Source organism: Carcharodon carcharias, chromosome 17 (genome assembly GCF_017639515.1).
Source record: "Carcharodon carcharias isolate sCarCar2 chromosome 17, sCarCar2.pri, whole genome shotgun sequence".
In the NCBI taxonomy this organism is placed as follows: domain Eukaryota; kingdom Metazoa; phylum Chordata; class Chondrichthyes; order Lamniformes; family Lamnidae; genus Carcharodon; species Carcharodon carcharias.
Window position 1 is genome coordinate 88800995 of NC_054483.1, and position 121896 is coordinate 88922890.

The 121896-nt window shown below is 40.8% G+C and overlaps 1 protein-coding gene across 7 annotated transcripts; it reads left to right on the forward strand.

Moving 5' to 3' along the window:
• Positions 1-45052: 45052 nt before the first annotated feature.
• On the forward strand, positions 45053-113173 carry ppp2r2d (protein phosphatase 2, regulatory subunit B, delta). 7 transcript variants are annotated; one of them, XM_041209571.1, is made up of 13 exons: positions 45053-45269; positions 45400-45486; positions 51118-51252; positions 64179-64364; positions 75634-75694; positions 82925-83022; positions 96927-97092; positions 99242-99354; positions 101088-101265; positions 102048-102212; positions 106274-106443; positions 107055-107146; positions 112070-113173. In XM_041209571.1, the coding sequence occupies exons 4-13, from the start codon at positions 64362-64364 to the stop codon at positions 112347-112349; spliced, it is 1326 nt and encodes a 441-aa protein (XP_041065505.1). In that variant the 5' UTR covers positions 45053-45269; positions 45400-45486; positions 51118-51252; positions 64179-64361; the 3' UTR covers positions 112350-113173. The 7 variants fall into 7 exon arrangements, with proteins under 7 accessions (XP_041065505.1, XP_041065504.1, XP_041065501.1 ...); XM_041209570.1 differs by lacking the exon at positions 51118-51252 and adding an exon at positions 56933-57047; XM_041209567.1 differs by lacking the exons at positions 51118-51252; positions 64179-64364 and adding an exon at positions 56933-57047.
• Positions 113174-121896: the final 8723 nt, after the last annotated feature.

The following is a 121896-nucleotide window of genomic DNA, read 5'->3' on the forward strand; positions in this document are numbered from 1 at the left end:
ACAAACATTATCAAACCCAGATAAATCTAACCATTGAACAGCAGAGATGTTTGGCACTCTCGATTCCTCTGGCACCTCCCCCATACCTAGGGAAAATTGGAAGATTGTGGTAAACCCTTCAGATATCTCTACCCCACCTTGCTTTGGCAATCCAAAATGCAAGCCATCTGGACCAGGTGATTTATCTACCCTAAGCATTACTAGCCTTTCCAGTACCTCCCCAATTCGCAATTTTCATCTTTCCCAATGCTTCTACTATCTCCAATTCAACTGATATTTTGTTAGGTTTCTCTTCCTTAATAAAAATGATATAAAGTATTTATTAAATATTCTAGCCTTGTTCTGCACCTCTGTGTGTGTATATCACCTCCCTTGTTCCTAATAGGACTCAGTCCACCTCTTACTACCCACTTAGTATTTCCATGGCAGAGCCGGACTCTTCCACGCTCCTTGACAGTGACAAGAACCCAGCATTTCTCTGAGTATGCTTATCTGTATATTCCTTTATGCCATCCTACTGAGGCCCTCATCTGAGTTCTCTGCAGCAGGACTGATCTGTGACCTCATCCTCCGGGGATCTGGCAAATGAACCATCCTTTAGCCCTGCCCTGACTGCATCCCACTCATTTTTTTAATATTCATTTATGGGATGTGGGTGTCGCTAGCTAGGCCAACATTTAATGCCCATCCCTAATTGTGTTCTTGAACCGCTGCAATCCATGTGGTGTAAGTACACCCACAGTGCTGTTAAGGATGGAGTTCCAGGATTTTGACACATGACTGCCATGTACTGATCCCATCTCTAACCTAGCTTTTAAGGTCCATGCTGTTACAGCATCTGAGTTGCTGGCTGCAAGTTTTATATCAAGTATCAGAGCCCCTTCATCAGTGTTGTGCCGTTTCTCTCTGTCTTCTTTCTTAGGCTGCTGTGGCTGGGCAGCTGGCAGTTTATTGGTGTCTGGAAGCAGGAACTCAGAAGGGGAAGGCTGGGATGAGGGATGGGGATTGGTGTGGAAAGTAGGAGGTCCATGGTCCCACCATCTGCAGCTTGCCCATCATGCCAGAAAGTAGGATGATTGAGCTGGGATTTGAGAAGTGTCATAAGACAGGAACACACCATCAACCTCTATGTTCTTAGTGATGCCGAATGGCATGGGCTCTGTCACAGATGATCCCATGATGCTGAGAGGCTACGTAGTGTTCAGGAGATGCAGGCAACCATTTCCCTTTCCAGTTCTGCTCTGTTCCTTTCCACTGCATTTCACCTTGTCCTGTAATGGACAAAATGTCAGTGATTGTGTTGCATTGTGTTTGGGTGATGTTCCTGTCATAACTGAATAGCTGGAGGTATGTGGAGGCAGCGAGAGCTGGATGTGAGGTTAGAATCATTGCAAAGTATGTGAGAGTGAGTATCTGGATTTTAGGTGTGAGTCCTGTGTACCAGCCACTACTATTGGGTGAGTGATGAGGGTGCGGTGCCTTGAGAGGCTTGTGGTGTGGTAGGTAGATGTCATGTGATGATGCATTTATTGGCCTTGACCACCCACATGAGATATTAGACTTCTTGTGGCATGCTGCCAGGTCCAGGGGGAGCTATACGTAGTGAGTTGAACACTCTAGTCACCTACTTCCATTCCCTTCTGAAGGTGAGCCTTGAGGACCATTGGTGTTCAATTTTCTACCATTTAAATTCCACTAATACTAGTCGCTGCAGCTTCCCTTTAAATGGGATAGCCTACCTTTAAGAAGAGGTATCTGCACCATTCTGTTTGGCTTCCTGCTGAGCTCTCTGGTAGCCAGCAGCACGAAGAAGAGGAAAGCAGTGCAAGACCCATTCAGCCACACACTACAAATGTGCAAATGAAGTGGGTATTCTAAATTTAAGTGCTGCCCACCTTGTTCAGAACCAGTGGAAGTAAATTGTGTATTATGGCCCTCGCGCCCAAAAACAAGACACACAAATTTCTCCCCCTTGACTTCAGAAAAGAATAATGGAACACATATGATGCTGACTAATCATCAAGATTACGTCAATCTGCAGAAGCTTCAATTTTCCTTTGTTATGGAACAGGTCTTACTTTCCATCTCCTGTATCAGTGTAGTGCAGGCTGTCTTTTCAGACACAAGACTAACAAACATCCGCTCCTGCAGCTGCACATCCTCCAGAAAATCCTCCACTTCAGTGACATTGCTGTGCTCCTTCCAGATCTTCTTTCTGTTCTGCTAACAAAGCAATATATAAGGGGAGAATCGGTTGATGTCTGAAGAAATTTCATCTTTAAGTTAATGCTTTAATGAACAAAGACTGAATAATGCATTTTGGAAGGCTATTTGTTTTGTTACTGCTTCTAACATGACACAGTATAAAGCTGCTATAAAGTTTAGCGTCTCAGGACACTCGATTGCTGCACTTGAAACATAATAACAATCTTATTAAAATGTTTTACATCAATGTTGATGCAATTAAATATTTCATATAAACTTAATATTTCAGACAAAATCTTATATAAGAATATTACACAATTGAAGTTTTCATCTTTCCAATTTTATACTACAGCTAACCTCTGATTGGTGTGCCATTAATTGAACACTGATAAGTTTAACAAATCATTGTCTTTGACTTAATTGCATGTAAATGTTGCAGTCTCTGTGAAACACTCTAGAAGAATAGTTACATGTTTACTTAGTAAGTCAAATATTTTGGAATTTATTTAATTGGAACCCATTAAATTGCATTTTTTGGTTATGATGGACATAAATTATTTCTTGTGGATTAAATTAAAAGCTGGACCAGGTTAGCGATCAACTGTAGTCTTGAAATCAAGCCACCTCTGGAACTATCTGCACTGGAATTCAGCTGCATGTGTTTAGCCAACAGGCTTTAGTAAGAAATGGTATTCGTTCTGTTCATGATTTTTTTTTAGTTTATGTTCCTTGAAACTTCACTGTAGCAGTTGACTGAAAGGTTTGAAATGACAGGCAGAAGTGAAAGCGTTTCCATCAACCTCACCATAATGGAAATAATGGTTCAGTCAGCATCTTCCAAGCCCCTATAAAGAACTGTCCATCTCCATAGAAATATCCATTCTGAAATCTGTAAAACTATCTGTATACCTTAGTCATGTGTGTTCCAATAATGTACTTATCAAATGAAAAGGATTTTAAACAAATCAAATAGGTGTGTTCAGCATTTTATCAAATCAAAAATAGAATCTAGAGAAACTGTGGAATTTAACTCAAGACCGAGCACAAGATGTCTTTTTTTTATTCTTTCACAGAATGTGTACATTGCTGGCTAGGTCAGAATTTATTGCCCATTCCAAATTGCCCTTAAGAAAGTGCTGGTGAGCCACCTTCCTGAACCACTGCAGTCCATGTGGTGTAGGTACACCCACAGTGCTGTTAGGAAGGGAGATGCCTAATGCTAATGACATCAAGAGATATGGAGATAGCGCGGGAAATTGGTGTTGAGATAGATTATCAGCCATGATACAATTAAATGATGGAGCAGGCTCGATGGACCGAATAGCCTACTCCTGCTCCTGAGTTCCTATGCTGTAATTATTTCTGGCATGTCAAATGGATATGTAGCATATAGAGCTGTTCCCATTGCTGCTTCTATGAACTGGGCAATGCTCCACTTCCTGTGTTTTTCTACCATTCCAAAGGTAAAAATCTGAGCAGAATCCTGAATGCTTGAGGTGCCCATGAGGGCACAGGCTCATGGTATTGAATCAAGGCTGACCCATACACAGCTGAGATGCACAAATTATCAAAGCAAACAAGGTTCTTGGATATCTGAGAAGGCATCTTTGGTATTGCAAAAAAAAAAATCAGAATTATGCATGGGATTTTCCTGTGCTGCCTTCTGTTGGTATCGTCCAGTCTCGCTGAAAGTCAGTGGACTTTTGCCTGCGCTGCTGAATCTCCCACAGTGGATCCCATCATGACAGGGCCGGAAAATTCCAGCCTATAGCTTACCAAACATTTGCTCATCGAATCCTAGCGTAGAAAAGTTGTTTGTATGAACTTTATTTGGCAAGTGAAATAAATAAAGTTGAAGTGATCCAAAGACGTGCTGCATGATTCTGCAGGATTCTGGGAAATACAGCAGGGCCACTTCCTTGATCAAAGATTTGGAATGAGAATCACTACAGCAAAAGAGGGAGAAAAATGGACTGATCATGGTCTATAAAATATGCAATGGACTGGAGGGAGTTGACAGAACAAGTACCTGGTGCCCTCCGGCTCTGACAAAATACAAGGTAACCATCCATACAAATTACAAAGATCATTTGTTTCCAAAAGGGTGGATGAACAATCTTTCTTGCTGTGGACAGTTGCACAAGCTGACAAAGAAAAGCAAAATACTGTGGATGCTGGAAATCTGAGATAAAAACAGAAAATTGTGGAAAAACTCAGTGTAATGTTATGTCAGGTGGTAATTGCCCGGCTGACGAAATCCCAAAGGGAAACTTGGCCAAGTTATCACAACGATTTGCAATTTTTTGTATTTTTATTACAAGAAGGTGTGTGCACTGCAGTCATAAGTAAAGAGTCCACTATCACTTTTGGAGATTTTAAATATTAAATTAAAACATTTATTAACATAAGAAAAGTAAACTTAAACACACAAGATTACAGTTACACAGTTAAATTCAGTCTTACAACAAAAGATTTCTAATTAGCTAGACTCCCAAATAAACACCATTTTCCCAGGAGTCAGTGGAGCAACCACACTGCTAAAATTTGGCACAAACTTCCGATAAAACTTCCCGTTTTGTTGTAGGCACTTGGAAATTCACAATGGATTTCACTTTCACATCTCATGGGGCACCTGACCACGTCCAACGGTATGGCCTAAATATGTAACTTGTGCTTTTGCAAATTCACTCTTAGCCAATTTCACTACCAAATTAGCTTCTTGCAGTTGATCGAACAGTTCTTTCAGGTGTTGCAAATGCTCCTCCCATGTTTGACTGATAACTACCAAGTCATCAATATAAACAGCACAATTGCTCAGCCCTGTAATTACTTTGTTTGTCAGTCTTTGAAATGTTGCTGGTGCATTCTTCATACCAAATGGCGTAACTTTGAACTTATATAGTCCATTTAGCATTACAAAAGCTGTTATCTCTTTTGCTCTTTCCGATAAGGGTATTGGACAATATCCTTGCAGCAAGTCAATCTTTGTGATAAACCTTGATTGCCCCACTTTCTCAATACAATCTTCCAATCGTGGAATAGGATATGAATCTGCTTTTGTCACTGCATTTACTTTTCATAATCCATGCCCAGCCTTTGTGTTCCATTAGGTTTTGACACCATCAAAATAGGTGAACTCCAGGTACTGCAGCTAGACTCTATGATATTCTGAAGCATGAATTCAATTTCTTTGTGCACTTGAGCTAATTTTACTGGATTTAGTCTCTAAGGAAGTTGCCTTATTGAAATTGGATCTCCCATATCTACATCATGGGGAGAATTTTCCCCAGGTCAGGTGGGCTGAATGAGAGCAGGCGTGGACCCGATTGCTGCCCCCCATCAGGTCCGCGCCACCATTTTATGTGGGCAGGCCAATTAAGGCCCACCCAGCTTTCTTCACAACTCCCGTGCATAGCAGGAGTGGGCTGGCAGCGGCGGGTGCGCTCAGCTCCCTGGGTCCAATGGCGACCTGGCGGCCTGTATAAAGGAAGGTCTGGGAGCCTTGAAAAGGCTGCTTGTGATGCCTGGGTGAAGGGCTCTGCCGAGAGGCAATAGAGGTGATGCAAGTCTGGAGGGTAGGCCATTGGAGCAGGCCAGGCCAGAGGATAGGCCAGCGGGGCAGTCTGCCCCTTGTTTGTTAGACGAGTGCCTAGCTGCCCCCCTGGAGGAGATGGCAGTGTGGTGGGAGGTCCTTCTTCCAAGGGGCAGGAGGCAGAGGCTCCCCCACCTAATCAAATGTATGTGGGAGGAGGTGGCCAAGATTGTTAGCACCCATGATGTGGTGTGGTGCACATGCCTCCAGTTCTGCAAAAGGTTCAAAGATCTCCTGCGCTCGGGAAGGGTGAGTACCATGTTGCCTCAAGTCACTTAATGCAGCCATCACCCTTTCCCCCAAACCCACACCCCTCTCCCCATACACCCCCCCAACTCTGAGTACAGTAATGTCATTGAATCCCTCACTGCATGGATCCCTTGCTGAGTGTGACAGCAGAGGTTGCCCATGCCCAGTTCACCCTGAGAGGGTTGAGCTAGGATGTGTTCTGCATCCACATCTTTTGTGACACTGACACCTGGAGTATAGACTGAGGTTGAAAGTCAAGGGTCTGCACCTAGGCAGAGTGCTGGAACTGCGAAGCATGTCGAAGTCAGGGGTGCTAACATGCTGGGAGGGGAGCATCCAATTGGTGGGGCACCAATGCATCTTTTGGTGTTTGCACTCAATATGCTTGTGCTTCCTTGCTTAGCAAAGTGACATCTTCTGGTGCCACATGTGAAGGAGGCCGCATTTGGCCAATGCGGGGTGCGAGGAGGCAGGGGGTCAGCCCTGGCTTGTTTGGGTGAGTGTGCGGCAGCTGCAGGGTGATGAAGAACTGGAGTCCTGCAATGCCCCAGTCTGGCTGGGTTGGCAGGAATGCAATGGGAATTCAGGTGCAGGCTGGACTAATCAACGCTCCTCTCTCCTTTTCAGGAAAAGACTGCACACAATGCATCGGAATGAATGCGGACTGGTGGAGGGTAGGGCCAGAGGGCCATTCTTACGAGCATTTAAGGCATTCTTTTGAGCAGCATGCCATGGACCTTGAGAGACGCAATGCCCCCAGGTCCACTGGTGGCGGTGAGGCTGGGGTGCCACAGGGAGATATGTTTGGCGAGCACTCAGGTCACCATGTGTGTCACAGAAGCCATTACTGCGGAATGCTTTGTGATTGAACTTAGCAACATGGGTTTACCCTTGATTACGGAAGGATGAGTGCATAATGGCCTGGGGGAGCAGCATGCAAGTTGACAATGTCTGCACTGTAATTAATCAAATGTCCTTTTCCTTTCTTTCAGCATCACCGGAGCAGGGCCAGGTGGAGGAGACAGAGACACCCCTGAAGCTCCCAAGCAAATGCCAGCGTCACACCATCTCAGCCAGACAGGCACCAGCGCAGATACTGGCACCTCGGTGGGAATTAGATCTTCGGCTAGTATCCTGGGGAACAGTGGTGAGGGCACTTCACACTCGCTTGAGCTGCGGACAGAGACAGAGAGTGCCCAGGGTGCCGACAGTCGGAGGACTGCTGGGGACCAGGTACTTGCTCGGTCAGTGGCTGATGATGTGCCTCCATGCTGGCGGAGCATCATCGATGCAATGTGCCTCATGGCTGAGCACCATGCTTCCTCCATGGAGAGAGTGGTGACTCTCATGGAGAAGCACCTCCAGGAAAACAATCAGGTCCTCCTGGGGTTGCGCTCAGACCTGCAAGCCCTCACAGCGGCATTGGCCGCAGATGGTCAGTGCCAGTGTAGGAGATGTTTTGGGCACTAAGTTTCCAAGCTCGGTGCCCATCCATTCACGGTGAGCAGGGAGGTCCGAAGCGACCTCACTTCGACACAGCAGCTGCCTGTCGTCTTTGTTGGCTCCACTTAGGGCGCTCCGGATGAGGGCAGCAGCTCCTCCGCCCATCTGCCATTGACCATGGCATCCGATGAGGCTGCAGCGACTGGGGAGAAGCCAGCTGTGGAACTGGCCGCTCCCTCCCAGGCGGGGCCAGCACAGGCTCCACGGGCCAGAGGACGTCCACCAAGGCCATTGAGGCCAACAGGACAGCAGAGTGAGCAGGCTGTCTCAGATGCTAGTGCCATCAAGGGGACAGCGCCTTGACGTAGCACCCGTAAGCATAAATTTAAGGCACCTTAGGCACTCCGTGGGTTTCTCATTGGTGCTTTTATGTTGGCCCATAGTACTTAGTCGAAGATTCGGTGTGATGTCCAACACCGTTTTTGTTTTGCTTTATGAATTTATTTTTGTTTATTCAATACATTTTGACATGTTGCCATGTCTCAGGGCGATGCCTTACTTCTGCATGTGTACGGGAAGCCATGATGTTATGAGTGAGTTGTTTGACATTGAGCTTTATTGACAAGGGCCTTAGTTAATGTTATCCAGGCTGATTTAGCACTCAGGTATCGAGGGTGGAGCCTGCAGCCTGGCATGTGTTGAAGGTCCATCTGTGGTGAGCTAGCTGAAGGCTCTTTGATTAAAGCCTCTCAGGGGTCCCTGCCTCCCTGCAGTATGCCTGGGTCAGTGTCTACCCCCTCAGCGTTCTCCTGTGCGTGCTCATCCTCGGACTCATTGCTGGAATCATCGTGTGCGTCACGTCTTCCTCATCCACTGCGTCGTCCCTTTCCAGTGCTAGATTGTAGAGAGTGCAGCATACAACTACTTTCAATGACACATGATCTGGGGAGTACTGGAGTGCGCCCCCTGAGCGGTCCAGGCAATGGAAGTGCATCCTTAGAAGACCAATGGCTCTCTCTACCACCGCCCTTCTGGAGGAATGGCTCCCATTGTACCACTGCTCAACCTCTGTTCTTGGATGGCAGAGAGGCGGCATGAGGGGATAGCCCTTTTGAAGGGATTGCCCTTGTCACCCAGCAGCCATCCATCCAGCCGGGCTGGAGCACTGAAGAGCCTCGGCACCTGGGAGTGTCTGAGTATATACACATTGTGGGAACTGCCTAGATGCCTTGCACAGACTTGCAGAATCTGTATCCTGTGATCACACACTATCTGCACATTCATGGAGTGGCAGCCCTTTCTGTTGACAAAGGCACCGGGCTCACCTGCTGGCGCCTTGTTGGCCACGTATGCACCCTGGACGTGGGGGAAGCCAGCAATCTCTGCAAAGCCTCTGGCTTGCTCTGTCTGACTAGCATCGTCCCAGCGGTAGTGGATGAAAGTCAATTCACGCCTGAATAGAGCATCTGTCATCTGCTTGATAGAAGTGTGGACAGCTGATTGGGAGACTCCACAGAGATCACCCACCGACCCCTGGAAAGAGCTGGGGACGTAGAAGTTGAGGGCAGCTGTGACCTTTACAGCCACTGGCATGGGGTGCCCACCCACACACTTTGCGGAGATCTCAGGGCCTATCATCTGACAGATGGAGGTGACTGTCTCCCTTGAGAGACAGAGCCTCCTTCGGCACTGGACCTCAGACATATTGATGTAGCTGATTCGCTACTGTCAGCAGGATATTGGCGTCTTCTGTGGCCCCTTCTGCCTTGCACTTCCTGTTGGCCCTGCACCCCTTGTGCCTGTGTCTCTCCTCCCAAAGGTGGCTCCTGGAGGCTGAATGTGGACTCCTTGCCCCCTCCCCCTTCTGGCCCTCCCTTCCACCTCAGAGGAGGTGCCTTCTGTGGAGAGCACAACTCCCATTCCCAGGCTAAGGGAAGACTTCTTGAAAGCTGCAATGATTTCTACTGTAGAGTCCTGACCAAGGTTTTTACTCCTATCCTAGCAGCTGGTATGAGTTTTGAAGTCTTCCTGCTCACTCAGGCAAGTAAAAGTTACTTCACACTTAAATACCTGAAAGATCACATTTTTGACCCCACTCACCCCTTTTATCCCGCCCGTGGATGAGGTTTATATAAATATCTCCTACCCGCCTGCCCATTGTGCCTGTGTGTCGTCCTGAAGATCGCATGGGCTGCAAAAAGTCGAGGTTAGTTGCTGCTTCAAGGGCCTTAACTGGCCTGTTAATTGATGATTGGCGCGCATCTGAACTTCTAGCGTACCTGTCTTCCCAAATATCACGATGGCGTGCAGTGACGTCGGGATGCTTGCCCGACGTCACCAGGCATCATTTTACACACAGGCATGCAGGGCCCATCCCCACATGTCAGCAGGAAAATTCTGGCCCATGTATAGCTAAATTTGTTTTTCCAGCTTTGTGTGATTGCAATACTTTTCCAAATCACTTTGACACTTGACTGGAACATAACTCGATATTAAATTTAAATTTTTAAGCACTCCCTCAGTGCCCAACTTAATTCAAGGAAAGTTAATTTCATAATCTTTCATTTCTACCTCCTTGTCCTTATCTACCACTACTAATACCTCTTTTTGGTTCTCTTCCCTGTCAAAGTGCTTTTTAAGTATATTTACATGACATACCCTCTATTTGGTGTGTTTATTAAATAATTTATGTCACTCAGTCTTTTTTCAATCCAGTAAGGCCCACTAAACCTTGCCTTTAATGGTTCACCTGACAATGGCAACAAGACTAACACTTTCTCTCCAACAACAGAGCTGTAAGCATTTGTCCTCTTATCTGCACTTGTCTTCGTCACTTGCTGTGACATCTTTAAATGTTCCTTTGCTAATTTCAATCTTTCTCTAAATTTTGTCACATGGTCCAGGAGAGTAGTTTCTGAACTTTGACCCTCTAGTTTCTCCTGAATCAACCTAAGTGATCCCCTTACTTCATGACCATACACTAATTCACAAGGACTAAACCCTGTTGATTCGTTAGGGGCATCCCTAATAGCAAATAACAAGAATGGAATCTCTCAATCCCAGTCCCATAAGTAGTCTTGACTACATGCTCTCATTATAGTTTTTAAAGTTTGATGCCATCTCTCTAAAGCACTTTGTGATTCAGGGTGATAAGCTGATAACTTAGACTGCTTTATATCTAGGCTGTTCATTACTTCCTTAAACAGCTGTGACATAAAATTCAAACCCTGATCTGACTGTATTTCTTTTGATAGCCCATATCTTATAAAGAATTTGATCAACTCCTCTCCAAACGTCTTTGCTGTAATATTTTGTATGGTCATGAAGTAAGGGGACCACTTAGGTAGATTCAGGAGAGACTAGAGGGTCAAAGTTCAGAAACTACTCTCCTGGCCCATGTGACAAAATTTAGAGAAAGATTGAAATTAGCAAAGGAACATTTAAAGATGTCACAGCAAGTGACGAAGACAAGTGCAGATAAGACGACAAATGCTTACAGCTCTGTTGTTGGAGAGAAAGTGTTAGTCTTGTTGCCATTGTCAGGTGAACCATTAAAGGCAAGGTTTAGTGGGCCTTACTGGATTGAAAAAAGACTGAGTGACATAAATTATTTAATAAACACACCAGATAGAGGATATGTCATGTAAATCTGGAAATCTGGTGGACACATCCATGAATGTCAGCAAGTGCTGATTTTCACTTTTGGTCTTAGAAAGGGGCACTACACAATCAATCAGGACCCTGGTAAAAGGTTTCTCAAATGCTAGAATCAGAATTAAAGGCACAGGTTTAATCACTGCTTGAGCTTTTCCTGTCACCTGACATGTGTGACATGTTCTATAGAATTTGACAACATCTTTATGCAGTCCAGGCCAATATAAATGGTTTTGCATCTTAGCCTGAGTTTTCCTAATTCCTAAATAAACAGCTATTAGAATTTCATAAGCCATTCTTAATATTTAATTTCTGTATCCAGATGGTATTATTATTGTTTGATATACTACCACCCATTTTTCATCTGCCGGAATATGAGGTCTCCATTTTCTCATTAACACACTATTTTGAGGTAATAGCACTCTGAAATACATTCTGCCTCTTATTCTGAATAAGCCGTCTGGTATAACTGCTTTATTCATGGATCTTTCTGCTGTAACTACTAACTTCACTGAGCTAAACACTTCAGCCTCACTCTCTCCCACCTTCTCTCCCTGAACAATCTTTTCAAAGACAGATCCAGCTAACTGAATGTCAGCGTCCTTCCCTGTCTATTAGATTCTTCCTCTTCCTGTTTCAACCTGAGTTTGTGATCTCATTGCTGCACAATCTGGATACAACCCAGGATGCTCATTCTGCAACATCTGTGTTGATTGTGTCTTCACAGGCTGCTCAACTACAGTAGGCATCACCAATATCTGTGACCCAGCTATATCATTTCCTAGGATAAATTGAACCCCTGTAATGGGCAATTTGCCCACTAGCCCAACAATCACCACACCTGTTTTAAACTTACTTTTTAAATTTCCCTTACACCATGGAATATGTTTAGTATCTCCATGAATTCCACTAATTAATACTTTATCCTGAAATACCTCCTCTGGACAACAAATATCACTATCCCATAACATTAAGGACTGACTAGCTCCCATGTCCCTTAAAATTTTGATATATTTGCCTGCTCCATCCTGTTCATATGGATAGACTTTCCTTTCACATACAAAATCTTTAAATATTTCTGTAACCTGCCCTTCAAAACTCCCTTGGGTAAATTGTGAACACATTCCCACTTTTTTAGCTATCACTGATTACTCCTATACTCAAACCATTGTTTTTTCTGAAAACCATAGAAAAATTACGGCACAGAAAGAGGCCATTCAGCTCATTATGTCTGCGCTGGCCAGAAAAAGATGAAAAATGAACTAGCCACTCATTTTAATCCCACTTTCCAGCACTTAATCTGTAGCCTTGCAGGTTACAGCGCTTCAGATGCAGATCCAAGTACCTTTTAAATGAGTTGAGTGTTTCAGCCTCAACCACCAGCTAAGGCAGCGAATTCCAGATGCCCACCACCCTCTGCGTGAAAAAGTTTTTCCTCATGTCCCCTCTAATCCTTCTACCAATCACCTTAAATCTCTGCTCCCTGGTAATTGAGCCCTTAGCTAGGGGAAGCAAGCCTTTACTGTGTACCCTATCTATGTCCTTCATAATTTTGAGCCCCTCAATTAGGTCACACCTCAATCTCCTCTGTTCTAAGGAAAACAACCCTAGCCTATCCAATCTCTCCTCATAGCTGCAATTTTCAAGCCCTGGCAGCATTCTTGTAAATCTTCTCTATACTCTCTCCAGAGCAATTATGCCCTTCCTCTAATGTGGTGACCAGAACTGTGCACAAAATTCCAGCTGTGGCCTAACCAGCATTTTAGACACTTCCGTCATTACATCCCTGCTTCCGTATTCAATTCTTCATCCAATAAAGGGAGGCATTCCATATGGTTTCTTTACCACCTTGTCTACCTGTCCTGCCACCTTCAGGGACCTGTGGACATGCACTCCAAGGTCTCTCACTTCCTCAACCCCTCTAAATATCCTCCCAATTATTGTGTATTCCCTAGCTTTGTTTGCCCTCCCCAAATGCATTACCTCACACTTTTCTGGATTGAATTCCATTTGCCACTTTTCTGCCCTCTCAACCAAACCATTGATATAATTCTGGAGACAACAGCTATCCTCTTCACTAGCAACTACATGGCCAATTTTTGAGTCATCTGCAAATTTCCCAATCATACCTCCCACATTTCTGTTCAAAATATTAATATATGCAACAAACAGCAAGGGCCCCAACATTGAGCCCTGTGGAACGTTATTGGAAACCATTTTCCATTCGCAAAAACATCACCGACCATTACCCTTTGTTTCCTATCGCTGAGCCAATTTTGGATCCAACTTGCCACATTCCCCTGTGCTGACTGTCCCTGATCGACATGTGCCTTTTTAAGTGACAGTTTATCCAGTCTCTCAGAACTGATTCCAATAATTTGCCCACCACTGAAGTCAGACTGACCGGTCTATAATTTTCTGGCCTATCCCTTGCACACTTTTTAAATAATGATACAACATTTGCAGACCTCCAATCCTCTGGTACCTCACCTGTATCTAGTGAGAATTGGAAAATGATCCTCAGAGCATCTGATATTTCATTCCTGGCTTCCTTTAACAGCCTGCGATACAATTTATCCAGCCCTGGTGCCTCATCCACTGTCAAGGATGTTAGCCGCTCCAGTACTTCATCTCTCACTATGTTTATTGTATATAATATTTCACACTCCTCCTCTTTAACTAGAATTTCTGCATCATCTGGAGACAAAGGAGGCAGAGACAAAGGACTCACTGAGAACCCTGCCCACATCTTCAGCATCAATGCACAAGTTACCATTTGTATCTCTGATAGGCCCTACCCTTTCCTTAGTTGTTCTCTTGTTCTTAATGTACTGGTCAAACATCTTTGGGTTTTCTTTGAGTTTACCTGCCAATATTTTTTCGTATCCTTTCTTTGCTTTCCTAATTTCCATTTTTACTTCACCCCTGTATTTTCTATACTCCTCAGGCTTTCTACAGTATTAAGTCTTTTGTGACTGTCATAAGCTTTCTTTTTCTGCTTTATCTTGGCCTGTATGCTCCTTGCCTCTGGATCTCCAAACTCACAGCACTCTTATTTCCAGAACTTTTCTGTGTTCCAATTACTGCAATATGTTTTTTCTGTAACCTCCAACATTTTGACTTTGTGTGCCCCAACTAATTACAATGGAAACATTTATGTCTTTGAGTGTCACTTCTACCCTCAGCACCTTCTCTTCTGGTCTGAGAAGAATTTTCCTGAGAATTCCCAGCTGCCCCTTCTTTTCCCTGACTACCTGCCTTTCTTTCACCTTCCCACTTAATATCCTTCTCAGATTTAAGAGGGTGATGGAAAAAAGGTTTTGATCTATGAACTAGCTGATAATAATCAGCTAACTCTGCTGCTTTCCTAGCTGTTTTAACCCTCTGTTCTCCCACATGAGTTCTAACTACCAAAGGAAGTGAATCTTTAAATTCTTCCAAAAGAATTACTTCTCTAAGAGCTGCTTATGTTGCCTCTACCTTTAATGCCCCTATCCACCAGTTAAAATTACTTTGTTTTACTCTCTCAAACTTAATATAAGTCTGCCCAGGCTGCTTCCTTCCATTCTGAAATTTCCACCTGTACTCCTCAGGAACCGACTCATATGCACTCAGAATAGAATACTGCATCATATTCCACAGATACTTCTTCTGACAGCAAAGTATATACCTCATGAGCTCTACCTACCAACCTAGACTCTAAAAGCAATGTTCAGATTTCTTGTGGCCATTTAATTTGCTTAGCTATCTTCTCAAACAAAATAAAGAATGCCTCTACATCCCTTTGCTCAAACTTCAGAACAGCCTGAACAAATTCAAACATCTGCCCACTGTGTTTTGGGTTGAAGGTGGTTGTTTCACCACCAGAACTTTCCTCAGCATCTAAAGTCTCTTTCTTAAGGTCCAGCTTTTTAAGCTGGTATTCCCTTTCTCTCTCCTTTTCTTTTTCTTTTGCCTCTAATTCAAGTTTTTTTCATTGGCAACTGAATCTTAGCCAATTCAAGTGATTCACCTTTTGGACAATGTGGTCCCTCTAGAATCTCTTCCAATTTCAAATGTTGTGCTATTAATTCAATTATGTCTGCTTTCCTCACCCCTGCTGTTAATCCTAACTGCAACTTATCCACCAATTCTGTTAACTGAGCCTTGGTTATTTTTTGCAAACCAATCAGGGTTATACCTCCCACTCCCAGAAAAGTCTTAGCAATTGTTAAAGCCATGTTCGCAGTCTAACCACTTTAAAATCCCTCAACACCAAGTCCTGAGTTCAATGTTCTTCTCGCACTCATAGCCTTAAGGTTCTTAAGGCAATCAAGGATTTTTTTTAAATCCCGTAAAGAGCCCCCAATTTTGTTATGATATGGCAGGTGGTAATTGCTGAGTTGAGAAATCCCAAAGGGAAACTTGGCCAAGCTATCACAAAGACTTGGAATTTGTATTTTTGTTAAGAGAAGGTATGTGCACTGATGTCAGAAGTAAAGAGGCGATTACCACTTTTGGAGATTTTAAATATTAAATTAAAACATTTATTAACAAAGCAAAAGAAAACTTAAACACAAGATTACAGTTACATAGTTAAATTTAGTCTTATAATATTTCCTAAAAGATTTCTACTGTGCTAGACTCCCAAATAGCCATCCTTTTCCAGGCAACAGTCTGGATAGATTCTTAATCTATAAAACATCCAGTAATATTACCAGAAGGCACCCACTGTTGCTATAAGGAAGGTATTTCACAGCTTCTCTCTTCCTTTCACTAAACAATGGAATTCCAAGGCTTTTAACAAAACCTCACTTTCTGGAACAAACAAGCACTTCTCTGAGGTGGCTAGAAGCTACTTATATGAATCTGTCTTTGCACAGCCCACCTTTCAAGATCTCACATGGCCATTCCCTACACAGCTTTCAATCTTTCTTTAAATATATTTTCTCATTTTTGACCCATTGTTTTAAACTTTCTTTGGAAATTACTTTTCCCAGGATATAAAAATCTTTCATGTTGTCATTACAGCCAGCACTTATGGGAAAAATAAATTTAATAACTTTGCCTTATTTATTTACAATTTTGCCAGTTGTAAAACCTTTGGTCATGTCTCTTTGAAATTCAAACAGCTAACACTTCACTCCTGACTTATCTCCTAATGTGAATTCCCATTCATACTGTATCAACTGGGATTTCATCTTAGCTTGCCCATCTCCATTTCAAAATGCCTGCTGTTACACCAAATCCTTTGAAGTTTTAAACCTTGCAGTCTGACTGTCTTCAGTTAAATTAAATTAGTCACACACACACACAACACAAATCTCCTACAAGCCTGCTTCTGTATCCCACAGTAATATTAGGGAAAAATGAAATTTCCTTTACATTAGCAAGTCTGGCAGCATCTGTGGAGAGAAAACCTATTTCTGAAGAAGAGCCATTTTAGACTCGAAACATTAATTCCATTTCTCTCTTTACAGATGCTGCCAGACATGCTGAGTTTTTCAGCATTTTCTGTTTTTTACTTAAGCTGACAAAGGAAATACTCACAGTCCCATCACTTGAAACCTTCAAGATGCATCTTCAGGTTATTTCAATTTATAAGTTTTCAATTTCAGGGCCATGATTTCAACAGGTCATGCCTGGTTTATCTAGCGGTACACATATAAATGTTGGTGGAATATGGATAATGGAACTTTTTTTATTATTCGTTACTGATGTGGGCATTGCTGACCAGGTCAATATTTATTGCCCATCTCTAATTGTCCTTGAGAAGGTGGTGGTGAGCTGCCTTCTTGAACTGCTGCAGTGCCCATTGTGTAGGTGCACCCACAGTGCTGTTAGGGAGGGAGATTCAGGATTTTGATCCATGTGAAGACATGGCGATATAGTTCCAAGTCAGGATTGTGAGTGGCTTAGAGGGGAACTTCCAGGTCGTGCTATTCCCATGTATCTGCTGCCCTTATCCTTTTAGATGGTAGGAGTCGTGGGTTTGGAAGGTATGGTGAGTTTCCCAGTGTGTCTTGTAGATAGCACACACTGATGCTACTGTTCGTCAGTGGTGGAGGGAGTTAATATTGATGGAAGGGGTGCCAATCAAGTGGACTGCTTTGTCCTGGATTGTGTCAAGCTTCTTGAGTGTTGTTCAAGTTGCACTTATCCAGGCAAGTGGAGAGCATTCCATCACACTCCCGAATTGTGCCTTTTTGATGGCGGACAGATTTTGGGGAGTCAGGAGGTCAGTTACTTGTGGCAGCATTCCTAGCCTCTGAACTGCTGTTGTAGCCACAGTCTTTATATGGCTAGTCCAGTTCAGTTTCTGGTCAATGGTAACTCCCAGGATGCTGATAGTGGGGAATTCAGCAATGGGAATACCATTGAATGTCAAGGGGTGATGGTTAGATTCTCTCTTGTTGGAGATGACCATTGCCTGGCACTTGTGTGGTGCAAATGTTACTTGCCACTTGTCTGCCCAAGCCTGAATATTGTCCAGGTCTTGCTGCATTTGGACATGGACTGTTTCAGTATCTGAGGAATTGCAAATGGTGCTGAGCATTGTGCAATCATCAGTGAACATTCCCACTTCTGACCTTATGATGGTCATTGATGAAGCAGCTGAAGATGGTTGGGCCTAGGATACTACCCTGAGGAAGTCCTGCAGTGATGTCTTGGAACTGAGGTGACTTACCTCCAACAAACACAACCATCTTCCTTTGTGCTAGGTATGACTCCAACCAGCAGAGAGTTTTCCCCCCAATTCCCATTGAAACCAGTTTTGTTAGGGCTCCTTGATGCTATACTCGATCAAGTGCTGCCTTGCTGTCAAGGGCAGTCACTCTCACCTCATCTCTGGTGCAGAATTTTCAGGTTAGTGGGCGGGTGTGATCAATGGGCCTGAGAGCAACTGGAGAACAAACCATTGGCCACAATTGGCTCCTGACCGTGATTTCATGCTGGCTGGCCAATTAACCACCAGCCAGCGTGAAAAGCGTGCTGAAATGCTCAGTGCTACTGAGGTGGGGGCGGGAGGAGGGCGGGTGCTAATGTAAGCGCGGGTGCGGGCGCGGGCGAGCGCTGAATGAAAGCTCCCTGAAGGCAGAGAACTGCCTCAGGGAGCTGTAGTCTTCAAAAGTATTAAATATAGATTTTAAAATCAGAACAAAAACCACCAAGCGTCACAGTCACCTGAACATATACGTTATAAAAATTCGGTCCATTGACCTTTTTTTATTTAATAACAGAAGCGTCATCCCGCCCTTGGATGGGGATTCATGAAAAATGCAAAAGCCGCCTGGCTGATTTGCCTTTCTGCCAACCGTGAGGTTGGATGGACCACGAAAAATCGGGGACAATTACAACTTTATTGGGCTTAATTGCCCTCTTAATTGTTGGCGGATGCCTTACCAACTTTTGCGCGCACCCACCGATCAAATCCGCGCAAGGGCGGGATGACGTCGGGATGCTCACATGACATCATCATGTGCTATTTTACGCTTGAGTGGGTTGTGTGCACATCCGCATGCTGACCTGAAAATTGTGCACCTGGAGTTCAGCTCTTTTATCCATGTTTGAACCAAGGCTGTAATGAGGTCAGGAGCTAAGTTCCCCTGGCAGAACCCAAATTGAGCGTCAGTGAGCAAGTAATTGCTAAGCAAGTGCCACTTGATAGCACTGTTGATGACCCCTTCCATCATTTTACTGATGATCAAGAGTAGACTGATGAGGCTGTAATTTGCTGGGATGGATTTGTCCTGCTTTTTGTGTACAGGACGTACCTGGGCAATTTTCCACATTGCCGGGTTAATGCCAATGTTGTAGCTGCAATGAAGCAGCTTGGCTAGGTGCGCAGCAAGTGCTGGAGAACAAGTCATCAGTACTATTGCCGGAATATTGTCAGGGCCCTTAGCCTTTGCAGGATCCAGAGCCTTAAGCCCTTTCTTCATATCACATGAAGTGAATCGAACTGGCTGAAGACTGGTATCTGTGATGCTAGGGAACTCCGGAGGAGGCCGAGATAAATCATCCACTCGGCACTTCTGGCTGAAGGTTGTAGCAAATGCTTCAGCCTTATCTTTTGCACTGATGTGCTGGGTTCCTCCATCATTGAGGATGGGGATATTTGTGGAACCTCCTCCTCCAGTAGGTTGTTTAATTGTCCACCACCATTCACAACTGGATGTGGCAGGACTGCAGAGCTCAGATCTGATCCCTTGATTGTGGAATCGCCTAGCCCTGTCTATCACTTGTTACTTATGTTGTTTGGCATGCATGTACTCCTGTATTGTAGTTTCACCAGGATGACACCTCATTTGTAGGTATTCCTGGTGCTGCTTCTGGCATGCCCTCCTGCACTCTTCATTGCACCAGGGTTGAAATCCTGCCTTTGAGGTAATGGTAGAGTGGGGCATACGCCAGGCCATGAGGTTAAAGATTGTGGTTGAGTACAATTCTGCTGCTGCTGTTGGCCCACAATGCCCCATGGATGCTCAGTCTTAAGTTGCTAGATCTATTCAAAATCTATCACATTTAGCACAATGGTAGTGCCACGCAACATGATGGAGGGTGTTCTTAATTTGAAAACAGGACTTTGTCTCCACAAGGACTGTGCAGTGTCACTCCTACTGATATTGTCAAGGACAGATGCATCTGCAAGTTGATGAGGATGGGGTCAAGTATGTTTTCCCCTCTTGTTGGTTCCCTCACCACTTGCCACAGGCCCAATCTAGCAGCTATGTCCTTTAGGACTCAGCCAGCTCGGTTTATGTGGTGCTACGGAGCCACTCTTGGTGATGGACATTGAAGTTCCCCCACCCAGAGTAAATTCTGCATCTTTGCCACCCTCAGTGCTTCCTCCAAATGGTGTTTAATGTGGAAGAGCACTGATTCATCAGCTGAGGGGGGTGCAGTATGTGTTAATCAGCAGGAGATTTCATTACCCACATTTGACCTGATGCCATGAGACTCCTGGGGGCCGGAGTCAATGTTGAGGACTTCCAGGGCATCTACCTCCCAAGTGTACACCATTGTTCAACCACCTTTGCTGGGTCTGTCCTTCTGGTGGGACAGGACATTCCCAGGGACAGTGATGCTTGTGACACGATCTGTAAGGTATGATTCTGTGAGTATGACTATGTCAGGCTGTTGTTTGACTGGCCTGTGAGACAGCTCTCCCAATGTTGGCACAAGCCTCCAGGCATTAGTAAGGAGGACTTTGCAGGGTAGACAGGGCTGGGTTTGCCGTTTTCGTTTTCGGTGCCTAGGACAATGCTGGTGGTCCATCTGGTTTCGTTCCTTTTTATTGACTTTTTAGCGGTTTGATACAACTGAGCTGTTTGCTGGGCCATTAAAGAATCAACCACATTACTGCGGATCTGGAATCACATGTAAGCCAGGCCAGGTGAAGACTGCAGATTTCCTTCCCTGAAGGACATTAGTGAACCAAATGGGTTTTCAGGTCAATGGTTTCCTGGTCATTATAAGACTTTTAATTCCAGATTTTTTTTACTAAATTCAAATTATTCTGGGTCTCTGAATTACCAGTCCAGTGACAACAACACAATGCTATCATCTCCCCTGGCAGGAGTAGGCCATTCAGCTAAACAAGCCTGTTCCACCATTCAACTAGATCATGGCTGACCTTCTACTTCAGAACGATTTCCCCGCACTATCCCCATATCCCTTGATGCTTTAATATCTAGGAATCTATCGATATCTGTCTTGAGTAAGCTTAAGCTTCCACAACCCTCTGGGGTAGAGAATTTCTAATATTCACACCCTTTATGTGAACAAATTCCTCCTCATCTCAGTACTAAATGACCTACCCCTTATTCTGAGACAGCGTCTCCCACTCCTAGAACATCCCCCACCCCCAGCTAGACTGGGGAAACATCCTGCTTCCTACCATCAAGCCTTGTAAGGGTTTTGTATGTTTCAATGAGATCACCTCTATTCTTCTATAGAATACAGGCACAGTCTCCTCAATCTCCCCTCGTAGGACAATCCCAACATCCCAAGAATCACTGACGCACCTCTGTTTCACTCCCTCTCTGGCAAGTATATCCTTTCTTAGGTAAGGAAATCAAAATTGTACGCAATACTCCAGGTGCAGTCTCACCTAAGCTCTGTACATTTGCAGCAAGGCAATAAAGGCCAACATACCATTTGCCTTCCTAATCGCTTGCTGCATCTGCATGTTACCTCATGAACAAGGGCATCCAGATCCCATTGGATATCAAGACCTCACAATCTCTCACCATTTAAGAAGCATGAAGGAACATGGGGTCATAGAGTGGGTTGGGGATATGGAGAGGGCATGGGAGATATGAGGTGTCATGGAGGAGACTTGGGGCTATGGAGGATATGGAGGGGGCATGAGAGATATGAGGGGACATGGTTTGAGGGGTGAGGGCCAGGGGGCTAACATTCATGAATGGAACTGAGCCATGTTTCATGTGTACAGGGTCTAGATGAGGTTCTTCAAGGTTTGTCTACTTTTCTCAAGTGAACTACTCAAGTCTGTAACAAAAACAGAATTACCTGGAAAAACTCAGCAGGTCTGGCAGCATCGGCGGAGAAGAAAAGAGTTGACGTTTCGAGTCCTCATGACCCTTCGACAGAACTTGAGTTCGAGTCCAGGAAAGAGCTGAAATATAAGCTGGTTTAAGGTGTGTGTGTGGGGGGCGGAGAGATAGAGAGACAGAGAGGTGGAGGGGGTTGGTGTGGTTGTAGCGACAAACAAGCAGTGATAGAAGCAGATCATCAAAAGATGTCAACAACAATACTACAATAGAACACATAGGTGTTAAAGTTAAAGTTGGTGATATTATCTAAACGAATGTGCTAATTAAGAATGGATGGTAGGGCACTCAAGGTATAGCTCTAGTGGGTTTTTTTTTTTATTTTATATAATGGAAATAGGTGGGAAAAGGAAAATCTTTATAATTTATTGGGAAAAAAAAAAGAAGGGGGAAACAGAAAGGGGGTGGGGATGGGGGAGGGGACTCACGACCTAAAGTTGTTGAATTCAATATTCAGTCCGGAAGGCTGTAAAGTCCCTAGTCGGAAGATGAGGTGTTGTTCCTCCAGTTTGCGTTGGGCTTCACTGGAACAATGCAGCAAGCCAAGGACAGACATGTGGGCAAGAGAGCAGGGTGGAGTGTTAAAATGGCAAGCGACAGGGAGGTTTGGGTCATTCTTGCGGACAGACCGCAGGTGTTCTGAAAAGCGGTCGCCCAGTTTACGTTTGGTCTCTCCAATGTAGAGGAGACCACATTGGGAGCAACGAATGCAGTAGACTAAGTTGGGGGAAATGCAAGTGAAATGCTGCTTCACTTGAAAGGAGTGTTTGGGTCCTTGGACGGTGAGGAGAGAGGAAGTGAAGGGGCAGGTGTTGCATCTTTTGCGTGGGCAAGGGGTTGTGCCATAGGAGGGGGTTGAGGAGTAGGGGGTGATGGAGGAGTGGACCAGGGTGTCCCGGAGGGAGCGATCCCTACGGAATGCCGATAAGGGGGGTGAAGGGAAGATGTGTTTGGTAGTGGCATCATGCTGGAGTTGGCGGAAATGGCGGAGGATGATCCTTTGAATGCGGAGGCTGGTGGGGTGATAAGTGAGGACAAGGGGGACCCTATCATGTTTCTGGGAGGGAGGAGAAGGAGTGAGGGCGGATGCGCGGGAGATGGGCCGGACACGGTTGAGGGCCCTGTCAACGACCGTGGGTGGAAAACCTCGGTTAAGGAAGAAGGAGGACATGTCAGAGGAACTGTTTTTGAATGTAGCATCATCGGAACAGATGCGACGGAGGCGAAGGAACTGAGAGAATGGGATGGAGTCCTTACAGGAAGTGGGGTGTGAGGAGCTGTAGTCGAGATAGCTGTGGGTGTCGGTGGGTTTGTAATGGATATTGGTGGACAGTCTATCACCAGAGATTGAGACAGAGAGGTCAAGGAAGGGAAGGGAAGTGTCAGAGATGGACCACGTGAAAATGATGGAGGGGTGGAGATTGGAAGCAAAATTAATAAATTTTTCCAAGTCCTGACGAGAGCATGAAGCAGCACCGAAATAATCATCGATGTACCGGAGAAAGAGTTGTGGAAGGGGGCCGGAGTAGGACTGCAACAAGGAATGTTCCACATACCCCATAAAGAGACAGGCATAGCTGGGGCCCATGCGGGTACCCATAGCCACACCTTTTATTTGGAGGAAGTGAGAGGAGTTGAAGGAGAAATTGTTCAGCGTGAGAACAAGTTCAGCCAGACGGAGGAGAGTAGTGGTGGATGGGGATTGTTCGGGCCTCTGTTCGAGGAAGAAGCTAAGGGCCCTCAGACCATCCTGGTGGGGGATGGAGGTGTAGAGGGATTGGACGTCCATGGTGAAGAGGAAGCGGTAGGGGCCAGGGAACTGGAAATTGTTGATGTGACGTAAGGTGTCAGAGGAATCACGGATGTAGGTGGGAAGGGACTGGACAAGGGGAGAGAGAAGGGAGTCAAGATAACGAGAAATGAGTTCTGTGGGGCAGGAGCAAGCTGAGACGATCGGTCTACCGGGGCAGTTCTGTTTGTGGATTTTGGGTAGGAGATAGAAGCGGGCCGTCCGAGGTTGGGCAACTATCAGGTTGGAAGCTGTGGGAGGGAGATCCCCAGAGGAGATGAGGTCAGTGACAGTCCTGGAGCTTGATGTACAGTGGTGGGTCAGGTCCAGGGAGAGGTAGAGGAAGTTCAGCGAGTTGACTGGTCTCAGCCTCCGCGTGGGTAGAGGTCTTGGACCTGAGCAGGTTTATCCGACTAATGTCTTCTCAATGATCGCAGCCATCCCATATGAACATTTGCAGTTGGATCTATATGAGAACAAGGGCCTATGGTAAACTTCATGTTTGTTTTCATCTAGTGTTTCATCAACTTCAAGGTTTGTCTACTTTTCTCAAGTGAACTACTCAAGTCTGTAGTTTGTTAAACCCATTATCATTTATTTATAGCTCTGCTTTAGCATTGATAAGTCTTGTGCTCTGTGCCTAAAGCTAAAGTTACAAGCTTGTTTGTTTCTCTGCTGTTCCTAACGCTATTTTACCTTCTTGTGGTTATTCGAGGTAATATTAAGTTTAAGTTTCTGTTGCAGAGATGTAAGTTATGTTCTCAATCTCCTTCCCATTAACAACTCAATTGGTGAGAAACCATTTTAGAATGATGAGGTTTAATAACTCAGAAGAGCCAAATTAAGATCTTCATTCTTCTTCGTCAAGTCTTTGATGGTTTGCACACCTCTCTCAGCTTCTCCATTAGCCTGAGCATAATGAAGTGAGTTGGTTTTGTGAATTAATCCATAAAGCTTCACAAAGTTACGGAATAATTTATTAGCGAATTGCGGACCATTGTCTAACATCACAATGTCCAGAATACCATGTGTTTCATAAATTCTCTTTCGTGATTGAATGACTGCTTCTGTTGTGATGCTGAGCAATCTGTCCACTTCAATGCACCTTAAGTAGTAATCAATAACAATAAGGAATATCTTATCTTTAAAATCAAGTACATCCATTTCCTGGCACTCCCACAGCCTTGACGGAGAAATATTAGATAATAGTGGTTCTTTTTGCTCTTGGCTGTTCACTGCACACATAGGGAAATTGGTAATCATTTCCTCTATAGAACAAGTAATGCCTGGCCATCAGACTGATTGCTGGGCTCTCGCTATTTGTTTGCTATCCCTAAGTAACCTTGGTGAACTCTTAGAAGAATATCAAGTTGAAGTGTTCTCAGAATGATTATTCTGTCATTATAAATTAGGAGATCATCAATGATTGTGAGATGCTTTCTCTGTAGTACTGGATTGTTAGGAGTACAGTCTGGCTATCCTTCCAAACAGTATTCCTTTCTCTGGATACATTCATCATCTTGCTTTGTGCTTATTTTATCTCCTGCAGCTTATTCACTGTAGCCAGTAGATGTTTAGTAATGAGTGGTTTTTAAGCTTCCACATCCTGACGATGTTCAAACCTTCTAGTTTAGTTCCTTCAATGGGTATTCTTGATAGTGCATCTGCTGTCACCTGATACTTCCCTTGGACATACTCAGTTACTGAACTATACCTCATTAATCTTAGTCAGAAACGTTGATCTCTAGGCGGCATCTTCACAGTCTCCTTCATGTTCAGAGAGTGACTAATGGCTTATGGTCGGTTTCAATTTTAAACTGCAATCCCATCCTGTAGTCTGAGAACTTCTCATGGGACTATGTTGCTGTCAATGCTTCCTTTTCAATTGCAGCATATCTTTTTTCTGTGTCAGTGAGTGATATTGAGGCATAACAAACTGGTCTACATTTACCATCTCTTTGTTACTTGGAATAAACTTGCACCAAATCTGTAGGTAATGCATCTGCTGCCAATATGGTCAGCAGTTCTGGATCATAGTGTGTTAAAATTTCAGGAGAAATTAGAAGGTTCTGATCTACTCAAAAGCATTTTGCTGGTCCACATTCCAGCAGTGTTGACCTTGTCTTAACTGCTGTCTTAATGGTTCATTTGTTTCTGCCAAATTTTATAGGAACTTGCCTACTTGATTAACCATTCCTAGGACTCTCTGCAGTTCTGTAATTATCCTGGGTTGTGGAATCTCTGTAATCACCTTTATCTTCTGTGTGTCAGCTATTATCCCTGAGGCTTCCACGATGTGCCCTAAAAGTTAATCATAGGTTTTTCAAGTTCTCATTTTCCATTCAATTTCAAATCTGCATCCTGTAGAAATTTCAGGACTGCTCTCACTCTACAGTCACGCCATTCTGTCACAGAGCAGTCTACGAGTATTGTTCTCTGGAATATTTCTGGAGCAGATACAATTCCAAATTGTAATCTATTAAAGCAATAATGACCGAATGGCATTATGCAACTGGTCATCGGTCTGGATTCTTTGTCCAGAGGTAGCTGCCAAAATCCTCTATTTGCATCTAATTTGGTGAATATGATACTTATAGTAGTTTGGCAAGACGCTCATCCACTGATGCCATTGGTTAGATCTCACAGTCCACTGGTTTGTTTAGTTGGGTCAAGTCCACACAGGTTCTAATTAAGCCATTTTACTTTGGGACCATGACCATTCCCGAACACCTCTTTGTTGGTATGGTTACTGGAGAAATAACCCCGTTCTGTACTATGCTCAATTTCACCCTTGACTTTGTCCAAGAGTGGGTGAGGAACCTCCTTTGGTGTGAAGAGGCAAATCGGTTCAGCATCAGCTCTTAGGGTAACATGGTATTCAGTCTTCAGATTTCCCAAGCCTTAAAATAATCTTGGAAATTCATTCCTGAATGTGCTACTGTATTGCTCATCAGAAATTTCATCAACTTTATAGATCAGCTTAAATCCTAAGTATGCCTCCCTGCTTAATAGCAACAATTTTTGGTCCTGTATGACATACAGAGATTCAGTGATTTCTCTATCCTTGTTTTTTAGTTTTGCCAGGTGTTGTCCTATGACTGTCAACGTAGCCCCACCTGGACCTTGTAACTGGATGGATGATGGCTGTAGTGTAATGTACTTAAACCATTTTACTTTGTCAGATAAGACAGCACCTGTCCCTGTATCTAATTTGGATTCTGTGGGGTGTCCATCCACTTGAAGTTTAATGCTCCAGTATTTATTTTCCGTTTCATGTACTTTCCCTAGGAAAGTCATTTCCTTTCTCTGTGGTTCTGCCACTTATTCCATGCGGTTTGGCCTTAATATTGTTCTTTCCTTTTGCAGGCTATTGATGTTTAAGATTGGCAGACAATTTTAAAAGCTTCCCACAGCTGTAACACTCTGCTCCCCCAGTTGCAAATTCTTCCCGCTTGTACGGCTTTTTCCCGCCAAACCCAGAGCATTTCAAGATGGCAGTGGTGTGCTTTTTCCCATTTTTACAGGCTTCTGTTTTGATGCACTTCCCCTCTTCTGGCCTACATATTGAACCTCAGTAGGACCTCACTTTCTTGTGAATAAACACTCTATTTTGCTTTCTCAGCTCAATTTGCCTTGAAGTTTGTACTGCCTTAATTAAAGTTAGATTTTCTCTTGATTGCTAGAGATCTGATAGAGCTTTAGTTAGGACCCCAACCACTATGCAATTACCAATCAATTCATCCCTCAATATTCCATAGTCACAATTTTTTCTAGCTTGTATAGGTTGTTGATGAACAAATCCTTGCTTTCACTTGTTCTTTGTTTTCCCTTGTTCAATTTGCCCATTCTATAATTAGGTTTTTTAAATGCTGAAAAATGAATCAAATATGTGCAGGACCTTCTCTTAAGAGCTTGAAGTCACATTGACTCCTTGGCTCACTATTACATTGTCAGCAATAGCTCCAACTGCGTAAAGTACTCATCTGATCCTTTTGTTCCTTTTTGTGCAAACCAGATGCAGTTCCACACCTTGAAAATCTCTTTCTCCAGTTGTCTCAATGCTGAGCTTCTTGTGAGCCTTCAGTGTTTCAGAAAAGCTCTGGGAATGACAGTGTAGATTTCATACTTGTACCAAGCTCTGGACTTGTTGCTGCTTTACTGATGCTGCTTGTTGATTCTGGTCTTGTGTTCACTACTGTCCGGATTCCAGCTCTGTGTCTCAGCTTGCATCAGCTGCATCTGTGATGCTCCAGCTTTTGGGTGAGTCTTTGAATCTGATCTTTTCATCTTTCTTTTAAGGATCACTTGACTTGCCAGGTCTGTAGCTGCTTCTTGGAGTTTTTCCGGGTCTTGTACTCACTGTCCACTACCACCATGTTTCGTTGAGTGTTTGGAGTCTAGATAGGGTTCTTCAGGGTTTGTATACTTTTCTTTAGTAAGCTACACAAGACTGTGGTTTGTTAAAACATATTATCATTCATTTCCTGTTTTATGTATAATCTTAGGAACTCTGCATGAGGTTGGACTTCTCCTCCCTCCAGATCTCTATTATGTAGTCATGTGACATTATATCATAGTTACATCAGCATCAGGTGCTTCTGATGTTAACCTTTTACTGTACAGGCTAATGTCCCAGTGAACAGAGGTGAGACTTCTAACCTGCCGGCCTCGATATCTGCCCACCTCCATTCTTACTGCAGGCCTGCTTAGGGAAGCCATGTCCCTGACTCCATCCTGACCCCGGGCTCCCTGCAGGAAAATGACATAATACGTATAGGTTCCTTTAGAACTCAGGAACGCAATGTCAGGAAATGGCCCGATTTGCGATACCTGGGTCTATCTTGAAAATCAGCTGTTAGTTTTGCTATTGTATTACAATCTTGTACACTGAAAATAGTTGTATAAAACAAATATAAAGCAAACCAAACTCCTTAGATATTGGACTTAGACTGTTTCAGTTGATCATATATTGCTTAGTGCTTTATATACTCCGCAATGCTAAATTTTGTGATGCTGTTTATTGTATTATCACTGATGTTAAATAGATTATTCTTTCGTGCATCACTGTGTCTGACTTCACTTTTGATGACTAGCAGAAGCTAATTGCTTCACTAGTTCACATTTTGCATCCTGTGTAATTCGTTATGCAGGTATAACCAATCGTATCGTTTAGACTGGGACATATAAATAGGGTCAAAGAGTTTATGCCACAGATGTGAATGGCAAATCTTCAAACCAGTCTTTTGATGAGAATGTGTGGGAAAGGGGAGAAAGTTTCGTCTCGAATAGGACTGATGGATTCATTACAGATTTGGGGTTCATCTCCCTAATTCTTTTACTTTGCAGAATTTCAGCTTCAAGGATTTCTGCTTGTGTATTGCAAAGGACTTGCTTATCAAATTTTACACTTAGCTCACCACTCGTACTTTATACCAAACTGAAATTTGAATGCTTAATATTTGAATATTTTGGTAAGTGTTCAAATGATCAATAAAGTTTGTTGGCACAGAATCATGTTCACAACTCAAACGGCAAGCAATTGTCTGTAAGTCTTGGCCTGTATTGAATTAATATTAATAAAAATTTCTTTACATGCCTTTGTTTATCAGTCACTGCTGGTTAAACAAAGACATGGCTGTTATGTATTTTGTGGATATTGGCACTGGGCCCATCTTCAGCAGGACCTTTGTTTATACAATCCACAACGCAAACCTCAGCACTGATGCTGTTGATAATACTGACCTGCAGGTGGTGCAATAGAGGTGTATTAAACTGAATGATATATGAGGAGCTAATATCTGTTTAGTTGACAGATGAATAATTATCAGGATAATGTTGAATAAATTTACTTCCATTTCCATGGAGACCTATATTTAATGTACCAAACGTTCTCCAAATTCAAGTAATATTTACAATTTCTATTCAGCCCACAATGTGGATGTCTTTTGATCAATATGCCAGTTGAACTCTTAAATGCCAAAACATGGGTAGAGAAATAGGAAATAGAAAATGCAGGGAGAAGAATTTTAAACTGGGATTGGGAATACTGCCTTCAGTCTGAGAGATAAGCAACACCCTCCTGATCTCAGCAGGGTGGGGCCCAGGAGATTTTAACTCCCAGTTCTCACCAGTTGCCCTTCTGAAACAGGGGGAAGCAGGAGCTGACTGGAAGATCTGAGCATAGTTCTAGACTGCAGGAGGCCACCAACCAGGATCGAAAGTCTGGTCATCAACACGCAGAAAAGCGAAAGGGCTTTTGGAAGTTCTTATGATCAGGAGTGAGGGAGCCAATGACAGGGTAGGCCAAGATTTATTTGTGGGACCCATGGGAGCCATTCTGCTTCTCCTAGCCCCACATTGCAAGCTAATAATAAAAGTTTAAAAGCATATTTGTTTGGGCCTCTTTTGGCCATAGATTCTCTTCTCATGGGTCCCAATGCCTTTCCTGCTCAGGCCACCAGTTAATATTGCAACTGGGGCTCAGTTACGTCATTGGGATTTCCCTGCTTGGTAATTTCTCTCCTATCATTTATATTTTGTGCTTCAACTGGTCCACTTGCCTCCAGCTCATTAGCTGAAGGCTAAATAAAGGATGTTAGTGTTAATACTTGAGTGGAGAACAGGTGAAATATCCAACACAAGATTTTAAGACTGGGAAGAGAAATATGTTTATAATGGATCCCCAAACAATGGCTTCCAAGAGTAAGGGCAACATGATGATTTGGAATTGAAGGCTTTACTCCCAGGATTCTAAAAAAAACTATAAATACATGGAACTAATGTATTTGGAAATGTGGCAAAAATGTTTTGTGGAATGAAGACATACTGAACAAAAAGGAACAATTTATTTGCTGGCTTGGCAAGTTCACTTGAATGTAAAGATGGAGCCTTAGTTTAATATCTCATCCAAAAGATGGCAATGCTCCTACAGAACTACACTAAACTGTCAGGTCTGGAGTATGAGCTTAAACACCTGGAGTGGGGCTTGAACCTATGGAATTCTGACTTTGGTCACTGTGCTTGGCTTCCACTGAACCATTTTCTCATTGACTTAGATGGTTTCAATCAAAATACTTTTAAGATTATTTTTAGGAAGAGAAATATTTTAAGAAGTGACATTTTTTCTCTCTTTGTGTAATTTAATATGATGAAGGATGATGAGCTAATTTCACATGTTTTACTAACTGACAGCATCAGGCAGACCTAGGTCAGGTATGGAATAATTCCAAGCAGTCAGGAATTCTCATGGTGTACATCACTCTGGAAGTGCTCCTGATGTCGAGTTTTATGTCATGCCTACACAACAATCTGCATCAATTTATAAATCTGCAATTGATTCACAATAAACTCCCAAGTAATGCATTTCACTTACTTACTTCAGTGTTAGATAATAAAATCTTCATCACTGATTACTTAATTTTGACATAACTGTTCCTCAAGAGATTTGTGTCTAGCAAGATCCCTTTTGGAACTGTCCCACTAATGTTGTTGTGGCAACTCAAAACAATGCATATGTCAGGGTAAAACTGCCTGCTGAATTAACTGTATTTACAAATGGATAAGTTTAATGAGTTGGCATTTTCTTTGAAACTAAATGTCTACCTCACCCAAATCTGCATTGGCATGATTCTTATTAATTCTCCTGTTTTCCAATCTGTCTTTTCTCACTACTTATGAATGAACAAACTAATTTGAGGGCAATTTTGTAAAATGGCATTTTGTATACTGGGGACTGGATTAAAAGGGAAACTCGAATGGTCATTTTATTATAGTATCATAACTATCATCCACTAATGTATCATCTATTATTGTGCTCTAATGCTACAAATACAATTAAAACTATCAAATATGGCCAGACATTTGCTTTGGCAACTTTAATATGATGATAAATGTAGACTGTCTTTTTAATTTTATATATTTGTGAACAAGAGGAGGGTGGAAAGCAGAGGTGAGGGAAATCTACCTGTAGATTTTACATCAGCATCAATATCTGGTAATATAAGTAAAGTGGTAACTGTTTTTATTACCAAAAAAAAATCATATGTACCAAATCTACCATTTGTGAAAATCATTCATAACTAATAGTAACATTTCTCATCCCATATGATTAAGAGATAATTTAATTCATCATGAACAGTGGAACATTGAAAAACCCAAATACAATTTGTGATTATATATTTTAGTGTTCATGGGATGAAGGGGTTGTCCTATGCTGAGAGGCTAAGTAAATTGAGCTTATATTCTCTGGAGTTTCGAAGAATGTGAGGTGATCTCACTGAAACCTACAAAATTCTGAGGGGGTTTGATGGGGTAGACACTGACAGATTGTTTCTGCTGGTTGGAGACTCTAAAACATGGATGGCACAGTCTCAGGATAAGGGGCCAATCATTTAGGACTGAGATGAGGAGAAATTACTTCACTTAAAGTGTAATGAATCTTTGGAATTCTCTACCTCAGGGGGTTGTGGATACTCTGTCATTGAGTACGTTTAATGCTGGCAATCTCTGCCGAGATTGTTGGTTTCTCAGGGGATTAAGGGAAATGGGGAGCGGGCCAGAAAATGGAGTTGAAGCCCAAGATCAGCCATGATCGTATTGAATGGCAGAGCAAGCTTGACAGGCCATTTGGTCTACTCCTGCTCCTACTTCTTGTGTTCTTGTGTTAAACATTGATTTAATCTAACTTGACGTAGGGAGAGCTAAGTGGGAAAAAAAAGAGGAATTGGTGGGCTGAATGGCCTATTTCCGTGCTGTAATATGATTCTGTGGTTCTATATTACAACAGTAATATGAAAGTGTTTGCATGAAGACAGTTTTTATTCTGTTTTGCAGATACAGGCCTTGAAGCAGCAGTGATCCTTTCTGAACTGGAGCCCAAAAGGATATTGTACCATCAAAACAAAAAAAGACAATCCCTCCATCATAACCCCTGAAATATTGCAGGACTATCCCAGGAATTCTGCATTTTTGTGCCATGGAAAGGACTTGGTGGAGCTTACATCAGCTGACAGCTGGCATGAAACCCTTTGAGGCTGAAGGGCTGCAATCTTTACTTAGGTAAGGTAACCAATCATTTGGGGTGGGGGGGTGGAATCATTATAATGTCTGAATGTGAGATAAGGCTGCTTTTGGAGTTAAAAGATCAGATTTTTGAATTGCAGTTGGGGTCAGGAACGGGCGTGGGCACAATTTAAAAATTACATTCCTGGAGGGCGTCTCTGGATCCCGACACCTCCCAGATGCATTCCAATTTTCAAAAGGAGGGCAGGAGGAATAGGGACCCCGCTTGCTTCTAATTAACAGCCCATTAAGTTCCTTGAAGAGCTTAGTATCAGGCTGAGGAGGACGAGAACGCAATTTTCAAATGTGAATTCAGTGAACAGGAGCTGTCTGCTGCATGTTAGTGCTTAGCTGTTAGATTCAATGGGAGAACTGAATTTTTTTTTGTAGTGAAATGTATCAAAACCTCGGGGATCTTGTGTTATTGGATCGTGAACATTACCTCTCATTTGGCCATATTGACGCCTTTTTGCGCATTAATGCTGCTGGCGCTCTGAGGTGCCACCTGCTCTCTTCGGCATCGCAACGACAGGCCCTATCATGGCTGCCATCTGTCTTCTCTGCCAGTGCTCTGCAGGCAGCCCCCAACACTTGGAGACACTCAGCTCCACTAATTAGGCCCTGAGCTTGCCTCCAGACCAATTAAGGCACTCATATTTCAAAATAGTGTTGCATGAATAACACAGTTGCATTGCAGGGTTGAGACCCAGAAAGTATTCAGGTGCTGGATTCCCAACCTCACTTTGAAGCCTGGCCTAAAGACTCAGAAAAATGTCCATTCCTTTTACTTTATTGGGGGAAATAAATTTTGTAAAATGTACTGATTCTGAACTGAAAAGTTGCAGGAAGTTACTAACCAAATTATTCCAGAAACTTTGTGATTTTGTTTGGAACTGTCATCTTGATTTTTCAGCTGGCTGAAATTTTTCTAATAAGTAACATAAGATAAGATGAGTTAAACTTTCTGCCTACTGACCATCTCTTGGAAAGGCTAACTTTAGTTTGGAAACTTGGAACTAAATTCAGAATTCCAACTGGAGCTTGAATTACTTTAACTTACCAGCGTTGAAAACACTGAGAAAACAAAAGCCTTTAAATTGAGGTCAGTAACTGATATTTAACTGATATTAACTGATATTTATTTATCACTAAAGTCATTGCAAAAGGAAAACATTTTCCTGATACACTATATGCTCCAGTAGAATACTTGTTCTCAGTAAATTTGCATTCCCCTCTGCCTCATTGTTTTTATTAAAATTTTAAAAATTCCCTCTGCAATGATAAATTGACTCAAACTTTTTGGTAATTTTAAGATTATTGGTGCTAAACTCCGTTTCCCAGCCACCAACTCCATCCTTCTCCCTGGCCACTGTCGGAGGCTGAACTAGACTGCTTTGATCCTGGGTTGAGCTACTGACCTGATATCTTCTCCATTACCAAGACCTGCCTACTTCCACCCCTGCCTTAGCTCATCTGATGCTGAAACCCTCATTCCTGCCTTTATTACCTCTAGACTCGATTATTTCAATGCTTTCCTGGTCAGCCTGCTAAGCTCCATAAACCGGGGTCATCTAAAACTCCTCAGCCCATTTCCTAACTTGCACCTTGTCCTTTTCACCCATTACTCCTGTGCTTGCTGACCTAAATTCACTGCCAGTCCAGGAACGTCTTGACTTTATTATTCCTATCCTTTTAAATAGGTACCTGCATTGGGTGAGACAACATGATTTATTCATAAGATTGAGGACCAAATTGTGGCTCTTTCATTAGACACAATGGTTGCTGCATTTAAACAGAAAGACTTACACTCATATCTCAGAAGCTCTGAAAGTGTTTTTCACACAGTTACCTTGGTCTTTATTATGTAAACAGACATGGCACCCATTTTGTGCATGCAAGGTTCCAGAAAACAGCAGTGCAATGAATGACCTATTTTAAGTGGTAATGGTTGAGGAAGGAATTTAAGAAGTGAGTGCTGACAGAAATCAGTGCAGTTAGGCTTCTCATCCATCTTATAAAAAGCAGCATTGGGTGCCATAATATAGGGAGGACATCGTGGCTTTAGAAAAAGTGCAACACAGATTCACTAAGATGCTGTCTGATATGAGGAAGTACAAATATGATGAAGAGTTTACTAGTATGAATGACTTGGATAAGGAAGATAGAAACAGACTGTTTCAAGTAGATTATGGCATTGGCTATAAGATTACATGTAAGATATTTAGAACAGACAGTAGGAAAAACTTTTTTTACCTGAGAGTTTTGAGGCTTTGGAATTCACTTCTGGGGTTAATACTTGGGGCTGACACCATATATGTCACATTCAAGACTAAATTGGATAGGTGGATATGGGAACAGGCCAGGAAAATATAATTAAAGTTATTTGTTTGGACAGAGGGTAAACACCAACACAAACTGGTTGGACCAAATGACTCATTTTGTGGTGCAACTTCTACGTGGCCTGAATTTTTCACTCGTTGGACTTGCACAATTGGCGGGCCCGGGAGTGGTCGGGAAACGGGCCCCCAACTGCGATTTCATGCTGACTGGTCAATTAACGGCCAACCAGCAGGAAACGTGAGCTGAAAAGTTCAGCGCTGCTGGGATGCAGGTGGGAAGAGGGCAGGCGATGACTTCACTGCGGGCATGGGTGAGTGCTTCCACTGAGCTCTCTGAAGGCAGACAGCTGCCTCAGGGAGTTTCAGACCTGCAAATAATAAAATAAAGCACAAAAAAGCTGCAAAAAAATGTCCACGCAACACAATCAAGCACCTGAAAGCATACCTCATAAAAATGCATTGCCCAGATATTTCTTTTTATTTTATTTCCTAATGGAGATTTCATCCTGCCCTTGGATGAGGTTTCATCAGAAATGTAAAGGTTGCCTGGCCTATTAACCATATATAATACATATAAGGGTACAGGTATGTAGCTGACTCCATCCTAGGTTGTTGCCCATCTCTATCCAACTTTAGACTAACTCTGGGTCATGTGCCTTCTTACATCACAATGTGGGTGGTATTGTACTCAGTCCCACATTAATCCTGTACATCAAACCCTACTACTACACATCCTCACCGCCCCCCCCCCCCAAGTCTTTATGCCATGGATATAGAGTTACTTTTGTTTATTTCAAGATTGACATTGTTATAGGCCTTGTGTATTTACCTTACTGTTACAACCATAATGCTATCCCAGCATTACTGCTATTAGAGTATTAACATTAACACCATTCTCGCAACCCCATCTGCCCCCTGCAAGTCCTTGAAGTTGGAGGTTCAGATGGTCTAGAGGCCTTATAATTCCTCCACATCTCAGCGAGGGGAAGTTTCAGCCCAAAGAGACATAGACCGAGTGAGTATGTTTGGGAATTTGGTTCAAAGTGGGAAGTTGGTGCATGGGGGGAAGGAGGTGCTTTAGGTAAGGTTTACTGCAAGAAGTGTAACTTAGAATAGAATGCTGGGAGTTGGGTAATTAAGGGAATTAGCGAAGGAAGGGAAAGAGGTACTCTTGCTTTCTGCTTTCTAACTTTCTCAGCCTTCAGCAAGTGGTTGTATTCTGCTTCAGGAGAAGAAGCTAGTGATTTGGTGAATATCTTGTAAGTAACTATCTTATTCTATTCCTAGGGTTCAAAATAGTCTAGCAACTGGTGGTAAGGTTAATAAAATATATAAAAATAAAAATAAAATATATAATTGAATAAAATAATTAAATAGTAAATTAGAAGACATTAAGGATGTCAGGAGAGGTGATGTATCACAGCTGCAGCATGTGGCAGCTCATGAATGCCAGTTTGTTCCAGGGCAAACATGTCTGTAGTAAGTGTTTGAAGTTTGAGCAGCTTTGGCTCAGAGTTTATGAGCTGAAGGCTGAGCTACAGACACTTCAGTGCACCAGGGAGAGGGAAAGTAATCTTGATTCTTTGTACCAGGAGGCAGTCACACCTCTTAGGACAGGGTCTTCTGATTTGGTCAGTGGTCAGGGACAGGACTGTGAGTGAGGCAGGTAAGGGGTCTCAAGGGGAGGAGCCTTGGCCCTTGCAATTGTGCAAAAGGTTTGAACTTTCTTTAGCTTGTTTGGATGAGAGTGGGGGCCGCAGAATGGATAAGGGAACTGGCCATGGCACCGTGGTAAAGGAAGCCATTCAAATGGGGGGAGCAGAAAGGAATGTAGTGGTAATAGGGATAGTATAGTCATAGGGATTGACACTGTTCTCTGCAGCAAAGAGTGTGAGTCCAGATAGCTGTGTTGCCTGCCCGGTGCCAGGGTTTGGGACATCTGCTCGGGGCTGGAGACGAATTTGCAATGGGCAGGGGAGGACCCAGTCATTGTAGTCCATATAGGTACTTTTGACATAAGCAAGACAAAGAGGGAGTTTCTGCATAGTCAGTATGAGGACCTAGGCATCAAATTAAGAAGCAGAACCTCAAAGGGCATAATCTCTGGATTATTACCTGAGCCACGTGCAAATTGGCATAGGTCAAATCCGATTAGGGAGATGAATGTGTGGCTCAAAGACTGGTGTGGGAGAAGTGGGTTCCGGGTCATGGGGCACTGGCACCAGTACTGGGAAAAGTGGGATCTGCACCTTTGGGAGAGTTCACACCTAAACCATGCTGGGACTGGTGTTCTTGTAAGCCGCATAATTAGGGAAGTAGAGAGGGTTTTAAACTAAATAATGGGGGCAAGGGATTCCTCTTGTGAGAGAATCTAGAACTAGGGGTCACTGTTTAAAGATAAGGGGTTGCTCATTTAAAGCAGAGATGAGATGAAATTTTTTCACTCAGAGGGTCGTGAGTCTTTGGAACACTCTTCCTGAAAAGGTGGTGGAAGCAGAGCCTGACTATCTTTAAAGCAGAGGTGGATAGATTCTTGGTAAGCAAGGGGGTGAAAGATTATCAGGGGTAGGTGGGATGTAGATTTCAGATTACTATCAGATCAGCCATGATCTTATTAAATGGTGGAGCAGGCTCGAGGGGCTGAATGGCCTACTCCTGCTCCCTGTTTGTATTTCGTATGTTCATATTCACTGTTCTGTCAGGATAGTGGTAGGTTTTAGTGGTTCTGGTTCTTGTTGTTTCTTTGGAGCTTGGGCTGGCATTTGGATATGGTTTCATCCGTTTCTTCCATTGCTTGATGTTAAACCATGCATGGTCGGTCTGGCTGGTTGTTGTTAGTCTTGATCATTTCTTGCAGGGTAGACGAAAATTGTATTTGTCTGCTTGGCAGTGCCTTTTCCTCTTCTTTTTCCATTTGGGTTACTGGGAAGCTCTCTGAGGCTGAGGAAAGGCATTCCTGTGGCAAGAAATAGCTTGAGTAGCATGCTCACCTCTGTTTTTTGTTGTTGATGGTATGAGACTGCTATGAGGTTCCAGCATCCCTTGTGGTTCTGGCATGTTGGCTGGAAGTTGCCATATGTGCACAACGGTGTGTCTACCAACTGTACTATCATCATTGTTGGAGATAGAGGCTCCTCAGACTGTTGATCCTTCTCTGGTACCACTTCCACCAGAGGTGCTATGGTAATCTCATATGCGATAGGTTGGTCTGACAACTGGGGACTTTCCAGGACCTGGAGTGATGATGGACAAACCTGCTGTGCAAAAAGAGATGAGAGATCACAGCTGAAATCAGAGTCTGACTACGCTTTAGCGTTTGACGAGTCAGGACCCTGCTGTTCTAGCTGGCTAACAACAGTGGTGGCCTTGACATCTTCTGCCATCTGGAGGAGATTTAGGGCTACACAGGCATCCCTGGTCAGAACATAGAAAGGCTAATTCCGAACAACGTACGTCAGCTCAAAAATTTATTTGTTGGCATACCTCAGTGGTATGATCATGCAGATAACTGGGAGTCAGACTCCCTCTGCTCCATAAATTGGAGTGTCCATCATTCAAATCCAAAGGCTTTGGAGCCATGGTTCTTTGTCTGACAGGACAGTCATACTGGCACCTGAATCCAATGTAAAATTTACTGGATGGCCATTTACCAGAATGTCAGCATTCCAAAATGAAGAGCCGCATTCTCTGATATCACCCAAGAAGCATGAATGATGTCTTCAGGGTTTTCAGTCTCGACCTTGTGGATTACCTTTGGGGGTGTCTGTGTGGTGCTGGGCTTCTGACTTGCACAGTTTACCAAGTATCCCTTTCAGTTGCAGTGGAAGCTTTGGGCTCGCAGGACACTGATCTTTCCTGTGAGCAAGCTTTGCACTGCAGCGCAGGTAATGTCGCACTGCTGGGCAGTTCAGGGATTGCTTTCCTTGACTTGGATGGTCCCTGCATTTCTGTGACCTGATATGGTGTACCGAGGGTTGGTTTCTGTCCCACTTATTATTCTCTCCCCTCAGTACGGTCCTATGTTGTTCATGTAGCTCAGGCAGTCTAACTAGCTGGATTGCCTCGTCTAGGGTAAGATCATCTTTAGCTGATAGGAGGTCAGAGAAATAATCTTCTGCAAGACCACACAATTTTGCCTTGGCTGAGTTCAGACTTTAAGTCACCATATTCACATTCTTCTGCCAGCCTGTAGAGATCATTTATGATGGAATTGACAGGTTACCTAGAACTTGGACTCACCAAGTAAATTTGGCTCTCCAATATTTTATTGGATCTCAAGTTGAAATAAACAGCAAAGGATTTTAAAACATCATAAAATTTGGCAGATGACCTTGCCAGTTTTAGGAAATTGGATGGTTTCAAGGTACCCAAAGTAGACAAAATGAATAATTAATTCAATTTTTTTGTTTTGTTTCTTTTTCCCAAGCCTGGTAGTCATGTATTGAGACTTGGAGTTGAGGATTGGGATTAGCGACGTGTTTCTTTCAAATGGTGCTTCTGGCTCAATGAATACAAAGGGATTTCTCTGGACTGGCTGGCCTGAAACTTAAAAATGTTATCTCACCCTTGCAGACCATGAGCTTTGCTTCCAGGCTCTTCTCTCTCTAGAGCTATCTTTCTGGTGAATTTTCTCTGCACCTGAAGCTTCAGTTGGGAGTTTGCTTCAGTTCAGAATCAATTGAAGGTGCGCTTTTTCTTAGCTTTTCTGCATTCTTGTGAGGATAAGGGTTTTTCATCCAGATGCAGGCAGTCTAACTAGCTGGATTGCCTCGTCTAGGATAAGATCATCTTTAGCTTATAGGAGGTCAGAGAATTAATCTTCTGCAAGACCACACAATTTTGCCTTTTCATCCATGAAAAATCCTGCTTCAGACACCATGAAGTAGGCTTCATAGTTTTGAGTTTATTAACAGCAAGCCTCTATTGGCAACTCATAACTGCATATTTACAGTAGAAGGTGCAGGTATGGAGCTGACTCCATCCTAGGTCTTTACCTATCTCTGTCCATCTCTAGACTGACCCGGGCTCTGGGTCATGTGCCTTCTTACATCATTGTGTGGGCATTAATGTACTCAAGCCCACTTTAACCTTGCATGTACCAGACTTTGCTACTACAGAGAATAGAAGGGGGAAATGAATGATAATGAAATGGAGAGGAAAGAAGACAGACTTTTATAGCAACACTATTGAGGGGCAAAGGTGGAGAAGCTGGGAACAGCGCATTGGATTGGCAGAAGAAGGAAAGTGTTAATCATTTGGTGGCACAGAACTTGAGTATTGCTGAAAAGAGGCTCATGTTGTCGAAGCTTTTGCTCTTGTACTAGTCAAGACAACTTGCAAGAATACCACGTTGTAAAGGGAACAACAATTTATACTATATGAGAAGAGATTGCTGATTGGTTGGGAAGTGGACTCTGATTGGTAGAGTTGTTGCCATGGGGCATGCACAAGTTAACTGATAACTGACAGTTAGGCTTTGTTTAATTTCAAACCTGGCAGGTTGACTCTGATTGGTCAAGGCATTGCCTTGGGGAATGAACCAGGGAATGGCTGAGGTCTATTTTGTTTAGCTGAAAAAGATGCAATGTGTGTACATGTGCTAGAATCTACATATATTAATACATAGGGCCTGTCCTTTGCGGATTGGTCAACTGGCACCATCCAGTCTCAGATAAAGCTGGAAATAGGCAGTAGGAGGGGGGGCTGGGTCAGGAAACAGATTTTTCAGACTTAATCCCACAAGCCCAACTATTTTTTATAGTTTAAAATTCAGCTCAGTATGTCTATGAATTACGTCTGGAGCAGACAAAGTAGACCACAATTTAACCTATCCAAAATCCACCCATTTGCACAGAGTTAAAATTGGGCCCAATATCTGTGAACAGAGGCAGTGGGAGTTGATGTGGGAGAGTAGCTGATGTTATAATTCTGAGGTATAAAAATTGATTAAAAAATTAATCAGGATGCATTTTGTATAAAGCAAAAATTTGTAGGAAAGAATGACCAGACCTTCTAGAAAAATAAATCAATATGGCACCTTCACCATTTGGTGTTCCATTTGCTTCAGGCTCTAATAATTTTCCTCCAAAACAAGTCATGAATGTTCTGTGTACCTATTGCTTTTGTTTTAAAGCAGAGTGGCTGTACCTTCCTGTTTTCTGGGATGTTTCCATATGAGTTACTGTGTCCCAAACAATGTATTTAGAAGAGTTCCAGGTTCACAAAACTTTTCCCTGAATATCCTAACTTTTAATTTCTTGTTTTGGAATGTGTTTAATGAGGGGGTAGCACAAAGTTTATAGTCACCTTGGATAAAGGTGTCTGCTAAATAATAAATGTGTTATACAGAAATATTGCAAACATTTCTATTATTATTGCTATTAGCTGTAACATAAATAGTGCAACACTATTGCAGTTGTTATAGTCACGACACTGACTGAATGCAATAGGATGCAGAACACAAGCAAGATTCATTCTGTGTGAAGTGAAAATTGTGTTGTCAAAAAGTGAAATCGCTGCTTTAATAACCAGCATCTAAAGAATTTTTCCAAATTTATGACCATCAGGAGAAGAAACATTGATATTGTGTTTAATATGCCAGTCAGCATTTTCAATTTCGATTGGAGGTAGGACATCAATAAAAGAACATGAAGGTACCATTAAACATAAAGCTGCTCTTACAGTACACGCTAGTGCAGGTTCTATTACCAATCTTTTAACGCAAAGTTGAGCCAGCACAGGCCAGGCCATACAAACATGTGGTAAAATTGCACCTGAACTGTGTTACTGTATTATTTATGAACCTTTGAATGTGCTTCAATGCTGTAATGTCACATCTGTGATAATTATATGTAATTTGTTCTGCATTTATGGTGTACATGAGCAAATGTTAAAGGTTGCAAGAAATTTTTGCCCTGCTGCGCTGTGCAAACTACATTTTCTATCCTGGCTGCTTTGCTGTGCTTCCATTCTGAGTGTTTCCAAACTGGTTTAGAAAATATGGTCACCTTATTCAAAAAAACACTGTAAAAAAACATGTTTTCATCAGGACTGTTCTTGATTGGTAGCATTTTGGGGTCTCTGTCAGCTAGCTTTCAAAGTTGACATTCATATATGGTTGATGCATTTGAGTATTGCAGAAAAAAGAAACACGTCTAAGCTTTTTGTCTTGCACTCATCAGGACACTTGCAAGAATGCTAATAAAAGGGGGAAAACAACATCTTATACTGTATCTGAACAGACAGCTGATTGGTTGGCAAGTGGTGTTGCCATGGAGAATATACCACTGATGGTGACTGACAGTTAAACGTCAAGCATTATTTGAAATTTAAATCAGGCAGCTTGACCATGATTGGACAAGGCATTGTCTTGAGGACTGACTCAGCGAATGGCTGTCATTTATTTTGTTTAGCTGAAACAGGCACAATGTACATATTCTTTCTTTCTGCAAAGAACAGGGCCCTATGTATTAAGATATGTAGCTTCCAGCACATGCAAATGCGCCACACTATGAGCTCGACTGACAATCTTAAATTGGTTGTCAGTGTAATTCTTAGCACACTGAGGATTATTTAGCAAATCAAAAACAGAATTACCTGGAAAAACTCAGCAGGTCTGGCAGCATCGGCGGAGAAGAAAAGAGTTGACGTTTTGAATCCTCATGACCCTTCAACAGAACTGAGTGAATCTAAGGAGAGGGGTGAAATATAAGCTGGTTTAAGGTGGCTGGGGGGGTGGGGGGGGTGGTGGGGGGGGGGGTTGTTGGGTGTGGGGGGGTGGTGGTGGTGGTGGTGGTGGTGGTTGGGTGGGGGGAGAGAAGTGGAGGGGTGGTGTGGTTGTAGGGACAAGCAAGCAGTGATAGGAGCAGATAATCAAAAGATGTCACAGACAAAAGAACAAAAGAGCACAGAGGCATTGAAGGTGGTGATATTATCTAAACGAATGTGCTAATTAAGAATGGATGGTAGGGCACTCAAGGTAAAGCTCTTCTGGGGGTGGGGTGGAAAGGCCAGCAGGGCATAAAAGATTTAAAAATAATGGAAATAAGTGGGAAAAGAAAAATCTGTATAAATTATTGGAAAAAACAAAAGGAAGGGGAAGAAACAGAAAGGGGGTGGGGATGAAGGAGGGAGTTCAAGGTCTAAAGTTGTTGAATTCAATATTCAGTCCGGAAGGCTGTAAAGTGCCTCGTCAGAAGATGAGGTGCTGTTCCTCCAGTTTGCGTTGGGCTTCACTGGAACAATGCAGCAAGCCAAGGACAGACATGTGGGCAAGAGAGCAAGGTGGAGTGTTAAAATAGCAAGCGACAGGGAGGTTTGGGTCATTCTTGCGGACAGACCACAGGTGTTCTGCAAAGCCACAAACCTCCCCCCACCCCACACTTCTCTCCCCCCACCTTAAACCAGCTTATATTTCATCCCTCTCCTTAGATTCACCAATTCTGTTGAAGGGTCATGAGGATGCAAAACGTCAACTCTTTTCTTCTCCGCCGATGATGCCAGACCTGCTGAGTTTTTCCAGGTAATTCTGTTTTTGTTTTGGATTTCCAGCATCCGCAGTTTTTTGTTTTTATTATTTAGCAAATGTTGTCCAATCGCAGAATCACATCTAATGTTGGACACTGTGTTTGAGTTTTGCAAGCACGGACTGGTTGGGTAAGGTCTGTATCCTGCCCTGTGTGAATAGCGGCTGCAACATGCTCTTTGATACAATCTGCCAATCTTTGGGACGTACAGCCTACATACCTAGTATCATACTAGCATTGCAATTCATGTACCACATTACTCATTTGTAAATGCAGAATGTCTTTTTGGCTTACCGACATCCTGTTAGTGGCTGCATAGTAGCAGCGTGAAACAGCTACTTCACTGGTCAATATACGCGTTGGGATTCTTACAGTTCCACAAGCTACAAGATTGGTCTTATCGACAACCTTGTAAATAGGGCCCGAAACATTTGTTCACCATGCAAACTTGATGCTGAAATTGGGCGCATCAAAGGCATTCTGCAGGATAATGGCTACCCTGATCATATCATTTCACACTGTATATCACGCAAACTCATGATAGGGCCTCAGGCTGTCATTTTCGGCACTGAAAAGTGCCCAGTCTACCCCAGATTACCCTGGAAGGGCAAGGTATCTCAAAACTTTGAGCAACAGCTAAAGCTCGCTGTACGTCCCAAAGACTCGCAGATCAGATCAAACAACATGTCCCAGTTGCTGTTTGCATTGGACAGGGTACAGACCATACCCAACCAGCCCATGCTCACAGAACTCAAAACACCGTGTCCAACATTAGATGTGATTCCGTGATTGGACAACATTTGCTAAACATTCCTCAATGTGCTAAGAATGATGCTGACAACCAATTTAAGATTGTCAGTCAGGCTCACAATGTGGTGCATTTGCATGTACTGGAAGCTACATATCTTAATACACAGGGCCCTGTTCTTTGCAGACAGAAAGAATATGTACGCACATTGGACAGCATCTGTGGAGAGAGAAACAAACTTAACGTTGCGAGTCCCTATGACTCTCATATGGACTCAAAACGTTAACTCTGTTTCTTTCCACAGATGCTGTCAGATCTGCTGAGTTTTTCCAGCATTTCCTGTTTTTATTTCAGATTTCCAGCATCTGCAGTATTTTGCTTTTATGTGCATACGTTGTGCCTGTTTCAGCTAAACAAAATGTAACATCATTCACTGACTCAGTCCTCAGGGCAATGCTTTGACCAATCACAGTCAAGCTGCCTGGTTTAAATTTCAAACAATGCTTGGCAGTTAACTGCCAGTCACCATCAGTGGTGCAAATATGGCAACTCCACTTGCCAACCAATCAGCATGCTCTTCACATACAGTATAACTTTCTGTTTTCCCCTTTGTATAGGTATTCTTGTGAGGGTCCTGGTGAGTGCAAGATGAAAAGCCTCTTTTTTTCAGTAATACTCCCAAGTTCTGTACTACCAAACGACTATTTGATGCATTTGAAGGAGAGTGAGGGTGGGGGGGGGTACATATCCAGGGAAATTTTCTACATTTCCTCAGGAGATTGTGTTGGGTGCACGCCATGATGCAGTTGCCCAAGGGCTGCCTGTGTGCCCATTACTCTGTAGCGTCCCCTTTAAGAGCGGACTGCGCGCGCCGCCAGGCGGTGACGTCAGCGCATCATGCCGCCCGGCCATGTCCGCCATTTTGGCCTCTCGCTGACGGCCGGAGGGATCTGAAATCCTGCCCTCAGCTTCCAGGCCAAAAACAAAAAATATTAAAAAAAAATCCTTTATTGCCTGGCCGGAATCACTGAGCCGCCGCTCGCCTCGTCCAGCCCGGCCCCGGGAGAGGGGCGAGAAGCTCACTGGGTTTGATCGGAAAGACATGGCGGGTAAGTGTGTGGGCCGGGGATGGGGGCCTCATGCCTTCCTTTCCTCAGGAGAGGAGGAGGAGGGGAGGGGGGATTCGGACGCTCCCATCCGGCTGCTTTAGCGACTGACACTGATTTTCTTTTTAAACAGGGGTCGGAGGTATTGGCAGCGGCGGTAACGACCTGCAGTGGTGTTTCTCCCAGGTGAAAGGTGCCGTCGACGAGGATGTGGCGGAGGGTGAGTGAGGAGTTGGTACTGCCGAGTCGGGGTTGCTGTCAAAGGTCAGGGCGGAGCGGGAGCGGCAGCTCCGAGTGCCCTGTCTCTCTCCTCCCACGCACCCCCCCCCCCCCCCTCCCGCCCCCGGCATCCCTGCAGCCTCAGATAACATCGCCCAGAGGCTGCACACGCTCGGGAAGCTTCTTAGTTTAACATTAAACTGAATAAAAGTTCCTCATCGGTGTGAGTGACGCAGATGTTGTGCGTCCGCCCTGAGTCCTGAGCGGGGGGGGGGGGGGGGGGGGGGGGTTGTTGGTGAGTGATTGGAATATGACGCGCTCCTCCAGGTTACCTGCCTTTTATAGTTCAAAGGGATAACGCTAAGAACAGATTTCCGGAGATCTGCTTGCTCACATTAAAGACATCCAGCCACAAGTGTTTGAAGTAGATCATAATAAATATGTAGAATTTCTAGCACTTTTATGTATTTGATTTGAAAGCAGATCCTATTCAAGAGTTTGAAACGTTTGCCTTATGAATTTCACGTTGAGGGAGCTATGCTTTTTTTAAAAACAACTCGATAATACCCTAATTAAAATGTGTGTTGTGTTAGAGACAGTGCATTCAGCTAGTAGCAATCTCTTAAGTAAAAGCAGTGATGTGTTTTTAGCTTTTATATTTTTCAAAAAAAAATTCATATATATTAAATGTGGTTGTAATATGCATTGTGCCATTATTGGTGTGGTTAATGTGGATTCTAATGTTTTTACTGTTTTAATAATATTGTCTAAAAAAACAGTCAACTCCCATTTTTTTTTGCCAAAAACCTGCTGGTGAATAAGTACTTCAAATATTTCAAGCACATTGATCATGAACCTCAAGGATAGCATTCTGTTTATGCTACCATTCAAAACAACGAACAAACTTCATTACATCTCCCTGTATAGTCAGCCAATCGTTATCTGAAGTAAATATAACATTAGTCCCTGTATACACTCATAATCTAAATTAATTCTTTCAGAAGCAGGGATGATAATTCTCAAGTAATAAAGATGGGAGGTAGTTTAATGGGCTAGGTTCATGTATATTATGTCATGAGCATTATTTGTAATTTGGGTGAATTATTTGAAGGCTACAGATTTTTGTACTATCTTGAGAAATAAAATCCATAATACAGTTTTCTTTTCACTGTGGGACCTGGGTTTAAATCTACCATGCAATGGAAAATGTCAAAATTCATGCAGGGAGTACAGGATGCTCTTTTGATTGTTTGAAATAGAGTAAAAGGTTTTACTCTCAAGTTCATACTATACATGAGTTGGTAATTATTGTTGCTGTTTCCGGTTGTTTGAAACAGAAAAATATAAAACTTCACTGAAAATAGATTTATGATTTACTTTCAACTCATAAAATAACTAAGTTGTGAACCGACATAAAGAATCCTGATTTGCATGATCTTCCGATTGATCATATGGAGTGATAATCCTGTACAGGAATTACAAATTAGTAATTCAGTTGAGGGGCTCAGATGTGGTAAACCGCAGAAACTTGTAGCACTAATTCATGAATGCCTTTGCACTCCTTGAGCAAATTACTATCATTAACTTGCTTCCTAGAATTTGATTTTATGTATTTTATATAATGTATGTATTTATCTCAAAGAGCTTACTTCCCATTACATATTTTAAGATTGGTTGTTTTATGTGGAGAGTTTCAGATAGTTTTTGAAAGATGAAAGCTGAGTGAGCATTTGTTCTGAGGAGTATTACTTTGTGTGTGTTTTGTTGCTAGCTTGAAAAAATACAAAGTATAATTGCTTTGCCACTTTCTCTTTTCTATTGCAACCATTATTTGCTGCATGCATTGTGGCGTAACATAGTATTAAGGGAAGTGACATTAATAAGAATCATTGAGACTGAGGAAGATAAAACTTAATGAAGCTTAATTTTAAATATTTCTCTGCTAACCTATCCAATTCACTGATTATTATTAACTGTGAAAATTTGTGCCAGTTTAATATTAAAAAAATCTTCTGGTTTCAGGTACGTTACTATAGAAATTAGAGAACTACAATGTACAGTATTAGGGCATGGCTGACAATCCTAAGCTCAGAGCAAGGCTTGCGTGATATACAGTGTTACAGCTATGAACATGCTTCTAGTAATTTTTTGTTATACACAACTTTATTGCAGTTTGTACCTTCAGTTATTGCTCTGCAACTATTGATAGTTGGATGAGTTTCTATCCCTTGCATATTTCCAATATATAGATGGTGCATTTGCCATATTTGAATCCGCAGCTGCATGTAAGGATTTCCTTGCACCCCTTAATGGGCTCCATCCTGTGCTCAAATTCACATTCGAAATGGAGCAGTCACATGAGCTCCCTTTCCTTGATGTGCAGTTGAGGGATCTGTCAGGAGGTTCTCTACTACCTTCACTGGTCAATTTTTGCATTGGGATTCCTGCGGTTATAAGATTGGCCTTATTGGCAATCTTGTAAATAAGGCCCAAGCTATTTGTTCATCATGCAAGCTTGATGCTGAAGTAGGATGCATCAAAGCTACCCTGTGAGATAAAGGCTTTCTTGATCAGATCACTGCTCGCTGTGTATTGCGCAAACCCATGAATTAGCTGAAAGCCACCACTTTCAGTCCTGAAAGGTATCCAGACTACCTCAGATTACCCTGGAAGGGTCAGGTATCTCAAAAATTTGAGCAATAGGTGAAGCTAGCTGTTTCACACTGCTAATATGCAGTAACAGCACAAATGGTGTTCGCCACTAATGGGATGCTGCTGTCAAGCCGTAGAGTAATTCTGCCTGTCACACAAAGGAGTAATGTGGCATATGAATTTCAGTATCGGTGTGATGTTAGGTATATAGGCCGTACGTCCCAAAGACTGGTGGATTGTATCAAATAGCATGTCCCTTTGACTGCTTGTAACAGGCAAGGTACCTACTGTACCCAACCAGCCTGTGCTGGCAAACTCAAAACACAGTGTCCGACGTTAAGAAGTGATTCCGAGATTGGACAATATTTGCTAAATAATCCTGAATGTGCTAAGAATTATACTGATAACCAATGTAAGATTATCAGTTGGGCTTACAGTGCGGTGTACTTAACGTGTGCTAGAAGCTACATATATTAATACACAGGGCCCTGTTCTTTGCAGACAGGAAGAAAATGTACACATTGCGCCTGTTTTTAGCTGAACAAAATTGGTGACAGCCATTCTCTGGTTTATTCTCAAGGGCAATGCCTTGACCAATCGAAGTTAACCTGCCTGATTTGAATTTAACTCACCTGCCTGATTTGAATTTAACAGACAAGTTAACTGTCAAACTTTGGTTATGAGTTGCCCCATGGCAACACCTCTACCAATCAGAGTCCACTTGCTAACCAATCAGCACTCTCTTCTCATGCAGTATAAATTATTCCTTTTATAATTTGGTATTCTTGCGAATTGTCCTGAGTGCAAAACGAAAAGCTTCGGCATATCTTTTTCCAGCAGTACTCAAGTTCTGTACTACCACATGACTTTTTATTTTACTGTGTACTGCCAAGAGGAAAAGCTGAATTTTAAATAAGATTACAGTGCAGTCAATGGGCAGGAAGAAAATATACCAAAATATACGAAATTTGATTTTTTAAGCTTGTACTCTTCAGTATCTGAAAGATATGAATATTTTTCACATCCTCAAAAGTGTTGCAAGCTGCTACACAGATCAGAGGCTGGGTATTCTGTGGCAAATAATTCGCCTTCTGACTCCCCAGAGCCTCTCCACCATGTATAAAGCACAAGTCAAAAGTGTAATGGAATGCTGTCCAAATGCCTGGATGAGTGCTGCTCCAACAACACTGAAGAAAGTATCCAGAGCAAAGCAGCCCACTTGATTGACACCGTAAACATTCACTCCCTTCACCAACGGCATGCAGAGGCTGCAGTGTGTACCATATACAAGACGATCTGCAACAACTCACCAAACTCCCTTCAACAGCACCTTCAGAACCTGCGACCTTCACCACATAGGACAGGCACATGGAAACACAGCCAACTACAAGTTCCCTCCAAGCCACACTATCCTGACCAATGTTGCCCCTATGCTCCCGTGCTGTTGATGCGCAGCAATCTGGAAAGTAGAACTTGGGACACCCGCAAGCCTTTCCATGCAAGTCCAAGTTGTCTGCCCAAAAGTTCTAAAGGCACCTTGCACATCCAAGAAATCCTGACGCGGAAATATATTGACAAATAATTGTCTTGCCAGTGACACCCACACCTCATGAACATATTTCTTTTTAAATCAGCCTTATAAGCAAAATAGTAACCAGTTTACCCACAGCAAGAACCCCAAATAACACAGGATTGATTCAGCTAATCTGTTTTGAGACGTTAGCTGAGGGATTAATTAAGTAATTGTCCCAAGTGCATTCTGGATATGCTCCTTAAGACGAAAACTAAAGGGTTGCCATACTTGTCTATCTTATGTTTAGGTGACAGTGCCGCGTGCATGATCAGGTTGCTGATAAAATTTTCCATCTGAACAGTATGCAAAAGGTCAGACTCTGACTTCTCTGCATGAGCAGAATATATATGTATCCAGATGTTCTATTTTCCATGTGCAGGGGAAATTGGGTTCAGTGTATTCCATCCCCACCCCAACCCCCGAAGGCCAGGAAAAGTGAAGCTTGATGGTTTAACTGTTTATCTCATTGCTGTTTGTGGGCCTGTGTTATAAGCAAATTAGTTACTCTGTTTGTCCATATAACTGTGACAGTTTTATTGTGATTATATAGTGACTTGGGGCACCTTAAAAATAAGGAAGGTGCAACGTAGATGTTTGTGCTTATTAAATAAATTAAAAATTGGGATTTTTGAATAGCTGAGGGATGCTGATGTCATGCATCCCCTGTGCAAGCAATGTTCAGGAGTGTGATGGAATACTCTCCACTTGCCTGGATGAGCACAGCTCCAACAACACGCGAAGCTTGACAACATCCAGGACAAAGCAGCCTGCTTGTTTGGCACCCCTTCCACAACTGTTCACCACTGACGAACAGTGGCAGCAGTGTGTACCATCTACAAGATGCGCTGCAGAAACTGCACCAAGGCTCCTTAGGCAGTACCTTCCAAACCCACGACCACTACCATCTAAAAGGATAAGGGCAGCAGACGCATGAAAACACCACCACCTGGAAGTTTCCCTCCGAGCCACTCACCATCCTGACTTGGCAATATATCGCCATTTCTTCACTGTCATTGGGTCAAAACCCTAGAACTCCCTCCCTAACAGCACTGTGGTTGTACATACACCACATGGACTGCAGCAGTTCAGGAAGGCAGCTCAAGGGCAATTGGGGATGGGCAATAAATGCTGGCCTAGTTAGTGACGTCCACACTCTAAATTAATTATATTTGAAAATTCTGACGTGGTTTCTGTTTCTGAGCTTGGACATAAAGCTAGTCACTCTGGCTGTAATCAGGTCAGATCATGGAGACCAATCACTGTTGTATGTGTTTTATCAGTTAGTCAGAAATAGTTCTAAAATTCAAGTTCTGGTTTGTTTTGAAATAATTTGGGCGGTTAAAACATTAGCTGAAAATAAATAAATCTAGAACGTTCTTCACATTGTATGCTCATCCTGTCACATAGCATCCTGGGAATCGTAAGCACAGGTGAATTTGGTAACCACCTCTTCAGACAACAGAATAATAGCTCTAAGAAGAAGATGAGCTTCAAGCCCAGATTTTTGCCAGCAACTCAGACTTTTGAGCAAAAGCACTAAAGGTACTGCGATACAAGATACAGCCTTGTAAGTGAGATGTGAATATAATTAGATGCAGGAATAGACTGTATGGTCTCTCGAGCCTGCTCCACTTTTCAGTGCGATAGTGGTTGATCTTCCGGCCTCAGCTCCAAAGTCCTACCCACTTCCCATATCCCTTGATTCCCTGAGATCAAAAATCTGTCAACCTCAGTCCTTAATATACTATCTTTGCTGTACTGTCTCCATGGTAAGTATATCCTTCCTTTATATATGGAGCCCAAAGCTGCGCACAGTACTGCAGGTGTGGTCTCTCCAAAGCACTATGTAGCTTGCCTACTTGTCTAAAAATTTTTACTTGTGTAAAATGTAATATTGAGAAAACAAATTGTGAAACCTTATTAAACTGTCGAGGTTTCCCCATGAACTTTTGTAGTTGCCGGTTATATTACTTTCATAATACTGCTAAGCAGGCATTTCAGAATTTCACCTATGATGATTAAACAAGACCATGTAATTTTAGCATGGTGTTACACTTTGAACTACATCCCTATTCATACTGAAGACCATTTCCACTTCTGCAACGTTGGTTGCCCCTCTACATACTACTTCATCACTGAAGCTGAAACTCATATATGCCTTCATCACCTGAAACTCCTTGAGCACTCTTTGCTGTCTTCCAAATTATCATTATTCACAAACTCCCATATGCCCCACTTGCTATGACCAGCACAAAGTTGTACTTGCTCATCTCCCCAGTTCTTCTTGATCTGCACTGGTTCACTACCTTTGGTTCTGTGCACTACACTCCTTTATTTTGTTTCACTCTGCTGTGATTCTGACCTGCCTTTCACGCAATGTCATGCTGCTCACGACTCTCTACTCCTAGCGCATGCTTTGATTGCTCGACATTCGAGTCTCTAGGCATTGGTTCTTTGAAACACACTTAAATTGCCAGTCCTTTGACTGTGAATAGACCTTTCCTAACCATTTGTGGTAAAATAAAAAGCACTTGCTCCTTATCAGCCTCCTCACTTGCGGTTTTGATGTCTATCCCACTGTCATCACCATGTGAAAGGATGAGGGCTTGCTCTGGTACCCAAAAACGCCTCAAGAGTTGGATGCCTTGTTTAAGCGAACAACTTTTATTGCAAGCTTTGTCTTTAATTAGATCTTTCCACCTTATTCCCTGACTTCACATTTCCTTAATCGCATTGTCATATGCCTCTGTCTCTTCTCCATCCACCCGCCACCCCACCTCACCTCCTCTTTGATTAAATCTTTCATATAACTCTTTACTTTGTAGACAAGCTTCTCTCAAGTTTTCACAGCTTAAGCTTTTTTATGCCAAGTATGCCATGATCCCCATTTGTCGGTCTCCCCTTACATTGAGCATGATGCAAGCTTCTTCTATCTTCTCCAACAGACAGCTCTCAGATGCAAGTCTTCTAGCTGCCCCGCAATCAACAACCAAGCTGTTTGTGCTTGTGATGAGATGCCCAATGTCTTTGTGATAACCAATGGGGTAAAGCAAGGATACGTTGTGGCTCCCCAACTCTTCAATCTCTTTGTAAGCTTAAGGAAGCCATCAGAGATATGCATCTATATTGGATTCTGTTCAGCGAAGCTCTTCAATCTCCAGACTGCGTGCCTCCACCAAAGTCAGAGGCAGTAATCGGAGAACTGTATGCAGATTACTCTGCCCTAGCTGCCCATGAGAGGAAAGCTATTCAGACTTTGGCAAACAAATTCTCAAGTGCTGCCAAAGGCTTTGATCTTCAAATCGGAAGCTATGTTTCAGTTTGCACCAGGCACAAGCTATGAAGCACCACGCATTGATTGCACCAGTTTCAAGATTGTAGAAAAATCCTCAGCCCTTGGTAGTTTGTTCTCAGGGATGCCACTATTAATGAAGATATTGGTGCATGCATCCAGAAATTAAGATCTGCTTATGGCTGACTCCATGATTGTATCTGGAAGTGGCATGGCATTAGGCTGTAGACTGCCATCAAATTTTATCACACCATTCTCTTTAGCACCCTCCTGAATGGTGCAGAATTGTGGCATCCCATCAATGCTCTGGATCACTTCCACCAGAGACCCCTGTGTTCCATCATGAGAATGCAATGGCAGGGCAAAATTATAAACAGTGAGGTCCATCTTCACGCTGGGTTTAACAGCATGGAAACCACTCTCCAGAAAATTCAACATGGATGGGCAGGCCTTGTCTCTCTCATGGATGACAACAAAATGTCCAAGGAGGTCTTCAATGGGAAACTGTCTCAGGACAAACAGCATCAAGGTAGTCACAGCAAATGATAAGTACACCCTAAAGCAGAGCCTTACAAACTGCTGCATTGCAGACCATCTCTCTTGGGAAATCACTGGAGCTGACTGACCCATGTGGAAGCAAACATTGAAACCTTGGTTCAGTGTCCTTCAAGGACAATCTACACCAAGTTTGCAATATCCAACATGCCAGAAGTTGCGCAGCTGCAGAAGCTTCCCAAGCACCAGAAACAACATGAATTGCCAGATTTGCGGACGTCCATACTGATCTCGCATTGCTCTCTTCAGTCTTGAGAGGCCCCACGGTAGACAGTCCACTTACTCACATAATAAGTAGTCTAAGCTGTAGGCCCATCATCAACATCACTTTTACTCGAGTGTTTCCTTTAGTCTTGATTCTCCTTGTGAGATTCAGCAGATCATTTGGTGTGTGTTTATATATTTTATTGCGTTCCACTTATTTATAGCTTTCTTTAAAAAATGGACAGTTTAGAATTTAAACCACAAACTCCAGAATTTAATTTTAAAAGAATTAATCTTGATTTACTCGGTCACTAAGTGTTCGCTTTTGATATCCCCTAAATGGTGTGAACACCCTTTTGTCAGATGGTGCAACTTCTGACTCAGCATAAGTAATGTCACGGCAGAGCTATTACACTAAGTTTTTCATATGATGGGCACTCCCTGTCCACTTAATCCTCACTTTCCAATTTTTTGACTTTAATGCTTTATAAAGGAAATGGTTTTTGAACATTTGATAAGATCTGCCTGGATATTGTACTGTAACTGCAATCAACCAGGTTTTTTGTTTTCTTTCACCCGATTTATGTTCCGAGGCCCAAAACCAAGTCAAATTTAAACTGTTTAATCTTTTAAATAGTTTAATTGAAGTGCAGCCTCTGGCCCTCAAACCCCACCCCACACCCACTCATGGCTGTGTGTGTATTTCATCCTTCCTGTTCACCAGGCTATTTACTGATCTTTGCTGGTTTTCCACTGGAAAACAAGCATTGCATTCATTTCTACTCTGGTTGGTCTGGTCAGGAGCTAGTCTAGAAGGATGTGAATGATAAAGCTTCACGCTGTTCTGAATCCTTGAAAAAATGGCCTTATTCTGGATTGTCATGCTTTCAATATTTTTAATTTATGTTAAAGCACAACTAAAATTAGCCAGTTTAACCGCATTGACTATCAATAGTCAACATGTGTGGTATGGAGGTGGCCAACTGTTCAAAGCTCGAGCTAGAGGAAAAATAGTATCTGACTAAGAGCTGTGAGTATTCTGAGGCTTTTCCTTTCCCTATCAGATCCTGGGAGTTAACAGTGGAAGTGGATCACTTGTTGAAATGGTTATGTTTGTAAGCACTGCTGATGGTACAGAATCATGCATCTGGTGTTCTTTATCTTAAAATATATCCCAGTGTAGATATGTTCAGTATGGATAATCTCACTTGTCACTTTAATATCTATTAGTTTCCAAAAATTACAATAATTCAGCAATCAATACAAAATAAAACATGTGGTATATGACTCAACAGTGGGTAATGACAAAATGCTTTTGCATTTGTATAAGTGCCAGTTTCAGTTTAAGCTTTTCACTGGCATTCCCGATCATCCCACCAAAAAATGTTAGTCAGAAACTGATTATGATTTTAGCTGATTTTGGAAGTTTTTCTCTCGCCTGTACACACTCTTGCGCATGAATAATTGCTATTTATTGAAGGTATGGACCTTTCCATTATCTGCCAGCTCAGCAGACTATTTGTTCATGGGGCATCACAGCCATATCCAAACCTGAACTTACTTGACCACACATGTACACTTCCATGAGAAATGAATCCTGGTAAGTTGTTCCTTCCATGCTTAAGGTTAGTTGTAACACTGTCTTGGCTGAGATCAGCTAACTCGGTGCACACTGGGATTGAACTTGGTAATATTCCTGACCTTGGTCTCAATTACTTACTGGACAAAGTCACAGAGCATGGAAGGAGTCTGTGGCAATTACATGTTCTATTTTAAAGGATACTTAGCCAGATCATTTGGTATAAATCCAAGCAAGTTAGGTGAATATATTTGTGAGAGGTTTTGTCATTAAAATTTGTTTCTGCTGTAGTCTTCTGTTAAAATGACAACACAATAGCTGCCAACTGGGGACAAGCAGAGAATTTTTGAATGTGATTACACTTTCAATTTTGTTCCAGTCTTGAATGAGTACCCTGGTACACAATTGAAGGCAGTTTTGTACAATTCAAACAGTAAATATACATATATTTGAATTAATGTGTTCATATAAATAACCATTACAAACAGCGTTCACATTTGCATTTGAGTGAGTTTTGAAGCGTGAAACAAGATGGTTAGAAAAATTGCATTCAAACTTAATGTGAACAATTGTAAATTGATAGGGATTTTCCTATACAAAGTACATGCAGAAAGTTTGACTTTGTACATAATACAGTTAGCAGATTACAGCATGTTACAGTAGTCAAATAATTCAGTTCAGGAATTATGTATTAATACTTTTCTGGAATTACGACAGTATTCAAGTATTGAAAATTCCCAGTATTCAACAGTCTCACAATTAGCCTTGTCATTTTGATTTCTCTGTACATGCTTTGATTAGATGCTTTCAAATAGCTCTGAATTTACTCTCAACACATTAACAAACTCAACCTCTCTAGATCATTAATTTACTTTGGGAAGATGCATATGTTTTAGCCGTACAGGTACCAACTCATTGCCTTGTTTCCCCATTGAACATTACATAGGTATAATGGTTTTGGCAACTTAAATCATTGTTGAAATTTCAGCAAGTAAAGTTATTCTGCACTATGTTTAATTTCTCTCTGAACTGCTGATAGGTTTCCACATGTTTATTGCTGTTGCATGTTTAGTTTCTTGCAGCCTGGAGCTTCTTCAGTGTTTTTCTTGGGTTCTTTGGCACACCTTATGTGCTGTTGTTCTTTCACAGCATCTAAGTTTTTGTGACATATTCTGGCCATTGAACACCTTCCTTTTTCATTAAAATTTAGTTATGTCTTGCTGAATAGTGCATAAATTATGTAAGTGCCTGAGGGGAAAAATTGGAAATTCAATAAAGCTGATATAACAGATTATATTTGGATCAGATATAAATCCTGTGTAATTGATCAGAGATTAATTATCCTTTAAGTCATAAGCTATTGTTTGATATTTTCATTTTGTGTTTTGTTTCTGTTCTCCACTTCTTAACTTAAAATGGGTTCTCAAAGATCTCATCCTGAATGGTTTCTATTTTTACTCTGCTTGAAGTACAGCAGGAAGGGAATTTGACGTTGTCTTCGGAGATTACATGGCCTTGATTTTTTTTAAAATTCTCATCCTTGTTTTCAAATCTCTTGATGGCCTTGCCTTGCCTCTCATTTCTAACCTCAGATATCTGTGCTGCTGCAGTTCTGGCCTCTGGCAAGTCCCTGGTTTTAATTGTACCATTTGGTGGTGAGTAGCTGAAGAAGCCTGAATGGTAACACCTTTTCCAAAAACACAGCATGTAAGTCATTTGTGCAAGAGCATTTGTTCAACTGATCTTGCTTTGTAACAAGTCTCCTTCAATTGCAGTAGAATTGTAGAAGCCAATGACTTATTAATGAATACCACATGTAACTCAAACCCTTTTGGCCAACGAACTTGCTGTATCACTTAGAATGTACAGCACAGAAACAAATAATTTGGCCCCTGGTCCTTGCTGGCATATATCCTCCACACAGGCCTTTTTCCACCTCTCTTCATCTAACCCTATCAGCATAACTTTCTATTCCTTTCTCTCATGCATCTGTTATTCATCTCGACTATTCCATATTGTGGAGAATTCCGTATTCTGAGTGAAGAAATGCCTCCTGAATTCCTGATTTGGTTTCTTGGTGACTTTTTAAAAATCAATTCATGGGATATGGGTGTTAATGATAAGGCCAACATTTATTGCCCTTCCTTAATTGTCTTTGAGAAGATGGCCCCTAGGCTTATTTTTGGCTTACCAGCTTTCATTAAGTACACTAAACAGCTTTGCAAAAAGTGCAACACATTCTGGTAGGACAGAATGCAGTAGTTTGGGGAAAAAGATTGTATTCAGAGTTTATTATTAATATTTATTTTTGTTTTTTAACCAACGTTGGCTGGCTGGGCCAAATGGCCTGTTTCTGTGCCATATATCCTATGTATTTTGACTCTTTCTGCGTGACCAAGTTATGGGGCTGGGATCTTTTGCCAGAATTCTGAATTGCCATTTTTTTTAACTAGCCTCTGGAAGCTCGAATGATGTACACCAGTTGTTCTTATTGTCTAGTTGGCACTTGTGGCTGAAATTGGCTTGCTGTATGAATGTGTAAAAGCTTCCACGCCATCATGCAACTATTGCTGATTTTCACATGCAGATTTAAAATCTCACTTTCAAATATGTTAAATAGCAATTCTTGTGTGTGTGTTTTTTTTAAATTGTCATTTAGAATTTCTATCTTCGTGTGGTATAGTAGAGACTAAAAATTGAGCTGATCAAAGCTGAGCATTATGATACAAATAGCAAATTTATTTTGCATGGGACTGAAGTGATAACCACTGACCAGTACTACCTAGGAAGTAGCTTAAAACTGCTTATATCAGAATTTTTTAAAAATACTTCTGACTGAAGCCTGATGTACAATAAAATCTGAGTGTCCCAAGTGGCTGCAATGTTGTCTGTCTTCCCCCCACCCCCCCGATTTTGCTGTTAAAGGGGAAGCAACAAAATCCTGGCTGGTTTGGTGCATCCAATCTTTATTTGACTAAATGTTGTACAACATCTTGTAAGAAGGGTGAATAAAGTACAGTCTTGTTTTTTAAATTTAAAGAAAAATAATCACAGCTTATGGGTTCCCTATGTGGTGAAAAATGGAGATTCAAAACACCCCGCTTTGGTGCAACTAGGTTTTTGAACCCTCCATTCCTTCAAAATGTTCAAAACACCCACTTGCTCATGCATGACACATCACAGCACATTTTTTTGTTGAGCTATCTGGAAAATAGACTTTATTCCTTCCTTACCCTTTGCTAACACCAACAAATCGGTGGAAACCGTCAAATCGATTCTTAAGCATGTTGACCATTAAGTGCATTCAGATTTGAGTGGTGAAAGTCTCTGGTTCAAATGCATTGCAACTTATGTAGCACCATTCTGCTAATTGCATTTGCAGGTCCTGATCTTAATGTATTTTATAAGGTAATTTTTGTCAGGATTTTAGTGTTTCTACCTTTAATATGTATTGGCTATCTTCTGACTAGTCATTTTTTGAAAAAAAAAGTATTCATTTTAGTCAACCTATGAATGTTTAAATAAGTTGCACATGGTGACAGCACCAACACAGAGTTTAGAGGCTGGATGATCAATGAACCAAGGAACATTGATGTAATTCAGGCCTATTTTAAAGTAATATGTTATTTACCATATACATATAATAAACTACCAATGTGGAAGAAGATAGCAGGGCTGAAGAGGAGGATCTGCCAATATCACAGTAAATAAACATGTAGTAGAGAAAGTGGGATGAAAATAGAGGAGGCACTTTAAAGGTTGGCAATGCTTAAAAGTAGAAAAGTCACTTGTTTTGGTTGAGATGCAACCTAGATTATCAAGGGAAGTAAGGGTAGAAATTGAAGGGCTCTCGCCACAATCTTCAAACCCTCTTTAGTTATAAGAGTGGTGCCAAAGGGCTAGAGAATTGCAAATGGCAATCCTGTTCAAAGAAACAGAAAAGATAAACCCTGCGATTACTAGCCAATCATCGTAATGGTGGAGAAACTTTAAGGGACATTGATCTGGGCCAGAATTACTTGGCACTTGGAAAATTGTGGGTTCATAAATAAAGCCAGCACAGATTTGGTAAATACAAATTGTTCTGATCCTCAGCTGAGGTTACCCCTGGACAAGCCTGATCCCAGGGTGGAACCCAGCTTGATAGACCCTAACTTTTATTTGTTTGTTTAGATATGTGGAGAGGGGCTACTGAACAGAGTCACTGGAGTCAGCTAATGAACTTTTACAAAAGCATAAAACATTTATTAAACAAGAAAAGATGAACTATATTACAATACTCCACCCACAATTATATCTCTACAAATATATACAGATTTGTAGAGATAACAAGTTTCTAAAGCTATTTTATACTCTAAATGTTTACAGTCAGTAAGTATAGTCCATGTAAACCAATTGGCGACCTATGGTCAGACACACCACACCCTCTGAAACCAAGTGATAGATGCCACCCCAGACAGATGCTATGGATCTCTCTTCAGCTTCCCCCAAACACTTGTCACACCGTGAGCCAACTAGTCTAACTGAACTCCGTCTTTCACATGAGGGTTTCCAATCTCCACTTTCAAAGAACTTGCCTTGGAATCGTCTCCCAAAACAATGCTTTCTCTCACCTCCAGGGTTTCGAACTCTCCTTCCGATGTTCCTCTCCCCAGGTCACGACGTGCATTTGAATTGTCTTCCAAACACTCCCTCTCACCGACTCAGCCGTCAGTAGTAAAGCATTGCTCCACATGCCCATAGTGAAAATTACAGACCTTCAGTTGTCCCTTTTGGACCTTCTGGCCCTTCACTTTAAATCTGCTTTCTTTAGCTTGGAACCTTCCTCTCTGCTCCTTCCTTTCACTTCCACAGAACAGGATCTTTCCCGGGTTCCTGTTCTTCCATTGACTAGAAGGTCTTCTTGGGACTTTCTCCTGTTCCACTCCCCTGGATTTGGGACTTTTTTTTAGCTTAGAACTTGCTATCTGTCCCATTTGCTCCAGTCTCTCTCTGGCAGCTACTTTCAACCAACTTGAGCTTGGAATTGGCTGTCTGAGCCTTCTAAGCTGCTTTTGCCTGGAAGCTGTCTTCAAAACCAGTTGAACTCAAACAGCTCCCAAATCAAAGCGTTGTTTCTAGTTTCTGTGTGCGGGTGTGTGTGTGGGAGGGGCCTTCCTCTCTGGTCCCCTGTTGCTAGGCAACAGCCCAGTTTTTCTACTCTTGCTTAACTTCTCTTACAGTCATAACTCATTAGAAATGCAAGCACCTTTTAAAGTGAAACTAAAACTCAACTTGACCTTTCTTAACACAGATACAGCAACACAAATCAAACTTAAACATTAAAGCTAAAACTCATTCCTAACACCCACAAATACAAATATAAGTTACTTAAACTATCTCTATTTCCCAACAATCGTGTTTGTTACTTCAAAGAAATCAATAAAGTTAGACAGAGGGTGTGTGGAGATAGAGCAGTTATTGTTGTGTATATGGCTTTCAAAAGGTGTTTGCTAAAGTACAACATAATGGACTTGTTACCGGATGAAATTAAGAATTAGTGGCTGCTTGAATACAGAATTGATTAATTGATGGAAACCTGTCTGTCGTGATGATTGGGTATTTTTTCAGATTGGAGTGGTATGTACAGTGGTGTCCATGGGATTGGTATTAGGACCACTGCTCTTTTTGATGTTTATTAATGACCTGGACTGGGCATACATACACAGCATAATTTCAAAGTTTAAAGTTGACACTAAGCGCAGCAATGTATGAACAATGAGCAGAATAGTAACAGATTTCAGGAGGCTATAAGTAGACCAGTGGAAGGGGCAAACATGTGGTTGATGAATTTGAATGCAGACAAGCGTGAAGTGATTCATTTTGGTAGGAAGATTGATGGCCTGCAATTTAAACTAAATGGTTAAATTTTAAAGTGGATACAGGAACAGAAAAACATGGGAGTGTACATATGCAACTCTTTGGAGGTGACTAGGAAAGTTGAGAAAGATAGGATCCTGTCTAGGTACAGACATAGAGTAAAAAAAAGCAGGGAAGTTACGCTAACCCCTATGAAATGCTGGCTTGCTCCCAAGTTGAATATTGTGGCCAATCCTGGACACCACACTTCAGGAAGAATGGCAGGGCCTTAGAGTGGTTTCAAAGGAGATTTGCTAGAATAGTTCAATAGTTCACAGGATGAAAGCCTTCAGTTACGTGGGGGACTAGAGAAACTTAGTTGCTCTCCCTAGAGTTGGGAATGTTAAGGGCTGTTTTGTTAGAGGTGTTTAAAATCATGATTTTGATAAGAATAAATGAGGAGAAACTGTTTCCAGTGGCTAAAGATCACTGGTTTAAGGTGATTCTCAAAAGAGCTAGAGGCAACATGAAAGAGGAAAAATAATCATGTGACAAATTGATCTGGAATGCACTGCCTGAAAAGGTGGTGCAAGCAGACTTAAAAATTTGCAGAAGAAAATTGAAAAAGAACTTGAAAAGGAAAAAAAGTACGGGAGTGGGGGTAATTGGAAGCTCTTTCAAAGAGCTGGCACAGGCAAAAGGTGTCAAATTTACTCTTTTTTGTGCTCTATTCTAGGATTCTGAATAAACTTATCATGCTGTAATTACACCCTCCTGTTACTGTTGATGCCACAGTGGTAATTTCCATTATAATTGTGGATCTAAGAATTTATGAAACAAAGTTGACAGAAGATTTCTACTAGTAGATGTCAACTAGATAGTCTCATTGGTGGAAATTTTCTGTTCTCTCTCACATTTCAAGATCAAGCATATAAATGTATTGTTACAAATTTAGCTGGGGTCAAGTAAAAAGTCTTTTTTATATTTGATAGTCTGTAGTTTTAAAGTTAAATAACTATGAAAAATGAGCCATTATATTTATTTTGGCAACATGAATATCCTGTCACTGGATCTGTGTGTGGGTGATTTTGGAAGTGGAGGGGGAGAGATTTAAGTTAAGGCATGAGCACAAGGTGAATATTTCAGTGTTTGGATTCTCTGAAGTTTTTCGGCTTTTAGTAGTCTTAAAATTTGAAATATACATTTTCCCATCAAGTGTTGAAGTATTGTAGCAGTTGAAACTTTACTGGTATTTTTCCTGCTGAAAACATGGTCAGTATCAGTCTTAATGCTTAGCTTTAAATACTTAGTTCAGTGATCTTCACTATTTTTCAACAAGGGCCACTTCAAAAAATCTGCAATGTGAGAGCCACATTAATAACTAATCATTGCTTACTACTCCTTCATGATGTAATGTAACAGAGCGACGCTTGTAATTAAAACAAAATCACATATTATACTTAAATACATGCACAATTTAAAAAATACAGCGTTTATAAAACAATAACCAGGAAAATCTAAGGAATTAAAATGCACCTATGCAAGTAAACTTTTAAAAAGCTGATTAATGCAGAACTTACTTTAAAAACTTTAAAGAGCTAAATTCCTACATTGGTAAATGAAATAACTTTTATACTTTTTCTTTTAAAATAAGCTTTAAAATATAACTTTCTACTTACAGTACCTCCTGCCTGCCACCAATCCTGCTTCCTGAACCACCACCTCCCTGATCCTCCTGGAGACTGCAGATTCACCTCCTCCCCAACCCTTAGCATTGTGGTTCCCCCCCCCCCCCCCCCCCCCCCCCCCCCCCCCCCGCCACCACCAACCTTCGGGTTTTGGACTCTTACCCTTCTCTGGCTCACCCTCTCGCTGAACCTCCCACTCCCTGACTCATCTTCTCGCTGCTTCCCTCCCCTGGACTTGTGTTCCCATTCAAGATCTAGATCTGATTCAAAGCTCCAATGTTGTGAAAAGCTAAGTGCTGATAGTGCAGAGGTACCAAGCTGGGGCTGCTGCAGTCCATGTATTTTTTTAAATGCTCCCACTTGCTTCCCTCTTCTGAAGTCTTGATGTGAGTGAGGCAGGAGTAGCTTTGACAGTCATTTTAAAAAAGCTTGGTACTTCTGCACCATCAGGGCTTGTACTTCCACAACATCGGAGCTCTAGCTTTAGATCGGATCTGGATCTTTAATGGGAATGCAAGTCCAGGAAAGGGAAGTGGTGAGCAGGTGAGTCAGGGAGTGGAAGGTTTGGCGAGAGGGTGGGTCAGGGAAGAGGCCACAGAGGAGATGGGCTGCAGCTTGGAGGTCAGGAGCAGCGAGATGCTACTCCAAAATGGTGCCAGTCACATGGGAAACAACATTAAAACAATTCTCAACTTTCTCAACTCTCAATGAGATTACAGAACAGGCCCCATTAACTTACCAACATGGAGTCGGGGAGTCACACTTAGTGTTAATGGGAGCTGCCACTGGCTTGCGGGCCTTGCAATGAAGAGCACTGACTTAGCTAAAGGCTCTATCGGCACTGTTCTTGAATGTGCTTTTGAATAATATGTCATTGTGTTTTAACTAAGCCTGTAAGCAGCTCTCTCTTAAGGAACTGTTTTTAGATTATTTGCATTAACACAATTTAATAAAACCCATTTAAAACAATTATTAAAGTAAGGTTTGCAAGAGGTTTTTCTTTTACAAAAATTTATACATCAGGCCTTTTCTGTTACCAAATACCTTGCTTTCCAAGACTTTCCATAATCTATTCCTGTGCATTTTGCATGGTAATTTTTGTCAGAGTGTTGACATTTTCTAGTATAGTAATGTTTGCTTCTATTCTGGTTAGTCACCCTTTTTTATACGGACAGGGTGTATTAACTTAAGTTGTTCTGGAAATGTTTCAGTTAAGTGTATTTAATGTGAGATTTTTGTTGTAGTCGATCTCCTGTGGCATTGCTCACGGGTTGTCTTGGGCCTTGACCGCGGTTTTTGATTTTTACTGCAGCCCTACTGAAGTCCCAGATCTCCTCTTCCCTGAAGAGTACCCCTGCTCAGATGCCCTCAATACTCCCTGAGTGATTCCTGAAGTCTTAACCAATTCGGAAGAAGAAACTGACAGACATTCAAAGAATAAAATTGACAGATTTTCATGAAAAACAGTTACTTGCATCTTAAACAAGTTTTGTAAATGGTAGGTAATTGGTATTACAAATATATTTGAGGCTTGTATCTTTTAGTACCAGTAAGGTGTATAATATTGTAGCCTTGTGTCAGCCACACAATTCATTGCTTGAGTAGATTTGCTGCATTAGAATGAATGGTGAACTCTGTGTTCAGGATGTGACAGGTCGGCTTTAAATGTCAAAAACCACATTCCAGTTTTTCCTATGAACAGACCACAAAATCTATAGCTTGCCGCAAACAACTTTCTGTACTGACTTTTATGCAAATATATTGGGAACATTTTATGTAAACATGCTGGCGTCACACTTTGAAACAATTGAGTTTTCAAAATACTTAAATGCTTATTCTCCATTTTTCACTAATTTCCAATGTCTAAAGTAAGGTTTAAAAATGGTATTTTGCAATAATGATTAATTGTTTCTGTTCCATTGTCTTTTAGTAGCATAATTACTCAAAAAAGTGCTTCAGTGCCTCAGCCTGTTTCAATAGCATATTTTTACCTCCAGTTGGAGAATATTTACAACTAAACATGTGATGTTTAAGGAATTCCAGTAAACAATCTCTGCATCAACTTGAGCTGATACAAAAGTGGCCTTGTTTGGATGATTTGAGAGCTTCTTTACTTTTCCAGATGACTTCAAAAGAGAACTCTCAAAAGATTTATTTCTCTAAGTTTATCAAATGCTTTATTTCTATCATAAGCCATTCATAGCACATAAGAGCAGCAATGAAAAGATTTTTATTGAAAATATGTTCAGTGGGCCACATGTATTTTGGATACAAATTCAGTTCTTGAGCCAAGTCGCGAGTTAGTGTAATTTTTAAATGTATAAATATTTGGAAATTCTAAACCATATTTTTGAGTATTAGACTTAAATTTTTATGGATACTTTTTAATTTGAAGACTGTAAATCAGCAAACTCATAGTACCATAGTTGAGAGAAATGTTCTACTTCTGTGTTCCTGGGAGTGAGGGCTGTTTCTTATCTTTTAATTAATAAAAAATCATTGTGCTCAATTTTCTGATGTGTTCAGTATGCACTGTATTTTTTCAAGGTTAAGAAAGGGCTAAAAAAACAAAAGAAGCTGAAAACATACAGGTCATTAATCACTTGCTGTGTGTTTCCAGCTTTTCTGTTCTTTTCATTTTGATTTCCAGTATTTGTAGTAATTGCCTTCTTACAAGAAAAGATGGAAACTGCTTACAACAAGGGAATTGATGGGACAACGCAGATGCACAAATTGAGCTTTGATGGGTAGGAGGAGGCTACTGACATATGAGAATGCAGTGGTGAAGAATGACACCCGATCGGCTAAAGTTGCTAGAGCCACTTATTTCCTATTCACCTGATAACCCCCGAAGACCCTGCTCTCTTTCCAGCACTAATGAATCCCAGCATACTGCCAAGCTACACAACCCTCTCCCCAGCCTTGCTGTGTGGTTAAACCCCTATATACCCCTCCCCTGCCTGATTTTTGTTGCCCCTTACACACTAATTGCACCCGAATAAACATACCAAGGTCTCAAATATGAGAACTGGTTTCTTGACACTGAGCTTGAAAAATAGGATTTCAGCTTTTCAAGGCATTTAACAAGTTAATACATTATAATAATATAGTGTAATTAATTTGGCTTCTGAAAATAGTGTCAGTTCCTCAAGTCAGTATTCCACAACTGACAGAGGAAAGTTAGGTCAAAACCTTGAGTTAAGAGCTAGAAGTGTCAGGCTCCAAATCTGAGTAACGTAGCTAGCAGCGGCAGCAAACAGTGACACAGGGCAGATAATAAAAATAGCAGGCAGACCCAACAAACATGAAAAAAACAGAAAATTCTGGAAAAATTCAGGTCTAATAGCATCTGTGGAGGGAAAGACAGAGTTAATGTTTCGAGTCCGAATGACTCTTCAGAGCTAAAGAGAATAAAAAAATTTGTTGAAATTTATACTGTTTAAGGGGGGAGAGCAGGTGAAGCTGGTTAGAAGGCCAGTGATAGGTGGAGGCAAAGGAACGATTGCAGGAGAGACAACAAACATGAGTTGTGGTTGAAAGAGTTAAATAATATAATTAATTGGAGAGGACCACAAGCTGAAATTGGTGCCATTGTACCACCTAACTTTGAGGTTTATCTAAGAGCACTAAATGGGCACCACAAATGAAGGCCCTTGAAATAGGCACGTGGCAGTGTTAAATCAGTAAGCATTTGGAAGGCCCGGGGTCTGTTTTGTGGGCAAGAAGTCTAGGAACCCTGGGGAAAGAGGTTTGGCATATTGAAGTTGATGATGGGATCAGAAAGCACTAGAAATTTAAGGGTTTGTAAGCGATGTGAATGAGCACAACTCTGGGAGGGAGGAAGAGGAAATCTAGGTTTGAGAAGGGTGCACAGAGTATATGAGAGAGGTAGTGTAGGTGTGAGGGATGTTGGTGTAAGATTGATGCGTGGGGAAGATGGAATGATTGGGAGGATGAATTTGTGCAAGGTGATGTTATAGGGTTGAGGCCTACCAGTGAAGTTGTCAGAGTATCCCTACTAGCCCCCTCAGATGATTTGTCTTGTTGCTTTTCCCAGCACTGAATCAAAAATGTATCACTAACTCCCAAAGTGCTTATGCTATACGAATGCAGTATAAGCACTTTAAAACAAAAAAAAAATGGTACTCAAATTTTTACTTAAATCAATTCGTTTGGTGGGAGGGAGTATGCACAATAGACTGGTGAATCACCAAGTTGAACAAATACACAGGCAGTCGATGAGTTGAATGTTAGGGTGAGCATATAGGATGGTAAAGTTGAGAGGGAAGGGGCAATGAGAGAGATTATGCAGCACAAGACAACAAGCAAGGTAAGGAACTACCAGTGAAGAAGTAGGGTAATGAGAAAAGTCCAACACTCAAGTTTGTGCACAATGGGATAGATAATACGCTGTATCCCGATTTGCTGCAATCAATAGCATAGAAGTCCAGTCCTATGCCACAGTAATATTTTACTTGGGGTGGGGTGGAGGGGGGTACCTTTTGCTCTCTGTGTTGCAGTGTTGAGTTGAGGAATGACTCCTCGAACAGATCTTTTTTGGAGGCTTGACTTTGCTGCTGCATCCTTTCTAGCTTAAAGTGCCTTTCTCTCTTCCCCAACCCTCTCCCATCCCTTGACTCCATTAGAGAATTTTTCACTTTTTTCTTTTCCTTCTCTTTCCCTCCACCCAGTCTGTTTTTCAGCTTTCCTTCCCATCCACTCCTTGTGCCCATTTTTTCCTGCTGCCTTCTGATCCTGCTTGATCTGCATGCCACAGTTGGCCTTGATTCTCCACATGCAATGCCACAGGGCATTGACTTTTGCTGATTTATATATAGAATTGTATATGATATATTTTACCACTTTATTTGCACCAAACAAAAGTCGTACATTAAAACCTATGCCTGGTTCCATTGGCATGATATTGGGGAGGAAATAGCTTCTCATGTTGGAGCACAAACCCTATAGTCATGTTAATGGATGTTGAGGCTCAGCCATGATCCAGTTGAATGGCAGCATAGACTTGAAGAGTTCAATAATATACTCCTATTCCTTTGTATCTCCCAGAATCATACGTGCATTTGTAACACTACCTCAGAAACAGCATTGGTGACACTGCTGAAGACTTGTGAACAATCATCTTTAGTTGAAGTGCCAAAGCATTGTTTGCCAACTTAAAGTATAAAGTATTATTATACTTATAATAATATAATTATATATTAGCAATGTTATTACATATAAATCACAATTCAAGGTTCTTCGGCTTCATTTACCTTTCAGATGAGCAGCAATCCTGTTGTATTCTCCTGTTTTCATGTCTCTATTATTCTTTCCTTCAGTCACCTATGTAGCCTAATATTAAACGTTGGCATCGCTAACCACAAACTTTGGTTGTGTACTCAACAACCTCTCAACCCCCTTGATGGGACGGTGGGGGATGATGAGGATTAAGTGGGGTGGTTGGGTGTGGAAAGCTAGTTTCCCCTGATCTTTGTGCTGAACCTCTTGTATTAATCTTTTATATATGGTCTCTTGTAGATCCCTCAATCACTGGAAACAATCTATTCTTCCTTCCTAGTCCTGTCCCTTGATAAAAGTTTGAAGACCTCATTTAAAACTACTGTAATTCCCTCAGTTCTAACAAAAACTGCCCCAATTTTTCAAGTCTGCCTCCTTATTTGTATTTCTTTTCTTCGAACCACATTCTTGTCAATCTGCTGCATCCTAAAACGTGTAACTAGAAATTACACGGAGTACTGTAACTATGGGTTTTGCCAAGCCGAGAAGGCACAAAAAAATCTAAAAAGTTTGTTTATCTTCCGTATTCTTGTGTTTAAATGTTCTTTTTTTTAAAAAAGAACACATGGTTGGTCTGATAAAATGGCTGCAACTGACCACTTGATGGCAGCTTTGGAAGTTTCTGAGCAGTTTAAAAATGGACAAAGGCTAACTCATCAAACTCCTGGAATGTGACACTCTTTGTACTGTATAAACATTCCAGCCAAGCCAACACACAGGATTAGTAGACGAGACATCTGCATCAGTCAAAAGGGCTATTGGGACTCCTCATCTCCAATGTTGTGCTAATAGTTCTACAGTTACCTGCTCAAAACAGAATAGGTTTTTACAAGAGGGCCCATTAGTTGAATGGCTTGACCTGAAATCGTCCTGTCACATGACTGAGACTTCAGCTGTTTGAATTGCTTTAATTATACAGCTTTTGAATTCGGTCTTCAATTGCGGTTTAACCTCAGAAGAGAAAACCAAGACTCTAGGCTAGCAGCTTGCCTCTGTCCTCCTTGCTCAAAGCCTGATCTCCAGAAAGAACCCTGTATTTAGCCTACAGAATGCACTAATTCCCAAAATACAAGAATATTTTGCTGTATTTTCAACGAACTTGACCTGCAGTGGAGTTCCTCGCACCAAGACCAGGAATTCTGCCAGACAATGCCTTTATTGGACATTGACTTAGTGGACTATGGATTCACATGAAACAATGATTCTTATTTTGTCTGTGGTCTTTGCCCTGTACCTATTTCTTTCCCTTATCCCTCTTTTATTGTATGAATGCAAAAAGTAGGGGGTTGCCGGGCGGCGGGGCGGAGGAGGGGGGTGATGGACATTGCGAACACCCTTCCTGCGTTTTGAGTGTAAAATAAACTAACTCTCTAATTTTACCTTATCTGGAGTTTGCTGTGGGATTATTAATAGAGATTTGAATCACCCCAAAGCTGAAGGGTTGGGGAAAATATGCCACCACCACAAACGCCTTTCTGTTTATGGGCAGATGGTGAGAGGAGAAATCAGGGCTGTTTTAAGTTAAATCCCCTCCTGTCCATGACAGTTTACTAAGTTTTATATAAAATACATTTTTAGCATTTGTACCGCAGACACTGTCTCTGCCACAAAAATCATAAAATTTCAAAATTTTGGGGGCGCTTTTAAAACCAGTGCTCTGAAAGAAGTTGCACAAGTACCCCTATCTGTATTTGGCCCAATGCCCACACTAACTACCTCGTTGAGCATTAATGGCCAGTTCAGTATTTGCAACATTGAAAATGTTAGGGAGTGTTGTGGAGGTAATATTTGTCTCATATGCTGTTACATGCATATACCTGCTCACATGGGCAAACCTTTGCTGATAGTAATAACCCATGAAAAATGAAGGTAATGAGTCCCCAGCATAATTTTAACTGCTTCCCCCACCCTACACTTCCTAGTTTCTGCAAAACAGAGGGTATTAAAATCAAGGCCATACAATTCCAGCACTTCCTGCACTAGATCAAGTATTAAACCAGTAGATTTGGGCTGAAATACTTACACCGATGTAGAAGGGAAAGTTTTATAAGGAATGATCATTGAGAAAAGCTCTGGGCAGGTATAGATTGGGCTTCATTTAAATCAAATTGGTACCAATTTGCTGGGAATTAGAGTAAATAGGGCAGTGGAAGCAGATTTAAAATACTACAGCAGGAGGAAAGGCAAAGGAGAAAAGTAGACCAGAACTTAGTGTAAAAGAGTAGACAGGAAACGGTTGAGTATGAAAGCTGAAAACACTTGGCAGGACTGGCAGCATCAGTGGAGAGAGAAACCAAGGTAATGTTTTAGGTCTATAACCTTTCAATCAGAATTGTTTTGATGAAAGGTCATGGACCTGAAACATTAACTCTGTTTCTCTCCTCGCTGATGCTGCCAGGCCTGTTGAGTATTTCCACTGCTTTTTGTTTTCATTTGATTTCCAGCCTCTGTGGTATTTTCCTCTTGTAAAAGGGTAGAATAGTTCTGCATCTGGGACCAATTGGGAGATAAAAATAAGGCCATTGGTATATGATAAACTTCCCATTGAGCTACCCTGCATGGAAGTAAGAAGGGCAGAAATAGATTTGGGGGATTGGTAAAGAACCTCCCCTTCCAAACTCCCTCACCCCCACACTCCACTACCCTGCCCTCCCATCCTCCCCTCCAGACCAAAGCAATAAGGTTAATGAACTGTTTTGTGAGGAGAAAGAAGGTATGTGCAACAGAAGGCTACACTTGTAGAATAGTTCAATCAATGATATAGACTTGGGACGCTCAAGCTATCTACAATCTGTGCTATTGAATATAATGTATATCCTGTCAGTATGGATGTCACACAATTTTCCCTGGTAATGACAAATGACCCATGTAACACACTTGGAACAGAAGTAGTGGTAGCCCTGGCAACAGATCACAATATGATTTAAATTTACATAATCTAGGACAAACTAAAACAGCTACATGCAAGTTGAAAATTGACAATTTTCGAGGAGTGAGTGAAGACCTTTCTTAAAACAAAACCCAACTAAGAGAATAGTCTCATTGAAACCTCAGTTGAGGAGAACTAGAATACCAGATGTATTACTCAACATATTGAATAGAAACCAGAGAGCTAATAAGTGAATTCTCAACAAAATATGTTGCTAACTTAATGGTGCATGTTGAAATAAGCAAAATTAATTCTATAAATGCTGTCGAAGAAAACCAGTGTGAAGAGTAATGGGACCTATAATATGTGCAAAATGGCTGACAGAAAAAGTAGTGACTAGAAATGAGTATAACTATAGAAGCCAATTAGAACAAAGTTGTTCTGGTATTCCAGTACCAAGAGGTGAATAAAAGCCCTTCGTCGGATTGAGGCTAGCTATGAGCTTAAAATGCCTTGTAAATAAATTCCTCTAAGTTTTCACTGCCAGTGATACTGATGGCATGCCACCTAACAAAGTTCTACATTTAAACTTAATTTTGGCATTCAAAAAAGGCATACTTGGTTTCAAATACAAATAATTCAAGAGCCAATGGTATACACCAGAGGGTGCAAACATAATGCAGGAGAGCTCGCAGTGTCAAAACAAAACCAACGTCATTATTTTCAAAATGGCAACAGAATAACCTGTGTAACTGTAGGCTTTCTGATCACCCATTAATAATAGAAAATTGTTCATTGGGAAGTAACTTGATAAAGTAAAAATGAATTAGTTATTATTACATCTCTGGAAAACATCTCTAAGTGCTTTACTTGAATTTTTAAAACACAGTCAGTGGTGTGTGGAAGAATGTGGATTACCTGTATGAAAATAATCTGAAATTGTAACAAAATAAATTCTGCCTGATTAACCTCCAATTTTTGAGAATGTAGCATCCCAAGTAAATGAACTTTGCTGTACTATGTCCATTTTTTTTTTAGGGGGCCCCATTCCACATGGAAGACAACAACACAAGCACGAGGGCATAGGTATCTTAGGTAGAACTAGGAAATGCAAAGGGAATTGGTTGAAATAAAGGAATCAGCAAATACTTGTTAGCGGAGTGATGGGTAGAGAGTGCCTTCGTTCTAGGGTCTGCAATTTTTATTTAATGCATTCTTTAGCTTTTTTTAATCTTTGCATGTTCTTTTCCCTCATTGTGAATCTATTTTTTTAAATTTCCACATCAGTTGTGCCTTATGTTTCTTTTTAATCCATTCAATGTCATTTTTTTTTGTCTTCAGTTGCCACTTTCTCTTTCTCCCTCTCCCTCTCCCTCTTTGTATATTTTTCAACTTCTATTTCCAATTGTCTTCTCCATGACTAAATCTAAAACTTCCAAACATTTGCTTGGTAGTACAGAACTTGAATATAGCAGTGCCTCGGCCAGTCTGTCCCATCCCTTTTCTCCTGTAGTATAAATTGTTGGGATTGTTTGAAATTTGGTATTCTTGCATTTAACCTGATGAGTGTAGCATGTTGGCAACATGTCTCTTTCCTAACAATTTCATTCCACATATACCCCACAATCTTCGTTATTGCAAGCCTTTAAAATACTCACCTTCCCCATTATTTCCTTCACCCTTAAACAACTAACTACAGTCTCCACTATTTATTCAAGTAAACAGGATTTGCCTGATATGCATGATGGCTGGTGTAACAGTAGGTACCATTAATAAAATTAAAAATCATTCAAGTTATTTGTGCTTCAGTGGCTACTGATCAGAATTTTTTATGAAAAAGGAAACTTGTTTTACTTTCCAAATGAAAATAAATAATTTAGTTAATTACAGCAATTTTATATTTATGTAGCAACTTTTAACATAAAATACCCCGTGGCACTTCCCAGGAGTGATATAAAACAAAATTTAACACGAACCCACATCCTGAGAAATTAGGGAAGATAAATAAAAGCTTGGTTAAACGGAGGGCTTTTAAGGAAGAGTCTTTAAGGAGTAAGGAGAGGTAAAGAGACTTAGAAAGGCAATTCCAGAGTTTTAGTTCCTTGGCAATTGAAAGTGCAGCCACCAGTGGTGGAGAAATTTAAAAGTGGGAATGCTCAAGAGACCAGAATCAGAGGAGCGCAAATATCTCAGCTTTGTAGGACTGGAGGAGATTTGAAATAATGAGGGGTAAGGCCATGGAAGAATTTGAAAACTAGGATGAGAATTTCTTATTCGAGGCACTGCTAAACCAGGAACCAATGTAGGTGCGAAAGCACAGGAGTGATGGGTGAATGGGACTTGATGCAAGTTAAGACACTGGCATGGATGACTAAGTTTGAGGATGGTAAATTGTGGGCGACCAATCAGGAGCGCATTGAAATAGTTAAGTCGAAGAAAAGTAGGAAAGGCATGGTTGAGGGTTTCAGCAGCATATGAGCTGAGGCAAGGGTGGAGTTGAGTGATGTTAAGAAGATCAATAAAATCTTATTGATGGCGTGCATATATGGTTGGAGGGGCATCTTGGGGCCAAATATGGTAACATGGTCGCAATCAATCTGTTCAGCCTCAGATTGTTGCCAAGAAGAGAGATGGATTCAGTGGTAAGAGAACAAGAGTTTGAACCAGCTGCAAAGAGCATGGCTTTTGTCTTCCCAATATTTCATTTGAAGAAATTTCTGCTAATCTAGTACTGCACGTCTGACTAGCAGTCTAATAATTTGCAGATAGTGGAAGAGTCAAGAGATGTGTTGGTGAGGTGGGGCTGGGTATCATCAGCATATATGTGAAAATTTACCCAATGATGCCGCTGTCACCCCGGGGCAGCATTTATGTGAGAAATAGGAGATGGAGGGGTGGCGGGTAATCCAAGGATAGATCCTTAGAGGTTACTGTGGGAGCAGGAAGATAAGCCGTTACAGATAATTTGCTGGCTACGATTGGATAGATAATGAAACTGCTGAGCATAGGCCCATTCAGCTGAATGATGGTGGATATGCTTTGAAGGAGGATGATGTGGAAAGGCTGCAGTCAAATTGAAAAGGATGTGGAAACAGAGTTTACTTTTGTCATAGTCACATAAGATGTCATTTTGTGATTTAGAGGATCGCTTTAATACTGTGGTGGGCACAGACCTGATTAAAGTGATTCAAACATGATGTTCTGGGAAAGATGGGCATGAATTTGAGAGGCCACAACATATTTGAGTGCTTTGGAGATTAACCAAATTTTTGTCAAATCCTGAGTTAATTTGTAGCAGTGCTCCTTGAGTGGAAAATAATGAAAGAAGCAACACAAGAAGTTGAAAACAAATTTCCCACACATCTCAGTACTGGCTGGACAGCAGAAAGGAAAGTGAGGCCTGTGAATGAGTGAATAAAAAACACTTTCTGCAGAAATAAACGGAGCACTTAATATGCTACATCTGGCAACTTCAAAATTGACTTTAATGCAAATTGATAATGGTTATTGCATTTTTGGCCAATCTATGCGACTACTTGTTTTAAATGTAAATGTTGGTGGAGGCCATACCTCCCAAAAATACCTCCTAATGGCTTGATGGGAGGGGAAAGGAGCTATCCTGTTCTCATCTGGCCTTGCCCCCACTTACCCACCACCACTTCCATGCACACATACACTCAAAGCTAGGTCAGAAAATGTGAGCAGATTGTATGATCAAAAGTGGCCAAACACTGACTAATATCTGTTTTACCTTCATCAGAAAGGTGTTGAAAGGAGAATACAATTAGTTGTTTAATACATCAAGTACATTCTGCAGATTTCAACAGAAGTTGCAAAAATGCAGGAAAAGCAGTGTACAGTACAAATTTAAATGGAAGATTCAGATCATTTGTCTTATTGGTCTATGTATTTGTAAAATGGACTTCTGGTTGGCTGAGAGATAATTTAATGAGTACATGACCTCATCTGCTTGTGATTTCCTCAGAGCAAACGTGCTGCAGTATTCCAAAAAGAGATGGAAATGCAAAATGCTTGATTTCACTTGATTGGCTGTTTTACTGATTGCCACAGTATGTTGGACACAGTCATGCTGCTGATTTGAACTGGAAAAGCAGTGCAGTACATTAAATACCAGTAGCTTACAATAAGAAACAAAGATTTTGCTTTTATTTCAGATTGTCAAATTGAGTTGAATTGCATTTGTAATTTATAAGAATTTTGTACAATGTCAAATGAGAATTAGAAACTGTTTATTAAGGTGACAGTTGCATTGATTTTATATTTTAAATTGTTGGCAATGAACTGGACAGCTCTATTTAGTGCAATGGCCCCTGTCTTAGCAGCATCTTGGGAATAGCGTATGGGGCCTGCACTATAATGTTGTAAATGCAGAGTCCATCCGTCTTGTGCCTGTTCTCTCTGATCTGAAACATTTAACTGTTCTATGCAATGCAGGCATCTAGAAAATCTTTAGCAAAAGGAAATCTTGTAAAAGACGACAGTGTGCAGCCACTTGGACTTTGGAGGTGTCAAATGAGGAATTTAAGTCTGCATTTGCATACTGCAGAAAATGAAATGCTTTCCTTGCAATTTCTCTCAGGTGTTTAAGACTTCTACCTCTGGTACTAATTCACTGATGTCAACATCATCTTTTGATCAAGGTATGGAATATAAACCAAGGATTCCAATTCTAGCATCGTGAAAATTCATAATTTGCTGTTAAGCTTTTTGCTGGTAACCTTCCATTCCCAAAGGTTCTGCAGCACGCTGTTTCCCCTGAAAATAATTGTATCTCAAAGGGAAAGCCTGCAGAAGATGATCTTATTCAGCTGCATTATTGAAACCAAACTTCAATTGGATAGTGCTTTCTATAGTTAAATGTTCTTATTTTTTTTCTATTTCCTTTGAGTTGCATGGGTCTATCTACTTCCTGTAGTAGTATAATGTCAAATTTTATGCTGTCATTTGGAATACATTTTCTATCTGTCACCTACTCCCCTTAATAATTCAGTTTGTTTTGCAGTATTAAACTATGCTTCCCACAAGAAAATTATACCTATTTTTGAGGCTAATAAATTTTAATTTATTAACTTAGCTAATTTGACAGTTTTTCAAGCATTTAAAAATAATTATCCTTTTATGTTCCCTTCATATGAAATACCTAGATAATATTTTAGTATTGAGACCTTGTTTGATTACTTTGTATGTTTAGCACCAACAGCTATCATTTTTCTTTTTTTTTTAATATGTCAATCGTCATTATAAATAAAGTGTGGACTGGGAGTACATAGTTGGGGTAGGTAACATTATCACTGGGAAGTAAAAATGTACCAGCAACAAGTATACGTGGATAAAATAGTGTGATCATGCTTTAGTAATACCCAGTACACTATAGTATGTTGAAATGTATTCTTATAAGGTAACGAAAATGAATGTAGGTGTTTTGCATTCATTGGGTCTTTTGAGAATAAAACATTTGTAAATTGCATGTACCTTGGACAACAGGGAATGGCTGGGGTTTATGCCATCAATTCTAAAATGATTTTTTTGCTTGAGCTTGCTAAAAGTACACTAGAAATATGGTTGTTTTCCCCTTGACCTCCAGTTTTTTTTCTAATTCCTTTGTATTGCTCACTATTTCACAAAAAAAAACTTTAGATTCTACCTCAGCATCAAATTTGGAAAATTTTGAATAAAATAATGAAAAAATCATTTTGGTTAGCTTCACTTATTCCCATGTTATGAACCTGCGCATTTAACTTAAATTTAACCTCCATGTATTCTGCTTTCAAATTGCCAATTGGCAGTAATCTAGAAGCAGAAGTTTTCTGCAGAGGTTGCCCACCTGTGACATTATAAATAATGCTGTTCGGATTCCATTCTATTGCACAATATTGTAGGAGGAAAATTACTATACCGAAATTTCTGCTTGCCTCCAGCTAGGACCTCTGAAACCCAAATGCAGGATATTCTCAACTGAGGCACAACAACAAGTGCATGCACATCTATTGTAACATTTAGAATTATGGGACGGTATGCAAATCATTAAATTGGGGAAGTTGTAGCTTTGGATTGATCGCATGTCACAGAAATTCCAACATTTTAACTTCCTGCCAGTTTAAGATGTGGGTTATTCTGAGCACCAACTTTCAGGCAGTCCTTCCTGCCTTCATCTGGACCATGACACCACCAGCAAATGTCAAGCTATTGTTTCCAGGACTGTCTGTAGCTCATCTCCTTGGGAGTTCTTGGTCCAACCCTGAAAAGTCTGCTTCTATCTCCTTCCCAAAATCCATAAACAGGACTGTCCTGGTAGACCCATCCTTTCAACCTGTTCCTGCCCCATTAAACTTATTTCTTCCTGTCTTGACTCTCTTTCTTCTCCCTTCGTCCGGTCTCTTCCCAACTATGTTCATGATTCTTCTGACATGCAATGCCCTTTCAACAATTTCCAGCTTCCCATTCCTAACTTCCTCACTATGTATGTACTGTGCACAGTTTTGGTCCCCTTACTTGAGGAAGGATGTAGTTGTATTGGAGGCAGTTCAGAGGAGGTTCACTAGATTGATTCCAGAGATGCAGGGCTTGTCTTATGAGGAGAGATTGAGCAGTTTAGGCCTATACTTGCTAGAGTTTAGAAGGATGAGAGGCGATTTAATTGTGGTATACAAGATGCTAAAGAGTATAAACAAAGACATGGAATGGATCTTTCCCCTTGCGGGGCATTCTAGAATGAGAGGCCATAGCTTTAGGCTGAGGGGTGGTAGATTTAAATCAGAGATGAGGAATTACTTTTCTCAAAGGGTCGTGAATCTATGGAACTCACTACCTCAGAATGCAGTGGATGCCGGGATGCTGAATAAATTTGAGGAGATACAGATTTTTAATTAATAACGGGTTGAAAGGGGAGACGGCAGGAAATTGGAGGTTGAGGCCGAAAGGAGATCAGCCATGATCGTATTGAATGGCTGGGCAGGCTCAAGGGGCTGAATTGCCTACTCCTGCTCCTTAGTTTTTGTGTCCAATCTCTCCATCTTCCACCAGGATGGTCTGGGGGTTCTCTGCTTCTTCCTTGAATGGAGGCCCAAACATTCCACATCCGCCATTATCCTCCTTCACCGGGCTAATCTTGTTCTCTCATTGAAAACATTTCTCCTTTTACTTGTCTCATTTCCTCCAAATAAAACATGTTGCTATGGGTACCTGCATTGGCCCTACTCATGCCTGTCTTTTTGTGGGATATGTGGAACATCCCTTGTTCCAGTCCTACTTAGGCCTCCCCTACATCAACTCTTCATTCAATACATCGATAACTGTATTAGTGCCACTTCCTGCTCCCATCTGGAACTGGAAAAATTCATCAATTTTGCTTTCAATTTCCACCCTTCTCTCGCCTTCACATGATCCATCCAATCCTCGACTTCTCTTTCTCCATTTCTGGGGATAGGCTGTCCACTAATATTCATTTATAAGCCACTGACTCCCACAGCTACCTTGACTACACTTCCTCAAGTCCTGCTTGCTGTAAGCAAGCCATTCCATTCGTCCAGTTTCTCCTTCACATTTCTAACCTTCCACAACAGCACTTCCAACATATGTTCCTTTTTCCTGAACCAAGGATTTGTTCCCCCACTGCCCACTGTGGTTGACGGGACCCTCAACTTTGTTCTATCCACTTCCTGCACTTTTGCCCTCACCCCTTCCCCTCCCTCCCAGAGCCCTTTGTTCTCACTTTCCACCCCACTAGCCTCCACATTCAAAAGATCATCCTCTGCCATTTCCGCCACCTCCAGTGAGATGGCACACTAAACACACCGTTCCCTCCTCTCAGCATTCCGAAGGGACCATTCCCTCCACAACACCCTGGTCCGCTCCTCTCAAACCCCAACACCTCATCCCCTTCCCACAGCACTTTTCCATGCAGTCACAGGAATTATAACGCTTGCCTTCTCCCTCCTCACCATTCAAGACCCCGGATGCTGTTTCCAGGTGAAGCAGCGATTTACTTGTACTAATTTCAATTTAGGATATTGTATTTGCTGCTTACAATGCAGCGTCCTCTACATTGAGGAAACCAAACACAGACTGGGTGACCATTTTCATCTGCCCAGTCTGCAAGCATGACCCCAACCTTCTGCTTGCTTGCCATTTTAAGTTGTCACCTTGCTCTCACGCTCACATTTCTGTTCTCACTCTGTTACAATGTTAAGTGAAACCCAATGCAAACTTGAACAGAACCTCCTCTTCCAATAAGGCGCTTTTACAGCCCCCTTGAGTTCAACAACTTCACACCATGAACTTTTCTCCGTTTTGATTCCTTTTCTTCTGCCAAGTGCCAGTCTGTATCTGGTTTTCGTGTTTTACTTTCAGACGGAGTTGTTCTTAATTCTGCTATTAATACTTACTCTGGACCAGTACTGTGTTTCTTTACTACAGTCATTACCACTTCCTCTTGCCTTTTGTTCCATCATATCTTTGTCATTTAATTTCTCCTGCCCTCAAATCTATCCCTGACCTTCCATGTTGTCCTATCTGACGCCCCCCCCAACCTCCTTGTTTCAATAGCATAAAACCCATCACATTTCTACCTCTCTTCAGACCCAAAAAGTCACATTGGACTCAACATAGATTCTGTTTCTCTCTTCTCTTTTTCTCCAGCAGTTTTCCTTTTTTATTATGGTTTATTCTGGGCTGTGGGGGATGCAGGAAGGGAGCGTGCGTGCCATGGAACTGTTCAGCCTTACAATGGTAATTTGCAACATGGCCTCACACATCCTACCTTCTGCTTTTAATGATTTAAAGTGGAGAATTCACTCAGTTTGACAGCTTGTAGCTAAAATGGATCTCAGAAAAGTAACTCAATTTATGTGTATCTAAATGTTAGGAGTGCTTGTGCAGCATTATTGACCAGTTTATTTTTGATAAAATTATATTGTTCAAATCGAGAGTTTCACGAGTCAGAGATAATCCTCTAAATGCTCACGTACCATATTCTATTTGTGATTATGAATATAAACTAGGAGTTTGACTTTCACGTATTCATGTTTCAGATATGAGTGTTAAGCAGTGGGGGCCCATCCATCAAATGAATGCTGCCTGAATACTTAGGTGGAGTGCTGTCATTATTGTGCATAAGCGGGGGAATTTTTTCTTTTGTTGTAACAAAACACATTCAAGCTCTTGTCTTAACTGTGCGCATTGTAATAACTGGGTGATGGACCAAAAAATCTGGTTTTCTTTTGAATAGAGTATCCCAATCCATCAGAAAAAAATTGTGAAAGAGGAGAGAAAATTGAAACTTGGAGGTAGTACCTCCCACTGAGCTTAAAATATATGGTAGGAAAGGAAACAATAGCCCTTGTCTCTATTAATACCCAGAGAGGAGAAAAAGGTCACTTTCTGAACAAGTATCAGTAAGCTTCACCTCCAATTAACATGAAACTGGCCCCTTTGACCTCCCACATATGAGACCATGTGTGATGATTGCATATTTGGCCAAATATACTTTGAGTGATAAATGGGTAAATAGAGTAGTTACCTCCTAATAATTTGTTATTCAAAATTGATGATGGTCTCTTTAACCTGGGACACCAATAACAATGGTGGAGTCAATCATCTGAGACCAGGACCAGGAAGTCAAATTCAAATCATCTCAAAATTAAAGGATGATGGTTATCCTAATTACATGTTTCATTATTTTAAAAAATGATTTTAGTTGTTTAATTAAATAAATCCAATTGACAGTTTGAGTTTCTCATTGTGTAGAAAATTTAAATGCTTGAGTTAATTTTTAAATTTTAAATCAGAAACAAAATAAATTGATAGCAATAATCTAATACGTGGATTGAGCTGAGTTTGAGACCCTGATTACATGCAGGAAGCTAATATGAGTGGTGTATTTATGTTCAAGTTATGAGTTTGGAGTGCTATTTTATGTCATGGAATGAATCCCTATCATGTTTTAAATGCTATGGTTCAACACCATATTTTAATGATAAGTAGCATCAATTCCACCAGTATGGTCATGTAAAGACTGTCAAGATCCTATCTTTTTAAGCTGGTATTTTTTTTTAAGATGAATGTTGCAAACTATGTTTTTCAAAGCAACCACATGGTTTTTTTGTGAATCCAGCTTTAACGCATAGTATTGGTGATTGCAGCATTCCCTGCTTGATATCTATTATCTGTTAAGCCTCAGTGGAGAAAATACAAATTCTGTAGCATAGGTGATCAACTATCCCTTTCTAGTTGCAATACATGTAAATATTTAGGGGAGGAGGAAATGTGCAGATGATTGAGAACTATTTTGCTTGTGAAAACTTGATTCAACTGAAGGCAGTGTATGGTCAATGAGGTTAAATTCAAGGCTTGTTGCAGATTGAAAGGTAAGGTGTCATGATTGTTTCATCACTTTATTCAGTCCACAGAGAAGTAAATAATCTGAATTGGGGGTAAAAAGATCAGTTGCTGGGTGTGATTAGTTTACTGGGCAGAGGGATTAGGGAGGGGAAAATAGTGATCCAAATGAATGAGATTTTAATTTTGCTTGTTGTATTTTTGTTTGAAACTGCAATGGAGTTGTATTTTTTTGAGAATTTCATTCCAGATTGCACAGTTTACTGGCAGTGTTCTATAATGGAACTCTAATAATGAAGGGTGATGAACCTAAAGATAATCTAGGAGTAGTATTTAAGCAATTGTGCTATTTTTTAATGAAAAGTAAAGTCCATTACTTTATTGTTTGTAGCAGAGGAAGAGAGGAATTTTTTTGAGATCCTTAAAAACCACAAGCAGTGCCATCACTGTGCATTCAAAAGGAATGAAAGTTAAACACTTGAATCATCTTTAATGGAATCACAAGACATAAGGCAGACGTTTATTTCTTCTTATGGCCTTTACCTATTTTATTGACTGGCTCAAGGTAGCAAATCTTATGTAAGCAGAAACTTGTTTTCAATTGTGAATGTAAAGGATAGAATATCATGGCCTAGAAATTCGTTGAGCCAGCCTGCTGGTGTATTCTATGTGCAGGGATAGGTAGATTCTGTCGCTGGAATAGGTACGTCTAAGGCACATCCAGTATTGGACGTTTGACCTCATACACACAAGCAGCAAGCTGTAGTGCTTGCTTCATGTCACTGACAGCTGCCTTCAGGTAGGTCCTGGGAATGAAGGAAGCAAGTGAAAGGGAACTGGATACTTGAGGGAAAAAATCAAGCGAAGTGGGGCTAACTGGATTGTTCTTCGAACAAGTTGGTGTAGACTCGATGGGCTGAATGGCCTGTGCTGTACTGTTCTATGATTCTTTGAGGAGGATGGTTCAATTGGGATGTGCCAATAGTCTTAGGCATTGGGCACTAGGAGAAGCACGCAAACTCCTCCTGGATCTGTATTCAGATAAGTTCTTTTATATTTTTAAAAAAAGCTTACTTTTTCAGTAGTGGCCTCTAGCAGTCCCTTAAATTTTGTGCATCAGTCCCTGTCATTAACTGACTATGCTTGACCCACTTTGCCTTTAATGTCAGGATAGTCCAGGACTTTGGTCAATGAATTACTTTTGAAGGGTAGCCACTGTTGTAAAGTAGAGAAATGCATTCATCAATTTGCATATAGCAAGATCCATAATAACAATGTGATCAATACCATTAAACTGTTTTACTGAAGTTGGTCGGGGAATAAATGTTAACTACAACACTGGAGGTATGTTGCCTTTTAAGGAGAGGATGCTGTACATTTATGTTTTTCAAAGTTGAAATTTCTTTGCTCATACTGGAAGCTAATTGTTAAATTTTATTTGTTTTCGAACTTGAGCTGAAACCACCAAAATTACATTTACAGATTTCTTGAAGGAGATATTTTCAGAACTAAGTTTTTATATTCTCCCATTACAGCAGACATAATTTCAACTGTTGAATTCAACTACTCTGGAGACCTACTAGCGACCGGGGACAAAGGTGGCAGAGTTGTTATATTTCAACGGGAGCAAGAGGTTGGTACTGAATTTGCATTTGTTGGTACAGAAGTCAGATTTTAGTAATTAAAGTAATAGATTTGTGTGGATTGCTAAAGTAATTTGCAGCTTAATTTTGAAGTTAAGGAGACTCAATTCCTTATAAATTTCATTAATTGAGTATTGTATTTTCAAAAGAAGACTTTTTAAAAAAAATAAACTAATGTAATGTGGTTGTGTTTAAGGTCATGCTTTATTACTCAAACCCACTTATTAGGTTTGATCTTTTGTGTTTTTATAAACTTCCATGTTGAGTTGTTTTCTACTGCCAACATCACAGCTTATTGGATTCATGATATAATGAGCATATTAAGCCAGTGTGTTTATCTTCTAAAAATAAGCTATGGAGGCTGCTGATATCAGCTATTGTTTCTGATGGGATGGTGGTGCAGAGAAAACTGCTAGCTTGGTTCAACATTTATAATGTGATATCTCCCTATCAGTTTTCATAAAGCAGGATTGTTAAATTATGTGAATATGTGTTTAACTAAAGTAAATTTGACAATATTAGCCTTCAGATGAATTTTCTGCATTTGTATTTGACCACATTGCAACCCTTCAAATTTTATTACAGCTTCTAAACTATATAATGTGTTATGTTTCTGTGAATTGTTGTATTTCTGAGTGAACCCATCTTCTCCCCACCCCCACCTCTTTTCATTTCTTATGAAGTATACATTTTTTCTTGAGATGAATATTGTGCTCAGCAACATCAAAGTGACCATAGAGTGGGTGATTCAATATCCAATGTCGGCATCAAGCACTTAAACCCAATTATACCATGAGGCTTCTTGTACTCTGCCCAGAAAAGAACGTCATCCCAATCTCTAATAAACATCTTTATTGCACTGATGGGATTTCTCAACTTGCAGCATTACTCGCCCTTTTGGGCATGTTCTTTTTTAAAGTTATTGAGAAGATACGTGCTTGTCATAAAATAGAAAATTGAACTTTTTATTAGTAATTGGGACAAGAATTTTTAGGAAAAATTGAAAATTCATTTCCAACAAATCTCACTCTTTTAATGGATCAAGTTCATCTTTCTATCACATCCTTCAAAATCCTCCTTGTCTCTCTTGAAACCTAACTAATTTCCCCGTTCCATAAATCTAGTGGACTTAGGTGGGATAAAATATTGCCAGATTTTCAATCTTATCCGTAACCCCTGATTTTCAATAAACTTCTTCACATCTGTTCACCAAGGCACTTTCCACTTTAGTGTGTCAGATATGTCTTCCTTTTCACTAAACCAAGAATTCCCCATCACCGTGGTTGATGGCCCATGATCATGTCCCGTTTGCGCACTTCTGCTCTCGCCCCTTCCCCTCCCTCTCAGAACCATAAAAAGATTCTTCTTGTCCTCACCTTCTACCTCACCAGTCTCAACATTCAATAGGTCATTCTGCGCAAGTTCCACCACCTTCAGAATGATATAGCAGGTGGGATTGGGGATAATATACTGGTATGGATTGAGGATTGGTTAACACACACAAAAGAGAATAAGAATAAATGAGCCGTTCTCGGGATGGCAAGTTGTTACTAGTGGGGTACCATAAGGTCAGTGCTGGAGCCACAGCTGTTGACAATCTATATAAATGATTTGGATGTGGGAGGTCAAATGTAACATTTCTGAATTTGCTGACGACACAAAACTAGTTGGGAATGTAAGTTGTGAAGAGGGTGCAAGGGGACTTGGACAGTGAAGTGAAGGGACAAGAACATAGCAGATGGATGTGAATAAGTGTGAAGTTATTCACTTTAGTAGAAAAAACAGGCAGAATTATTTGAGATGTTGGGAAGTGTTGATGTCCCAAGGGACTTGGGTGGTGGTGTTCATGAGTCACTAAATGCTAACATGCAGGTGCTGCATGCAATTAGGAAAGCGAATGTTGGCCTTCATTGCAAGAGGATTTGAGTGCAGCAGTAAAGATGTCTTGCTGCAATTGTATAGAGCATTGGTAAGACTGCACCTGGAGTATTGTGTACTGTTTTGATCTCCTTATCTAAGGAAGGATATACTTGCCATAGAGGGAATGCAACAGAAATTCACCAGAGCCCTAGACTAATCTCTGGGATGGTGGGATTGTTTTATGAGGAGGGATTGAGGAAACTGGGCCTGTATTCTCTAGAGTTTCGAAGAATGAGCGGTGATCTCATTAGAATTTACAAAATTCTTACAGGACATGACAGGGTAGAAGTAGATGGGATGTTTCACCTTGCTGGTGAGCCTAGAACCAGAGGGCATAGTCTGAGAATAAGGGTCGGACCATTTAGGACTGAGATAAGGAGGAATTTCTTCATTCAGGTGATGGAGAATCTTTGGAATTCTCTACCCCAGAGGGCTGTGGAAGCTCAATCATTGAATATGTTCAAGACAGAATTTGATAGATTTCTGAATCCTAATGTCATCAAGGGATATGGGGATAGCACAGGAAAGTGGAGTTGAGGTAGATGATCAGCCATGATCTAAGTGAATGGCAGAGCTGGCTCAAGAACTGAATGGCCGCCTTTTCCTATGCTACTAACAAGCACGTCTTTACTGTTAATTGTATGTTAATTGTATTATTAAAATTGGAAAGATGTACAGGTGGAGGGCATTGATTGAGTATCTTGAGCATTAAGTACCTTGGTTCGGGAGGAGGGAAGCCTTTGTAATATTGCATTCTGTAAAGAAATTTAGTATTAAGTAAAAGATTGATAGCTAGTTTCCTACTTCACTATCTGGCTATCAGAAGTAACATGGTAGCAGGGAATATTTGCCTGAAGGCGAAATTTGGAAACGTAAGAAGAAAAAAAATCAGACAAAAGGTTATAATCTGAGTTACTTCTGTGAAGAATAGCTGAAAGCAAGTATAAATTGTTAAGATATGATTACCCACTGATGTTCTCAGACCAGTAGAAAATGAAGTGAATATGTGGACACGGGTTATGTCCTTATTGAAGAGAAAACAAAGTATGGCCTTGGCATTGTCACTTCCTAACGAAAATAAAATTAGAAACAAGTATTTTGTGGGCTGGATGCGTATCAGTTGGATACTGATGAAGGTTTGGATCTTCTATTTGGCTTCATGGATGAAATTTACAAAAAAGCTGATCTGTTAGATGTCTATGAGGCATGGTCAGACTTTGATAGATTTTGAAAGACGGATGGTCATTCCATAGAGGAATAAATCATGGATTTTAACAGACTATGTAAAAGATTGCAGAAATTCAGTTTGGTGATTCCTTATTTGGTGTCCACGTTTAAATTGTTAGATTGTGCTGAAATGTCGCATATGGCTGGGTTCTTGGCCTTAACTGGCATTTGGTTCTCAGAAAAAGGCATCCTTTTGCATTAAATGCTTGCTGCTTTTTAAAAAAAAAATCCTGGGGAAGCAGTCATTTCCAGCAGCCTTGATGGCACAAATGAGACATTCTGTGGTGACAGAGGATTGGAGGACTAGATGATTGCAGCCTTTCACAATTGTTCAGGTATGGGATGCAGACGTTATTACAACAGAAGGGTTGCAGACAGAAGGAATGAGGATGGAAGCCCTTCTAGCAGATCTGGATACCACAGCAGATGACGGGATTGGAGCAGCAATAATCAACGAATGAACCCCAGGAATGCCCAGGGGAACAGTTATCAGGTACTCCAGGTGTGACTCGAGATATGATTATGATGTACTGGCCAAAGTGGAACAGCAGGGTTTTCAAAGTGATGCGTGACACAGAATTTGGAAGTTGAAAATGATCATGATTGATCTGAGGGAATTGTGCTGGTCACAAGAAGCTAGTGTATTAGTCGCGGATTCATTTTAATTGTGCAGTGTTCGTTTGTGGTTGCACCTCAACAGTGTGTGGAATAAATTGGTTAAGATGTTAGTTAGATTCACGCAGTGGTACAGATCGAAGTAAGGTCAGGAAGTATGGAAGTTATACTTGGTTCGGGGATGACAACATGTTGAGGCCACTAATGGGAGTGGTGATTCCATGCAAAATAGGTGGAGTAAGCCACTTTATTAGTACTGATGTATCAGTAAGATACCCTTGTTGCTGAGCAAGCCTTCCATGAAAAAGGCACAAATGAAACTAGACATGGAACAATTGTTTTTGGAAAGTCATTGGCTGCAGTTTACCCAAATGGGGTATTATTGCATCTACTTAACAAAACCTAACATTTCTTACAAATGCTGAAGAAGTGTTAATGGCATCAGGTATAAGAATCTGAGAGGAAAGAAGCAAATTGCCTTAAGCTTACGTAGGCAATTTGCTCACCCTTTTTGTTGCAGATTAAAAATCCTACTTAAAGATGCAGGTGTGGGGTTATGAGTTTCCAAGGTAAGTTGAAGAGACTAATGAAAAATGTGACACATGTTAAACACATATATATATTGTGGATGCCACCTTGTCCATTGAATTCCTTCTATTGGCACAAGACTGTAATGAAATAGTATCCAATGATTTAAACACACGGGGCAAAGAAACACTTTCATTTTATGTTTTATAGACATAGCAACCAGATTCAATCTTTCTACGGTAATACATGGTAAGGACGAAAGGGTGATTGTAGATAAAGTCGTGGGAAAAATGGATAGGGACTGGACTCGGAGCACCAGTTAAATTTCTCACTGACAGTGGGGAAGAATTTGCTGATGATTTAGAAACTTGTGTGAAAATATGAACATTGTGGTCATGAACACAGCTGAAAGTCCTTTCAGCAATGGACTCTGATCACTGCCTGTTTTCTTTCAACGAGACGTTACATAAGATCTTAGCCGATCAATCAAACTGCAGGTTAACAACTGGCACGGGTGGCAACTGGCAAAGAATTTACTTCAGATGGTTGGGGGGAGTAGTCCTTATCGATTGGTCTATGAGAGGAATTCCAAATTTCCTTCTGTGCTGTCTGACAGTAAGTAACTACTGTTAGTTCCATGTTTTCTGTACACATTTCTCTCAGTATGAAATGAAAATTCTCAGTGCTCCTAGGCATCATATAAGACCATTCGAGGTGCCAAATCCCCAGGATTAAAGTATATAAAAGTGATTAAAGTGCACTCTAAAAGAGAAGGTCATCAAGAGTGGAATGGTCAGGGTAAGATGATTTGGTGTGACAGTAAGAGAGTGATTCTCCACATGGTGGTGTTATGAATGTATATCTCTAAGAAGTATGTTTTTAAACATTGGAAGGGCATTGAACTATTTGGACACTTTCTTGGGAACTGACCTGGTTTTGTTTTTTTTTTAAAGGTTATAAGTTCACTTTGGACTGAGAAAATGGCCTTTTCTGAGAAGTCACATGACTTAAGCTAAATGACCAAAGCACTTGAGATGAGAGCTAGTCTACTTGAACTTTAATTGCTGGAGAGAAATCTACTGCCTTCAGAGGCTGAGTCCCTGGTGATTTTCTGGAAACCATCTGTTTGAGATGGATTTCTACTTTGAACTTGTTTTTTGAACTTAGTTTAGGAATAAACTGAAAAGGAGAGGGTTGCCCAACACGCAGTCTCCCTGTCTTGTCTGGAATTCAGTATAGTTATCAGTATCCAGCTAGAAATCCTCACCTCGGTTTAACTCATCTGTATTTGGAAATCTGAAACTGAGGTGAGAGAGTGATCTTGAGGACATTGATCCCGCTCTTTCTCCCACACCAACTTTCCTTTGGAAGGAACTTCCAGTTAACTACTGTGACCAGTATCTGCCTTTGCAAGCAGGAACACCAGATGGACAGTGTTAAAACCCTTTGAACTTTATCCTTTTTCATAAAGTTTTCCCATTGGTCAAAAGGATTTCCACCCCCCCCCCCCCCCCCCTTAAATGCAAACCTCTGCAGAGACCCCATTTGTTTTTCCTTTTGTGTGTATGTGTGTTGGGATTTAAAGGGGTATGTAGTTATACTTCCGGATTACAAATTGTACGTTAACTAGTTTTTGCAACTTGCTTTTAAAAAGAAATTTTGTTTCATAATAAATCAATAATTTTGAGTTTATTGAAAGAAGCCTGGTTAAAGTCTCTTTTATTCTGGTTCTGATAGCCAAAGTAAACAATTGCCCGTGTGCGAATAAAACATTTACCGTTATGGTGCGACCTGTGGAGTAGTGGTGCTAAAGAAACTGCACTCCTCCCATCCAGTTGTAACGTAGATCGGGGGCCCACCCAGGATTTGAAATGTGGACAACGGGTGATTGTATGTGGAATAATAATAATTGATAACGGATAGATACCAGGTTTCTTATACATTAGCAAACCAGAGGCGGGGAGGCTACAGAAGGATTTAGACAGGTTAGGAGAATGGGCAAAGAAATGGCAGATGGAATACAATGTGGGCAAGTGTGAGGTCATGCACTTTGGTAGGAAGAATAGAGGCATAGACTACTTTCTAAATGGGGAGGGAATTCAGAAATCTAGAGTGCAAAGGGACTTGGGAGTCCTAGTCCAGGATTCTCTTAAGGTTAACTTGCAGGTTGAGTCGGTAGTTAGGAAGGCAAATGCAATGTTCGAGAGGCCTAGACTATAAAAGCAGGGATGTGCTGCTGAGGCTCTATAAGACTCTGATCAGACCACATTTAGAATATTGTGAGCAATTTTTGGCCCAGTATCTCAGGAAGGATGTGCTGGCCCTGGAGAGGGTCCAGAGGAGGTTCACGAGAATGATCCCAGGAATGAAAGGCTTAACATATGAGGAACGTTTGATGTCTCTGGGCTTATACTCAATGGAGTTTAGAAGGATGAGGGGGGATCTGATTGAAACTTACAGAATACTGAAAGGCCTGGATAGAGTGGACGTGGGGAAGATGTTTCCAGTAGTAGGAGAGACTAGGTTCCGAGGGCACAGCCTCAGAGTAAAGGGAAGACCTTTTAGAACAGAGATGAGGAGAAACTTCTTTAGCCAGAGAGTGGTGAATCTATGGAATTCATTGCCACAGAAGGCTATGGAGGCCAGTTCATTGAGTGTATTTAAGACCGAGATAGATAGGTTCTTGATTGGTAAGGGGATCAAAGGTTACGGGGAGAAGGCGGGAGAATGGGGTTAAACTTATCAGCCATGATTGAGTCTGCTCCACCATTCAATGGGCTGAATGGCCTAATTTCTGCTCCTATGTCTTATGGTCTAAAATGGCTTTGGAAGTTGCTCAGACTTCTCTAAAGATGGAAGATTTATCCCTGAATGATTTACAAAAAGTAACCAAGGCTAAGCTAATGAATTTGGCTGATAAGCTGAAATTAGAATTAATTGTCTAGGTAAGGAAAGCAGACATAATTGAGGTAATAGCGCAACATTTGAAATTGGAATATAAGAGAGATCACGTTCTCCGGGGGTGGCGGGTGAGTCAATTGAGTTAGCTAGGATTCAGTTGTAAATGAAGTAGCTTAACATGAATAAAAGAAATGGAGAAACTTGAACAGGAAAGAGAATTGGAATTGAAAAGGCTTGAGAGAGAGGGAAAGGAAAGAGAGCATATAAGAAGCTAGAACTGGGATTTCAGGCAAGGGAGAAGGATGAAGAAAGATAGGCAAAGGGGAGAGATAACAAATGAGAAAGGGAATACCAGCTTAGAAGGCTGGAATTAAAAAAAAGAGACCGCAGATGCTGAGGGAAGTTCTGATGATGAAAAAACTACCCCCAACCCAAAGACCAGTAGGGAGACATTTAAATTTGTAAAATCCCTTCCAAAGTTTGAGGAAAGGGATGTAGAGGCATTCTTCATTTCGTTAGAGAAAGCAGCTAAGCAATTGAAGTGGCCAAAAGAAAACTGGACACTGCTCATGCAAAGATGGGCAGAACTCATGATGCTTATGAATCACTTCCAGAAGAGGTTTCTAAGGATTATGAATCAGCAAAGGCTATTCTTAGTGCGTATCAGTTGGTCCTTGAGGTGTGTAGGCAGAAATTTCAATACAGAAAGAAATTGCCTGGGCAGACCTGTACTGAATTTGAGAGGGTAAAGCAAAATAATTTTAACCGTTGGATTATGGGCATACAGGGTAGATGCCATGAATGAAGTTCTTAGGGAAATAATTCTCCTGGAAGTTTTTAAAAATTCAGTTCCTTCAATAGTTAGAACCCATGTTGAAGACCAGAGGGTTGCAACAGCTAGACGGGCAGCAGAGAGGCTGATGATTGAGCTGGTCCATAAATCCAAATCCCTTTTCTGTCACCTCTACAAACCGAGAAGGTTAGAACGTGGGAAGGTTAAGGAGGGCAAGAAGCCAGGGACGCGAAAGGACAGTTGGGAATGCCCTGGGAGGAGCTCCTCAGACGGAAAGGAAGGTGCTGAGGGTAGAAGTGATATTCGAAGGTCTAGGTGTTTCCATTGTAATAACCTTAGTGCAGACTGCTGGGGTTGTGCGGGAAATCCATGGGACCTATTGGGGTACGTAAGGACAATTCAGAAAAAGGAACCTTGACTGAAGATACAACAGATGTTGCAGCATTAGCTACAGCTGTGAGACTGAGTGTGAACACTGCTGTGAGTTCAGGGAAGGTGAATAAGATACATGAGCATTATAAAGAATTTTTGCCGAGCTGAGAAGTAACCCCTTATCCCTCAAATGAGATGGCTAAACCTGTAATTATATTAAGAGATATGGGTGCCACTCAAACACTTTGCTGGGGAAAGGCATAACTTTTCCACCACAGACGCATTAAAAGCCAAACTTCTATTAAGTGGTATTGGCATGGATTATATACCCATACCTTTGTACCGGATGCACACTTTGGAGTGTGACCTGATGTCTGGGACAGTGACGGTAATGGTTGCCCAGAAGTTACCTGTTGACTCCTGGAAATGATTTAACAGGAGCAAAGGTAGTCGCTTCTCTCACAATTAAGGAAAGCCCCAGTGAGGTTAAAGAGACTGAGCAGTTACAGGAAAAGGTTCCAGGAATTTTTCCTTCAAGTGTGGTGACCTGAGCAATGACCAAGCAAAGTCCATCATCAGAGGTCAAAGTGATACCACAGACAGATATGCGGTCAGCTAAAATTTTCTTCAGGGACTCATAATCCGGAAGAAGTGTTTAGTAAATCTTCTCTAATCGAGGCTCAACAAGCTGACCCAGGGTTAAGTAAGGTAACACAATCAGACCAAACTGAAGCTGAGGGAATTCTGAAATGTTTTTATGGTAAAAAAGGATTCTGATGAGGAAGTGGAGACCTCCTCACAGACCTGCAGCGGAAGAGTATCACATAGTGGTACCACCCAAATATCGTAAAGAAATATTAAGGAAATAACATGACATTTCTATGGCAGGACGTGTAAGAATACAGAAACCTCAGACGTGGATAAGCCAACGTTTTTGGTGGCCAGGTCTTTGCAAGGATGTGGTGCAGTTTTGTAAAATGTGCCTTAAATGCCAGATGGTGGAAAAACCACAACCTACAGTCAAACTGGCACTCTTAATTTCCATACCAGTTTTTGGGGAACCATTTAGTAGGGCGTTAGTGGACCGTGTGGGACTGTTACCGAAAACATAAGAGGGACACCAGTATATCCTTACTATTATGGGTATGACTACTGGATTTCTAGAGGCCATCACTTTGAGAGCAATTATATCTAAGGTAGTGGTAGAGAAGTTAACCCAATTTTCTTATTCTATGGATTACCGATGGAGACCCAGTTGGATCAATGTTCCAATTTTATATCTAAAATTTTTCAAAACATAATAGTTTGGGTATAAAACAGTTAAAGTCCACAGCATATCATCACAGACACGGGGGGCTTTTAAGAGGTACCATCAAACTCTCAAAACAGTTATTAATGCATGCTGTCATGAGTATCCCCATGATTGGGACAAAGGACTGGACTTTCTTTTATTTGCTACCTGAAATTCACCAAATGAATCTACCGGTTTTAGTCCTTTTGAATTAATTTATGGACATGAGATAAGAGGCCCTCTGAAATTAATTAAAGAAAAGTTTTTAGGACAGAGGGATGAATCCTCTATGTTAGATTGTGTCCGTGTTCCAGGAACAGCGTGGGAGCCTGCAAAGTGGCTCAAGAGCATCTTAGAAAGTTTGTCAAACGAAGATGAAGGAATGGTCAAATATGCAAACTGAGACCTGAACATTTCAACCAGGGGATGAAATGATGCCATTCGGGCTTAAAATAAAATGCACCAGCCACTTTCCAAAGACTAATGAATCAAGTTGTAACCAGTGTTCCTCACTATGTAGTTTACTTGGATGATGTATTGATTTACAGCAACACTTGGAAAGATCATTTAAAACAATTGGAAGTCCTATTTAAACAATTACAGTTAGTAGATGTTGAAATAAACCCTGCTAAGAGTGAGTTTGAGCGCAAATAACTTACCTGGGGCATATCATAGGACAAGGGCAAGTGTTGCCAAGAACAGTGAAAGTACTTGTGTGGCTTCTATCCTAAGTTTGTGCCAAACCTCACAACTGCTCCACTAACAGATTTATTCTAAAAGAAAGCAAAGGTGGTATGGTCAAGAGAGTGCCAGACAGCTTTTGAGAAGCTGAAGGCAATCCTTATTAATGAAGTGGTGTTGGCTGCCCCTAACTTCACTCTTCAAGGTGGCAGTAAATGCTAGTGACTTGGGGGTGGGTGCGATCTTATTTCAAGAAGATGAATTGAGCATAGAGAAGCCAGTGGGATATTTTCTAAAAAAATTAAATCAGCATCAAAAGAGATACTCTATGGTAGAAAAGGAAACTCTGGGATTGTTACTGGCTCTTAAATGTTTTGAGGTATATGTCCATCATGGCTATAAAGAAACACTAATATATTGGCCATAACCCCTTGGCTTTTGTGGAAAAAATTTAAGACTCGAGCGCCAGACTGTCTTGATGGAGTTTGCTAAAACAGCCTTAACCTTAAGCAGTTGTTCATATTGCTTGGAGGGATAATATAATTGCTGATGTGTTATCAAGAATGTAATTTTGGTGAAATTATCTGGAAACCAAGAAGGTCAGAGAAGATTTTGTAGTTTCTGTATCAGGAGTGAGTGAATGGTGAGTAAAGAAATGTTTGCGCAGAGACCATTGGAAGCCCTAGAAAAAGGGCATCTCACATTCTGTACTACGGAAAATAATTGTAATACGGAAAATAGATTTTTCTCTCCCTTCGCTATGTTTTGAAATATTGTTTGGGTTATAATGCTTTGACTTAAAGAAAAGACATGGAGGACATTGATTAAATACCGTGAGCACATATAGAGACAGACATCTGGGACACTGGGTATTGGTTAGGCTCAAGACAGGCATTTGTCATATGCATTTTGTAAATACATTTAGTATTTTAAAAATTGATGTCTGGTTTCCTACTTCCCATCTGGCTGTCAGATATTTAGTATTCCCCTCGCCTTCCTGTATTCTGAAGGGACCGCTCCCTCTTTGCCCTCTCCTCAGTCACTCTTCAACATTCCCTCACCTCATCGTGGCATGTCTCCATGCAAGTACAGGAGGTGCAACCACCTGCCCTTTTACCTTCTCCCTTTCCACCATGCAGGACCCCAAACACTCCTTCCAGATGAGGAAAAATTTATTTTTACTTTCAATTTATTATACTGATATTTGCTACTCATGATGCAGTCTCCCCTATGTTGAAGTCAGCAAGAGGACCTGAGCATCCAGTCACCTATTGTTTTAACTCTTCCGCCAATCACCCTCTGACCTCACTTGTCCTTGAACTTCTACAGTGTTCCAGTGAAGCTCAACATAAGCTCAAAGAACAGTAACTCATCTTTTGATTATGCACTTTACTCCATACTCAACATTTGAATTCAACAATTTCAGGTCATAACCATTGCTCCCATTTATCCAGACAGCATTTAATGATTCTGCTACTGCCACCAACAGCTCCTCTAATCCCATCTTTTATTTCTTGTCCCACTACCATCCCTTTTTGTCATTGAATCTCTCTCTGCACCCTAACACAGACCTTCCATTTTGGTTTTTTGCTCCCCTCCTCCTTGCCCTCTCTGTATGTACATGCTTGAAACCTGTTACCTCTTTGGCATTTTCCAATTCTGATGAAAGGTGATCAGCCTGAAATACTAACTTTGTTTTTCTCCACATAGATGCTGATTGATCTGCTGAATGTTTCCAACATCATCTGTTTTTATTTTGGATTTCCAGAATTTGGAGTATTTTGCTTTAATTTTCCTGATTTTTCAATCTGTTTCCCTCATTTTGAACATTTGGATGTGGTAAATCAATTGCCCAGATCAGTTTTGTCAGCTCCTTTTTCATTACCTTGACAATCTGTCAAAAGAAAAATTAAGTCCACTTTCTTGATCTTTTGTGAAGGTGAATTCCTAATACTGAATTTATTTTTAGCTGTTTACCTGTGTATCTTTCCCAGGACAGTAATATCCTTCCTATGAAGAGCTGAACTGAATTGTACATGCAACTCCAGATGGACCAGATCAACACCTTTATACAAAATCAATGTAACCTCCTAGATTTGTAATCTTTGCCCCTGTTTATGAAGCAGTTTCTTTCTGGTTCCTGCAATCAAGCAGTGTTTAATCTGAATAATCCTTCATCAGAATGATGTATGACTACATAATTTATCATGCACGGTCTCTTGATTTTTTTTTTGTTTTCATATGAGTTCACATGTATCTACTGTGAATTTATTTGACCTATCTAAGTAAGGTTGCATTGTCATCCACTTATTTACTCTGCCTCCTATTTCTGTATCACCTGCAAATTTCAGGATTTTGCTTGTCTAAGTGCATTTAAAAAAACAGTTGGGAAGGCTTCAATACTGACTGACTGCTCAAAGCCTCAATGACAATTGGAAGCTCCATTAGATCAGAAGGGGCATAAGTCCAATTGTATCAATTCATAAAGAACTAAAAGTGAAAGGTAGAAATTGGCTTGAAAAATTCAACGGAGCAAGATTTTGATTGCTTTATTAATGGTTCATTGTGAGGTAAATGATTTTGTTTTATCTAAAGAACTTAATTAGGTGTGAAATAAATACAGGTTGAGTATCCTTTTACCTGTAAACTGAACAAACACACCAAAAATCCGTGCTTTTTTTTGAACCTCTCAAACCTTTAGCGTGGCAAGACCCTGACCCGAGCCGACACAAACCTTGCCAACCGCACCCGACCTTTAGCGCAGGAAGTTTGTCTGTACATCGACACTCTGAACCCTCTTCTACAAGCAGAATCACAGATGGCGCCACGGGTGGAAACTTACTGCAGATACCTTGTATTTATTATTCAGTGATATGTTTTACTTTATAGCTAGCCTAGGCTTAAGCTATTGTAATGTTAGTAGGCCTACTCACTTGAGGTGGTATCCGAAAAGTGCAATTATCTGAAATCCAAAATGAGATCGCCCCTGAGGATTTTGGATAACGGATACTCAACCTGTAGAAGAATGGATACTGTTAGATAATATATCGAGGCTCTTGATGTGTGGATAGAATAGGGCCAGAGTGAGGAATAAGTCAGGATGAAACATCAACTGCAGCACAGATAGTAATTTGAAATGTTGGTGTTGTAAGCAAAAAAAATCATAAGCATTTTTGTGGACTATTTTAAGCTTTATTAATTGTATACTGCAATGTTTTGCTTGAATTTCTGATTAAATGTTTTAACAATCCACTATTTGTTCTGTTAGACCTAAGCACAATTTAATCCAAAGAAATTTTTTTTTTAATCTTTTCATTGTATCCTACAGCATTCAAAATTGAATTTCTGCACTATTGCAAAATTGTGTTGCCTTAATATAGTTGTGTTCTGTTTTGGCCTTTGTAGATATATTGGACTTTGTATTTAGCTAGCTACAGTATAAAGGTTGAAAAAACAACTGGAGCAATTTTTATTAGAAACCGATTTTATATGGCGAACTGAAGATGCATTAATGTTGAGAGAGTTAATTTAATGTTACACTACAATATAATTTCCTGTTTTTGCAGAGTAAAAACAGACCGCATCACAGAGGTGAATACAATGTTTACAGTACCTTTCAGAGTCATGAACCGGAGTTTGATTATTTGAAAAGTCTAGAAATTGAGGAAAAAATTAATAAAATCAGGTGGCTACCCCAACAGAATGCGGCACATTTCTTACTGTCTACAAATGGTGAGGTTCAGATTTTCATAATGTATATGTAACTATCTTTATATTGAGATTGAATTTTACGATATTCTTTTATGCTGAATTTTTTGATGAATAGATGCTCCATTCCACGTGAGGACTGCTTGACAATTAGTTCTGTCGATCTCAGGATGCCAGCAGAGGTGGTATATTTAATGTATCTGCTCAGTCATTAAACAACAACACTCATGGCCTGGTGTGTCTATCTGGCGTCTGATGCTATAAGCCATATGCACCATGAAGCCTTTGATTCAGTTCCACACTTGTGACCAGTTGACATAGCTAAGGCAGCAGTAAGGGTGTTATGATTGTCCTCAAGAAGCCTAGGTTCGAAATGATAAAACTCGACAAGATTTCCTTTTTACTATCCAGTGGCCTTACCAGGAAATATGTTTGTGTGTGGATGTCGAGCAACAGTATGACCAAACTCTGCTTTGATGCCTTGTATAGTTGAACAGCCCACTAGCAGTCATTATCCATGCTCAAGTGAAGAATGGCCACTCAGACAAGACCTTGGCCGGCGGTGGGTGGGGGGGGGGGGGGGGGGGGGGGGGGGGGGGTGGGGTTGGTGGGGGGTTGTCACTGACCCCTCTGAATCTTGCTGGGGTTTGATTCTTTGAGAAATGAGGGGAGCGCACTGGGAGGGGACAAGAACAAAAGGAACTTGTCTTAATGTCTATGTTGATGATTGGATGAATGTACAAAGTTAGGTCATAACTTTTGTCAAGACTAAGATATAACTTTGCATGTATTGTATGTTGAAAGTTTACTTAGTTTGACCTGAATGAATGGGACTTCAAATATCTTTGTGTGAATGGGGCTCATCATAGGGTTCATTATATTCTACTTTAATCCTTCTGAAAAATATTATTCTGACAAAATTAAGTAGTTTGAGAAAGATTGAGTATGCTGAATTAACATGAATGTTTGAAATGAAAAATAAATTGTATTTATATAGTGCCTTTCGTGACTTCACAACATTCCAAAGTACTTTACTGCAAAAGAAGTACTTTTAAAGTGTAGTCACTGTTATAATGTAGGGAAAGACAGCAGTCAAAATGCCGTCATCAAGATTCTGCAAACAGCAGTAATTAATAATCATGTGATCTGTTTTCTTGATGCTCGTCTTTGTGTTAAATATTGGCCACAATGTCAGAAATTCTCTCCTCTTTGCCTAGTGCCATGGAATCTTTTATGTCCACCTGAGAGGACAGACTTAAATGTAGCTGGATTTATATATTTAAATTATCTCGCTAGTGGATGATGATACCTTGTCTTGTTTTAATTCATTTTGTTTGTCTAATGTAATTTCATGTGCTTTACTGCTAGATTTGGGAGCTCTGTGCAGGCTATTTTATAATCTTCCATGTGTTTATTTTAAATAAAAAGCCTTGCTTTCTCACTTAGTGTTGATCATTCTTTTCATTTTACCGACCTTTTAACGGAGTACTACTGGGGAGACGATTATAATATTTCAAGCTTTATGGCCCTCGATGTGGTGTTTAAACTTTTTGATATACTTATCAAGGTGAGAGATGTTGATGCTCGAGAATGGAGCTCTTCCCATTTCAGGCATCCAATGCCCACATCAGGTGTCAAGTTCTGCCACTACAGGATGCTTGAGTTCAAATTTCTATTGCACAAGTATGGCAATTTTTCCCTGTTTCCTTTGCTGGCTATCCCTGGGCTGTTGAGTGCGATTGACAATTGGTACTGATTTAGGGGCAGTTTTATGCTATATGCCCAATCTCATTAGAAATTTGAACTCAAGCATCTTGTAGTAGCAGAACTTGACACCTGATGTGGGCATTGGATGCCTGAAATGGGAAGAGCTCCATTCTCGAGCGTCAACATCCCTCACCTTGATAAGTATATCAAAAAGTTTAGTTGATATTGTCCAAATTAATTTCATATTGGTCCATTACAGCCAGCAAAGGAGACTTTCTTCCAGAATAAATATCCATTTCCAAAGAAAAATTTTGAATTAAGGCTTTGAAATATTTTTGCTTGAGGTTTTAAGCGTTGTTTAATATTCTCATTAATCTCTAGAGGCTCAGATTGAACCATATCACAAAGAAAACCTCAAATTGCTCAAATTTCAAATATAAATTGTGCTTGACCTTGTGATTTACAGATAAAACTATTAAATTGTGGAAGATCAGTGAAAGGGACAAACGAGCAGAAGGATATAATTTAAAGGAAGAGGATGGAAGATTTAGGGATCCTGTCAGAATAACCACGCTACGGGTATGTGAGACACTGATGTAGCAGATTTGAGATGTGGTCATCTATTATTTACTTGGACTTTGCCATTTATGGTGATATGATTGAATTGTGCTTGCATATTGACTATTCAAGTGGTAAGAAGTTTTTTTTAAAAAATTGAGGCCCTGATCTTGGTGGTCTTATTGTTGGCGACCAGACATAACCTCCCCAAGATGTGCTTTGGGATCCTGCTGAAGCCCCAATGCAGTGACACTGTGGGAACTGCCCGGGAAGTTTGAACTTCTGGTGTGGGCATTCCCCTGCTCCCTAGGGCCCTCTGAAAAGTTTCCGACTCTGAGTTAAAACTGCAGACTTCAGACAGTTCAAACTTTCTTACCTGGATAGTTACCCCGGAAATGTTGGACAGAAAAATCCCCGGGTAACTATACAACTGAGCACGACCCCCACCCCAACCTGGCAACCTTTCCCAGAACCCACCTATCGACTCGCCCAACCTACCTGCCTACACACTTGCCCATCCATTCACTCACCCACTAAGGCACTGAGAAGCATGGAGACCTTTAAACAATATATGGCAGCTGGTGCTTTAAAAAGAGGTGCGCATACTCTCTTAGTTGCTCTCTTTGAGGATTCCTGCGCTGTGGGAGGAGTTCTGCATCGTTGACCGGAAGTTGGAGGCTTTTCAACAATGCAGCTGTGTGTAGGTTTCTATCTGATCATCACCAGGCACAGGTTCTGTCTCTGACCGGAAGTTTTGGGCCTATATAATTGCTTCTCAAACTTCTCTTCACACACGTTTACGGGATTGGATTTGAGTTTGTCAAGATTGAATTGATTCAGTCAGAATTGTTGAAGCTTATATTAAAAGTTGATTCACTCATGCATTATTTTGTTGAAAGGCCATCATATATATCAAGGTTATGCCTATCTTTACATAATGATCTAAATGATTAGATCAAATGCATATAAAGCATTATCATTCCTATATTCCATAAATTTGAGATAAATTATCTACATTTATGTCCATGATCAGTATTTGAAAATAGTATTCTCTCGTTGTTTGACTATGTTTTAAACCAATTAACTACTGTCCAAAATAGGATGTTTGAGCTTAATGCACCAGGAGGGGATGAGATGTTGGCTAGTAAAACCACTGCAGTCCTCCTTCCTCTTCCAAAAACAAAATCACAAATTTTAATTTGCAGGGTAATCAAATTGCAGGGTTTTTTTAAATTTGGAAGTAAATTGGCATAGTTAATGTGAGCAACTTGACTTTGACTGGTTTTTGAAGTATGCAGCTGATTTGTGTGATAACAGTTCAACAAAACAAATTTGCATGTATCCAATGAATTAAGATGTTGTCTGGAATGCAACCAATGAACAGCTAATTGGGATATGCATTGTGGATTTAACCCAAGTATTTAATTGTTATAGGTTTAGATTTATCTTTCTAACTACTTATAAGCCTACTTATCGCAAAGGAGGCTTATTTTATTTGGTTGCCTCAAAAATATCTACTGACCCATGCCTCAAATTTATATTATTTGAATTAGACATGAATACCACATCACAAAGTAAGCTGAATTTTTTCCTTGGAATATATTCTTAGAATGAAACCTGGATGAGCTGAATAGCATATCCTTATCAATTTTTTGATTTCAGATAATGTGGGTTTTCACTTTTGGAGTGGCGGAGTGAGTAGAAATATTTAATTATCTATTTGAAGACTATCTTTTTTTTCTTTTACTTAATAGGTGCCAGTATTGAAACCAATGGACTTGATGGTAGAAGCAAGCCCCCGAAGAATATTTGCAAATGCACACACATATCACATTAACTCCATTTCAGTAAATAGTGACTATGAAACCTACCTTTCCGCAGACGATCTTAGAATTAACCTATGGCATTTAGAAATCACAGATAGAAGTTTTAGTATCCTTTTTTTTTAAAACCGTTCTTTTGCAGTATATCGTAATGACTGATTCAGTATTATCTGTACTTATACACACTTATCCATTTTGGGGATTAGTGATGCATCTGACATTTTTTCACTAAAGTCTAAATTGTCTTTAGTTGTGCTCCCTGTCCTGTCAATTCATAATTCTCGTTTTGTTAACATTGTTGCCTTTGGAGGTGATTTTTTTCCTAAAATAATATAAGTTGCTTGAGTTTAAAAATAGGCAAATAGAATATAAGTGCAAGGTAATTGTGCTGAAACTTTATAAATCAACGATTAGGCATCAGCTTGGGTCTAATGGACAATTCTAAGCATCACACTTAAGGAAAGATGGAAGAGATGAGTTTTGGGCAAAATAATGTTTGGTGTTTCCTCTGTTGTGCATACCTCATTCAAACAGTATGTCAGTATTCTCTACATTTTTTGTAGATGTTGTATGGATTTATGAGGGCCATTTTAATTTATTCCTAGTTTATTTTTAATTTGACACTGACCAGCGAGGTGTATAGAAATCTATATATTAAATTATTTATTTTGTTATTCCCTGAACATACTTGAGTAATCATTGTACAACTAATAATGTTGAGAGTTTTGGTAATTTTGCTGTCTTCTCATCTACCCTGCCTATAATTTAGAAGTTTTGAAGATGTATTTCTTTCACTGATATGGCTTATATTGGATATGTTTAACTTTTAAAAAATGTACATTTAAATGTTTCTTTGTCTAAATATAAATTTTTCCTTAAACATCGCTAAAGACATTGTAGATATTAAACCTGCCAACATGGAAGAGCTGACAGAAGTAATTACAGCAGCAGAATGTCATCCACATCAGTGTAATGTATTTGCTTATAGCAGCAGTAAGGGAACTATCCGACTATGTGATATGCGTGCTGGGGCTCTATGTGACAAACATTCAAAATGTGAGTATTCGCTATTTACGTAGTAAACTGTACAGATTACGTACTCCATCTATAGTAATGTACAGATTAGTTATAATTTGTGATTAGCCAATGCAAACCTTGTGCATTTCCAGTTTTTAAAAAATGTTTCTTTTAAAATCTTGCCTCAAAACAAACTCTGCTAGCTATTCTCACCCACCCCGCTGGTTATCTACTCTGTCCTTACCATGATCATTACGAAATACTTGCGTTCTCAGTCCTCCCAGATCCTCAAATTTGTGTCTCCAAACTAAATGATGGTACACTCAACACCATTCCACCAAAGGCTGACTCTTTTGACCTCATATTTCTTTGCCTTGCTGTCAATAGAAACCGACTTTTAAGTTTCTCCCCATCCCTATGCCCCCTCCCTTCCTTGCTAGTGTGTAGTTTGTGCTCAAATCCCAATTTTGCTGTTACAAATGCAAGCATCAGGTTCTCCATTGGAACTTGTTATATTTATGTCTGTTGGAGGAAGAGGGTGACAATTGAAACAGGGATGCCAGGCAGCTGAAGTTGTACTACTTGTATTAGTATTGCACCATGCACACCCTCTTAAGCTGCATTTTGTGACTGAGGTGACAATATTTCAGTGTCAAAGCAACAGTGCCCCAGAGAGACTATGACAAATTTGTGCTATGTGTTTGAGTATACCTTCAACCATATTCCAACACAGGCATAGCATTGCCAGTGACATTGATGACGGCTTTCAATTTCTACGTGTCAGTATCTTCCAAGTATCAGTTACATCTGTCAGCTGCGCACAAGTCATACACCAGGTAGCTGATGCATGGTTAGCAAAGCCCAGCCAAATAATCTTTGACCCTGTGGCCAATCATTGCAACAGTATTTGAATTTCTTGTGTATGTTGTGTGCCAGAATTCTGTGGAGACTGCCCCACTGAACTTTAATGTACACTAAAGCCTGCTGTTCGTGGGGGTTATGTTCCCAATGAAACCTCGCAAATGGCGAAATTGCAAATGATGAACGTAATGGGAGGAGCCTCTGAGCAATTCAAGATGTATTGAAAATTTTAAAGAGACAATCCTTATTTAAGAAAAAAAGGAATCGCCTCAAAACTGGCAGGCAAAATCAGTGAGCATTTCAGAATTGAAGAGAGCCATTATTGCAGCTCTGGACCGAGAGATTAGAACCTTTCCAGGTTAATCTCCCACTCGGGCTGCACTTCAGCTGCAACCATGCCAAGAAAGGTGCTTTTAAAAAAAAAATTGAAAATCCACAGCCAAGAGTAATGGAAGGAACCTGCTTCTAAAGACTTCGACACCATCTCCATGTTAAAACATGTCAAGGTCTCTGCTTCGTCAGGCTGCCTTCTCCTCAGGAAAAGAAAACACGGATAAATGTACAATTGTTCGTGATGGACGATGCAATGCTTTAGTGCAGATAAGCGAATACGCAAACAAGGAAGTAGCGAAAGATGGGACTTTCACTGTATACAGCTTCCTCACTGTTTGAATATCAGTTGTCACTACCCTGATGGCAAAGGTGCCTGAATTATTTGTTTCAAGATGATGATTGCAAAGTTAGCTGTTAGGCGACCAAGTATACCAGCTAGTGATCCCTGTCAGATTCTTGGAAAATATTGTAACAGCCAGGCATCTGCAGTTATCGGGGTCATAGTTGAATATGTCATAATGATCGTAATCAACCCTTCATATGCTTTAATTCTTCAGGGCTTTGCTGCAATACAATGATATGATTGTCTCATCATTGTGGCACATCATATGCTGCACAGTTTTTGATCTAATGGCAGACAGCCACACGGAGCTGGTGGTGAGGAGCAGAACCCAGCACAACCAAAAGAAATCCTCATAAACATGAGAACACAGAAGGAATAGCTACTTAAGAACTTGTGTAGGGCTGCACAAGACCTTAAGGCAGGCTTTCACTGATCAAAGTATCCCATGGTCTTCAATGCATCAATGGTCATCTACTTGACAGTGATTAGTTAAGCCTTGCACAGTATTGGCTAATGAATGTAGCATCTCTGGTCCTATTAATCTTCCCTCTGATTAAATAACACCCACAACAATGCTCTTGATACAAACAAAATACTTGGCAGCAGTTGCGTATGTATTCCTGTTGTTCCCTTTTCTGATTTTATTACTCTTGAACCTAACCCTTGCCCTTACGAAGAAGAGTCATGTTGGATTCAATGTTATCTTGGTTTCTTTCTCCACAGATGCTGCCAGACCTGCTGAGTTTTTCCAGCACTTGTTTTTATTTTGGATCTCAAGCATCCACAGTATTTTGCTTTTTAAACTTGCCTTTAATATGCTCCCCTAATGGCTGTATGCTGTCAGTTGAACCCTCATTTGGAAGTGGCACTTACTTCCTTGACACAGCTATGATATCAGCAGCTGTGGAACCTACCTGGCCCTGCATGCTTTTTAACAAGCATAATTTAATAAAGTGGGATGGTGAGTAGTGTCTAGCCAGAGAAGCAGCACCCTAATTTGTGCCAGCTGCAGTCATGTCCTTGCAGGGCACTAGCTGACCACATACATTGACCTGTTTGACAATACCAATAAGATCTGTGAAGGTGTTGTTGATTCACAAATCTGGAAATTACAGAAGAGTGTACATTCTATAACGGAGCTCGGCTTCTGCTACAGCTATCATTAGAATTGTTGTACTCATTAGGGTAACATAGAGTACATTAAATCTTCCTTCGTGCTTGAAGAGATGTGGCCGATAGACCCCTCTCCAGTGCTGTGACTCATCATGTTTTGGTGACTGGGGGTCAGACCAACGTTCAAGAGGAAGGAGGGTGGACCAGGAAACATGACTGGTTTCGAGGGTCTGGCGGATCTCGACTAATCACAACAGAGGTTTGCTTGATGGGCAGTGGGCAGCATTCCTGCACTTCCTGTCCTGCAACTAGCATAAAAAAGCATTTACTGGCTGGATCGCCCCCATTATTTTTGTTGCCTAACCTAGAGAAAGGAAAATTACATTACAATAGGTAAATCACACGCAAAATGAGTTTTATGGGAACTCGCCTCGTCACTTTGTGCTCGAGTGTAGGTATTTGTTGGTCTGAATGGGTTCATGAGTAGCTATTAAGAATAGCAAATGATAAAATTGTACATGCCCACACCTTGTGTGAGAGGAAAGTGGGACTGCTTTGGCTCTCTGCCAACATATGGTGACACTTGGTAGAACTTCAGATCAACATTGGGAAGACAGAAGTCTGTTTCTGCGTGTGCCAGAAACTTTGCACTTTAATGTTCAATTTTGTTCAGATTCCTAGTGGCTCACTGTGCGAGTTAGTGGGCTACTGGATAGTGGTCTCCTTAGCTATGGAAGGATATGCTTGCCTTAGAGGAGTGTAACAAAGGTTCGCTAGATTGATTCCTGGGTTGAGAGGGATTCCAGGGATGAGAGGGTTATCCTATGTGGAGAGATTTGATTTGAGTGGACCTATATTCTGAGGTTTAGAAAAATGAGAGGTAATCTCATTGAAACTTATAAAATTCTCAGAGGGCTTGACAGAGTCAGTGCCAAGAGACGGTTTCACCTTGCTGGAGAGGAACTGGGCATCATAGCCTTTGGAAAAATGTGTTGATCATTTAGGATTAAGATGAGAAGATATTTCTTTGCTCAGAGGGCTGTGAATCTTGGAATTCTTTGAACTGTGGATGCTCAGTCAATGAGTAAGTTCAAGACTGAGATTGACAAATTTCTGGACATTATGGAAATGAGGGATATGAGGACAGTACAGGAGAGTGGAGTTATGGCAGAAGATCAGCCAAAATGTTGCTTAAAAGTTGGAGCAGGTTCAATGGCCTAATAGTGCTCCTATTTCTTTTATATTCTTGTGTACCTTACGATCATACATGACTTTGAGATGTCCTTTTAAATGAAAAGAACTTGGCAAGTTTGCCCAGTATTGATCCTCTTAAGTAACTTTCCTTTTGGTTAGAGATCTTCCCACCCCCCATTATGTTTCTAGTTTTATGCTGCTACATAAATAATTAAATAATATAGGTTTCTAACTTAACTTTTTCTTCCACTTCTAGTTTTTGAAGAACCAGAAGATCCAAGCAGCAGATCGTTTTTCTCTGAGATCATCTCCTCAATATCCGATGTGAAATTCAGCCACAATGGTCGGTACATGATGACTCGAGACTATTTGTCTGTTAAGGTGTGGGATGTTAATATGGAAACCAGACCACTAGAAACATACCAGGTAAGTTATTAATTGGTACTGCCTTATGCTTTAACTTTTAAATCATTCATTACGGCTGAAAAGAGAGCTGTGTTGCTGAAGCTTTTCGGCTTGCATTTACCAGGACACATGCAAGAATACCAAATTTCAAATGGTCACAACAATTTATACCACTGGAGAGAAGGGGTGCTGATTGGTTGGCAAGTCAACTCATGATTAGCTGAGGCAGTGCCATAGAGAAAGCAATGAGGAACTAAAGGCTTCCTCTGCTTCGGAGACTGAGCTTGTAACATGGCTCTTTTACGCTTGGTAGAAGTGACATACATTCATATGCAGAGGCCCAATCTCTGCAAACAAAAGGAATGTGTTCAAGCCTTGTGCCTGTTTTGAGTTACCCAGAAACGGGGAGCTTTTAATTCCTCGTGGCAGCATCTCAGCCAAGCAGAGTCGCCTTACCAACCAGTCAACACCCTTTTCTCTTGTAGTCATCATTTGAAATTTAGCATTCTTGCATTTCTCCTGATGAGTGCAAGACTAAAAGCTTTGGCAAAATGTGTCTCTTTTCAGCAATACTCATATCATTAATTATTTGCAGTTCTGTTCCTTAGGCTGTGCTTTTTTATATTTTCCAGGTGCATGAATATCTCCGGAGCAAACTGTGTTCTTTGTATGAGAATGACTGCATTTTTGACAAGTTTGAGTGCTGCTGGAATGGTTCAGACAGGTAAACCGTTATATATTGATGTATTGCTATTCACTGTCTACTTGTTAGAAATTTGCATTGATATAAGCCCCATTCCAGGACTTAGACTGATAATTCAGTAGATCTGCCCCACTTAATGTTGTTGCATTTGAACATGGTTTATTCTTTGGGGCCTTTTCTTTTTGATTTACATCGCCATTTCTGGTTTTAGGCCGTCAGCACTCACTTAGGCTGGGGGAGGTGGAGGCAGTAGGGGCTGCTCCTCCTGTGACCCCCACCCCCGGCCAGCTTAATCAGTGGCCCAGTGCTGGGAGCTCGGCCCCTGCAGACTGTCAGGAAGAGGCCCAGGCTCTGGGCAAAGAGAGAAAGATCAAGAAGGAGAAAGAAGAGAAAGTGTGACATAGAGACTGAGAGAGTGGCAAAGAAGACAGAGACCAAGGGGGTGGCAAAGAAGGGGAGAGAGACAGACAGTGGGGGTGGCACAGGAGGGGAGGGAGGACCAGCGGAGTGGCGGGGGTTTGGGTGGGGGGGTGAAAGAGGAGGAGGAGGAGGACCAGGGGAGAGGGAGTAAAAAGTTGACCTGAGTTTCAGGAGTGCTGTGGGTGAAGCATTTCTTCATGCTTGTTTGGGTGATTTAATGTATTCTAACTTGAATTTGTATAGTATCTCTGTTTTATTCAGTGATTTATTTTATTTTGAAAGTTATCCCAGCTAGAAATGCACTGTGCTACAGTATTTCAACTTGTACGTTGGTTTTTCCAGGCAAGAAATGCCCAAAGGAACCTAAATCCGGCTTTAACATTGATTCCTTGATTTACTTAGTCGTTTCACTTTAAGGCACAATTTTCAGGAGCGCCACCACAACTTTAAGCGAAGACTTGCTGTTCAATTTTGAGGGGATGCCATGCTGCCTAAAGATCCTGCTCTTTGGGTGAAATATTAAAATTGTACCCTGTGAAACAGTTCAATGGGAGTTCTCCCTGTTCAAAGGATATGGAATTTCCCCAGTGACTGCCAACATTACCCTTTTACCCAACACTACCAAACATTCATTTCATGGCTGTGGGATTTTGCTTTGCACATATTAGGTGCCAATTGTATACATAAGTTACCACATCAAAAATTAATTTGCATGTGAAATATTTGAAATTTGTGAGACATGTGAAAAGGTACGATACGAATGTAAGTATTTGTGTTAGTCTCAAAGGTGGTGTTCTTCCAAATTTAAACCCAGTTTAAACCTTTTTGTCATTCTTGAATCTCTATATAGAATCAAATCTGACTTGGAGCTGGTTACAAGATTGCAATGTAATTTTATGGTTCTTGAGATTGAAGCTGTGTTGTAGCTTTTAAATTGTTTCCCAAACAAATTAGTATCCTTTGGTACCACTAATTTGTTAAACCTTGTTTGCCATCATTCATAGGGACAGAATTACCTAGGGACAGGGCCCTGTAAAGAAACCTACTTCCTTGTACCGTCATTTTGAAAATATGATCTAATTTTGTGATGCAGGGAGGGTCTCTTTTTAGACCATGCCCGTAACCTTTTTTCTGTTGACTGTTTTTGTTTCCATGCAAGAAAACATGTAGTTTCACTGTTATTCTTTTCTAAATTATAAAATAGCACAGATGTATATTGTATGAAAGCAAAATACAGCGGATGCTGGAAATCTGAAGCAAAAACTGAAAATGCTGGAAAAACTCAGCAGGCCTAACAGTATCTGTGGAAAGGAAAAACACAGTTACTGTTTTGAGTCCTTATGACTCTTCTTCAGAGCTAAAGAAAAGTAAAAGGATAATTTATACTGTTTAAGTGGGGGTGGAGCAGGTGGAGCTGGATAGAAGGCCAGCGATAGGTGGGGGCAAAGGAGAGATTGACAAAGATGTCATGAACAAAAAGGCAAAGGGATTGATAATGGTAGTGCTAAGGGCTAAAGGAGGTGAATTAAGGTAAGAAAGCAGAATGTGGTAATAGCAGGAAAGGGTAAGCTCTCTGGAAAGAACAACATGAGCAAGTGACAGATGGTCCTTGTGAGGGTGGGGTGGGGGGAGGGGACGGTGGTAGGAAAAAAGATTGAAAATATGATAAAAGGTGGGGATAAAACAATGAATAAAAATGAAAATAAATAAAATAAGTGGATAAAAATTAAAAAACGAAAAAATAAAAATTAAGAAACGAGAATGATTATTGAAAAAAGTGGATAAAAAAGGGGTTGAGGATGGAGGAGAGAGTTCATGGTCTGAAGTTGTTGAACTCAATGTTAAGCCCAGAAGGCTGTAAAGTGCCTAATCGGAAGATGAGGTACTGTTCCTCCAGTTTGTGTTGGGCTTCACTGGAACATTGCAGCAGGCCAAGGACGGACATGGCATGAGAGCAGGATGGGATGTTGAAATGACAGGAAGGCCTGGGTCACGATTGTGGACAGACTGAAGGTGTTCCGCAAACCAGTCACCCAGTCTGCATTTGGCACCTCCAATGTAGAGGAGACCACATTGGGAGCAGCGAATGCAGTAGAAGAAATTGAAGGAAGTGCAAGTGAAGCGCTACTTTACCTGAAAGGAGTGTCTGGTCCCTTGGACGGTGAGGAGGTAGAGGGACAGATGTTGCACCTTCTGTGATTGCATGGGAAGGTGCAATGGGAGGCAGATGAGGTGTTGGGGGTGATGGAGGAGTGGACCAGGGTGACCCGAAGAGAACGGTCCCTACAGAATGCTGACGGGGGTGAGGGGAAGATGTGTTTGGTGGTGGCATCATGCTGGAGTTAGTGGAAATGGCAGAAGATGGGTCTTTTTTATATTTTTGTAGTTTTTATATTTTATATATTTTTGTAGTTTGTTACAGCCACATGAGAGGTACAAACATACCACTCCAAGTCTAACTGGTTTACTTGTGAATTTAGAAGGATGAAAGACTTTTACTCAATGCCTGTATTTAACCATTTACATACTGATTGCAAAGAAATGAGTCTGACAGGCTTTCTTGAGGTATAAAACAAAAAGCAGCTAGTTTTTATCAAGTTAAAACCCACCCAAGTAAAGATAGCTAAATATGTTAAAATGTAAACTCACTTCTCGACTTTTATGACACACATTCATGTGCACCCAAGCATGCGAAATTTACAAGTTATACTCTAGGTAGTTATTGTCTTAGCCAAATTAAAGTTTAATACTGAAAGATAAACTTGGGAGTTCACGGTTTGAGTCCTTGTCTGGTCACCATGACTGCAGCATAAATGTTTACAAGTTCCTTTCAATTCTAGGAGTTGAGTTGAAGCCCATGAAACTGCAATTGCTGGAGACAATTTCTTTTTAATCTGTAATCAGTCTCATCCAGAAGTCAGTTTTGCACCTGATGTTCCTTTTGAGAGAAAATCCACTATCTCGGTGCTGGAATTTTAAACTGTAAAGGATAGGGTCTTAACTTGGGAGGGGAAAGAAGGGAGTTGCTTACTGCTCATTGGCAGATTTTTCTGACTACTCACTGCTTCTGTCTTTAGCAGCTTGTATTAAAGAGATTTCAAAATGGTTACCTCAGTCATATGACCTCCCTCATAATGATTTCAGAAGGGGTTTGTTTATCTGATGTGTGAACCGACGGTTACTTTTGTTTCATGGTCAGGGGGGTAAGTAGATTCTCTAATGTCCCAGTCACTAACCCCCTGAATGAGTCATTAACTATCTTAACGAGATAGGAAAACATGACTCCATGTAACCATTGTTTTAACAGACTTTGTCTTCATTGGAGAAGTTGTCTTATAGAAATGCAAAAGCTATGTCCAGTACATTTCAGTAAATCCCTTAGAAGTGGTTCTGGCATCCTCAGGTGTGAAGTTCCAGAGAAGAATGTTGTGGCATGCCTGAATTGCAATTCGCTATGGAACTTTCCAGAAACTGGTCAACTTGTAATACCAGATGTCAGGTATCTTCTGGCAGTCATCTTCAGCCAGTGCCTTTTGTCTTTAAAAAGTCCTTTTTAAACAGCCCAGTTATGTTTGGTCAGCTGATGAAATTACCGATTAATATCACTCATGCACAAGTCACATTATCGTAACAAGTTCAATTTTTCAGCAAGTTGACAAAGCTTTGCTTTAGAAGTTATCAACAGCCCTTTTTTCAGCTAATGTAGCCTTTGATTTTCACACCTCAGTCTGTCACACAAGATTAATTTTGGTTATCTCTTATTTGGCTTCTCGTAATAGTTTCATTTAGTAACTGTTGTCTGACTGAAAATGTCATTATTTAAGCATTGGTGTCTTAATCTGAAAACGCACAATTTTGATATTTGTGTTTGAAACTGGTATTGAATTAGTTATCTGATGTATTTCCTGTATTGCTCGGATGCAACTCATTTATATTTGGAAGATAGACAAATTAGATTACTTTCTTTTGAGAAGATCATCTTTAATGTACGAATGTTCTTTGTTAGTAATCAGGTGCAACATGCAAAAGTCATTGCAGAAGTTCTAGTTTTGCAATATTAACTCTAAGAAATAGTGCATTTCATATGTAAGTGGAGCTTTAACTGCTCTAATTTATCAAAAGGTACTTTTCTCACGAGGAAAAATAGGAAGGCTACTGCACCATTAATATGAAGCTGGCTCTCAACCTATAGACAGGAAAGGAAAACACAAAATTTGGAAAGTGAAGGGAAAAAATAAATGTGGGCGAATTCTTCATATGCCAAGTGATAATATCCATAATTACAGTTTACTGCAATTCTCGTAACAATCTTGGCTGTGTTCCACTGATCATGTGTACGGCCTGATTTGACAAGAGGAATTAGTGATGGCATATTTTTCCACAATATTATCAATAATTGTCATAGCGCCTGACACCTGTAAGCAGTTCTGCAATCTCTCTCTCTCTCTCTCTCTCAATGCCATGCAATTTTTTGGATATTTGTGTTGAACTGATAACTTAGTTTGCCTTTTTATTTGTAAACAGTGCCATCATGACTGGTTCATACAACAACTTCTTCCGCATGTTTGATAGAAATACCAAGCGGGACATCACACTTGAAGCATCTAGAGAAAGCAGTAAGCCACGTGCCATCTTGAAACCACGTAAGGTTTGCACAGGTGGGAAAAGGAAGAAAGATGAAATTAGTGTTGATAGTCTGGACTTCAACAAGAAGATTCTGCATACAGCTTGGCATCCTAAAGAGAACATCATAGCTGTTGCTGCAACTAACAATTTGTATATATTCCAGGATAAAGTAAATTAAATTTGGCTTGATTTAGGATGAGACTTATTCTTGCACAGATAAGCCTAACAATTTTCTTTGAAGGAAAATGTCTTGTTCTCCAAAATTAATACATCTGATGCACATACTTGCACAGCTACAGGAGGAGCATTGACCTATTCATTTGTACTTGTGATGCATTTCTGCCTTCAGTCAGGACATTACTTTCCTGTTCTCTGGATGTGAGAAACCCACGAGAAGCAGACTGGAAGGACAGTAATGGTCACATAAGGCTATCTCTTCAATATTGATTTACTTAATCAAGTCTGAGCTTTCCATTATGATAGAAGACCAAAAGTGAAACACAGTTTAATGCCTGTGTAATCTGTCCTTACTGTGTAATTTTTGGCCTTTATGAACATGAATTGTGCTTGATTTATGCCTGTAAACATTCCTCCTCTGGTCTCCGTCTTTTTGGCTCAAGTGTCCTGGGCTTGAACACTTCGGGCTTTAAGCAGAGTCAGTGGACATATTTTTTTTTTCTCTTGTATAATAACATTTACTTACTGACTGTGTATCTATAACCACACCACCTGGTGTAAAAACCACTTAATAAAACAACAAATCGTGAAAATGTGTTTTTAAATCTGAAGATATGTAATGTGGCTTTGTGATTCTTTTTGCAATGTAAACTAGGAAAGCTAATTTGAAGTGACTGAGTTTAACATGGAATAGTGCATGTTACACTTTTTTCTGGACAGCAGAATAAGTAACATTATTGTATGATAGAAATTCAATTTAATTTGCAATGTATTTCACAAAAGCGATTGCTGAAAAATGAACTGAACTCCATTCTTATGAAAAGATATTATATTTTTATAGTCCTTTTTTTGGTTGCTTGTCTGGATAATCAATTTAAATGGAAGTGGAGTAGTTAAATAAGTTGTCTTACACTTCCTGCAAATGACTATCTAAAGAGTGCTTCCCTGAACTGTTACATTGCTGAGAGTCAGCAGTAACCCTATACCTCATCATACATTTCAGATTATTCATTGCATTGTAGTAATCATGACCTTCTTGCTCTGAAGAAGAGTTATATGGATCCGAAACGTTAACTCTGTTTCTCTTTCCACAGATGCTGTCGGACCTGCTGAGTTTTTCCAACATTTTCTGTTTTGCAGATTTCCAGCATCTGCAGTATTTTGCTTTTACCTATATGTTTACTTCCTTTACTTCAAAGAATATGTAATTGCTCTTTCTTATGCACAGTGTCAGATCCATAACTTTAGAGCGAAGGAAAGTTGTAATGTTCACTCCAAAGCTACGTTTATACTTTGGAGAGAATCAGAATTAACGTTTGAAGTTGATGACCTTTTCCTTGACTCTGATGTAAGTTCATTGACCTGAAACTTTACATCAGTTCCTTTCTCCACAGATACTGCCAGATCTGCTGTGTAATGCCAGCATTTTCTGTTTTTATTTCAGATTTCCAGCATCCGCAGCATTTTGCTGTTGTACCTTATTCCTTCTGTCTGTTGTGCCTGTTTGCGCTCACTTTCTCTCTCTCTCTGTTCTTCTCCCTCTGTCTTGTGCAAAATATTTGTTAAAAATCATGAAAGGTAAAGCACTTTCATGTTCATGTATCGTTTTGTTTCAACTCTCCTTCCACTCCAACCCACCACCCCCCCCCCCCCCCCCCCCCCCTTTTAGTAAATAAAGTTTGTACTGTTTTCTTTGACATGAAATTAAGGGAATTTTCACCCAATCTCCTTAATTTAAAATTGTATTTGCATAGTAAGCATACTTCTCATTCCTCCTCAATAACTATTTGGTTCACTTTTCCCATGTTTTTAGCTCAGGATCAACCAAAATATTACTTTTTTCCACCTTCACTACAAGTTTGCTAAAGAGTAATGATTTTCTCTCATTGCCCCATACCCAAGGTTTTCTGTACAAAAACTGCTTAAACTGTGATCGATTTAATCATGATATAGTTTACTTGTGATATACAGTTTCTTGTTTTAATTTATTTCAGTTTTGATCAAGTGGTTTTTGAAACTACACTTTATTATAATTTCTATGTCAGAATATTTTTCAGTATCATGTAGAACATTTTCATTAAGTCTCAAGTAATTAGCTTGCAGTGCTTTCTGGCATAAGTTATAATGCATGCATTTGGAAGGGTGCTCATGATAAATGACTCTGACAAGTCATTGAAACCAAGAAAATTGAAAGCAATAATTTCAAAGGATCCTGTAGTGTTTTGCATGAAGTGCACAGACAACTGTATAAATCAATGTTGCAATGGATTTACTGTCCGTGGATTGGTATTCTTAATACTTCCTTGCAGCTTCTAATGTGTTCTAACTTTGAATGTTAAAATGCTTTGAAAATATAAGTAGGAACATTGTATTAGAGATGTAAATGAGTTATAATGCTATATTCAATTTAAAATGTGCTTCATTTTAGCACTTATGAGCATTAAGTTTGACCTGGTGCCAAAACAAGTTCAAGTGTGCTAAAGCAGTAATTTGCATGTGCCTTTTTATTGTTTTACTTTATTTTTATATATATATTTTATATATATATACATAGAATTATTTAATACATTTTAATTGTTTGTATAAAATCTGTTTAGATTTTAAGGTGTACATGGTAAGCGATAAAGTTCTAAGTAAATGGATCCTTTTTAAAACTGTATGGCACAAGATTTGCAAGAGTAATTAGGATTGTAGTTTCAAAGTTGTCAAGGTGGAATTAAAATTGGGAAATTTAGTATAGGATGAAAAATCAGTCTGCTCTATTTTACTCTTGTTTCATAATAACACATTGCCTTCAGTTTTCTTTCAATTTACAAGATTAACACTTGGGGTAGCTGTCCCTCTAGGGCTAGTTACTTCCAAATCATATAATTTAATTTAGGCCTCATCACTTGCTGAACAGAATCTTTTTGACTGGTCCAGATGTTTATATGTTTCTATTTCTTTCGTTATGTTGAGGCCAGGAAAATTTGGTTTTGAGCTGTGTTTAGTTAATGTATCAATATTTTATAGATTATTCAGAATAATTAAATCTCTAAAATATATTCAAATCTTGTGTTCTATCCATCTTCTCTCTTCTTAGCTCATTTATGTTTAATTTTTAGATTTTTTTGAATGCAATTTCTATATCTTGTCCAGTTAGTGTTAATATATTAAATGAAAGTCATGTCTGGATCATTATTTTTTAAACTAATGACTGCTTGCAGATAGATGTACAGTTTTCAGGCTCTAAAATTGCCTCAAGAGTGTGAGCTCAGTATTATGTTAACCTCAACAAAGAAATATCAATCAGTGTAGGGGATAAATTGCAGTAATGTGTTTAGATACAATAACATTTTGGGAAGAAGTATTTATTGAAGAACATTTCCAAATTCAGTTTAATGGAGACATTAATTCTAAGGGTGGGTAGTTATTTCTATATAGCTAACCCCATCTATTACCTATTTTTTTTTTTGCAGAAATACACTTAGTCTTACACATCAATTCTTAAAATAAAACTATGGGCAGAATCTTCAGGTCAGTGAGTGGGGGTGGGCCCCGCTTGCTGATGTGTAAAATGATGCACAGTGATGTTGGGAGTACGTCCTGACGTCACCGCATGTCATTCTGATTCCCAGATCGGTGGGCACGCAACCAACTCCGCTGTGTGCCCGTTGAACTGTCAAAGGCCTATTAAAGCTATTTAAAAACTAATTAAAGTAATTAATTAAGCTGCCCGTTCAACCTTAAGGTTGGCAGGCAGGCGAAAAGCCCAGGCGACCTTCGCATTTATCATGAAACCTCATCCACGGGCGGGATGAGGTTTCGTGAAGGGTTTATGAATTAAATAAATTTTTAAAATTGAAGTTCATTGACATGTCCCAGCTCATGTGACACTGTCACATGAGGGGACGTCTTAAATTTTATTTTCCTTTACTAAAATTTTTTAAAAATTGCACTAATCTCCCTGAGGCTGCTCCGTGCCTCGGAGATTTCTGCATTCTTTAGAGCGTATGCGCGGAAGAGTGCAAGCCCCAACTCTTCCTCCTCCCCCCGCCTGCCCGCACAGGGAGCGCTTAGTGTCTCCGGGTGCACGTCATGCTGGGTGGGTTTTAATTGGCCCGCCCACGCAAAAGGGTGGTGCCCAGCTGATCACGGGCAGCAATCGGCTGCATGCTAGCTTGCTCCCACCCAACCCCCCAATGGGGAGAAAATTCTCCCCTATGGGTAATTCGGATAAGATCGTAGAAGAATGCAGCACCGATGGAAGACTTTCAGCCCATTGATTATGCCCTGGCCCCCTCTAAGCAATCGAGTTAGTCCCACACGCCCATTATTTACTCAGATCCCTGCAATTTTCTTTCTCCATTAGGTGTATATCCAATTCGCTTTTGAATCTGTATCCAAAGATGGGTCATGAAAAGTACAAACACTCCTCTGTTATATTGGGCAAGTTAATCCTTTTGGAATACAATTGCTTCAAGGCTCACTCGCTTACAGATCATTTGCAGTGTGTCATTTTAATTTTATCATAATTGGTTTCATTGTGTTGTAGCCCCAGTGATGTAAGTAGGACTGTGGGTTTTGAATGCTTACTCGCCTTGCCACTTCTAGAGGGAGGTGGTGGCATAGTAGTATTGTCACTGGATTAGTGTTCCAGAAATCCAGGGTAATGCTCTGAAGACTCTGGTCGTATCCAGCCATTGCAGATGGTGAAATTTGAATTCAATAAAAATCTGGAATTAAAAGTCTGATGACCACAAAACCATTGCCCATTGTAAAAACCCATCTGGTTCACTAACGTCCTTTAGGGAAGGAAATTTGGCCTACGTGTAACTCCAGACACACAATGTGGTTGACTCTTAAAATGCCCTCCGAACAAGGGCAATTAGGGATGGGCAATAAATGCTGGCATAGCCAGCATCTCATGACCAATTTTTTTTTTTAAAAAAGCAGTAAATTCATTAATGGATTCTAAATTTTCCCTGCATCTCCATTTTAGAAAGTATAGCAACTGATGAGATTAAAGACAATGGCTCCAGTAAATCTCTAATTCATTCTTTCTTGAAATAAATGTTATAATACAAAGCTTTTGTGGGGTGTAAGATTTAACTTCAATGAAAATGGTCATGCTCATCCTGAGGAAAAATCACCTATTCCTAAACTTCTAACTTGTTAATTTTTTGTGCCTTTTCTGTAAACTGAGGTCTGACCTAAACAACTTCAACTTGCAAATTTTTCCTTGGTCCATTATCGGGTCCAAAACCATTTATTATCTTATGTCTTAAGTTACTGGTTAATAATAATTAATAGAGTGAACAAGGTTTTACCTTGAAATAGTTTGTGTTGCCCCTCCTTGCGCCTTTGCACAGTCAAGTGTTTGGTGATTGAGATTTGAATACAAAGCCTAATAATCTTGAAGCAAAAACAAGTCCAAATCGTATCTTAATTTCACTCATTGTTAACTGAGCAAATTAGAACAACCACATTGCTGTTAGACAGAAGGCACATCAGTCAGATTCTGACTTTATCATATATAATGGATATACAATACCAGTTGTTGGATATAATATGCGCAGATCCGGAATGAATTTTGTGTTGTTTGATTATTTTTTGTGTGCCAAAGTAATGGCTATTGGTCATACATATTGATCTAAATTATACAAGATTAAGCTGTAATTCGGGCTATTTTAATTTTTTCATTCAGGAAGAAAAATGCATCATTCTTTACCACTTCTGGTGAATAAAACAATTCTCAGCCCTATTGTTGATGTCCTAAATTGCCCTTTGAATAATTTTAGCCTTTTGTTGCACTGACTTGGCTCACCTTGAAGTAGTGCTCTAGATCATTGTTGTCCAATGCGCTTGGTGCTTGCCACATATGGCGAATCGGCCATCAACATGAGATGAATTGATGCTCTTCATTTTTGGAACCACAGATTGCAGCAGTGGGAATGAGGCGGCAAGTGGTGTTCCACAAAAATCCGTGCTGGGACCGTTGCTGTTCACAATTTACATTAGCGATTTTGGGTTGGAAAGTACAATTTTTAAATTGCGGATGACACCAAATTGAGAGAGACAGCCAATACTAAGGAAAACTAACAAATCACGGAGGATGTCAAATTTGTAGAATGAGCATATAATTGACAAATTAAGCTCAACACAGATGAAGGAAGAATAGGGAAGCCATGGACTGCAGTGGTTCAAAAAAGGCAGCTCACCATATTGAGGGCAATGAGGGATGGGCAATAAATGCTGGCCCAGCTAGTGACGCCCACATTCCATGAATGAATTTTTTTTTTAAAGTTATTACTTGGATGGTGCAAGTTGAGCTGGGATAGAGGAACAAGTACAGTACACTAATCACTAAAAGCTGTGCCATATGTTAGCAAGGCTAACCAAGCACTAGACTTTATTTGTAGAGGAATAGAATTGATAACTCGGGAAGCTATGTTTAAACTTGTATTGGACCTTGGTCAGACCGCACTTGAAGTACTGCGAGCAGTTCTGGTTGCCATATGAAACAAAGAATATAGAGGCACTGGAGAGGGCGCAGCGAAGATTTCCTAGGATAATGTGATATGAGGTACATAAACCTTTTAAAGGAATCTATCTTAAACTGCTATCAATCACTACCACCTTGACAGGATCTGATGCATTAGTCCCTTGATTTGTATTTGGTCTACAAGCAGCAATAGAAGACATCCGGTGCATACGCTCGCCTAGTTAATTGGATCTGTACATAGTCTTATATTCAAATAAAATTCTCATCATTGTTTCACTTAATTCTTGTGTGATTGGTATGTTTATGTCGACTAGAGAAGAATGTTACATGACAGCATAATTTTTAAGATTTGACTGAAACCTACAAGCCTCAACCCTTCACGTGCAGTAGAAGAAAAGAACTGGTATGAAAGTGAAAAAAACTAAAGTCTCACTATGTGTAAGTGATTCTGCAGCTCAAGGAATATTGGGATATTGTTGCACATCCAACTAGCTAGCAGCAGATTATTTTTAATTCATTTACAGGACATGGGCGTCACTGGCCAGTATTTATTGCCTATTCCTAATTGCCCTTAAGGTGGTGGTGAGCTGCCGCCCTGAACTATTGCTGTCTCTGGCATAGGTACACCCACAGCGCTGTTAGTAGGGGGAGTTACAAAATTTTGACCCAGCGACAGTGAAGAAACGGCGATCTATTTCCAAGTCAGGATGGTGAGTGGCTTGATGAGAACTTCCAGGTGGTGGGTGGCGTTCCAATATATTTACTGCCCTTGTTCTTCTATAAGACCATAAGATGTAGCAGCAGAAGTACGCCATTCGACCCATCAAGTCTGCTCCGCCATTCAATGAGATGGCTGACCTGATAATCCTCAACTCCACTTTCCTGCTTTTTCCCCATAACCCTTGATTTCCTTACTGATTAAAAAATGTCTATCTCAGCCTTGAATATAATTAACAACCCAGCTTCTACAATCCTCTACGGTAAAGAAGCCCACAGACTGACTACCATCTGAGAGAAGAAATTCCTCCTCATCTCTTTTAAATGGGCACCCTCTTACTATAAGATTATGCCCTCTGTCCCTAGACTTTCCCACAATGGGAAACAACCTCTCAGCATCTACCCTGTCAAGCCCCCTAAGGATCTTATATGTTTCAATGAGATATGCCTTTCATTCTTCTAAACTACAATGAGTAACAGGCCCAACCTACTCAACCTCTCTTCAGAAGAAAATCCCTCCATACCCGGGATCAACCGAGTGAACCTCTGGACTGCCTCCAATGCCAGTATATCTTTCCTTGGGTAAGGGGGACAAAACCGTTCACAGTATTCTAGGTGTGACCTAACTAGTGCCTTGTATAGTTTTAGCAAGACTCCCCTTTTTTTATACTCCATTCCTTTTGAAATAAAGGCCAATATCCACTTGCCTTACCTATTACCTGCTGAATTTATATGCTAGCTTTTTGGGATTCATGCACGAGGATCCTCAAATCCCTCTGTGCTGCAGCTTTCTTCAGGCTTTCTCCATTTAAGTAATATTCTGATCCTCTTCTTCCTGCCAAAATGCATAACCTCACACTTGCCCACATTATATTCCATCTGTCACATTTTTTCCCACTCACTTAACCTGTCTATATCTCTGTAGACACTGTCATCCTCACCACTTGTCTCCCCACCTATTTCTGTGTCTTCTGAAAACTTGGCAGTAGTATTCATTCCCTCATCCAAGTCACTAATATATATTGTAAATAATTATAGCCCCAGCACTGATCCCTGTGGCACTCCATTAGTTACAGGTTGCCACACACCCCCTCCCCCCACCCCCCGTATCCCAACTCTGTCTTCTATTAGTTAGCCAGTCCTCTATCCATGCTAATGTACTAGCCCCAATACCATGGGCTCTTTCTTGGGTTTGGAAGGTGCTGCCTAAGGAGCAGTGGTGAGTTTCTGCAGTGCATCTTGTAGATGGTACACGCTGCTGCCACTGTTTGTCAGTGGTGGAGCAAGTGAATGGCACCCCTTCCGCAAACAAGCAAGTGGGCTGTTTTATCCTGGATGGTGTTGAGCTTCTTGAGCATTGTTGGAGCTACACTCATCCAGGCAAGTGGAGAATATTCCATTACACTCCTGACTTGTGCCTTGTAGATGGTGGTCAGGCTTTGGGGAGTCAGGAGTATGTTACTGGCCACAGGATTCCAAGCCTCTGACCTGCTCCAGTTTAGTTTCTGTTCAATGGTAACCCCCCAGGATGTTCATGGGGGATTCAGTGATGCTAATTCCATTGAATGCCAAGGTGCAATGGTTAGATCCCCTCTTGTTGGAGATGGTCATTGCCTGGCACTTGTGTGGCACGAATGTTACTTAACTCTTGTTAGCCCAAGTCTGGATATTGTCTAGGTCTTGCTGCATTTGGACATAGACTGCTTTCTAATCTGCGGTGTCATGAATTATTCTGAACATTATACAATCATCAGCAAACATCCCCACTCCTGACCTTATGACGGAAGGAAGGTCATTTATGAAGCAGCTGAAGATGTTTGGGCCTAGGACACTACCCTGAGGAACTTTGCAGTGATGTCCTGGAACTGAGATGATTGACCTCCAACAACCACAACCATCTTACTTTGTGCTAGGTATGACTCCAACCAGTGGAAAGTTTTCCCCCTGATTCCCATTGATTCCAGTTTTGCTCAGGCTCCTTGATGCCACACTCAGTCAAATGCTGCTTTGAAATCAAGGGCAGTCACTCTCGCCTCACCGCTAGAGTTTCAGCTCTTTCGTCCATGTTTGAACCAATGAGGTCAGAAGCTGAGTGACCCTGGCAGAACCCAAACTTAGCGTCAGTGTGTAGGTTATTGCTGAATGTGCTGCTTGATAGGATTGTTGATGACCCAATACATCACTTTACTGATGATCGAGGGTAGACTGATAGGGCAGTAATTGGTTGGTTTGGATTTGTCCTGCTTTTTGTGTACCAGACATAGCTGGGCAATTTTCCACATAGCCGGGTAGATGCCAGTCTTGTAGCTCTACTGGAACAGCTTGGCTTGGGGCGCAGTAAGTTCTG

Coding starts and splice junctions, on each gene's coding strand:
- ppp2r2d (XM_041209566.1), top strand. Junction 83,023..96,926: donor TATTTCAACGGGAGCAAGAG/GTTGGTACTGAA, acceptor CTGTTTTTGCAG/AGTAAAAACAGACCGCATCA. Junction 97,093..99,241: donor TTTCTTACTGTCTACAAATG/GTGAGGTTCAGA, acceptor TGTGATTTACAG/ATAAAACTATTAAATTGTGG.